Source organism: Lithobates pipiens, unplaced genomic scaffold (genome assembly GCF_037356315.1).
Source record: "Lithobates pipiens isolate NorthernLeopardFrog02 unplaced genomic scaffold, aLitPip1_a1.2 Scaffold_11, whole genome shotgun sequence".
NCBI lineage: Eukaryota > Metazoa > Chordata > Amphibia > Anura > Ranidae > Lithobates > Lithobates pipiens.
Genome location: NW_027507696.1, coordinates 21246965 through 21391143, shown reverse-complemented (window position 1 = coordinate 21391143; position 144179 = coordinate 21246965). Strand labels below are relative to the sequence as shown.

Sequence of the window (144179 nt, the reverse complement as noted above, 5' to 3'; positions counted from 1 at the left end):
ATTGGTGGAAATGCACACAGACTTTCCTGGCCTGCTTCAGTACATCCTGTAAGCCAGGGGAACCTGCCCAAGAACCGCTGCACCACCAGGTTAAGGACGTGAGCTACACAGGGCACATGGGTCAGTTGTCCCTGTCGGAGGGCGGAGAGGAGGTTGGTGCCATTGTCACAAACCACCATTCCTGGCTTAAGCTGGCATGGCGTCAACCACCTCTCGGCCTGCCCCTGCAGAGCTGACAAAACATCTGCCCCAGTGTGGCTCCTGTCCCCCAAACAAACCAGCGCAAGCACGGCATGGCATCGTTTTGCCTGCGTACTTGCGTAGCCCCTGGAACGCCTACGGAGCACCGCTGGTTCTGAGGACAGAGCACTGGAAGAGGCCATGGAGGAAGAAGAAGAGGAGGGGGTGGAGGAGAGAGGTGTGTCACAACCAATAGTAGCATTTTGGAGGCGTGGTGGCAGAACAACCTCCAACACTACTGCACCTTGTCCTGCATCCTTCCCAGCTGCCAGAAGAGTGACCCAATGGGCCGTGAAAGACAGGTAACGTCCCTGTCCATGCCTGCTGGACCATGAGTCAGCGGTAATATGCACCTTACCGCTGACCGCCCTGTCCAGCGAGGCAAGGACATTGCCTTCCACATGCCGGTAGAGAGCCGGAATCGCCTTCCGTGAGAAAAAGTGGCGTTTGGGGACCTGCCACATTGTACAAACTCACGGAAGGGGGCCGAGTCTACCAACTGAAAAGGCAGCAGTTGAAGTGCTAGCAATTTAGCCAAGCTAGCATTCAACCACTGGGAATGTGGATGGCTGGGAGTGAACTTCTTTCGCCGGTCCAGCAGCTGGGGCAGGGACATTTGCCTGCTATAATCGGACGTGGGTGTACCGCTAGCAGAGTTCCCGGAAGGACTTGGCTGTGACACACCTAATTCTACACCTTCATTCCTCTCAGAGCAGGTTTCAGAGAGGACTGAAGGTCTAGTGGGGTTGGAGATGCCAGCTGATGAGGAGCAAGGAGAGGTCCGCTTTGTTCTTTGGTGTGGGTCTTTGAGGTACGCTTGCCAACGAGCTGCATGGCAGGTCAACATATGTCTGGTCAAGCATGTGGTGCCCAAGCGGCTGATGTTTTGGCCACGCGAGATACGCTTGAGACATATGTTGCAAATAGCAGCGGTGCGATCTGATGCGCTCGTCTCAAAAAAGGCCCACACCAAAGAACTTTTAGAATAACGCGCAGAGGCAGCGCCCTGCACAGGCGGAGCTCTGCGGTGTGATTCAGTCGGTGTGCTGCCCCTAAGCTGGCCCCCGGAGGGCATCCTGCCTCGTTGGACATGTGCCTCCTCCTCCTCCTCCTCTCTCCTACCAGGCACCCACGTGGAGTCAGTGCCCTCATCATCCCCTCCCTCTTCATCGCTGTAGCAAACCTGGCAGTATGCTGCAGCTTGTGGAACATGACTGCCAGATTGCTGTCCTTCTTGAGCATCCCCTCTCTCTGCGCTCACGCTACTGCCTTCCTCTAGCTGAGTGTCATCATCAGAGCCCACAAAACACTGGGCATCCTCCTGGAGCATGTACCCAACACTGTGCTCAAAGAGTTCAGGAGACTCCTCAGGAGTACGTGGTGGGTCTAGGGAAGGAGTCACTGATGATGACATTGAGAGGAGGGAAGACGATGCGTTGGCAGCTGCTTTGCTAGTACCCTGAGACTGGGTGAGAGAGGATGAGGAGGATGAAGAGGGCTTGGTCATCCACTCTACCAAGTCATTGGCATGTTGCGGTTCAACATGTCCAGCTGCCGAAAAGAAGGACAAGCGTGTCCCATGGCCACGTGCTGATTACAATGCACCGCGTCCACGACCAGCACTGTTGTCTCTAGACACAGAGCCTGCTTGCCCTCTTTTATCGGCTCGCGCCTGTCTGCCTCTCCTTGCTGGCCTTCCAGACATGGTAATGGCCTGAAGGGAGTTGGGTAAAACAGCAGTGTAATGGAGTCACACAACACCCACTAAGCCCTGCAGATGGCTCTATTAGAGAACAGCAATAAACGGTAGATACAGGTGTATATTGTGTTGGAGTCACACAACACCCACTAACTCCTGCAGATGCCTTTATTATAGAACACCAGAGATAAAGGGGTATACTGTAATTGAGTCACACAACACCCACTAAGCCCTGCAGATGGCTCTATTAGAGAACAGCAATAAAGGGTAGATACAGGTGTATATTGTGCTGGAGGCACAAAAAACCCACTAACTCCTGCAGATGCCTTTTTTATAGAACACCAGAGATAAAGGGGTATATACAGATGTATACTGTGCTGTGCTGGAGGCACACACAACTTCCAATAACTCCTGCAGATGGCAAGTGGGCTCAAATAGAGAAGAGCTATGTTGGTGGATATAGCGGTGTGTGCTGGGTACAGAGCACGCAGACAGCACGCACAAACTCCTAACACTACTGACTGCAAGCTCTATTATAAAAGATAGATCACTAGCTATATAGGTGAGGTGAATATAGCGGTGTATACTGCGGTCAGGGCACACAGACAACAACCACTACACAACAGCAAGATCGAAAATCAGCCGAAAACGATCGGTGTGTACTGTGTTGAAGGTACACAGAACACCCACTAACTGCTTCAGACGCCAACACACTACACTAGGCCGCCGTGCTGGCGGCCTTATATAGTGTGGGACGTGTACTACACAGCCTGAGCTATGATTGGCCACAGGCATCCTGCCTGTGGCCAATCATGGCTCTCCTCGCTGCTGGCGCTGTGATTGGCCAAGCATGCGGGGTCACAGTGCATGCTTGGCCAATCATGAGCCAGCAATGCACTGCGATGACGCAGTGCACTGTGGGCCGTGAGCGCCACACGAATTTGGCGCGAACGGCCCATAACGTTTTTGGAATTCGCCGAACGGGCGAACAGCCGATGTTCGAGTCTAACGTATGTTCGACTCGAACACGAAGCTCATCCCTACTTGTTATATATTTGCCCTAATATTTGATTCATTTCAGGTAAATTCTGCATTGTTTGGATTGTTGGACACTCATTCATCTATTGGGCACATTTCAGAAATCAGCACAGAATTTACACTGTTAGTTTTGGTTTGGATTAAAATAAATTTAAGTTTTTTTGGAGTGGGAGAAGAGGTATGTTATGGTCTGATTTAAATTTAGAAATTACACAACTTCTTCTGCGTTTTCCCCCACTAGATGTTTTACTCATACATCTTAGGGGAAATTATATTGGCAAGCGGAAGACATTTTTAAATTTAAAATTAGGGATGATTTGCAAAAAATTGAACTAACTTTTCCTAACACTATGGTGATTTTTTCTGAGATTGTGCAAAGACTGGGTTGACTTTCCTCTCCCTCTATGCGCCCTTTCGAAAAAATCTGAAAACGGGTTAATAGGGTGGTGTCAAAACTCCTGTGAAACCTAGGTATGTTTTCTTTGAGGCATACGGAATTAGAGGGAGGTATCAAGAGTCTTTATAGGAAGGATGGAGTACATTTATCCAAAATAGGATTAGACATTTTTAACGTAGACCTAAACTCTTGTGTTGAATTGGGGTGGGGCTCTGTGGTCAGGTGGTCTTTTAGGAATTGTGTTTTGCAGCCTGAGCCGTAGTGGCTAGGTTAGCTTAAAGCTTACATATATACCGTATTTATCGGCATATAACATGCGCCGGCGTATAACACGCACCCCAAGTTTAGGAGGACATTTTAAGGAAAAAAACTTTTTAAGGAAAAAAACTTACATTTAAATGCCCATCAATGCAGCCTTATCAGTGTCCATCTGCTGCCTTGCACAGCGTCCATCTGCATGCTTGTCAGTGTCATGTGCAGCCTTCTCAGTGTCATTTGCAGCCTTGCATACTTGTCAGTGTCATTTGCAGCCTTGCAGCTTTCTCACTGTCATTTGCAGCCTTGCAGTGTCCATCTGGAGCCTCCTCAGTGTCATTTGCAGCCTTGCCCAGGCTGCAGTTAAACTGCAGTGACATGTCAGTGTCAGTGCAGTTTGAAAATGGCGCAGCCGAGATACACAGAGCTGGTCCTGTGTATCTCGGTTCTTCTCGGCTCTTCTTGTCTCCTCTCATTGCAGAGAGGAGGAGCGAGCACCGCTGATAGCTATACATAGCCGAGTGTTCTCGGCTATCCTTGGCTAGTTCTGCTCAGTCCCGCCCAGTCCCACCCTATGATGGACATAACACAGGGACTGGGTGTGACTGTGAGTGGAGGCGAGCGCCGCCCATATACATACATAGCCGTGTGTACTCGGATAGGCTCAGATAGCTCCGCTCACAGTCACGCCCAGTCCCTGTGGTATGTCCATCATAGGGCGGGACTGGGCGTGGCTGAGCGGAAATAGCAGAGAATAGCCGAGTACACTCGGCTATGTATAGATATCAGCGGGGCTTGCTCCTCCGCTCTCAATCAGCGGAGGATCGGCGTATAACATGCCCCCTCGATTTTCCCCTGATTTTAAGGGGAGAAAAGAGTGTGATATATGCCGATAAATACGGTATGTGAATTTGATTGAATTAATTTATTTATAAACGTTTGAAATTAGCGGACTCATTTGCCTCAGAAGAGGAGCTGTGGTGTTCTCCCCACCCCTTTTGTTAATTATTTTTGACGTGGCTGTTGTTATGTGGTAAGGTCACATTTGTAAAATAAATAAATAAAATAAAATAAAAATATAAAAAAACAAAAACAAAGGGGGGCTAGTTATTTGATATGTGTTTGATGAATAAAAGTTATTAAAAGTTGTGAATTGTGTTTTGCAGCCTAAGCCGTAGTGGCTAGATTAGCTTAAAGTATATATATATATGTGAATTTGATTGAATTAATTTATTTATAAATGTTTGAAACCAATAATAAACAACCGCTGCCTTTATTATCCAACACTTGTCTGCTGGTATTTATTTTATTTAAGTTTTAGGTAACATTTCCCGCCTGCTGTCCCATGACACAGCAGGGATCTTCCGTGGTGTCAGTTATTGTTGTATGAGAACACCGATCGCTGACCTCCTGCCCCCTGCTGTTATAGGAACAGTGCGCTGTCAATCATAATAAAGGCGGGGGGCGGAGCATCAGCGATCAGTGTTCTCATATAACAATACATGAAGCCACAGGAGATTCCTGCTGTGTCATACAAGTGATTTCTGATAATAATCCCTGCTCTGCACTGGTGGTCCCTGGCATGACAGCCCAATGGTGGTCCCTGGCATGGTGGTCCCTGACATGGTGGTCCCTGGCATGGTGGTCCCTGACTGGTGGACCCTGACATGGTGGTCCCTGACATGGCGGTCCCATGGTGGTCCCATATTGGTCCCTGACATGGTCACTGGCATGGTAGTCCCATGGTGGTCTCTGGTGGTCCCTGACATGGCGGTCCCATGGTGATCCCATATTGGTCCCTGACATGGTGGTCCCTGGCATGGTAGCCCCATGGTGGTCCCTGGCATGGTGGTCTCTGACTGGTGGTCTCTGACTGGGGGTCCCTGGCATGGTAGTCCCTGACATGGTGGTCCCAGACAAGTGGCACCGGTGATCTCTGAGCCCACGTACACACAGTCGGAGATTTCGGCAACCAAATCCGTCGGATTTTGCCCGTCGGATTGAGTCCGACGGATTGTGCCTGAAACTGTTGCATATACACGGTCGGGCCAAGTTGTCTGATTTCGCAGTTGCCAAGAACGCGGTGACGTAAGCCGTGTACGGCGGGACTAGAAAAAGGAAGTTCAGCACCAGGTCCGGCACCCTTTGTGCTCCTTCTGCTGATCTCGTGTTTTTTTCTGCTTGTCTTTGCGTATCTGATAATCAGTGCGTGCAGTCATTAAGTATTTGCTTCTCATTGTGGACTCTATCTTGGTATAGTATGCTTTGAAAGGCATTTTTTAGTGTCTTCTTGCTTCTGCTATTCAGGTCGTCCTTTCAGGCCTTGCTGTTTAGCGTTGCTTTCTGGTGTCCATTCTGACCACCCGACCGTTTTCCAAACATGTTTCGTCTACGTCCTCATTGTACAGCTTGTGCTTTGCAGGGGTTCTTACTTTGACTTTGACACAAGCCAAAGGGCTTGTGTCAAAGTAAGAACCCCTGCACAGCACAAACTGTACGATGAGGACGTAGACGAATCTTCAGGACCTCAAGTTCTCTACAGGCATCTCCCCCCAGGCTCTGGGGATCATTATTCCAGAGACCTGTTCTGCCATTATTCAGCTCCTGCTGAAGGACTATATTATGCTAATTTTTAACCTTAACCATAAACGTTTTAATTCTTAACCGTAAACATCACATTCTATGTATTTAATGATTGCTAATGTCTTGCATTTCTTTCCTCATTCCCTAATTACCATCATTGCAATATGCTCTAATTCATATACTCTGCCCCTTTGTCCTCATGCGGATTTGCCTCACTAACTTCCCCACCATGCTCTTCTTGGCTAAAACTAGAGTCTAGTCACTTGATAATGTCTTTTGGCAGCTCCATAGTATTGCTTTTCCCTAAACACCCCCTAAAATCTCTACAAATGTGATGTGTGTGCTTCAATTCATGCAAAGTGACCTTTTTATTGTTTTTTGGAGTTGTGCCAAACTCATTAGGAACCCCCCTCTCCCCAACTGTTACCTCAGCTGATAGCAATCTTCTATCTGATGACTTGACCCAACCCAATACACACTCTAAATACCTTTTTCATGATCACATTTATGAAACAATTCACCAAGGCATATAGTGTAAGGGCCTCAATACTTTCAAATGCTATTTTTTATTTTTTTTTTATTAAATTTCTTGCTATGTAATAGCAGAATGTCAAAATGTCCTTCCATTTTGTTATTATGACACTTCTTACCTGTCCGGTGGGCTGCCAATAGTGTAACTAAGGAGGGGCTTCACAAAGTATCACACATTATTTAGGCATTCAGCTCTCAATCAAGTGGAGAGGGTTACCTCTCCTAAACATCCCCCCTCATTTTTTAACAAGGGCCCATCAGATGGGGGGGATGGGGGGGTTAGGACTCTCATAAGGGGACCTTATACTTTAGGCTTTAAATACTCATTTTAAAAAATGTTATAATAATTGTCTTCAAAAATGTGGGTGTCTAATCTGCATGCAATGTTGATTTGTCAAATTACTAGTTTGTTTTCTTGTGTCACTACACAGTGTCCTTCAACGCAACAGGAATGGCAAACTGTGGCCTCCCACTTTGCCATTTTTTGTCAAGTTGTGCCTTTTTCAGCAACAGTGCAAACCCAAGTTCAGAGCGAGATGAGGGGAAAGTCTCTTCTTCGGATAATCTTATTATGTTGTTGGTCTGCTACACACACACCTTCTTTTTGTTAACTAATGTGTAGTGCATGACTGATCTAAATCATGCTCATTTTCAGCACCCTGGCAGGAAAATGGCATGATTGTCCAAATGTACACATCACTGTGGGTGCTTTTTACTAAAGGCACATCCACTATGCACTACAAGTGCCCTGCAAAAGTACACCTGAAACTGCACTTGGAGTGCAAAGTGGAGTTGCCTTTAGTAAATCGCACTCCTTCTCAGCACAAACTCAAATTTGACTACAAATACATTTTAAGCCCAATGAAAAAGGAAGCCACACATTGTTGAGAATGAAACTTTTTAATACAAGCACATTAATATGTGCGTTTAGTAAAGGTTTTTACAACACAACCAAGATATTTTGGGTATCCAAAACCCAGTTTAATAATATTTATTTTTGAGTTGTTTTTTTGTGTAAACAGGCATGTATCAAACCGTAAAATACAGAACACAGGAACTTACAAAGTTCAACTTGGAAAAGTGAAGACAATATCAGACCTGAGTATGTACAAACTGGGCTGATATTGCCTTCATCACATGGGGCGTGACCCCTGAAAAATCCAAATTTGGAAGATGCACACAGTGTGTCAACATGTGCTATCTCCCATCATGGGGGATCAATGTACATGCTTTGGGGCTGCAACCCCTTCATCTCAGACACTTTCCACAAAACATGTACATTGATCCCCCATGATGGGAGATAGCGCATGTTTACACACTCTGTGCATCTTCCAAATTTGGAATTATGCTAAATCCACCTTTTTTATTTTCTAAAACAAAAATAAAACCCTATCTAGTTTTTTCGTTTTCACACTCTCCCCAAAACATCAATGATGTTCTTCATTTTATTTTTAACATCAATGATGTTTTGTTGTACACTGGGCACTTTCACTGGTAAAACGGGAATCTTCCTCCACATGACCTAGAAAAAACAAAAACAAACACACCATGTAATCCAAATATGGTGATATACATTGATGAGCTTACCAGAAGCTGTGTTCTCCGACACTCACCTGTTGTGGTGATAATTTGGCCAACCTCCACAATCTCTCCTTCTTCCTCCTCCTCCTGCTCCTGCTCCTGCTTCTCTGTTTCTGCTTTTGGAAGTTGCCCTTCTTTGGGAGGGGTGTGGTCCCTGGTGTCCTCAGACTTGCCGAGTCTTCTCTCCCCTATGAGAATGTAAACAAAGATTAATTAGCACACAGAGGGCATAAATAGGAATATGAAACATTGCTTGGAAGTGTTGTCCAATTGTTTTTTTGGGCCGAGTTACAAGGTGAGAACATTATTGGTGCCACTTTGTTAAGCTGGAATACTTCCCTGCAGAGCGATGATTCATACGAACGAACGAAACCATGACCTTGAAAGTGGCCATTTTAAAATGCACAAAATGAAATCCAAGCACATGGAGCATGTATGCAAGCAAGAATAATCATATGAACACACGACAACTACTTACTTTTTTTAAGAAAACACTTGATCCTTACGTACTGCTCGTGCTCCCTCAGTTCCAGGTCTGACCAGCGTTTTCTCAGTTGATCCTTGGATCGGCGTACCCCAAAATTCTTCAGAAGACTCTTCACAACTTTATTCATGATCTTGGCCTTTCTGATATTTGGGTTTGGGTAAGGTCCATACTTCCCATCATAGTTGGTCCTGTTCAATATGTCGACCATCTCCAACATCTCTCCAAAAGACATATTTGAGGCCTTAAATCTTGTCTTCCTGGATCTGGACGTTTCAGGCTCCGGGCCTTCCTCACCCTCCTCCTTGTTAGTGGAACTATTATTGCGCACCTGCGTTCTCTCCGCCATGTGCTCTCCCCACTGCGCGGGAAGCGAAGGGGCGGGGAATAGTCTGAAAAGAACTTCAGGGGCGGGCGGAGTTTCACACATGCGCACTGTATATAAAACGTCACACATGTGTATCGTCCGTACGATCTGGGAGGAGAGTGTGAGGCACGGACGCGGCGAACGTCGAAACGAAGGTAACATTTTTAAATTTGTGCTTTACTAGACTAGACTGCTTGTATCTAGGCCGCTGTTGGGACAAGATTAGGAGGGATTTTAATTGCATTATTAGTATTTGAGGGTTTGTCTTGTGTTGTGTCTTGCAGAGAAAATGGACCCATTCACCAATCCCAACTTTATGGGGCTCTTCCTCGAGCTATACATGGAGATGCCCTGCCTGTGGCAGTTCCACAACAAATTTTATTATGACAGATCCAAGAGGAACGCTGCACTGGAGAAACTGCTTGCTTTGGTGCAGATCAGGGTCCCCACGGCAGACATGACATATCTGAATCGCAAAATTGTGGCCATGAAGCTTACATATTTCAGGGAGAGGAAGAAGCACCTGGAGTCCTTGAGAGCAGGAGATCCAGATGCTGTTTACTACCCCAGGATGGTGCACTTTGACAGACTGCATTTTCTGTTAGACCAGGGGGTACCCAGGCCACCACTCAGGCCACCACTCTCCATGCTTCCTCCAAGGCATCCTTCACCCCCAGCTGAGGCTTCTGATGACCAACCTGGGCCATCCAGGCAGCACCATGTGGTGGGGCCCAGCTTGAGACAGGTATTGCATTGTTGAACATATTTCTTGTGTTACATTTAATGATGTTAACTAGATTAGATGTTCTTATTGATCAGTAAGTTGAGATTTCTCCAAGTGGTTTACATCTCAATAGACAGTAGTGACCAAAAATGATTGGGACGGGAAAGAAAAATGCTGGTGTCAGAATGATAGTCTGTTCTATTTGGTAACAGTCAAATAGCAAAAGCCAGGAGCACAAAATGTTGTGATTGATGATCAAAAAACTAAAACTATGTCCCCTTTTAATACACAGGAAGACCTCAGTCGGGGGGAGGCTGTGGCAACTGGCAGCCAGGAGGTCCAACAACGCCCTCCTCCTCCTGCCCCAGCTAGAGAAGCCCAGCCACAGCCTGGAAGGATGCCTGGTGGGAAGTCCCAAAGGAAGACCAGAGAGTGATGGCCTGGGATGAGTCTGGTGTGCCAGAAGATGCAGCCTCTTCAAGATCACCATCCTGGGCATCTGAATTTCCTGCTCTCGAGGACTTCAGGAGCGGACTTCTCTCCCTGAGATATCTACTCCTCAGGCCACCAATTTTTTTATATCTCATTTAGTCATGTCTGCCCTGGGGGCCAAAGGCTGCACCAAAGTTAATAAGTTTCTCCAGTAAGTGCTGCGTTCCTAGTTTTCTTTTCAAGCAAAAAAAATAAATTTTATTTTTGTTTGATGAAATACTTGTGTAATGTGTTTTCCTTCAAAAAGTAGAGTTTATTTGTGAGCAGGCAGGTACATTTCCAAACTACAAAGTAAAATAAATAACAAGGGGTAACAACACTAAACAACCTCCTGTAGATTAAAAAATAAAATCTAAAAAATACAATAATGTTGTTGTTATAAGTTTACACCCAAAAATAAAAAGTTCAAAAAAGGAGAAATGACCAGTGTCTTTAAAGGAGTTTTTTAGGGAATCCCCCCCCCCCCCCCAAAAAAAAACATCCAAAAAAAAAAAAAAAACATTGTGTAGATGTGACTTAAACTAAAATTGTATTGCTGAAATGGTTAAAAAAGAGTAATGAAATCCGTTCGGGAGAAGTGTGTGTGACTATGAGCATCAAAAGAAGTTCGTTCTTGCAGCATTGTAAAGAACAAGAGAATGCGCTTGATGACTGATTTTTTAACATTGCAGCGTGACGAATGTGTTATATCGCTTACGAGCAGTAGTTTTACCTGAACGAGCACTTCCGTGTCGGAATTTGAATGTGGCACTTGGTCCGATGAAAATGCTGTACACATGATCAGATTAGGTCCGTCCGGCCCAGTTGGTCAGGAAATCTTTCCAACATGTTGGAAATTTGGATCGGACAGAGATTCGGACGGAATCAGTCCGATGCATACCACACACAGTCGGATTATCTGACGACGCGGTCCGATAAGACTCATTCCGACAGATTCTCTGACCGTGGGTACAAGGGCTGACATGGTGGTCTCTGACAAGCAGGACTGGTGGTCCCTGACAAGCGGCACTGATAGTCCCTGACATTTGGCACTGGTGGTCCCTGACATTCGGCACTGGTGGTCTCTGACAAGTGGCACTTGTGGTCCATGACATGGTGGTCCATAACAAGCGGCACTGATAGTCCCTGACAAGCGTCACTGGTGGTCCCTGACATGGTAGTCCCTGACAAGGTGGTCCCTGACAAGCGGACTGGTAGCCCCTGACATGTTTGTCTCCGACAAGTGTCACTGGTGATCCCTGACATGGTTGTCCCTGACAAGCGGCACTGGTGGTCCCTGACATGGTGGTCCCCGACAAGCGGCACGGGTGGTCCCTGACATGGTGGTCCCTGACAAGCGGCACTGGTGGTCCCTGACATGGTGGTCCCTGACAAGCGCCACTGGTGGTTCCTGACATTTGCATTTCATATGGGTACAGTGTTGCATGACTGAGTAATTGTCATTCAAAATGTGAGAGCACTGAAAGCTGAAAATTGGTCTGGTTAGGAAGGGGGTTTAAGTGCCCAGTGGTCAAGTGGTTAATATGCATTAATATTAAAATGCTTTGCATTTATAAGGCTGTAACCTATCATACCGTGTGTTATGTATGGCTTGCTGGCTGCAGAATAAGGGGTGTGATTTATGTTGAAGTGAGTTCACATTTACATGTACAAGCCTAGTGTACCCCCCACCCCCACATTCACTCCCATCCCAAGGATTCATGGGAAATGTAGGCTGATTACAGTTAGAGAGAGAAGTGGATATGCTGCAGTCACTGTTCTAAGAGATCCTCCCTGCCAGAAAAGATGCTGCATGTTTTGAATCACAACGCTGACTTCCTGAAAATTTAGTCAGTCATATCTCTTAAACGTTAACAAATTTCACAAATGTAATAACTGTTTAGTGTTTTCTGTGGTCGAGGTGTACTAATGGGGGATTTTTTGAGAATCACTGAGCTCTGCTTTAATTTACAGGGATTTCCTCACACTTCCTGTTTGGCTATGGGACAGGAAGTGAAGAGGAATTACTGCAATTGGATATAGATAGCAAAAAAAAAAAAAAAATCTGACAGGGGTTATAAACCTTCCTTAACCACCTCAATACAGTGCACTTACACCCCCTTCCTGACCAGACCAATTTTCAGCTTTCAGCTCTCTCACAGTTTGAATGACAATTACTCAGTCATCCAACACTGTACCCATATGAAACTTGCGTCCTTTTTTCCACACAAATAGAGCTTTCTTTTAGTGGTATTTAATCACTAGTGGGTTTTTTATTTTTTGTGCTATAAATAAAATAAAACGTAAATTTTGTTAAAAAAATGCCTTTTTCTTTGTTTCTGTCATAAATTTTTGCTAATTAGTAATTTTTCTTCATAAATTTTGGCCAAAATTTATACTGCTACATATCTTTGGTAAAAATAACCCACATTAGTGTATATTATTTGGTCTTTGTGAAAGTTATAGAGTCTACAAACTATGGTGCCAGTCGCTGAAAATTGATCACATCTGATCAGGCCTCCAGTACATCAGGTGTATCTCATTTCTTGAGACACTAACAAGTCAGGAAAGTACAAATACCCCCCAAATGACCCCTTTTTAGAAAGTAGACATTCCAAGGTATTATGTAAGTAGCATGGTGAGTTTTTTTAAGTTGTAATTTTTTCCCACAATTCTTTGCAAAATGAAGATTTTTTTTTTATTATTATTTTTTTTTTACAAAATTGTCATATTATCAGGTTATTTCTCACACACAGCATACGCATACAACAAATTACACCCCAAAATACATTCTGCTACTCTTTCCGAGTACGGCGATACCACATGTGTGAGACTTTTACACAGCCTGGCCACATACAGAGCACCAACATTGATGTAGTACCTTCAGACGTTCTACGAGCAAAAATGATGCATCTCATTTCTCAACCACCTGGACCTGGAGTACCAGGACAATGGAATTTCCCATAAAATGACCCCATTTTGGAAAGCAAACACCCCATGTATAATCTGTGAGGCATAATGAGTCTTTTGAACGGTTAATTTTTTTCCAGAAGGTTTTGGAATATGTGGAAAAAAAATTAAACGCATTTTTTTTTACACAAAATTGTCAATTTATAAGATATTTCTAACACATAGCATGTATATAGCAAAAATTACACCCCAAAACACATTCTGCTACTCTTCCTGAGTATGGCGATACCACATGTGTAGGACTTTTACACAGCCTGGCCACATAGAGAGGCCGAACATTGAAGTAGTACGTTCAGGCATTCTAGGAGCATAAATGACACATCTCATTTCATTCCTACCCATCACACTTTTGAAGGTCTTGGACCACCAGGACAGTGAAATTACCCACAAAATGACCCCATTTTGGAAAGCAAACACCCCAACGTATATATTCTATGAGACATGGGCTGAAAATAGGTACTCGGGTACTCTGATGGGCTGGAGATAGGTACTCGGTTACTCTGATGGCCTGGTGGCAGGTACTTGGGTACACTGATGGCCTGGTGACAGGTACTCGGGTATTCTGATGGCCTGGTGACAGGAACTCGGGTACTCTGATGGCCTGGTGACAGGTACTCGGGTACTCTGATGGCCTGGTGACAGGTACTCGGGTACTCTGATGGCCTGGTGACAGGTACTCTGATGGCTAGGTGACTGGTATTTGGGTACTCTGAAGGGCAGTGACAGGTACTCATATGGACTGTGACAGGTACTCGGGTACTCAGATGAACTGTGACAGGTACTCAGATGAACTGTGATAGGTACTCGGGTACTCAGATGAACTGTGACAGGTACTCGGGTACTCAGATGGACTGTGACAGGTACTCGGGTACTCAGATGGACTGGGACAGGTACTCAGGTACTCAGATGGGCTGTGACAGGTACTCGGGTACTCGGATGAACTGTGACAGGTACTCGGGTACTTTGATGGGCTGTGACAGGTATTCGGGTACTTTGATGGGCTGTGACAGGTACTCGGGTACTTTGATGGGCCGTAACAGGTACTCGGGTACTTTGATGGGCTGTGACAGGTACTTGGGTACTCTGATGGACCGTGACAGATACTCGGGTACCATGATGAACTGTGACAGGTACTCGAGTACCCTGATGGACCGTGACAGGTACTCGGGTACTCTGATGGACTGTGACCGGTACTCGGGTACCCTGATGGACTGTGACAGGTACTCGGGTAACCTGATGGACCATGACAGGTACTCGGGTACCCTGATGGACCGTGACAGGTACTCGGGTACCCTGATGGCCCGTGACAGGTACTCTGATGTGCCGTGACAGGTACTCGGGTACTCTGATGTGCCGTGACAGGTACTCGGGTACTCTGATGGGCCGTGACAAGTACTGGGGTACTCTGATGGGCCGTGACAGGTACTGGGGTACTCTGATGGGCCGTGACAGGTACTCGGGTACTCTGATGGGCCGTGACAGGTACTCGGGTACTCTGATGGGCTGTGACAGGTACTCGGGTACTCTGATGGGCCGTGACGGGTACTCGGGTACTCAGATGAACTGTGACAGGTACTCAGGTACTCAGATGGACTGGGACAGGTACTCGGATACTCTGATGGGCTGTGACAGGTACTCGGGTACTCTGATGGGCTGACAGGTACTCTGATGGGCTGTGATTGACAGGTACTATGAGGGGTGGTGACAGGTCCTCTTTACTGTACCTCACACAATCAGTGTGCTTGATGTGTACTGTAGGCGGTAACGAGATGTTACCGCAATCTCCACCTCACACACGATCGGTGTGTGAGGAGGAGAACCCAGTAACATCTCGTTACCGCGGTTTGTTTACATTTTAGTGATCGGCTGTGAAAGGATCCCAGCCGATCACGTGGCTGTTAACCAGCATCGGTGACGAGCAGTGTTCCCGGGGAACACGCCGCCACCGACGTGCACGCGAAGCGCGCCCACGATCGCGCGCATGCACCGTGCACAGTCGGGGTGTGACCATCTGTGATCGCCCGTGACTTCATCACGGCCGATCACATGGTAAACAGCCATAACCAATGGCTGTTCACCCCCTTCGGTGGCGAGCGGTGTCTCCGTGACACGCCGCCACCGAAGAAACAGGGGCGCGCGCGCGCGATCGCGCGCATTCCCTGTTTAAAGGGGAGACCGTCATATGACGGCCTCCTGCCACAATAGGTGCACCACCTGGCTGTCATTTGACGGCCAGCGGTCAGCAACTAGTTAAGCCCCATATACACTATCAGATTTTCTGCAGATTTTTTTCCTTCAGATTTACCAAAACCATGTCATATGAGGTCAAACTTTAGGAGTTTCAATTTGTATGCAATCAGGCAGGCCCTTGCACTACATGGTTTTGGCAAATCTGAAGACAAAAATCAGCAAAAAATGTGATAGTATGTATGGGGCTTTACTCTATTCAAAATGAAAAAAAAGTTGGGCCTATATTTCTACTTTAACCACCTTCAGACCGGACCATTTTGCTGGTAAATGACCAGAGGTCTTTTTACACTTTGGCACTGCGCTGCTTTAACTGGTAATTGCGCGGTCATGCAATGTTGTACCCAAACAAAATTTGCGTCCTTTTCTTCCCACAAATAGAGCTTTCTTTTGATGGTATTTGATTGCCTCTGCGATTTTTATTTTTTGCGATATAAACGTAAAAAGACCGCAAATTTTGAAAAAAAATGATATTTTCTACTTTTTGTTATTAGAAAAATCCAATAAACTCAATTTTAGTCATACATTTAGGCCAAAATGTATTCAGCCACATGTCTTTGGTAAAAAAAAAGTCAATAATTGTATATTTATTGGTTTGCGCAAAAGTTGTCACATCTACAAACTAAGGTACGTTTTCTGGAATTTACGCAGCTTTTAGTTTACGACTGCCTATCTCATTTCTTGAGGTGCTAAAATGGCAGGGCAGTACAAAACCCCCCCAAATGACCCCATTTTGGAAAGTAGACACCCTGAGGAAATTGATAAGTGGCATGTTGAGCCCATTGAATATTTAATTTTTTTGCCTCAAGCGATTGAATAATGACAAAAAAATTTTTTTTTTTTTTTTTTACACAAAGTTGTCACTAAATGATATATTGTTCACACATGCTATGGGCATATGTGAAATGACACCCCAAAATAAATTCTGCTGCTTCTCCTGAGTACGGGGATACCACATATGTGGGACTTTTTGGGAGCCTACCCGCGTACGGGGCCCCGAAAACCAAGCACCGCCTTCAGGCTTTCTAAGGGCGTAAATTTTTGATTTCACGCCTCACTACCTATTACAGTTTTGAAGGCCATAAAATGCCAAGATGGCACAAAACCCCCACAAATGACCCCATTTTAGAAAGTAGACACCCCAAGCTATTTGCTGAGAGGCATTTTGAGTCCATGGAATATTTTATATTTTGCCACAAGTTGCGGGAAAATTACAAACTTTAATTTTTTTTTATTTTTTTTTCACAAAGTTGTCACTAAATGATATATTGCTCACACATGCTATGGGCATATGTGAAATGACACCCCAAAATAAATTCTGCTGCTTCTCCTGAGTACGGGGATACCACATATGTGGGACTTTTTGGGAGCCTAGCCGCGTACGGGGCCCCGAAAGCCAAGAACCGCCTTCAGGCTTTCTAAGGGCGTAAATATTTGACTTCACTCCTCACTACCTATTACAGTTTTGAAGGCCATAAAATGCCAAGATGGCACAAAACCCCCATAAATGACCCAATTTTAGAAAGTAGACACCCCAAGCTATTTGCTGAGAGGCATGTTGAGTCCATGGAATATTTTATATTTTGCCACAAGTTGTGGGAAAATTACAAACTTTTTTTTTTTTTTTTTTTTTTTTCACAAAGTTGTCACTAAATGATATATTGCTCACGCATGCCATGGGCATATGTGAAATGACACCCCAAAATAAATTCTGCTGCTTCTCCTGAGTACGAGGATACCACATATGTGGGACTTTTTGGGAGCCTAGCCGCGTACGGGGCCCCGAAAACCAAGCACCGCCTTCAGGCTTTCTAAGGGCGTTACAGTTTTGAAGGCCATAAAATGCCAAGATGGCACAAACCCCCCCCCCCCAAATGACCCCATTTTGGAAAGTAGACACCCCTAAATTTAGGGGTACACTAATGAGACTAGGTAATAAATGGCGGGTGCCCTGAAACTATAAAAAAAATAACTAACCAATCAGCGTCACCTGTAACAGTTATATGGTGATCACTGGTGAAAGGGTTAACTAGGGGGCAATCAGGGGGCTTTATGCGGTAGTATATGGGGGTCCCTGGCACTATAAAAAGCTGCGGCGAACCTAAATACCTACCTGCCTAACTAGCGTCACCTGTGACACTAATACAGCGATCAGAAAAACGATCGCTTATTAGGCTGGGTTCACACTGGAGCGATGCGGGAACGCCACGAATGCGCGGCGGGTTCCCGCATCACATGCCTCCCGGTGGCAGTTCACACTGCCCTATGCGAACTGCTGGGAGTGTCAGTGAAATGTTAATGACACCCCCAGATCAGTTCGCATATCGCAGTGCGATCTGCAAACTCGGATCGCATGGTGTGAACACCCATGCGATCCGATTCTGCTGCGGACCAAAAAAAGGGTCCCGTGCGAGTTTGCGGCGGGTGCGGCGGGTGCGACACGAATTCAGCCATACTATCTGTATGGCTGAACTCGAATCGCACAGAGATCGGATGTGATTTGCACTGCAGTGCGGTGCGAATCACATCCGTTCTCATAAACCGCTGCAATGTGAACCCAGCCTTAGTGACACTGGCGACGGGGGGTGATCACGGGGTTAAACCTTTATTGGGGGGGTTAGGGGGGTACCTTAGAACTAAAGGGGGCTAACCCTAACTGCCCTAACAGTTATTACAGTCACAAATGACACCCGCCGGGGGATCAGGGGGTTAAACCTTTATTAGGTAATAAATGGCGGGTGCCCTGAAACTATAAAAAAATAACTAACCAACCAGCGTCACCTGTAACAGTTATATGGTGATCACTGGTGAAAGGGTTAACTAGGGGGCAATCAGGGGGCTTTATGCGGTAGTATATGGGGGTCCCTGGCGCTATAAAAAACTGCGGCGAACCTAAATACCTACCTGCCTAACTAGCGTCACCTGTGACACTAATACGGCGATCAGAAAAATGATCGCTTATTAGGCTGGGTTCACACTGGAGCGATGCGGAAACGCCACGAATCCGCGGCGGGTTCCCGCATCGCATGCCTCCCGGCGGCAGTTCACACTGCCCTATGCGAACTGCTGGGAGTGTCAGTGAAATGTTACTGACACCCCCAGATCAGTTCGCATATCGCAGTGCGATCTGCAAACTCGGATCGCATGGTGTGAACACCCATGCGATCCGATTCTGCTGCGGGCCAAAAAAAGGGTCCCGTGCGAATTTGCGGCGGGTGCGGCGGGTGTGGCGGGTGCGGCGAATGGCTGAACTCGAATCACACAGAGATCGGATGTGATTTGCACTGCAGTGCGGTGCGAATCACATTCGTTCTCATAAACCGCTGCAATGTGAACCCTGCCTTATGTGACACTGGCGACGGGGGGTGATCACGGGGTTAAACCTTTATTGGGGGGGTTAGGGGGGCACATTAGAACTAAAGGGGGCTAACCCTAACTGCCCTAACAGTTATTACAGTCACAAATGACACCAATGCAAAAAAAAAAAAAAAAAAAAAAAAAAAAGCAATTGGTGTCACTGTGACTGGGGGGGCAGGGGTAATTGGGGGGTGATCGGGGGGTAAAGGGGGGGTGTGAGTGTGCCTGGCATGTTCTACTGTGTAGTGTAGTGCTTGTGCAACTCACCGATGTTCTCTCCTCGGTGCCGGAACGAAAACTACCGACACGGAGGAGAGAATACATCACTTCCTCTCCTGTGTTTACATTACAGGAGAGGAAGTGATGTCACCGGACAATTTCATTCGCCGGGAGCGATCGCGAGGGGGTGGCCATGAATGAATGGCCGTCCCCTCGTCCGGGATCGCTCCCGAACGAATACCGACCGCCGCAGGCACCGGGCGGGGGCCCGATCGGGCCCCCGACCCGCGGGAGGCAAGGGACGTACATGTAAGCCCTTATGCCTGCCCGTGCCATTCTGCCGACGTACATCGGCGTGCGGCGGTCGGCAAGTGGTTAAAACTTAAAAAGATTAAATGTTGCTACCAAATTAAAGCCCTATTTGTCACACATTATAATAACTCTGTAATTGCTACAAAGGTTAAACTTATTTGCACAAAACCGACAAATCTCTGCAATTCAAAAAAATTAAAAATAAACTAAATTCTGGCCCTATATGGCTGAAAAGGGCTATGATCTTGAAGTGGTTAAATCTGAATGTAAAAACATCAATTTCTGGAATTCACCTTTGACATGACACATTGGTAGTTTTTGGCTCTTTCCTATGTACAGTGGTGTGAAAAAGTGTTTTCCCCCTTCCTCATTTCCTGTTCCTTTGCATGTTTGTCACACTTAAGTGTTTCGGAACATCAAACCAATTTAAACAATAGTCAAGGACAAAACAAGTAAACACAAAATGCAATTTGTAAATGAAGGTGTTTATTATTAAAGGTGAATAAAATCCAAACCATCATGGCCCTGTGTGAAAAAGTGATTGCCCCCTAAACCTAATAACTGGTTGGGCCACCCTTAGCAGCAACAATTGCAACCAAGCGTTTGCGATAACGTGCAATGAGGCTTTTACAGCGTCCTGGAGGAATTTTGGCCCACTCATCTTTGCAGAATTGTCCTAATTCAGTTACATTAGAGGGTTTTCGAGCATGAACGGCCTTTTTAAGGTCATACCACAACATCTCAATAGGATTCAGGTCAGGACTTTGGCTAGGCCACTCCAAAGTCTTCATTTTGTTTTTCTTCAGCCATTCGGTGGTGGACTTGCTGGTGTGTTTAGGATCATTGTCCTGCTGCAGAACCCAAGTTCGTTTCAGCTTGAGTACACGAACAGATGGTCGGACATTCTCCTTCAGGATCTCTTGGTAGACAGCAGAATTCATAGTTCCTTTTATCACGGCAAGTCTTCCAGGTCCTGAAGCAGCAAAACAGCCCCAGACCATCACACTGCCACCACCACCATATTTTACTGTTGGTATAATGTTCTTTTTATGAAATGCAGTGTTCCTTCTACGCCAGATATACTTGGACACACACCTTCCAAAGAGTTCCACTTTTGTCTCATCGGTCCACAGAATGTTGTCCCAAAAGTCTTGGGGATCATCAAGATGTGTTGTGGAGAAATTGAGACGAGCTTTGATGTTCTTTTTGCTCAGCAGTGGTTTTCTCCTTGGAACTCTGCCATGCAGGCCGTTTTTGCCCAGTCTTTTCCTGATGGTGGAGGCATGAACGCTGACCTTAACTGAGGCAAGTGAGGCCTGCAGTTCCTTGGATGTTGTTGTGGGGTCTTTTGTGACCTCTTGAATGAGTCGTCGCTGTGCTCTTGGGGTAATTTTGGGCGGCCGGCGACTCCTGGGAAGGTTCACCACTGTTCCATGTCTTCCCCATTTGTGGATAATGGCTCTCACTGTGGTTCGCTGGATTCCCAAAGCTTTGGAAATGGCTTTATAACCCTTTCCAGACTGATATATCTCAATTACTTTCTTTCTCAATTGTTCCTGAATTTCTTTGGGTCTCGGCATGATGTGTAGCTTTTAAGGATCTTCTGGTGGACCTTACTGTGTCAAGCAGCTCCTATTTAAGTGATGCCTTGATTGTGAACAGGTGTGGCAATAATCAGGCCTGGGTGTGGCTAGAGAAATTGAACTCAGGTGTGGACAACCACAGTTATAGTATGTTTTAACAAGGGGGGCAATCACTTTTTCACACAGGGCCATGATGGTTTGGATTTTTTTTCACCTTTAATAATAAACACCTTCATTTACAAATTGCATTTTGTGTTTACTTGTGTTGTCCTCGACTATTGTTTAAATTGGTTTGATGTTCCGAAACACTTAAGTGTGACAAACATGCAAAGGAACAGGAAATGAGGAAGGGGGCAAACACTTTTTCACACCACTGTATTGAAACATAGCATCCAACACAGTAGTAACTGATACATAGGGTGTGACAGTTAATTTCTTTTTTTTTTCTCAGAAAAAAGTTTTATTGAAAAACTCAGTTTACAAACATGTCAGTAAGGCCCCTTTCACACTGGGGCAGTGCGGGCGTCGGCGGTAAAGCGCCGCCATTTTTCCGTTCCATTCATGTGTCCGCGGTATTACAAGTTTAGCTGTCAGACACAGCCTGAGTACTGTAATTTGAAGAACAACATCGCCATCATCTGGTACAAAAAAAGAATGTATCTTTTAGCTTAGAGGTGTTCAACTCTGGTCCTCAAGGCCCACTAAAGTTGCCCAAAGGCATGAGATGATTGTCACTTAACTCAGCAAATACAGTAATTATACTCAGCCTTTGCAGCTTTGTCTGCTCAGCTGACCGTGGGGGGAAAAAATGATCATTGGAAACGGATTGTCCCAAGCAATCACTCTAATTTTCCCAAGATGAGACTAAACCCAGTGGTCTGTTATGTGCAAAAATATTTTGGCTGAAATCATTGCACATGTTTATGGAAATAGTTGTTGTGAGAAATATAACTTGTAAATAAATTTATAGTGAGGGTAATGTTGGACACACACTTGGCAGTTTTCTTTCAAATTTAATTGCATTCAACCTTCTTTTGATTGTATAAAAATCAAATGGATCAAGATAGAAGGTGGAAATTGCTGGAAAACTGTTGTATGCGTGGACAGCATAATGCCGCATACAGACGATCGGACATTCCGACAACAAAACCGTGGATTTTTTTCCGAAGGATGTTGCATACACAAGGTCACACAAATGTTGTCAGAAATTCTGAACATCAAGAATGCGGTGACGTACAACAGGTACGACGGGACTACAAAAAGGAAGTTCAATAGCCAATGTGGCTATTCTGCTTGATTCCAAGCATGCGTGGACTTTTGTGCGTCGGAATTGTGTACACTTGATCGGAATTTCTGACAACGGATTTTGTTGTTGGAAAATTTGAGAACCAGCTCTCAAATTTTTGTTGTTGGAAATTTCGATAAAAAATGACAGATGGAGCCTACACACGGTCGGAATTTCCGACAACAAGCTCACATCGAACATTTGTTGTAGGAATTTCCAAACGTCTGTATGCGGCACAAGAGTGCACATTTTCCCCAACTACCTAAATACATACTCTTTTGCTAGCGGAGTAGCACGGTCTTCTTCTTCCACTAAGCTCTCTCCCACTGTAATGCCGTGGACATGGTACGCAGTGACTTATATAGGCATAAGGGGCGGGGTCACCGGTTGATGTCACCTGGTGACCCCATCCCTTATGACGTCATAGTCCCAGCATCCCCCGGGACTGTGACGTCATAAGGGGTGGGGTCACCTTATGCCTATGTAAGTCGCTGCATACCGTGTCCACAGAATTACAGCGGCAAAGAATGTCGTGTCAACATCGCAAGAACAGAAGACTTGGACACAGCCAATCACATGGTTAAAGAGACGCGGCCAGGGACACCGCGGCCATTCTGGGTGGCCATCATATGATATCCACCCAGAACGAGAGCCGCACCACCCAGCCGTCATTTGACGGTAGGCAGGTGGCAAGTGATTAAAGTGTCCCTAAACCCATATCATAAAAAAACTATCAATAAATGGTGTACTAAATGCTCATACTCACTCAGTCATTTTGAAACTCGTTTTCTGTATTCTGCAAAAAACCTTTTTGATCCTGCAGTTCTCTGTCTCCACCTTATGTTCTGTGCTGGCAGTGGCAGATGATTTTGTGTCAGCTCAGTGTGAACTGGCTGAAGTGAAGTGGGGGAGGAGGGAGAGGAGGTTAATTAATTAACAATACTACTTGTATTATGCAGAATGAAAGGGGTTAAGGTACTGCCACTGACTGGCAGTCAATTATCCCCTTTGTGTGCTGCATTACTGGCAGTGGCACCAGTGACAGTGAGTGTTAAATAACCCCTTTATGCTGCAGCCATGAAGGGGTTTATAAACACTGACACTGGTGCCACTAATGCAGCACAAAGGGTTTTAATTAACTGCCACTGGTCACTGATGCATCATGCTGCATAATGCAAATAGTATTTTTAATTAATTAAAGGATAAGTTCACCTTATGGAACATGTTACACGTTCCTCCCGTTTTTAAGGTGGAACATGTAACATGTTCCCACTCCTGCAGGTCTCCCCGATCCGCTCCCTCTAGTGACAGCAGACCAGGGATCTTCTCCCTGAACTAGCTGTTACAATTAAAAAAAAATACACACGGTTGTGCAAGGTTCCATCAGCCTGACTGTGTCATTCACTTACAGAGCTCTGTAAATTGGAAACTACAAGTATCCACAGTCTCTGCGTTTGTCGGCTTGTAGTTCTCAATGTATGAGCAGACAGATACACTGACAAGTCTGCAGGAGTCCTGCATGGCACCTGTGATCTGCTGATCGTGGGTGAAAAGCTTTTCAGGCTACTACTAACAAAATAATAAATGCACATTTTTTTACTTCTGAAAAGATGTGCATGTATTGCTTTTTTTTTTTTTAAAGGTGAACTTATGTTTTAACTCCCCTCACCCCCAAAGATTTAACCACCTCCAGCCAGTTCACATGCCATCAATTCTGGGGTTTTTATTACGTAAGTTTGCACCATTGCTGGGGTAGATTGTTGCAGAAATTGGCACTGATACTGGGGGTTATTATTGCTGTTACTGACACCAATCCTCTGGGTTGGTATTGTGTAAATTGTCACTGATGCTGGGAGTTATTATTGCTGCTGCTGACACCAATGATGTGGGTTGTTATTGCGTAAACTGGCACTGATGTTTTTGGTTATTATGGAAACTGGTATTAATGCTGGGGGTTATTATTTCCTAAACTGACACCTATTTAGGGTGGATATAATCACGTAAACTGGCACTGATGCTGGGGGTTATTATTGCTGCAGCTGACACAAATTATGTGGTGTAGTTATTGCGTAAACTGGCACTGATGTTTTTGGTTATTATGGAAACTGGTATTTTTGCTGGGGGTAACTGTTTCCTAAACTGACACCTATTCAGGGTGGATATAATTGCGTAAACTGGCACTGATGCTGGGGGTTATTATTGCTGCAGCTGACACAAATTATGTGGTGTAGTTATTGCGTAAACTGGCACTGATGTTTTTGGTTATTATGGAAACTGGTATTTATGCTGGGGGTAACTGTTTCCTAAACTGACACCTATTCAGGGTGGATATAATTGCGTAAACTGGCACTGATGCTGGGGGTTATTAGTGCTGCTGCTGACACCAATGATGTGGGTTGTTATTGCGTAAACTGGCACTAATGTTTTTGGTTATTATGGAAACTGGTATTTATGCTGGGGGTTATTATTTCCTAAACTGACACCTATTCAGAGTGGATATAATTGCGTAAACTAGCACTGATGCTAGGGGTTATTATTGCTGCTACTGACACCAATGCTGTCAGTTGTTATTGCATAAACTTGCACTGATGTTTTCCATTATTATTACGGAAACTACCATTTATGGAGCAATTATTATTTCCTAAACTAGCACCTATGCTGGGTGGATATAGCTGCAGAAACAGGCACTGATACTGGGATTTATTGTGTAAATTGGCACTTATGCAGATGGTCATTAAGAAATATTTTCTATATGTTTCTGTCCTGACCCCCTGACATGCCATATTTGGCATGTCATTTTTTTGGGGAGGAAGCAGGTACCTAGTTTTGACAGGTACCCGACTCCCACTTTTGCTCAGGCCCCCTAGGTGGCCCCTCCCTCCCTGCAATCTTCTGGGACATGTCACAGGTCCCAGAAGATTGCCCGGCCATTCAGGACACACAGCACGACTTGAACATGTGCAGTACACAGGTGCTCACAGTAGTGATTTCGCTGCCATGGAGAGGCGGGGGAGAGAACCAAGGTTTCGGCTGGCCGCGTCGCTGGACCATGGGAAAGGTGAGGGTTTGTTTATTAAAAGTCAGCAGCTACACTTTTTGTAGCTGCTGACTTTTAATAAACACGAAAATGTCTGGAACTCAGTTTTAATGGTAATTAAAATATTGAATTGTTTTTTTTTACAAAGCATTGTTGGCACTTTCATTTTATTTATATCCATAAAAAGGCCCACCAAAATGCTCAGCCCCAGGCCCAGGATGTTCTTAATCTGGCCCTGCACACATGTGGGTGTATACACAGCCCACTCCCTCCCATTTTATTACACCTTTTCATGTGACAACACCGAAGAAATTACACTTGACACTTTGCTACAATGTAAAGTAGTGCGTGTACAGCTTGTATAACAATGTAAATTTCCTGTCCCTTCAAAACAACTCAAAACACAGTCATTAATGTCTAAACCATTTGCAACAAAAGTAAGTACACCCCTAAGTGAAAATGTCCAAATTGGACAAATATTTTGTGGCCATCATTTTTTCCCAGCACTGCCTTAAGCCTCTTCGGCATGGAGTTCACCAGAGCTTCACAAGTTGCCACTGGAGTCCTCTTCCGTTCCTCCATGACAACATAATGGAGCTGGTGGATGTTAGAGACCTTGCGCTCCTCCACCTTCTGTTTGAAGATGCCCCACAGATGATAGATCTTGCGCTCCTCCACCTTCCGTTTGAGGATGCCCCACAGATGATCAACAAGGTTTAGATCTGGAGACATGCTTTGCCAGCCCATCACTTTTACACTCAGCTTCTTTAGCAAGGCAGTCGTCGTCTTGGAGGTGTGTTCAGTGTTGGTTATCTTCCTTTAAAAAAGTAATTAGTTAAAGTAGCACTAACCCCCGAAGGAGCTGCTGGTTATTTTTGGGCTTACCGTTACCTTTCGTTCTCCTTGTGACACGTCTAGGGGATGTCCCGTGGTAGATGGCACAGTAACTTGAGACTGACAATAGACCCAGTTGAATGGATTTTTATTTGCAAACATCAACCATTGAACAGGCTTTTAATTTAGGATCAGAGGGTTGGAAAGGAAAGTTCAGGTACTCTCAATGTCAAAGTCTATAAACGTTAAGGAATTTGCTTACTTTGACTGCATCCAGAGAATAGCCGTTCGCAGCTGGATGAGCACTCAGGTTTGACAGTCCCTCTCTCACAAGGCTTAGCAGCCAACAAGGTGCTTACTCAGGAAGAAAGTCTTTTATCACTGACATTGTTGCAGAACACGTAGGGACACTAAGCTGTAGAACACTTCCAGGCTCTTGTTTAGAAAAATCAACCTCACGTGTGGCATTCTTCTACAGAGTCCTCCCCTGGAATGCTCGAAGTACACTGGTTTTCTCCCGGACAGGAGAGAGCACCCATTCACCTCAGAATCCTTCCTTAGTTCCTCTGCCTTGGGCTAGCCAGTCCAGAGGCATCAAAATCGGATGGAACTGCACCCCAGGCCATAGCCTTCCTGGGGGCTGGTCAGGAGGACACTCAGCACAGCATACTAGACCGGAACCCAGAACCACGTGACGTCCGTGTCTTAAATACCCTCTCATAGAGGGCACAGTGGGAGGGCCACTCCCACTGACCTGACTCCGAGAGGGGATAATTCAAGCGCCTAACCAGATGATAGTTCCACGCCTGCCACCAGAGACAGAGCCCCCTGTGGCCAGGCTGAACATCTCACAGTCTAGTCAGACTGACACCAAAGCCAAATTTAGTCAAATAGGCCCAAACCAAACTGTGGTTTGGGTAAAGCTTTAATTTTTCAGGAACCCACCGCTACATTAAGTTACAAATTACTTCTCCCAAAAAGTAACTGCGTTAGTAACTCGGTTACTACATTGGAAAAGTAATTAGACACTCAGCAAAGTAACTGTGATAGGGGTGGCAGAGGTGGTACTTGAGGGGGTGGCAGCGGTGGTACTTCAGGGGGTGGCAGTGGTGGTACTTGGGGGGGGTGGCAGCGGTGGTGTACTTGGGGGGGAGGGTGGCAGGCAGCAGTGGTACTTGGGGTGGGTGGCAGCGGTGGAGGTGCCATCCTCTCCTACCACCACCTCTGCCTCTTACTGATCCCATCCCCCACCACCACTGATCTCATCTCTATCGTATCCCCCCCATCACCTCTGTTGTAAAAGTGATGGTGGGTGGGTAGGGATGGGATCAGTAAGAAGCAGAGGTGGTGGAGGACTTGGGATGGATCAATTGCACTGCAATTCGAATCGTCAGACAGTCACTTACTTGAATGCCTCCAGGGATGCCTTTCCTCAGAGAGAGAGACCCTCCCCTTCACTCAATTGCTGTCAGCTGTTCAGCTGATTTCCTTTTTCAGTGTCCGCCCCGCATGCCTACATTCTCTCTCTCTGGATAGGCGGGGCGGGATGGGGAGGTCCAGACAGTCTCTCTGAGTCTCAGCCTCTTCTCAGCTCAGCAGGCGAAAGCCCCCCTCCCCGCGGCGGAATGGCCAGGCAGCGCGGCCATGGCGGGCCTCCCGGGCAGTAGATGTAATTGCGGTAACGCTGCCCAAGTAATGGGAACTGAGTTACCATGAGGGGAAGAGTAATCAGTTAGATTACTCGTTACCATCTAAAGTAACTGCGTTGTGTAACTCCGTTTATTTTAACTTACATTACTGGGTGTGTTTGGGGTCATTATCATGTTGTAATACTGCCCTGTGGCCCATTCGGCCCAGTCTCTGAAGGGAGGGGATCATGTCTGCTTCAGTATGTCACAGTACATGTTGGCATTCACGGTTCCCTCAATGAACTGTAGCTCCCCATTGTCGGCAGCACTCATACAGCCCCAAACCATGACAGTCCCACCACCATGCTTAAAGCGGAGGTCCACCCTAAAGTGGACCTTCCGCTCATTGGATTCCTCCCCCCCTCCGGCGCCACAATTGGCACCTTTCAGGGGGGAGGGGGGTGCAGGTACCTGTACAGTACAGGTATCTGCACCCACTTCCGGGATAGCTCTCTGCGGAAAGGGGCATAGATTACGCCCCTTTCTGAAAGTCCCCCGCTGCCTGCTGGGAAACACACAGATCCCAGAGGCAGCGGGTCCATCCTTATTGCGCAGCGCGACTCGCGCATGCGCAGTAGGGAACCGGGAAATGAAGCCGAAAGGCTCCACTTCCTGATTCCCATACCCAAGATCGAGAGATCGGCTTCGGGTGCCGACATCGCGGGCGCGCTGGACAGGTAAGTGTCACTATTTTAAAAGTCAGCAGCTGCAGTATTTGTAGCTGCTGGCTTTTAAAAAAAAAAAAAAAAACGCGGACTCCCGGCGGACTCCCGCTTTAACTGTAGGCAAGACACACTTTCTACTCCTCACCTGGTTGCTGCCACACACGCTTGACACTATCTGAACAAAATAAGTTTATCTTATCTCATCAGACCACAGGACATGGTTCCAGTAATCCATGTCCTTAGTCTGCCTGTCTTCAGAAAACTGTTTAAGGGATTTCTTGTGCATCATCTTTAGAAGAGGCATCCTTCTGGGACAACAGCTATGCAGACCATTTGATGCAGTTTGTGATGTATGGTCTGAGCACTGACAGGCTGACCCCCCACCCCTTCAACCTCTGCATCAATGCTGGCAGCACTCATACATCTATTTCCCAAAGACAACCTCTATGACACTGAGACTGTGCACTCAACTTCTTTTGCTAGTTGGCTCGGTCTATTAAAGTAAGTTAAAAAATAGCAGACTTACTAGCTGGATGGCCAGGTGGAAATAAAAGGAAAATAAACCTTAAAAAAAAAAGGAAAATGAAACCAGCTACTACATTTACACCCCTTTCACACTGGGGCGGTGTGGGCACAGGCGGTAAAACGGCACTATTTTTAGCGCCGCTTTACCGCCGTTTTACCGCCGTTTTAGCAGCAGTATTCAGCCGCTAACAGGGCGGTTTTACCCCCTGCTAGCGGCAAAGAAAGAGTTAAAACCACCATAAAGCACTGCTGCAGCGACACTTTGCTGGCGGTATAACCGCACTGCCCCATTTATTTCAATAGGCAGAAGTGGTGAAGGAGCGGTATACACACCGCTTCTTCACCTCTCCAAAGATACTGCTAGCAGGACTTTTTTTACCGTCCTGCCAGCACACCGCTCCAGTGTGAAAGCCCTAATGCCGCGTACACACGAGCGGACTTTTCAACATCCAAAGTCCGAAGGACTGAGTCCGTCAGACTATCCGATCGTGTGTGGGCTGCAACGGACTTTTGACTCGCCAAAGTCCGAAGGACTTTAGAATATGGAACATGCTTCAAATTTTTCCGAAGGAACTCCGCCGGACCCGGTCCCCTTCGAAAAATCCGCTCGTGTGTATGCTACTCCGACGGACTAAAACCGACGCTAGGGCAGCTATTGGCTACTGGCTATGAACTTCCTTATTCGAGCCGAGTCGTACGTCATCACGTTCGAATCCGTCGGAGTTTAGTGTGATCGTGTGTGGCCAAGTCCGCTCAGCCGAAAAGTCTGTCAGAACTCCGTCGGAATTCCAGCAGAACTCCGACGGAACTCCTTCGGAAGTCTGTCGGACATAAGTCCTCTCGTGTGTACGGGGCTTAAGGCTTTCACACTGGAGTGTGAGGAGCGGCTCTTTCAGGGCGCATTGCAGGCACTATTTTTAGCACTGTAGCGTCTGCAAAGCGCCCCCGTGTGAAAGGGGTATTAAGGATTGTAAGCTTTAACATATTCAAAATTTTTCTTTTGGGTTTAGATACCGTTTAAGTCCAAGGTCCTGTCTGCTATCAGAAAGAATCCAGGAAACCCTCATGTGCAATCCCACATTAACACAACTTTAAGGCCTCTTTCACGGGTGCTGGAGTTTCTACCAGCCTCTGAAAAGAGATCCACAGTGGAATACTTTCAAGAGGGTGATTGACAGGCAGCTGTAAAAGCATATGTTGCCTCCACACCATCTGTTTTAACCTCCAAAAAATCTGTACCACCACACAACAACCAAATTAATTACATGAAGTTGCAAGGTGGCTGCAGCATGGCCCCATTTACTCAAATGGGTCACTGAACTTGACATGGGATATTGTTTTTTTCCACTGCCACGCCATATGTACAACGCTGAGGGGTTGCATGTTCTGTTTTAGGTAGAAATGGTTGGGAGGGAGAGGGTGGCACTAAAACTACCTGTTTTTACCACCCCCAGCCTGAGTAAATGAGCAGGGCCTTAAATGGTTCTCCAGACAAGAATGAAAAACTTTTATCTGGCATGTTTTCCTAATCCATGTCCCTATGCACTGGCATGTCACTTCTAGCACAATGTCTGCACCCATCACTCGTTTTATTCATTCATAATTGAAGGTCACGTGACAACTGGAAACAGCTTCTAACAAGGTATTCAAAAATATTATTTTGCATTTTAAGGGAAAGCACTGGCTCATATGGTAGTACCTAAAAGTATTATTATTAGTAGTATTATTATTTTATAAAGAATATAAAAGGCAAACATATATATACCTGCTAAAGCAAACATAGCATGGCAGTGAGTGACTGTGATACACCGAAATACAAAATCTGATGAAGGTAAAGTTGACTATAAAATTCAATAAAAAGAGGACACCTAGGATCTACTATTCACAGAGAAATTATGCATTTCAATTTCTGATATATACATATATAAGCATCATGGGCGTCCGCAGAACTTTTTTCAAGGGGGGGCATAATTTTAGGGTCACCCATGCGCCGTCACTTTTCGACAATGTCATTATCAGATTATCATGGTCAGAGACTGCAGACTTAGTACAATCCCTAGGATAGGTAATGGATAATGGCCAACAGGCCCTCTTACCAGACCCAGCGAAACAACACCAGTGATCTCTCCGGCTGGACGATCGCTCACGCGCCCCGGGGGCGACTCTGGTCAGTAGTGTAGCATGTATGTACCCTGGCAGTGACTCAGTCTTTCTCTCTCTGTTTGTGCTGGACAGCATGGCTCTCTCTGGTGGTGCTGGACAGCATGGCTTTCTCTGGTGGCGTGGGGCAGTCTAGTTCTCTCTCTGGTGGTGCTGGGCAGCATGGCTCTCTCTCTCTGGCTTCTGCCCAGCACAACCCTTGTTCTTTTTCCTGTAGCACCCTCTCCCTCAGCTTTTTTCCCAGGCTACAGTCTCTCAATCTCTCGATCAAGCTGTATCCTCCTCCCTGTGGAAAATGGGGCCACCAATCTTTGGGACTACATGTCCTATGATTCTCTCCTCTCCTAGTCTCTTTTGATTGACCCTCAGTTATGGCCAATAGGGAAGGAACAGAGCGGGCAGGAAGCTGGTCGAGGAACCTGGTGAGAGCCGTCGTCTCTTCTCCCTGACAGGAGAAAGGGGGGGGGGGGGTGACCGGGGGAAACCTGATAGCACCGCCACCGAGTTCTCTGCTGGACTGAGCACGGAAAAGAGCCCGCAGTCACGCTACACTGATAGGGGGGCTTGGCAGAACCTTGATGGTGTCACCCCACTGGCGGGTTGCACAGGGGTGTGGGCTGCCCACACCCCGATAGGGATGGAACTGTGTTGAATTTAAGATCTCATCCCTGATTCCAGGGGGGGGCACTTGACCCCCCTTGCCCCTACCTGCGGACGCCCATGATAAGCATAGATATATCTGTCTAATAGGAATGTATGAGGATAAGTGCATAGAGATGAGAAAGCATTATAAAACCAATACTGTATAAATATATATTATTTATATATAATTAGTGCCTAATGTATAAATACATACGCTTTAAAAAAAGATATCTGTAAGAATAGTAGAGTTTGAAATATATAAATTATATAGAAAATATTCAGTACGAGATGCAGAAATCACGTCCATTGGTGGCCAATGTTAACACATGACCACTAGAGGGAGACAGTGTACTGTATGAAATGTGACAATGGGGAAAAAATAAAGGACAAATGTTTTACAGTAGATTGCAACATAGTAATTCTACTTGAGGGTACAATCCAAATATCATAATAAATAATATGTAGCAATTTCTTAGGTACTTTTCTGGTGTGCCTGTTTGTTTTTCAGGTGGACCCCATCGGACCCTCCATTCTACTCTAAGGAGCTGCAGATATAAACTGTCTTGTGCCCATTTACCCCACCTACCTCCAATATGGTCCAATGCGCCAAAAACAGAAGGGGACAGTGACGGCTGGTGTTCAAAATTTTTTAGGGGGCGCAAACAATCTAAAAAAATTCTGAAAAAAAAAAAACATCAGTTGCAGCCTCACTGTGCCCATCAATTGCAGCCACTGGGCCCATCAAATGCAGCCACTGGGCCCATCAAACGCAGCCACTGTGCCCCATCAAATGCAGACACTGTGCCCCATCAAATGCAGCCACTGTGCCCCATCAAACGAAACCACTGTGCTCCATCAAATGCAGCCACTGTGCCCCATCAAACGCTGCCACCGTGCCCCATCAAATGCAGCCACTTTACCCATCAATTGCAGCCAATGTGGCCATCAATAGAAGCCACTGTGCCCATCAAAGGCAGCCACTGTGCCCATCAATAGAAGCCACTGTGCCCATCAAACGTAGCCACTGTGCCCATCAAACACAGCCACTTTGCCCATCAAACACAGCCACTTTGCCCATCAAATGCAGCCACTTTACCGATTAAATGCAGCCACTGTGCCCATCAAATGCAGCCACTGTGCCCATCAAATGCAGCCACTGTGCCCGTCAAATCCAGCCACTGTGCCCATCAAACGCAGCCACTGTGCTATCAAATGCAGCCACTGTGCCAAACGCTGCCACTGTGCCCCATCAAACGCTGCCAATGTGCCCCATCAAATGTTGTGACTGTGCCCATCAAATAGTGCCACTGTGCCCATCAAACGCAGCCACTGTGCTATGAAATGCAGCCACTGTGCCAAACGCTGCCACTGTGCCCCATCAAACGCTACCAATGTGCCCCATCAAATGTTGTGACTGTGCCCATCAAATAGTGCCACTGTGCCCATCAAACGCAGCCACTGTGCTATCAAATGCAGCCACTGTGCCAAACGCTGCCACTGTGTCCCATCAAACACTGCCACTGTGCCCCATCAAATGTTGTCACTGTGCGCATCAAATAGTGCCACTGTGACCCCCCCCCCCCGCTGGCTTGCCGTCTGCCTGACACTTACCCTGTCTTGGTGGCAGCAGGTGGCGGTGGGTGACAGCGGCGAGCAGTGGGACCATCTAGCGGGTCAGAGGCAGCTCCTGTGTCCTCCGTGCATTTCCTTCCCTCCTCCCGATAGGCGTCCAATTGTAGCACCTGTAGTTTCAGCCAATCAGGTGACGGGTAACAGACCCATGCACCTGATTGGCTGAGAGGCGGTTCAGTGTTAGGAAAGCGAATATTCATTTGCTTTTCTAACACACCTGGGTGAACTGCAAGCGCAATGCTTTGTGTTTGCAGTGTACCTTTTTTGAAGCCTATTAGAGCCTATGCCTCTAATCAGGTGCTTCAAAAACACCCCCTGGCCACTGAAATTCAGGCGCCTGGCATCTGAAAGGGGGCTGGATGCCTGAATAGGGGTTGGCTACAGCGGATATGGATAGATTCATGCAATGCAATGCATGAATCTATCTAGTATACACAGAGGGGGGTCGCTAGAGAGGGGGTGGTGCCTGTGCGCCCTTAATGGACACACTGCCACTGGATCTTTTGCCCTCTGACTGGGCCAATCGGATCACAGGGCAGTCAGGAGTAAACAGACAGCAGGTCCGTTTACATCTGACCGCCCATACAGCAGAGCAGGCTCTGTCCATGTCCACTCTGCATAAGTGTAGCGGACATGAACCTGTCATCTATCTGCTCAGCGGGGGACCAGCAGACAGATGCCCCGCTGAGCAAGCGGATCCGAACTGTGTGAAAGGGGCATTAGATCTGATGGCTGCATTCGTTTTAGTTTTTACTTTATTTTCACCTGGTGACCTGGCCAGTAATTCTGTTGTTTCTCAAAATAACAAGTTGTCCAGCAAATGTGGCAGTTATTGTTGGGAAACATTTATTACTGACAGGGGTGCTTACCATGGTCAGCTTTTATTTATCAAAACATTTAAAAATTTTCCCAAAATGATAAACACTGTTTGCTGTAAGAGCCGGTTCACACAGCGGGCGATGCAAGGCGACACGACTCGCCTCGCCTCGCTCTCGCAAGTCGCCCCCATTCTGTACAATGGAACCGTTCTGAGAGGAGCGACTCGAGTCGCTCCGACTCAGAAAAAAGGTTCCTGTACTACTTTTGGGCGACCTCAGGGCGACTTGCATTGACTTCTATACAGAAGTCATCTGCAAGTTGCCGCTGAGGTTGCGGCAGGTCGCGGTCGGAGTCGACTCGCCTCGCCTGAAGTGTGAACCGGCCCTTACTGTGTTAGCAGCGTTAGCTGGAGTTTGGCTTCAAGTTGTATGTACATTTGCTAGTGCATCAACACTTCATCAACACCTCCCCCCAGACTGACAATGCTGATGTTTACTGTGCCCCCTGTGCTCCTTCATCTAGAGGGGAAGCACTCTAATACAGGAGGTGTGTTACTGGCCAGATCACCAGGTGAAAACAGAGGTGGGAAAAATTATTAATTAATTAATTAATATATAATTAAAATAATGCAGCTATCACATCTAAGAATTGGTAAGCTGCAATATATTACATTTTTGGTTTTGGGTTTAATATTGCTTTAAGTTACCAGAAATGGAGACTGACAGTATACTGCTTGACTGAATGTGCTAGACAATACACGTGAATATGAGACGTATATAATGAAAGCCATATTGTATAAGAGAAAGATGTATTTCTATAAAATTGTACTAACATCCAGTTCCTCATTTAGTCCCATTGGGCTTAATGTATTCAAGATGTCAATCCAACAGGTTTCTTGGTCACATAACTTCTTGAAACTTTATGAAAGTAAAGAACTGCTGCAGCGCTTTGAAACGGCAAAATAAATTGAGTTTAAAGTGTTAACAAGCCTAAAACCAAACATATAATATACATACAATATATTGCGGCATGCCAAACATTAAATGTGGTGGCTGCATTTGTTTTTCTCTTTTTTAGACTTTTTTTTCCTTCTGTTTTCACCTGGTGATCTGGCCACACTAATCAAGCAGCAGCCCTGCTGCCATCCCGTGTTATTATTGATTGTTTATGATTTATTTGTGTAAATGCAAGTCTTTTATTTAATAAAAAAAGGTAATCTACTTACACTATAAGGGACCCCTGTATTTTATGAGTTTACCCGCAGGGGGACCCACAATCTTTTAAAGGGCCATACACCATTGTACAGACCTGACAACGGGGGGTTTTACACACATTCTCAGTGGCAGCAGCCACCAGGATTGTGTGTAAATCTGACAAGCAGACTCCTGCCTGTCCAGTGGAAGCATTTGGGTGCTGCCCAATTGCTTCCACACACCCCTTGACTTTTTGTCCCCTATGTGATGAAAAAAAATAATTAAGTAAAAAAAGAAAAAAAAATGTAATTGTAAAAAATTCAAGCTACACCCAGGCATATAAAATCCCCCCAAAAAACATGTTTGAGCCTCCGACCCTCACACATACCCACGAATGAACATAAACACACTTATTGGGGTGCCTACGCATGAAAACATTAATTGCAATACACACGTTACATATCGCCACGCATTAATAACACCAAACCTATAGGGGGCTTTTACAGTGTCGCCTATAGAAAATATAGACTACTGAAGTTTGTTGCCATTTTAGGGGCGCACACACATTTAAAGCGGTAGTAAACCCGCTATTTTTTTATTTTTTTTTAACACCTGCAAAGCAAAAGGCATAATGAGCTAGTATGCACCGCATACTAGCTCATTATGAAATACTTACCTTAGAACGAGGCCCCGACATCTGGCACGATCCACGCCGAGGGAGCTGACATGCTCCCTCTGCGTTTCTTCCGGGTATCGCGGCTCCGGCGCTGTGAGTGGCCGGAGCCGCGATATCGTCACTCCCGCGCATGTGCGCGGGAGATTTCTTTCCGGACGCCGGCCACTGCCGGATTTTCAGGCCGAGAATCCCCTCGTGCGCATGCGCCGCTGCAGTCAGCGGCACATACCGAGGGGAATATCTCCTAAACCGTACAGGTTTAGGAGATATTTTTTTTACCTACAGGTAAGCCTTATTATAGGCTTTCCTGTAGGTAAAAGTTACAAAAAAAGACTATACAACCACTTTAAGGTTTGACATGTTTGGTATCAGTTTACTTGTTGCAACCTGGGTAACTTATTATGTTTGTGTGTCCTAAAATTAACTTTTTATTCTATTTTATTCTATTTTATTCTATTGTATGTTTTTTTATTATTTTATTTAATAATTTTATGTAATGTTCAAGTCTAATCATTTTTTTTAGCATGTGCACAAAAAAAAACAAAAAAACGCATAAACTGCTCTGGCAGCAAAAAGGAGTAAACTAGCGCTTCATTTTTTTTTCTTCTTAAAATGGTACTTTACCCATAACAGCTTGATAAAAAATAATGTTCTTTAGCAAGGAACATACATTCCGCATTAACCACTTCAGCCCTGGAAGGAATTTACCCTCTTCCTGACCAGAGAACTTTTTGCTGCACTGCGTAGCTTTAACTGACAATGGCGTGGTCGTTCGATGTGGCTCTCAAACAAAATTGACGTCCTTTTTTTTCCCACAAATGTTATTTGATCACCTCTGCGGTATTTATTTTTTGCGATATAAACAAAAAAATAGCGACAATTTTGGAAAAAATGCATTAATTATTTCTTTTTGCTACTGTATAATAAATATCCCCCGAAAAATATATAAAAAAAAACATTTTTTTTCCTCAGTTTAGGTCGATACGTATTCTTCTACATATTTTTGGTAAAAAAAAAAAAAAAATCACAATAAGCGTTTATTGATTGGTTTGCGCAAAAGTTATAGCGTCTACAAAATAGGGGATAGTTTTATGGCATTTTTATTGATAATTTTGAATTGAAAGTTTTTTTTACAAGTAATGGCAGCGATCAGCTATTTTTATCGATTTTTATTGTGGCTGTGACATTATGGCAAATTATGATTATGTGACATTATGGTGGACACATTGGACGATTTTGACACATTTTTGGGACCATTGGCATTAATACAGCGATCAATTCTAAAAAATTGCATTGATTACTGTAAAAATGTGACTGGCAGCGAAGGGTTTAACCACTAGGTGGCGCTGTAAGGGTTAAGTGTGTTCTAGGGAGGGATTCTAACTGTGGGGGGTAGGGGCTGTGTGTGACATGTCACTAATCACGTCCAATATTCAATGCCGCCCTGCCATCGGGAGCGCGCCGCGCTGGTCGGGACCCCCGTGAGTCCGGTCGCGGGACCCGCGGACTCGATCGCCGCGGGCATCCCCATGATCGTCTCACGGAGCGGCCGAATGGAGGAAATGCTGTGTAAACAGCATTTTTCCATTCTGCCTAGCAACTAGTGACGCTGATCTCTGCTCCATGTGATTGGAGCAGAGATCAGTGTTCACTAAATGAAAGCCCAACCCCCCCACAGTTAGGAACAGTTAGGAACCCCTAGGAACACTTAACCCCTACACTGCCACCCACTGGTTAACCCCTTCACTGCCAGTGTCATTTACACAGGAATCACTGCATTTATATAGCAGTGATTACTGTATAAATGACAATGGTCCCAAAAATGTTTCAAAAATGTCCGATGGGTCCACCATAATGTCGCAGTCACAATAAAAATCGCTGATCGCCGCCATTACTAGTAAAAAAAAAAAATAATAAAAAATTATTAATAAAAATGCTATAAAACTATCCCTATTTTGTAAACGCTGTAACTTTTGCGCAGACCAATCAATAATCGCTTATAACGATTTTTTTTTTACCAAAAATATGTAGAAGAATACACTAAACTGAGGGAAAAAACGTTTTTTTTATATATTTTTGGGGGATATTTATTATAACAAAAAGTAAAAAATAATGCGTTTTTTTTCAAAATTGTCGCTCTATTTTTGTTTATAGCGCAAAAAATAAAAACCGCAGGGGTGATCAAATACCACCAAAAGAAAGCTCTATTTGTGGGAAAAAAAGGATGTCAATTTTGTTTGGGAGCCACGTCGCATGACTGCGCAATTGTCAGTTAAAGCGACGCAGTGCCGAATCGCAAAAAGTGGTCTGGTCTTTGACCAGCAAAATGGTCCGGTCTGCAATTGGTTAAAGGGCAATGCACAGGTACGTTAATCTGCCTGTATGTTCCCTTCTGCCAAAGTATATCTGCGTGAGGCGGTCGGAAAGCAGTTAATAATTATGCGCTATTATTTAATTAGTGTGTGCTGTAAATTGCCTCCAGCATTGCTCCTGTTACTTCATGCTGGAGGCTGCCATTTTGTTAAAGCTCAAAGCCCCAGCAGTAAATCATAAAGAGAGACTAAACCCATTGATTAACCGGTTTAAAAAAAACTGTTTGATTTCATAGTGTCCTCAACCAAACTGTCAAATTATCAAATGGCTGGTGTCAACTGATCACATATGCAATAACATGGCAGTTGCAGATCAAACAGAAGCAGCTTCCTTGGCTGTAAAAGATAGGAGGACTTAATTCTGCTTTCAGCAGATTGGTCTCTACCAACTCAGCAGTGCTTAAAAATACCTAAAAATGAAGAGCAACTGAGCACGTGCAGAGCAGGGTGAGACAGCCTATTACTGGATTGTACACAGTATAGGCACTTATTTTTAATGTTTTACATAGCTATAGCTGCAAAAGGGGCCAACCTGAAGTGATCTAGCAGGACTTCATTTTCTGACTAAACTTCCACTTTAGACCCCTTTCACACTGAGGTGATTTTTAAGCGTTTTAGCCTCTAAATAACGCCTGAAAACCGCCTCCCATTCATTTCAATGTGTCTTTTCACACTGGAGCGGTGCTTGCAGGACAAGAAAAAAAAAGTCCTGCAAACAGCATCTTTGGGGTGGTGTAGGAGCGCTCCTCCACCATATACAGCACTCCTCCACCACCCCTGCCAATTGTAATGAATGGACATCGCTGTTCGAAGCACCTGCAAGCGATTCGGCAGCGCCACAAAACTGGCGTATTAACCCTTTCCTCGGCCGCTAGCGGGGGTTAAAAGCCCCCGGCTAGCAGCTGAAAAGCCCCACAATAACAGCTAAATCTAGCGACGCTTTACTTCTGAAGCCCGCAACACCCCAGTGTGAAAGAGGTCTTTGACAATAAAAGCTGGAAGCTGATTGGCTAACATGCACAGCTGCACCAGATTCTAAGTGCTCCAGTTTTAGTAAATCTCCTCCATTGTGTTTGCGTATACAAAAATGAATTGTAGTGCATTTACTGAAAATATGGGTTTGATAAACATTGGAAGCTATCATCTTTTTATTCTACAAGCCCTCTGCTTTTAGAAAATATAATATTTAGGGGGATTTCAGTCATTTTTAGGGCAAAACTGCACATTTAAACATGTCTGAGTGAAATTGAGAAATGAATCCACCACACAAAGGGTTACGTTGTTTCCTGAACAGTACAGTCCCCGCCTATTCATCCCTGGCAGCCAATCAGGGACCTGATGTCATGTCTGTAGCCTACACGCTTTCCTACTGGTGGCTGAGCGGAGAGTCACGAGGGTAGTTCTCCAGCGATGATTGGTGGGAGTGTCTAGCTGTATTTCCAGTATAGGACATTACAAGGAGCTGGCTGTCACAGGCAGGTAATTGGAGTGTTCATTCATTATATGGAAACATGGTTGTGTTGTAAGGATTGCAGTCATCAGCAGCACCCGACATTCTCTGTATAGTCTTCATTGTATAACCCTGGGCTTCAGACATGTGTGTTCACTGTACAGTCACAGCACCTCCATATCTAAAGCGTTCTACTGCTTCTCACACTGTGCCAACACCCATATTTAGCACCATCTCACCAATCAAACCCTTTATCCAAACTTAGAAGAAGAAAACTGCTAAATCATAAAGTGGAAATGTTCTATTTTTTTCTTTAACTACTTCAACTCCAGAAGATTTTACACCCTTCATGACCAGGCTATTTTTTTGTTATTAAGTACTGTGCTGCTTTAACCACTTGCCTACCGGGCAATTTTACCCCATTCCTGCCCAGGCCAGCTTTCACACATTGAATGACAATTGTGCGCTCATGCTACACTGTACCCAAAATACATTTTTATAAAAAAAATAGACAAATGGAGCTTTCTTTTGTTGGTATTTAATCACTACTGGGGTTTTTATTTTTTACTAAACAAAGGAAAAAGTCAGATTTTTTTTTTTTTTTTTAAATAACGTTTTTCTTAGTTTCTGTTATAAAATTTTGTAAAAAAATAATTTTTCTCCTTCACTGAGAGGCAGCACTGATGGGCACTGATGAGGAGTCACTGTCAGGCATCACTGATGAGCACTGACAGGGTTCACTAATAAGCATTGACAGGTATCACTGATGGGCACTGAAATGCATCACTGATAGGGCAATTGATGGGCACTGATAGGGCAACTGATGGGCACTGACAGACATCACTGATGGGCAACTGATGGGCACTGACAGGCATCACTAATAGGCACTGACAGGCATCACTGATGGGCACTGAAAGGCAGACAGTCATCACTGATGAGGACCGACAGGCATCAATGATTAGGACCGTCAGGCATCACAGTGATGAGGACCGACAGGCATCACTGATGATGACCGACAGGCATCACTGATGATGACCGACAGGCATCACTGATGATGACCGACAGGCATCACTGATGAGGACCGACAGGCATCACTGATGAGGACCGACAGGCATCACTGATGAGCACCGACAGGCATCACTGATGAGCACCGACAGGCATCACTGATGAGCACCGACAGGCATCACTTATGAGCACCGACAGGCATCACTTATGAGCACCGACAGGCATCACTTATGAGCACCGACAGGCATCACTTATGAGCACTGACAGGCATCACTTATGGGCACCGACAGGCATCACTTATGGGCAACTGACAGGCATCACTGATGAGCAACTGATTGGCAGCACTGGCGGACACTGTTGGGGCTGCACTGATAATCAGGACATTAATGATCAGTGTCTTGATTGTCAGTACAGATGTCCCCAATGCACTGTCAGCGTGAGCAGTGAAATGTCGATAATTGTAATTTTCCTGTTTACTCTGGGATCAGCTATGATTGGACACAGCTGATCACATTGGAAAGAACCTACGTCATGGGCTTTTTACTGTGATCGGTGATGCGCTGTCTCTGATCACTGCGCTGCGCACCAAGAAAGGAAGGACATCACATGAAGTCCTCCCAGAACAAGAATGCTTCCACCATCCATCATTTCACCATACGTCGGGTGGTAAGCAGTTAACTGGCAATTGTGCGGTCATGCAATGCTGTATCCAAACAAAATTTATTTAATTTTTTCCACACAAATAGAGCTTTCTTTTGGTGGTATTTGATCACCACTGGATTTTTTTGCGATATAAACAAAAAAAAAGGCAACAATTTTGAGAAACATATCCAATAAAAAAAAAAATGTCTTCATACATTTTGGCCAAAATTTATTCTGCTACATGTTTTTGATATAAAAAAAAAAATTCCAAAACGTTTATATTGATTGGTTTGTGTGAAATTTATAGCGTCTACAAACTATGGTTTATGTACTGGAGGACTCATATTTTTTTAATACTTTTAATGGCAACTTATAATGGGACTGCGATAGTGTGGTGGTCAATCTGACACTAACTGATGCGGAGGGGAACTGACTAACTGCCACTGTCATCACCAGTGACGTTACAACAATCAGTGATAATACTATACACTCTCACTGTACTAATGAAACTGGCTGGGAAGGGGTTAACATCTAGGAGCGATGAAGGGGTAGAAAGTGTGCCTCACTATGGGTAATGTGTGTACAGTGTGCTGCTTTTTACTATAGATGTCTCAGTTTCTCATCACTGCTTTGCAGTAATAAAAAACTGACAGATCACTTACTCTGTACAGAGCTTTGTATTGTTCACCAACAGACCTCTGGGCTGTGATTGCACACAGCCAATCAGTAGGTCCTGGGTGCAAACCCATAAGTAGGCAACGAAGTACGGGTACGGCGCCTTGCCTACAGCCACCACTCACCTGCAGTATGTTGACCCAGTGGGGCTGTTTGCACAGGGATGTACGAAACTCCTGTGTATCTTTGTGTGGATGAACATGGCCCTCCATGGGGGTATGCTCTAGTTCGCCCCATGTGAACAAGATCACCACAGACGTTACAATCAGTATACTTTCTTTTAGCTCTAATAACAAGTATGTAGTGCATGGGCTTCCCTAATTTGATTGTTTATTACATCATTTGTGTAGTTCTAAATGTCACCATACACATTCCAATCTGACCATAAAATCTCCATACAGTCAACTTCAGATCTACAAAAACTGTAATGTGAGGACCTATCTAATTTATCAAATCAACATTTAGTCAGTCAAACAGGTCCTTACACTACATAAGTGTTGGTAGATCAGAAGGAGATTGTATAATCAAAATGTAACTTGTTTGGTGAGCTTTAGGTTGATGGTAAAGAGATTGTGTGGCCAGATTGTATCCTATATGGGGAGCCTTGAGATGGCTTTGATAAATTATTGATTTCTCTTCTGATAGGAATATTCGATCTATAGTCAGCAACAGGGATGATCTCAGGTGTGCTTGAATACTAGTCACCTGAGCTATCCTGTCAGAAAACTGTCACTGTACTGTACTAGGCTAATCATAAGCGGCTGAGGCCCTACAATTACACGTATACAAGGGGTGTGCATACCTATCACACATTCGCATCATCACAGGGCCACTGTACAACCCAGAAGAGACAGCTGCCCTCCTGGTGATGTCAGAAGAAGATGGTGGTGCAGGACTGGGGGTGCTGTGCTGAAAAGGGGGATCCCTAAAGAACATCACTGCATCGCCAGGATTGCGAGTAAGAAAGAAACTTAGCTATACAGATAAGAGGGAATAAGGAAAAGCAAGCAGTGACAGCAGGAGTTAATGTCCTTTTTACATTTTCTGTTGCCTTTATGTATGTAAAACATGGGTGCAATATACCTTTCTAGCAGTTCGTGTCTTGAAATGCTGGTGCTTTATTGGTCACTGCAAACATTCGACAAGCTGGATGGGTCAAATACCTGTTACCCTTCTGTACACTAAGGTTCCTTCCAAAGAGCTTGTATGTCCTGTAGTGGGGGAGTGTGTACTCTACTCGCCAGAAAGTACAGAATAGTTGCAGCCAGAAAGATTTAGTGATGCTCTGGTGGCTCCATTTTAAAATTGTCAAATGTAATGTAAACATGTATTAACTCTCAAGAGTAGGGATGAGCTTCGTGTTCGAGTCGAACGTACGTTCGACTCGAACATTGGCTGTTCGGCCGTTCGGCGAATTCCGAACGTTTGGGCCGTTCGCGTCAAAATTCGAGTGACGCGCGCGCGGACCACAATGCACTGCGGTGGCGCAGTGCATTGCTGCCCCATGATTGGCCAAGCATGCACTGTGACCCCGCATGCTTGGCCAATCGCAGCGCCGGCTGCGAGGAGAGCCATGATTGGCCACAGGCATCCTGCCTGTGGCCAATCATAGCTCAGGCTGTGTAGTGCACGCCCCACACTATATAAGGCCGCCTTTGAGGCGGCTTAGTGTAGTGTGTTACTTAGCATCTGAAGCAGTGGGTGTTCTGTGTACCTTCAACACAGAACACACCAATCGTTTTTGGCTGATTTCCTATCTTGCTGCTGTGTAGTGGTTGTTGTCTGTACCCTGACTGCAGTATACACCACTATATTCACCTCACCTATATAGCTAGTGATCTAGCTTTAACCACTTAACAACTGCCCATTGCCGATTAACGGCTTCAGGGGGGTTGTTTAACTCTGAGAGGCCGTTAATTAACAGCCTCCCAGAATTCTGCTCTCGCGTGCCCCGAGGTGTGCGCACTCGAGAGCATCCGTGACCGCCGGGTCGCATCACGGATCACGGTAAACGGCCGCTCATAGCGGCCGTTTACCACGTGATTGCTCCGTCAAATGACGGAGTGATCACTTGGAAACAAACCGGCGTCATGTTATGACGCCTGTTCCTCCCTCCCCTCTCTGTACCGATCGGTACAGCGGAGGGGAAAGAGATCGGTGTCAGCAGCGATGTGGGCTGCATCTGCAGTGCCCACATCGCTGCTCACCGAATTTAACCCCTCAATTCCCTGCCAATACTCTGCAATACCAGTGCATACTCTGCAGTACCCTGCCATTACTCTGCAGTACCCCCCATTACTCTGCAGTAACCCCCATTACTCTGCAGTACCCGCCATTACTCTGCAGTACCCGCCATTACTCTGCAGTACCCCCAATACTCTGCAGTACCCCCAATACTCTGCAGTACCCTGCCATTACTCTGCAGTACCCCCCATTACTCTGCAGTACTCCCCATTACTCTGCAGTACCCCCCAATACTCTGCAGTACCCGCCATTACTCTGCAGTACCCGCCATTACTCTGCAGTAACCCCAATACTCTGCAGTACCCTGCCATTACTCTGCAGTGCAGTACCCTGCCATTACTCTGCAGTACCCCCCATTACTCTGCAGTACCCCCCATTACTCTGCAGTACCCCCCATTACTCTGCAGTAACCCCCATTACTCTGCAGTACCCCCAATACTCTGCAGTACCCTGCCATTACTCTGTAGTACCCCCCAATACTCTGCAGTACCCTGCTATTACTCTGTAGTACCCCGCCAATACCCCACCAAAACTCTGTAATACCCTGCCATAAATTGCCATACCCAGCCATACTCAGAGATACCCAGCCATACTCGGTGATACCCTGAAATACCCAGCCATAGACACCCCCCACCCCTCACCGCCCTCCGGTGCTTCTACCAACTCGCCAGTACGATCAAAGCCAGAATCTTTTTTTTATTTTTTATTTCAGGCTTCCCAGCCTAGAGGTGAGATGTGGGGTCATATTGACCCCCCAGATTTCACTGTAAAGAGGACCTGTCACCCCATATTCCTATTACAAGGGATGTTTACATTTCTTGTAATAGGAATAAAAGTGATCAAAAATATATTTTTGGGGGAAAAAATGTCAAACTAACATAAATAAAGTAAAATGAACAATAAAAAAATAAAATAAAAATTAAAGCGCCCATGTCCCCATGTGCTCGCATGTGCAACACATGTGAGGTATCGCCGAGAATGTTAGAGCGAGAGCAATAATTCTAGTCCTAGACCTCCTCTGCAACTCAAAACATGTAACCAGTAAAAAAAAAATTAAAGCGTCGCCTATGGGGATTTTTTAAGTAGCGACGTTTGGCGCCATTCCACGGGCATGTGCAATTTTGAAGAGTGACATGTTTGATATCTATTTACTCAGCATAACTTCATCTTTCACTTTATGCAAACATTGGGCTAACAAGTGGTTAATAATAGAGCTTGCAGTCAGTAGTGTTAGGAGATAGTGCGTGCTGTCTGCGTGCTCTGTACCCAGTACATACCGCTATAATATAGGGCAGGCCCCTACTTTCAAACATCCAACTTACAAACATCTCCTACTTGCAAACGCAAGGAGACAGCAGCAAGTGAGATGAAAAAAGATGGACGACAAAACAAATTATACAGGGGTGATAACCCTTCCCTATGTTTTCCAAAAAGCTTAAAGATAGTTTTTTTGACTGGAGCTACATCTTTATTCAACTATGTAATACGCACCTTTTATCACAGTTACACTACGTGAGGACTTGATATGTTTAACAGATAAACTGATTATTTTTTATATATACCTTTATACATACTTTTTCTATATATACTTTTTATATTTTTATACTATTGAGCTCTACTTTCTATTTATATAGTTCTGTCACAAATACCAGTATTTGTTCACCAGCACCTTGCACTTTATATAATTTTTTTATTGCATGCTGTTACAATTGTTTAATGATTTATGAATTTATGATTTTTTATGACACTTACGGTCTTTAAAGGATATAATAATTGTTTGTTGACACTTACTGACACACACACAGTTATTCATATTTATTCTATTTTATTATCCAGCAAGCTGGAAATTTCTTGCTAATTGTATACCTAAGTCTCCAATTTTCTAAAGGGTATAGCGCCAATCCTATTCCCCCCCCTCCCTATTTCATCTCATAAAACACCTTTCCCACTGGGGCGTTTTTTTTAGGCGCTTTTGGGCTAAAAATAGCGCCTGTAAAGTGCCTGCAAAACGGCTCCCCTGCAGTCTGTGTGAAAGACAGAGTGCTTTCACACTGAGGCGATGCAAGCAGCACGTTTGGAGTGGTGTATACCGCTTCTCCACCACTCCTGCCCATTGATATTAATGGGCTACACTGCCCAAGCGCATGCAATGCGATTTGGCAGCGGTGCTTCACGGGCGCATTTAACCTCTTCTTCGGCCACTAGCTAGGATTATATGCGCCCCACTAGCAGCCGAATAGCACCGCTAAAATGATGGTAAAGCACTGCTAAAACTAGCAACATTTTACCATCAACGTCTGCCAGCTCCAGTGTGCAAGCAGCCTATAAAATAAAAACAAGTACTCAAAACTTTTGGACGAAAAAAAAAAAATGGACTAACTTTACTGTTTTCGTTTTTTTTTTTTTTTAAAACATTTAGTGTATTTCCCCCCCCCCCCCCCCCAAAAAAATGCATTTGAAAGACCTCTGCGCAAATGCCGTGTGACATAAAATGTTGCAACAACCGCTATTTTATTCCCTAGGATCTCTGCTAAAAAAATATATATACTTTTTGGGGGGTCTAAGTGATTTTCTGGCAGAAAATACAGGACTTTTACTTGTAAGCAACAAGTGTCAGAAAAGATTTAGTCTTTAAATGGTTAAACTGAGAACTCTACACACTGAGATGACTTCATTCATTCAAGTGTAAACATTGTTTCCTGAAAGGCTCCATGGCAGCATACGTGTGGGTAGCCCCGCCTCCACGATTACCCAATAGGACCCAACTCCCATAAATCTTTGCTCCTGGCCACTATCAGTGTTCCTTTTTTGTCCTCCCCAGTAGGACCAGATGGTTTCCTTCCTGGAAATAAAACTTCACGACGATCGATTGGCTGATTGACTGAGAAATTTTCCTCCGATAGGCCCTGACTGTTAAGCAGGGTATGGAGAGTATTTGCAGAGTAGCGCTGAAGAAAGGATTTCCTACCTGAGTGCGCACGGTCTGTGTCCCGTTGTTATGGGTGACCATTATCTGCTGGAGGTATGGCGTGTGTGTTCCAGTCCGTTCGGCCAGGTGATCGTTGGTGGAGTGGTGAGCCTTTTATCTATCCATGGCAGCATTGTATTTGTGTGTATTTCTTTTGTTTGTCTTGCGGTCTCCTCCATGCCGTTTGCGTTCGCTTCCGCGTTCCAGCAAACCTCTCTCCTACTTCCGGGTTATGCAGGCGTTCTGCGCATGTGCGAACCCGGTATGAGACCGAGGCTTGGTTCCCGCGCATGCGCGCGAGCGCCTCGCGTCTGACGTCGGCGATGACGTCACGGGCGCCAAATTTAAAAGGCTTTGGAAGCTGTCAGAACCCTGGGAATGTTTGCAGTGGTCGCAGCGACTTCCCGGGGCTGTCAGCGCGGCGGTTTAAGGTAAGAGCGTGTCCCTTAGGCTGGGGAAATGCTTTTAAAAAAAAAAAAAAAAAAAAAAATGTGTGTTTTATTTTTCTCTTTAGTTGCAGTGTTTCTTAAACTGTGGGTTTATTGTGAATATGGACGCCTTACTGCCTCCTAGTGGCCAGCCCGCTCATGTTAGGTAGGTCTTTAGTATTTATGCTTTTTATATATTGGAGAGAGTGTTTGGCATAGGTAGGATTGACTGTATATCCTTTTCTCTCTCTGTCTGTTTTACCCTTACAGCCCTTCTGGGTCTGATCCACAACCTAACACTTCTAGACGCAGTGGATCATCAAGATCACACCGCCATAAATCCTCCTCAAGATCTAGCCAGCATAGGTCAAGATCTGAACAGCATAATAAGAATTATTCTCACCCCCCTGCTGCTCACTCCAGCAAGCGTACGGAAAAATCATGCTGGGGGTGCAGGATGCCTGTTCCTTCGGACGTATCCTTATGCGATCATTGCTTCTCCAAAGCTGCAGATGAAAGGGATGATGCAGACCAGCGTTTGGAGTCAATAGTAAGACGGGTTGTGAAGGAGTCTCTGCAGGAGAGGGACGCTCTACAGCTGTGTGAATCCCCGTCAGAATTATTGGCTCCTCCACCTGGAGAGAACCCATTGCAGGAGACATGGGAATCCTCTCAGCCAAGCCGCCTATCTGCTCCCATCTCAGATAGTGAATCTGACTGTGAGGATCCTGGTTTAGGTTTTGACTATGGACTGGTGCCTTCATTGGTCAAAGCAGTGAGAGAGGCTCTGAAGTGGGAAGACCCTGTTACTTCCCCACCAAAGCAGAGAAAGTTCTTTAAACAGCTCAATAAGGAGCGACAATTTTTTCCCTTCCTTTCAGAGTTGGGTGACATTATTACCGAGGAATGGAGCAAGGTGGATAAAAAGGGTTCCATGCAGTCAAAAATCCTGAAATTATATCCCTTTAAAGAAGAGGATGTGAAGCACCTGGAGTCAGCACCACTGGTGGATGCAGCGCTCATGCGTTTGGTGAGATATGTAACCCTACCCTTAGAGGATACGGTATTCTTTAAAGATCCTTTGGAAAGGCGGATCGATTCAGACCTTAAGAGGATATATCTGACTTCTGGAATGGCTTGCAAACCAGTGCTTGCAATGGCAGCGGTATCCAAGGCCATAGAATCCTGGGCTGATTCTGTAGAGGAATTCCTGAGGGGTATTTCTATTGAATCAGCAAAAGACTCCCCTATTCAAGAAATCAGGATGGCGTCTGCCTTTTTGGGGGAGGCATCTATTGATGTTATCCGCCTGATATCTCGGGATATGTTAGCAGCAGTCTCAGCTCGCCGTGCGTTATGGCTCCGTCCATGGCTGGCGGATCCAGCATCCAAACAGGCCTGGTGCCGTATTCCCTTTGAGGGGTCATCTTTGTTTGGTAACAAGCTGGATACTGCCATATCCCGGGCTACAGGTGGGAAATCTGGGTTTCTTCCCCAGGACAGACGTCTTCAAAATCAAAGGCGTCCATTTCCTAGAAGACAAGGCCCTGATCGTGCCAGGGAGGCGCGGAGCTATAGACCTGGTCGAGAATTCTCAAGGTCATGGAGATCCAGGCAATCTTCTTTCAAAAATACCTCAAAAGGGGGTTCGTCCGGCAAGCAGGATTCCGCGAAATCCTTTTGAAATTGGGCCCGCTCAAACTTGTCAGGTGGGGGCTCGTCTTCTCCACTTCAGGCATGTTTGGGCGGCCTCAATTCGGGATTTTTGGACTGTAAAAACAATTTCCTCAGGTCACAAGTGGGGTTTTATCAGCACCCCAAAGCTAAGATTTATTCCCACAAATCTTCCAGAATCAAAAGAGAAGAAACAAGTCCTATTGACCTACGTGAACTCTTTACTGGATCAAGGCGCAGCCGTTCCCGTTCCAGAAGAAGAACGTGGAGAGGGCATGTATTCCCCTTTGTTTCTGGTTCAAAAGAAAAATGGCACATGGAGGCCGGTAATAGATTTGACCCATCTCAATTCCTTCATTCGCAAAGAGAAGTTCAAGATGGAATCTCTGCTTACCATCCAGCAGTCCGTGTATCTGGGGGACTGGATGATATCAGTCGATTTGAAGGACGCTTACTTCCATGTTCCCGTGGCAAAGGAGTTTCAACAATACCTCCGCTTTGCAGTAGGCATTCAACATCTTCAATTTACATGTCTTCCCTTTGGGTTAACAACGTCCCCACGGGTCTTCTCCAAAGTTCTTTTGGCAGTTGTGGCCTTTCTCAGAGTCAAAGGTGTTCGTCTCCATCACTATCTCGACGACCTTCTTCTGCTATCCCAGAACAAAGATCAGCTCTTGGAGCACAAAGACCTAGTCATCTCCACTCTACAGGAGTTCGGGTGGCTTCTGAACTTAGAAAAGAGTCACCTAGATCCAACTCAGTCTCTTGTTTTCCTAGGGGCGCAGTTCAACACAGCAGAAGGTACTATCGCCCTTCCAGAAGAGAAGGTTGGAGTCATACGAGACAGGATTCATGCAGCCCTTGCAGCATCCCATCTCTCGGCTCTCCAATGTCTGAGGGTGATTGGCACAATGTCAGCCACCATTCCCATGGTAAAGTGGGCCCAGTGGCACACTCGTCCCTTTCAGAAGGGGTTTCTACAACAGTGGGACTTATCCAGCCAGACACAGCGCATATTCCTCACTCCAGCCATGAGGACGTCTCTTCTTTGGTGGCTACAGGGGAAGAACCTGCGCAACCACCATTCAATCATTCCCATCTCATGGGTCACGGTAACTTCAGATGCCAGCAACCGAGGATGGGGCGCTCACTGCCTTTCGGAGGTCGCTCAGGGCAGGTGGACGTTTCCATCACAGAGAGTCGTCTCCAATGTTCTGGAGCTAAGAGCGGCCTTCCAGGCGCTTCGGTCATTCCATCATCTGACAGCGAATGCCTCGGTCATGCTAAGGTTGGACAACACAACCGCGGTGGCTTACGTAAAGAAGCAAGGGGGAACTCGCAGCTGGTCCCTGTTACAGGAGACGGAGCCAATAATGAATTGGGCTCAGAAGAATTTGTCCAACCTTTCTGCAGTCTACATCCCAGGGGTGCAGAATGTTCAGGCGGACTTCCTATCGCGTGTCGAGTTGGACAACGAGTGGTCTCTACACCGGGAAGTATTCGATTGGCTCCTGACCTTAGGATTGTCCCTGGAAGTCGACTTGTTCGCTTCCCCGTGCAATCGGAAGCTTCCGAAATATTACTCAAGGTTCAGGGATCCCCAGGCATATGGGATAGATGCCCTCACAGAACATTGGAAGTTTCAGACAGCTTACGCCTTCCCTCCAGTTCCGGTGATCCTGCAATTCCTTCGGAGACTCAGGTCAGAGAAGGCGGAGATTCTCGCAGTAATTCCTTTCTGGCCCAACAGACCTTGGTTCCCTCTACTGCTGCTCCTCAGTTATCAAGAGCCAGTTCCCCTGCCTCTCAGGTCGGATTTGCTATCTCAAGGCACAAGGTTACATCCATGCCCATCATGTCTGAACCTCAAGGTATGGTTTTTGAGAGGGAAAGGCTAGAAGCTCTTGGTTGTCCGGAAGAGGTCATCCCAACCCTTCTCAATTCCAGACACGGGAGTACTAATAGGGTATATGAGCGTATATGGTCCAAGTTTTCGGCCCATATGTCCTCCAGAGAAAATTCTTGCAGTTCTCCAACAATACAAGACATACTAAGCTTTCTTCAAACAGGCCTTGATTTACCTCTAGCTATCAGTTCATTGAGAGTCCAAGTATCGGCTATTTCAGCCTTTACGGGTATTTCCTGGGCAAACCATGCACTGGTACAACAATTCTTCAAGGGAGCTACTAGGCTCAGACCCCAAAGAAAACCAAGGTTTCCTAAATGGGACCTCCCTTTAGTGCTGGATTTTCTCTCAAACCTTGGAAAGGATTCTACGGAGCCTCTGTCCATAAGGGATCTCACTCTCAAGACCATCTTCTTGGTAGCTATAACCTCAGCCAAGAGAGTTTCTGAGATTAGGAATCTAGGTTCGGAAGAACCCTTTCTGACTTTCTTTCCAGATAGGGCAGTATTGATTCCCATGTTGGGATCGCATCCCAAAGTAACCTCGGTCTTCCATGAGGATCAGGAAATTGTGCTTCCCACTTTCAAAAACTCAGAGAGTCAGGATGTTCATCCTCTGGACGTAGGACACGCGCTGAAACAATATTTGGAAGTCACAGCTCCCTTTAGACAAACGAAATTTCTTTTTGTTCTCCCTCATGGCAAGAATAAAGGATTGCAAGCTTCGGCTAGATCTATCTCTACCTGGATCATTCAGATCATTCAGAGGGCGTACAGAGCAAAGGGCTTGGCTCCTCCTGAGGCATTAACAGCTCATTCAACACGGAGTATTTCAACATCGTGGGCAGCTTCTCGCCATGTGGCGCCTGAAGTTATTTGCAGAGCGGCCTCTTGGTCTTCTATTAATACCTTTGTTTCTCATTACTGTGTAGAGCCAGCGGCTCTGTCTTCTGTTAATTTTGGTTTGCAAGTTTTGTCGGTTGACAATGCTAAATAAACTTTTGTTCTTTGCTCGACATTTTGCCCACCCGGGTGTGTTTGGCGAGTTATTTCCCACACGTATGCTGCCATGGAGCCTTTCAGGAAAACGGAAAATTTATATCAAATACTTACCGTAATTTTCCTTTCCTGATAGGCTCCATGGCAGCAGGAGTTCCCTCCCAAATGTCTGGAGTCGGCTAGTTACGGAACACTGATAGTGGCCAGGAGCAAAGATTTATGGGAGTTGGGTCCTATTGGGTAATCGTGGAGGCGGGGCTACCCACACGTATGCTGCCATGGAGCCTATCAGGAAAGGAAAATTACGGTAAGTATTTGATATAAATTTTCCGTTATCTTTCTGTTCTTTTCTTGGCAGCCTGCCCAGAGAGGAGGAAAGACGAACTTACACTGACTTCTATTACAGAAGTCATTTCCAAGTCCCACTGTTTTAAATCGGCCTTTTTATCAGCTCAATCGGCCGATGCCGATTAATTAAAAAACGGCAAATATCGGCCGATATATCGGCCGACCTCTACATACAACGCTTTAGATTTTTATCATTTTTTTCCCACAAATAGAGCTTTCTTTTTAGGGTATTTAATCACAGCTGGGGGGGGGGGGGGGGTTATATTTTGCTAAACAAACAAAAAAGATGGAAAATTTTGAAAAAAAAAATCATGTTTAATAGTTTGTTATAAAGTTTTGCAAACAGGTAATTTTTCTGCTTCATTGATATGCGCTGATGAGGCAGCACTGGTGGGCACTGATAGGCTGGACAGTTAAGGCGGCACTGATAAAGTGGCACTGATGGGGGAAGATAAGTCGGTACTGATGGGCACAGATAAGGTGGCACTGATGGCCACTGATAAGATGGCACTGATGAGCTCTGATGGGTGGCACTGATAGATGGCACTGGTAGGTGACACTGATGGGCACAGATAGGTGGCACTGATGTGCAGCACTGTTCTTCAGCCACTGAATGTGGGCACGGACAGGTGGCACTGTGGGCACTGATGGGTGGTGCTGGTACGTGGCACTGTTGCTTACTGCTAGGTGGCACTTGTAGGGGGCACAGGTGGGCACTGAGGAGCTGGCGGCAGCTCCTGGGATCGGGACTGATGTCCCTCTCACTGCTGCCAGTGATCGGCTTTTTTTTTTCTCCTCGCCCTGAAATAGCCAAATTGGCTGAAAGCTGATCACGTGGTAAGGGGTCGGGATCTCACAGACTCGCTGATCGCAGAGCGCGCGCGCCCTTCAGGGGGTACACAGGCCACTTGACGTCATCCCGGCAATTCAGGTCTGCACTGTAGCTGTCATTCGGGTATAGGGCGGATCCCATGTGGTTAAAAGAAAGTACAACAAACAAAGATAGGTTTCCCTTGCAGGGGTTTCAGCATTCCTTTTCATTAACAAAACTACATTCAGCCTAGTTGGCTCTCACTTTCAGCACTGCTGCTCTGGCCTTACACGCCAGGTCCTTGTCTGTCTCCTACAGACTGTTTCTGCAACCACCTTGGTGCACACAGCTAGCAGCCTCTTGCTGCACTGGCTCCCCCCATAGAGCCCTCCTGACTCCTGATACTCAGACTTCCTGTCTGCTGGGGGTGAAGCCCAGAACCATGGTCAGGTTACTATTAAAGCCCAGCACACACCTGACCAATCAGTATGCTGGCTGTTCTCAAAATCAGGACCCAGGACTAGGGATTTCTTCCCACCCGAATCTCTCAGAAATCCCTGAGCTCCAAGTCCCAAAGTGGACTTTACAAAACACTGAGGAAGCTGAAAGGCCAGTTTCCTCTTCATGCTACATGCTCCCTGGAGCCCCTCAACCCATCTGGTTGAGAATTCTGGGTCACATCCTCCTTCTAGACCCTGGCAGGCCAACGCACGTGTGTGTGTGTGTGTGTGTATGTATATATGTATATATATATATATATATATATATATATATAGTGTGTGTGTGTGTGTTATTGTATAGAAGTGACCCTACTACAGTGACAGGGTCACTTTAACCGCTTCCCGCCCGCCCTATAGCCGAATGACGGCCTTAGGGCGGGCGGCTTCCCTCGCCTGGCCGTCCCTGGACGGCCTGGTGTTTACTTCCGCAATGCGCGCCGCCGCGGGCGCGCATCGCGGAAGTTCTGTGTTTGCCGTGTCCCCCGGGGACAGGCAAACACAGATCGCTGTAAACGGCCAATCACAGCGGCCGTTTACAGCGTGATCGGCGTGTCCAATGGGAGATGATCTCATATGTAAACATATGAGATCATCTCTCAGCGCCGCTCTCCCTCCTCACACAGACAGCGTGTGAGAGGGGAGAGAAGAACGGCTGCAGCAGCCGTCAGTGTAAAAAAAAAAAAAAAAAAAAAAAAAAAAAGTAAAAAAAAAGTTAAAAAAAAAGTGCCATCCTCCCCCAGAGCCATCCTCCCCCAGTGCCACCCCCCCCAGTGCCATGCCCCCCCCCAGTGCCATGCCCCCCCCCAGTGCCATCCTGCCCCAGTGCCATCTGCCCCAGTGCCATCCGCCCCAGTGCCATCCGCCCCAGTGCCATCCACCCCAGTGCAATCCACCCCACCCCAGTGCCACCTGCCCGCAGTGCTATCTGTCCCCAGTGCCACCTGTTGTCAGTGCCATTTGTCCCCAGTGCCATCTGCCATCAGTGCCACGTATAAGTGGCATCTGTCATCAGTGCCACGTGTTATTAGTGCCACATAGTGCCATCTGTCATCAGTGCCACGTATTAGTGCCATCTGTCATCAGTGCCACGTATCAGTGCCATTTGTCATCAGTGCCACCTGTCAGTGTCACGTGCCATCTGTTGTCAGTGTCACGTGTCATCAATGCCACTTATCAGTGCCATCTGTCATCAGTGTCACGCGTCATTGGTGCCACGTATTAGTGCCATCTGTCACCGGTGGCACGTATTAGTGCCACGTATTAGTGCCACGTGTCATCAGTGCCACGTATTAGTGCCACGTGTCATCAGTGCCACATATTAGTGCCACGTGTCATCAGTGCCGCGTATTAGTGCCACGTGTCATCAGTGCCACGTATTAGTGCCACGTGTCATCAGTGCCACATATTAGTGTCATCTGTCATCAGTGCCACGTGTCATCAGTGCCACGTATAAGTGTCATCATTACCACGTATCAGTGCCATCTGTCATCAGTGTCACGTGTCATTGTCCTGGTATTTCAAAAGTGTAATAAGTAGTCAACAAGTTAGATGTGTAATTTATGCTTCTAGAACACGTGATGGCGCTCCCTGCATGTTGAGCCTCTCTATGTGGCCAGGCTGTGAAAAAGTCCCACACATGTGGTATTGTAATACTCAGGAGGAGTAGCAGAATTTTTTGGGGGCTGTCATTTGTGGTATACACATGCCACGTGAGAGAAATAACCTATTACAATGACAATTTTGTGGAGAAAAATAAAGAAAATGAAAAATCTTCATTTTGCAAAGAATTGTGGGAAAAAAATGACAACATCAAAAAGCTCACTATGCCTCTTACTAAATACCTTGGAATGTCTACTTTCCAAAAAGGGGTCATTTGGGGGGTATTTGTACTTTCCTGGCTTGTTCGGGTCACAAGAAGCGAGATAGGTCACCAGTACATCAGATGTGATCAATTTTGTGCGATTCGCACCACAGCTTGTAGACTCTCTAACTTTCACAAAGACCAAATAATGTCCACTAATTTTGGTTATTTTTACCAAAGATATGTAGCAGTATAAATTGTGGCCAAAATTTATGAAGAAAAATTAATAATTTGCATAATTCTGTCACAGAAACAAAGAAATATGCGTTTTTTTTCAAAATTTTCGGTCTTTTTTCATTTATAGCGCAAAAAATAAAAACCCCAGAGGTGATCAAATACCACCAAAAGAAAGCTCTATTTGTGGGAAAAAAAGGACACAAAATTCATTTGGGTACAGTGTTGCATGACTGAGTAATTGTCATTCAAAGTGTGAGAGCACCGAAAGCTGAAAATTGGTCTGGTCAGGAAGGGTGTTTAAGTGCCCAGTAAGCAAGTGGTTAAAGTCACCCAAACAGAATTTAGAGGATGACACATGACAAGCAGAGGAGCTCAGAATGAGGCTTGGTTCTGGAAGGAAGCCACAAAGTAACTCAGAGTGAGGCTTGGTTTAGAAAGAGCCAAGTAGAGGAACTGATATCAAGGTTTGGCTCTGAAAGAGAAAGAGGAATTGATTCCAGGGAAAAGATACATCATGCTGGAGGTGTAATGTTGTTGAAGTGTGCTGTCTGAAGGACACTGCTCTGATCTGCTGTAAGGTACTGTGGATCTGTATTATCATTTACCAGTTTTTTTTTTTTGATCAATGCCTAGTATAGGTTTGAAAAAGGAGCACCTCATGCTTGTCACATCAAATGCATCAAATATTCTGTCATCAAAATGAAGTGCATGGTTTTAGATGTTCTTTTCATGGAGAAAAACTATATTTGTTTATATTGTTGGTATTAATATTATTATTATTTTTTCAGAGAAGCTAGTATTATATTTATATATACACATATGCTAACCACAATAAAAAAAACAGGCCACTTTTTCCTTTAAGTTAAATACTTCCTTTGAAATTGACCTAACACCGGTGAAAGTATAATGTAACAAAAATGGAAATTGGAGCGCCATACCACTGATAAGTGGTTTAAATACAACTTTATATCAATAACAATCAGGGGGACAATCCAAAAAGTAACCAATGTGTTTCAGGGGTCAAAGAGTGCCCCCTTCATCAGGGCTAGGAAAAAAACATATTGACATCTCCACATCAGTCTGATATTAATACAATATCCCCTCCTCAGGGTCATATTTAAAACCAAATAGCCAATACTATTGGAAGTCTAAAATTCATGTCAGGTGACATTGAATAGACAATAGGGTAAAGGTGATGGACTGGTTAAACATATCTCCAGACCTAAACCCTATTGAGTATCTGAGGGGCATCCTCAAATGGAAGGTGGAGAAGCACAAGGTCTCTAACATTCACCAGCTCCATGATGTCATCACGGAGGAGTGGAAGAGGACTCCAGTGGCAACCTGTGACACTCTGGTGAACTCCATGCCCAAGAGGGTTAAGGCAGTGCTGGAAAATAATGGTGGCCACACAAAATATTGACACTTTGGGCCCAATTTGGACATTTTCACTAAGGGGTGTACTCACTTTTGTTGCCAGTGGTTTAGACATTAATGGCTATCTGTTGAGTTATTTTCAGGGGACAGAAAATGTACACTGTTATACAAGCTGTACACTCACTACTTTACATTGTAGCAAAGTGTCATTTCTTCAGTGTTTTCAGATGAAAAGATATAATAAAATATTTACAAAAATATGAGGGTGTACTCACTTTTGTGAGATGGTGTATATGAAAAATGGTTAAATGCCCTGTTACATCTAGGGCATCGGAAAAAGCAGTTTTGCTTACCCTCCATTCCCACAGATACCCCTGCATTGCAAAACTGATTCCTATGGCCTCTTTTCCCCTGATCTCCAGCAGTCCATGGTCCTTGACATCATTAAGGCCGATGTAGGGCCCATAGCCCTACATTAGGCATGAGGTCATTGAGCAACAGTCCACCGCTGGAGCATAGGAAAGCACCATCTCCCAAAAACCAGAGGATTAGGTTAATAAAACTGATTTTCCTGTCCCATAGACCTAAGCGAGCATTTATCCCATGCAGTGAAGAGACATCCCCACTTCGAGGGAGATTTTTTTTCTTTAGCCCAGAAATTTACTTTAAAGGTAACCTGCTGTTTTCTTATGTCACAGAGCCGATCTGGGCTCTGGAAAGATGCTGACTATATGGTCCGGATCCATCCAGAAGCCTGGACCAGCACCTTGTTTAGCCTCTTAGCGATCTGCCAAGAGCCTGAGCCAACCACCCCCCCCCCCCCTCCACAGTCCAGCACTCCAGTGAGCACTGGAGGGGAGAGCAGAAAGCCGGAGACTGAGAGTCACGCCTCTCTGTTCAGAGTGGGGGGACGGGGACTAATGTGATATGAAATCATCATTATTAGTATAACTGTGCCAGGGTGTTCTCACTTTGCTTTCCCAGTAGCTAAACTTCCTCTAGCAACAGCGAGAATTGACAGTTCACAATAGGTGGGGCATGTGCAAGATTTGGTTTGTTGTTGGCTGTGGGCATATGAGGCTGCCCAGAAAATGAACTGGTGGGTTTATAAAAGATGGTGCTAGCTTTAGGAACAGAGGGCTTTGGCAAGGATGGAAGCATTCTTACTGCACATCTAGAATCAATTGGGGAAATTATGATTATATAGGTAACATTTTATAATCAAATATGCTGAGTAAGTTATAGTGCAAAGATGTGGTGGGTCTTTAACACAGTTTTAACAATCATTAATACATTCTTAACCATTTGACTACCAAGAACATGTAGTAAACAATTTGTAAGGGAGCTTGCAGTTTTAAGAATGAATATTTCAACTCTTGTCTAAGCCCTGCAATAGTGTGTTCACTTTAAAGCGGAGTTCCACCCAAAAGTGGAACCTCCACTTATCTGCTTCCTCGGGTACCTGTTTTTTGACTGCGGTGTGGCGCCATCCCTCGGAAGTCTGGCCCCCTTCTTCCTTCCCTCACCGCTGGGGCAGTTAGAAAGCGCTTCACGCATGCGCAGTAGGGAACCGGCTGTGAAGCCGAAAGGCTTCACTGCCAGCTTCCCTTACTAGGAACGGCGGCGGCAGCACCCGGGAGGCAATCTGAAAATCGACTGTGGTGCCGACATTGCGTGCTCCTTGACCAGGTAAGTGTCCATATATTAAAAGTATTTGTAGCTGCTGACTTTAAATTTTGTATTTTTTCCCTGGATGGAACTCCTCTTTAAATTCTAAATTAAAAAAATAAAGGTCTACAGCATAGGTGTCAAACTCAATTTCATTTGGGGCTGCATCGGCATTATGGTTGTCCTCAAAGGGCCGTTTGTATCTGTGAGATTATATAAGTTCATGCAGGGCTTTTTTTTTTCTCAGAGAATAGGTGCAGGAACTCAACCACATCCCCCACCAAACCACATTGAATGATGGGTGTGACCTAATTGCAGTGGGAGGATCTTAAAGGGCAATAAATGCTGGAAATGCTTTATGTGTAGAGTTCAGGGGGTTCTCTACATACAGAATGCAGAGTTAAGGGGGTTCTCTACATACTGAGTACGGAGTTCAGGGGTGATCTACATACAGAGTACAGAGTTCAGCGGTGCTCTACGTACTGAGTGCAGAGTTCAGGGTGCAGGAATCGGCTCTCTTTCAAATATCACTTCCACCCCTCCCCCTGGGTGCCAGGGCCACGTGAAATGGCCTGGAGGGCCAGATTCCGCCTGCAGGCCTTGTGTTTGAAACATGGTCTAGGGTGTGCATTTTTTAAAGAAACTGAATATTGTCATTTGCTTCCCGTTATATTTTGTAAGGTTACTTCATACAGTACCTTGAGCTACATTGAAGGCCCATTCATAAAATACATGCCACTATATGGACCCTGTAGTGTCCTATAGAGTTCTCTGTGCTTAAACTATACTGTATGTAAACACAATAGATTAGATTAGAAGTTTTTATTGAGCTTACAAAAGCTAAAACATATGGTTCAGGTGCCAGATAACAAATAGCAAGTATTAACAACTATAACTATAGCATCAAGTATAAAAATATTGCTTGCTTACATAGTTGGCTTTCTTCCCTTATCTATTGTCTGGCTGTTTGTTGCTCTGCTAAAACTAAAATGGTTGGCAATCATTTTTGTGGGAATTTTCCATCATCTTTTAAAATTTAGAAACATTATAAGCTGTGGGGATAGCTTGCCAAAGACCTCTCAGCTCCAAATACAAGAAAAAAAAATCTTTTGTGTTTAGAGTTCTACTTTAACCAACCATCAGATTTGGAAAACCATGCCATCCTCTCTGTCATGGATGTAACACAAAGTGAGTGGAGTTAATTTACTAAAACTGGAGCGTGTAAAATCTGGTGCAGCTCTGCATAGAAATCAATCAGCTTCCAGATTTTTTTCTCAAAGCTTAAATGAACAAGCTGAAGATAGAAGATGATTGGCTACCATGCCCCGATGCACCAGATTTTGCACTCTCCAGTTTTAGTAAATCAACCTCTATGTGTCAGTCATTTTTTGCCAAGCAACATAGTCCTTCTATCCTTAACTGTTATATATATATATATATATATATATATATATATATAATATAAATAAATTTTGTGCATTACATTAATCCAAAGCTTCATCCACTGTAGCAGATCCTAAACTGCTTTAATACAGCCAATGAGTGGGATTTGTGCCTAATAAAATCTGCCTTTCAGCTTCAAGCTACCCAAGGGTGTCGGGGTATTGGCACTCTTTATGAGAGTATAAATACCCTTAGGGTAACCAGACGCATCTGCTGGAAACTGAAACATAAATTAGGGGTAGACTTGGGTTTGTGGGATGTGTACTATTGGTAAAGGTTATAAAGTCCAGCCGCACCCAAACTAAAAAAATGTAATGCCTCAACGCGTCAAATAAAATCTTTGTGTATTTCTCAATTTTCCCCCAACTTGGCAGGGCCATTTTGCACTGGTATAAAGTTCTCTTTATTGTGACATTGGAAGTTTCCAGCTATTTTCCTACCCTGCAATTCAGTGCTTCAGTAGACTTAGATAAACTGTCTATATATAATAAGCAGGTTACACTGCTAGGTTTAAATGACTTTTTTACTTAAAATGTATTTGCGTATTTATTTTTATTGCATGGTTCTGTGTTCTATTTATTTCAATCCAATTTATTTTTTAATTAATAGTTACCTTTGCTACAGTTTGGTTTACCCATACTACACAAAACTAAGGATGGCCAAATTTGAAATACTTAATGGCAGGGTTACATTTCTGTAAATGATTACACACATATTTTATTGACTCTACTAAACTATGTTGAATTTCTTGATCTTTTGCAGGTCTACTTTTCTTGAGTCCTGAAACAAAATGGTATGTAAAAGCTCCATTTACATGTCTGTGTGTTTATTTTTGGAAAGAATATTCCTCACTTTGCTTGGCTGGATCAAATAATGGGTTATCTTAGATTCTTAGTAAAATTGTTTTGTCTTTTGTACTTAGTGATGCAGTATTTAGTTGATGCAGTCCCAGTTCTGTCTAACATGCCACCTAATGGTTTTAAATGGTACATATGAAAATATGTAAGAATTTATAAACATACTGTACATTTTCTTTTGTACTCTACATTTCTCTTTCAAACATTCACTTTGTAAAACATTCCATTCAGTTTAAAATAGAAATGAAAGGCAAAATGTGTATAGCTATAAAAAAAACATTATACGGTCCCTTCCTTTTTTCCCTTTATTATAAGTGATCACATTCCCTCTGTTCTCAGCTGCATAAGAGCTGGGGGAGGAGAAGCAACAGTACACTGATCTTCCCTATGAAAGGCTGAGAGAATGGAACCCAACTTGGCAATGGCGAGGAGTGTTCTGAGTGGAACTTGTCCTGTTAAACCACTGTTTACAGTGGTTTAACAGGACAAGTTCCACTCACAACACTCCTCGCCATTGTCAAGTTGGGTTCCATTCTCTCAGCCTTTCATAGGGAAGATCAGTGTACTGTTGCTTCTCCTCCCCCAGCTTGGCCACTGTGCTGCATCTCAGTTTCAGGGTCTTGGCAATCTTCTTATAGCCTAGGCCATGCTTTCTCAACCTTTTTAAACCTAGAGGAACCCCAAAAATGACTTTCATGTCTCAAGGAACCCTTACTATAAGCCAAATAATCAGGGCTCAATAGGAACAATTCTCCTTATATTAGTGGTCAATAGGAAGAATGTCCCCCTTAAAGTGGTGTTTAGAAAGCCACCCTTAAAGACAGCTAAAAAGATATTTCTTGTCATGCTGCTGGCTTTGCTAAGTGGTGCTGAACCTTGAACTCTGTAGGCATCATCAAATAGGTGGTTCATCAGCCACAGCTCAAGGAACCCCTAGCAACCTCTGAAGGAACCCCAGGGTTCCACGGAACCCTGATTGAGAATGGCTGGCCTAGGCCATCTTTATGTAGAGCAACAATTATTTTTTCAGATCGGAGAGTTATTTGCCATGAGGTGCCATGTTGAACTTCCAGTGACCAAAGGGGATGAGAGAACTGACTGCAATGTGTTTTCCTGCCTAGTATAGTCAGTTTTTAATAGGAAAGCAAAGAGACTGACAAGAAACACTGGGATTTTACTCAAAGGGGGCAATACAAAGAGACCAGGATACTTTCTCATACAAGTACATGGTACAGCAGGCACACATCAAGAATATAAAATGTTGGGGTAACAAATGCTTTAAGCTTTGTTTATTGAACAAATCACAGCTCAACCTTTATTTCCAGCATGGTCGAGTTAAAGTAAAGACTACGCTGGAACAGCAGGAGGCGAAACGGAAAGAGAGAGAAAAGAAGCTAGAGCTGTATGTGAGTGCCACTCAGGCTGCATTGAACAAGGTGGGAACCTTTATTGTTTTGTAATTATTAGAGTTCATATACACTGATGCAAAAATGATATTAAACAGAGAACACTTACTGTTGTGGCCGAAAACAAAGTACTGTGGACTGTTGATAAGTTTTGCAGCAAAAGCAGGTTTTATTTTATCCCTTAATGGTCTATTCCCCTTTATCTTTTTATTACTGACTGGCGTTCTGCTTTTCATTTTTAAATTTCACAACTTGATTAAAAGGTATTTTTTTATTTATCTAGAGTTGTGCTTTAACTATGTTACAACAGTGATAGCATAAAGCTTGCAGAGTAGGGCAGCTTAAAGTGATAAAGTCTCCAGTTTTCTCTACCTAAAATACAAAAAGATGTTATACTCACCTGCTCTGTGCAAGGATATTGCACAGAGTGGCCCTGAACCTCCTCTTATGGAGTCCCCTGCCAGTGCTCTCCACTCCTCTTCTTCTCTGTGTACCCCCATAGCAAGGCGCTTGCTATGGGGGGGGGTACACATGTAGACATGTTCCCTGGCCAGACTGTGCGTGTCTACAGAAACACACAGCATAGCTCGGCCCTGGCCCCCACTCCCTTGTTACAGGATTTGATTGGCAGCAGCAGCCAGTGGCTTCTACTGCTGCCTCTGTGTTTGTTGGGGAGAGGGAGAGAAGACAATCACTGCTGCAGATGGGCACAGTGCTGGATCGATACTGGACTTAAGTAAGTATTTTTGGGAGGAAGGGGGGAGCAGCTAGTAGAAGTTTTTTTATTTTACATTTATGCAGGTAAGGCCTTTTGGCTTCCAGGTTTTTTTTGTCAAAGTTGAATTTAAGAAGCTGATTGGCTACCATGCCCAGCTACACCAGATTTTGCATTCTCCAGTTTTAGTAAATCAGCTCCATTGTGTTTTTTTCCAGCATGTGTGTTATACTTACCATCAGTACTGTATCTATTGTAACATAGCAATGTGCATACCTTAAAGTGATCGTAAAGGCAGACATTTTTTTACCTTAATGCTCTCTGTGAATTAAAGGAGAAGTATGGCCAAAGCTTTTTTGGCCATACTTCTCCTATGGATCACAGGAGTGCAATTCAGTTTGAGAGCTGACAGTTTGTTTTGTCGGCTGACATCACAGAGCCAGTCCAGGCTCTGAAAAGATGCCAACCATATGGTCAGGATCCATCCAAAAGCCTGGATTGGCAGCTGGCTCAACTTCTCAGCGATCCACTGTAAGGCTGAGCCAGCCCCTCCCGCCCCCTCCACAGCCCAGCATTCCAGTAAGAGCTGGAGGGGAGAGCAGAGAGCTGCTGACAGACAGTCGCAAAATGGAGAGGGAGAATTTAGCAATTGGCAGTGTTTGAGCGCAGACAGTGGGGCTCAGATTGATGCTGCATCCACCTAGGTGAGTTTTTTTTTTTTAAACCCCCGAACTTAAAGCTTACTTAGAAATATGATTGCATGATTATTATCGAAAATGCGATTATATTTTCAAGTATGGCAGACCCTTACCCTCACGTGGTTTGGGAGGTGTAATGCATTTAAGATGACTCTGCTTCCTCAAATCCTATATTTAATGCAAGCGATTCCTATTCTCTAAAATCCGTCAGATTTTTCGATAGCAAAGGTCTGATGAAGCCCACACATGGTCGAATTGTCCGATGGATTTGTTACGCCGGACCTTTGCTGTCAAAGTCTGGCCGCGTGTACACAGCATTTCTATGGAGCCTTAGCCCTTGTACACACGGTCGGAGATTCCGACGGAATGTTTCCTATCGGACCGTCTTGTCTGATATTCCGACTGTGTGTGGTCTGCATCGGACTGTTTCCGTCGGAATATCAGACGGACCAACTTTTCCAACTTGCCGGTAAAATTTTCCGACAAAATGCTCCGATCGGACATACTCCGATCATGTGTAGCCTACTCCAACGGACAAAGTGCCACGCATGCTCAGATCAAATTCGTAGACCAAAGCTATTGGCTACTAGCCTGAACGTAGTCCCGTCCTAACGAAATAACGTCATCACGTTATGTACAATCGTATTTTCCAACAACTTAGTCCGACCGTGTGTATGCAACATCACTTCCGGACCTCTTCCGGAATTAATCCGTCGGAATTACTTGGATGGATTTGGTTGTCGGAATCTCCGACCGTGTGTACAAGGGCTTACATTTGTCCAGAGTAGTGTCACGGTGCACCTCTTCACAGACTAAACTGTGGGTACAAGTGGAACAGCATGCTTCACCGATTGCTCTGTCTATACTTCCATGGGTCGCTCATAAATAGTACAATCAGGGATTGAAGAGGCATCCTACAGTTGGGGCCACTATTGCAGTTCTTACTCAATTATTTTCAACAAAAGGCCTCTCTCCTTTCCCATCCCGATTAACACCAGTGATCCAGAATCCAGACTTCATGCCTGGGCTTGATAATAAACAGCTTTGGGGGTTGATGGGAATAGGTAGAACCAGATGCATTTTGTTACCCAACAGGGTTGGATGTCAACGCAAAACATTTCCACTCTTTCCCAGCCTCGCTTGAGCCCGTGGTTTGCCTTTCAATTGTCAGACTTTTTAAGGTCTATAGCAGATGCGGAATTATATGTAAGGCCACTGACACCCTTTGAGTGTTTATGTGCGGAGAGGGAACACGCACCACACATGTTGTCACTTTTGTATAAACAGATTATTCAGCTTCCAGAAGGCCAGATTATATATGACGCTGGGAAGAGGACTTCCAGATCTTTTTTACAAGATCGAAAATTAACAGGATTATTCTATTGGCTCATAAATCCTCCATAGCAAGCCGCTTTCAAGAGCAAAATTTAATTACAGCATTCTGGAAAGATGTGGGGGAGATTGAAAAATTTACACTTGTTGACCTTGGTTTGGACCCTTTGGGCTACCTCTTTCATTTAAATGAACAACCCCTTCACCACTTTAGAAAGACGTTGTTAGTGCAAATGCTGAATGCTGCCCGGACTTGTATTCCAGACGTGGAGGTCCACGACTACACCTTCTCTGAAACACTGATTTTCTAGGATAGACAAAATTAGGACAATGGAATTTTTGACAGCGTCTCTCTATGGTAGAGAGGAGGAGTGTAGGGATACCTGGCAGCCATGGATAACCTTTTTGGGCACCCCTTAACATGTTGATTGCATTTCTGTGTAATTTGGGAGGGTGGATTCATAAGGATGAGCTGGGCCCTGATGGCGGAACTCTGGGAGGGGGGTGGGGCGAGGCGGGGAGGCAGCAAAGGTTCTGAGTTTGAGTTAGTTATATTTAATCTTTTTTTCCCTTCCTTTTTTTTCTTCTTTTTTTGTTTTCTTCTCCTTTTCTCAGTTTTTTTGTAGATTTTGTCTCCAGACCCCCAATGATGGGGTCAGGAGAAAGGTTTCTCATTTTAAAGTAGTTAAGTTAAGGTATAAGCATATAGGTTAACAATTGCAGTAATCGATGCATATCGATATATTTTGGAGGTTATTATTTGATTCAAAGTGAATTTGCATTAAGGTGGCATATTAATTTATATTCGCCATTAATCTCCTATCTTTAGTTTATATCTTTAGTTTATAAATTTAATAAGTGTCAATGTTGACCTATTAGCCCTTGTACACACAGTCAGAGATTCCAACGGAATGTGTCCGATCGGACCGTATTGTCGTATAATCCGACTGTGTGTGGTCTTCATCAGACTGTTTCCGTCGGAATATCCGACGGACCAAGTTTTCCAACTTTTCTATAAAATTTTCCGACAACATGCTCCGATCGGACGTACTCCGATCATGTGTAGCCTACTCCGACGGACAAAGTGCCACGCATGCTCAGATCAAATTCCTAGACTAAAGCTATTGGCTACTAGCCTGAACGTAGTCCCGTTGTAACGAAATAACGTCATCACGTTATGTACAATCGGATTTTCCGACAACTTTGTCCGACCGTGTGTATGCAACAGTTTCGGACAAAATCCGTCGGACAACATCCAACAGATTGGGTTGTCAGAATGTCCGACCGTGTGTACAAGCCTTAGATGTATATGCTTAGCGAAGTTGGTTTTGTAATAGGTTTATTTCTTGGTTTGCCTTCTTTTTCTACATGATTGTTTATATTTGGAAAAATCTTTGAATAAAGAGTTATACGTAAAAATAAATAAATAAATAAAATAAAAGATAAGATATATGGGGTTTGTTTTTTTTGGCCCATTTATACTTACCTAGGTCGATGCTGCATCTGTCCCCCGCCACCTGTGCACCGATGGCTCAGTTCTCACAGTACCCCGAACGGAGAGCTGCTGGCTGTCAATCAGTAGCTTTCCTCTCTGCTCCTCCACACTCACTGGAGCGCTGAGCTGTGGAGGAGCGGGGATCGGGTATCTCAAACTCTCAGCGGCTGGCTGAGATGGGCATCAGTCCACACACCTGGCAGATCCAGACTTCATTGTCTTGATAACATGGTGCCTGGACTGATTCCAGTAATGTCAGCAGACGTTGGACTTCAGAACGCTCTCTGTTGAAAAGGGGTCACAGGTGTGCAAAACAAATGTCACTCCTGCAAACCCGTAGGAGAAGCCCAGCCAAACAAGCTCAGGGTGGACTTCTTCTTTTAAGGTAAAAAAGCCTTCTGTGTTAAGTCCCCCCCCCCCCCAAAAAAAAATACTTACAATCCAACATGGTGCCGACGAGCAATGGCTCTCTCCTCACTGGACATGGAGGCAGCAGTTTAAGCCATTGGCTCCTGCTGCTGTCAATCACAGGCTGTGAGGAGAGAATGGGGGGCGAGGCAGAGGCGTTCAATTAGCTTGCTGTGGGGGTCACTTGGAAGGGGAGAGGAGCCAGGAGCACTAGCGGGGAACCTCAGAGGATCTGGGCTGATCTGTGTAAAAACCATTGCACAGAACATGTATGTATAACATGTTTGTTATTAAAAAAAGTTTTACCTGTACAATCACTTTAAAATTCACATGAGCACATTTTAAAACTAGGGCAGTTTTTAAAACAGCTGCATATTATTTTTTCTCTTGTTTTGGTCATAACCTGGGTCCACTCTTATGCACTGTTTCCTGCAGCGTGAAGCTGGGCAATTGGATAAAGAAGCACTGGAACTAACAGCTCAAATATTGGCATTAAACCCAGACTTTGCTTCCCTATGGAACTTGAGACGAGAAGTGTTTCTTGCACTTGGTGCTGAAAGGTAAATGCCAAAGGTTGTCTTTCTCATTGTATACTTTTATGCTCTTTAGAAAATTAAAATCTTTTCTGCTGCCCTTAGCTAGTAATCAGAATGCATCTGGAAAAAAGAAGCTGAAAACAAACATTTATTAAAATCAATGTGCTGCGATATGCTCTGCAATCAAATACTTCCTGTGAATTTGTGTAATAATAAATATCCAGTGCTCAATATTAATTGACCAAGTGTATAGTACAATATGATTCTATTCCAAACACGCATAAAGTGCTAATGTGCTAACGAAATATACAACAGATATAGTTACACAATTTGCAAACTTATTTTATGTTCTATCCCATATGTGCACTAAAGTGCTCAATAATAAAAGTCAATCAGTAAATATCCTCAAGGATTTTCAGTTGAAATGGATCCTTGTGATGGTGCTCCAAACTTATCCAAAGTGCCAACGCTCTCAAGCTCCCCCCCCCCCCTTTGTTATTCTCCTCACCTCAGTGCATGTGACCGCACATTTAAGTTTGGTCAAACAGCACTGTTGAACCACCCCTGGGTTCTGTGATGTATAGACTGCAGGTTACTGAGCCGTTCTATGATTGTATCCTTAGTGTATATATAAAGAAAAGCTACATGGTGCTTTATTGTTTAAACCACATTTATTTAAAATATTGATCAAGGTACTCACACAACAAAGGTGCTTGTAGAGCACCACTCTAACACGCAGATCTGTATATAAACCAAATGAGGCTGTACGTCCATTGGTTTATCCACAGCCGCTCGTGCTAGCAATGCTGCTGCTGCTTACACTGTCCTGTCCCCTCCCCAACGCATGCTGACACAGGGATCACGTGTCTTCATCAGGGGGATTGCTGACAATCGCCCTGCTTTGATTCCCTCCACCACCCATAATTGCCACAATCTTCCTGCCCCTCCATTTACCTGCCACAGCAAAGGGAAACATCCCTGTGAAAGCTCTAAGTTGATTGGATTGTAGTTTATACAAGCCTATGGACTTTTACCTTCTTACCCTAATTTGATTATGCTGAAGTCTGTCAATTCACCTTCCAGGGATCCAGCACTGCTTAATACTCCCTTATGGCCTGAAGTGCTGAGCAATTAGTTTCCTCCGATGGATGAATGGAGCAACATGTGAGCAAACTGGTACTATAAGCCCTGAAAATGACAAAGCGCAGGATCGTCATAATGTGTATTTTAAAGCAATAGAAGCAATGGACATAAACAGGGTCATAGCAGAAGAGAGGTGTGTTTCTAGATGTTTTTCCATTTCTACCTATCAGGTCAGAAGAGGAGATACGCACTCTTTATGTGGGAGAGCTGTCCTTCCTAGAGAGCTGTTTACGTGTAAACCCCAAGTCTTATGGGACGTGGTACCATCGTTGTTGGGTAATGCAACATATGCCGGAGCCAGACTGGTCAAGGGAACTGCAACTCTGTAATCGTTTTCTGGAGATCGATGAAAGGAACTGTAAGTAACACTTTGTATATAAAGAATTTCTCAAGAAATGTCCATAAAAAGGTTTAATAACTTAACTCCCATTACCTATTCTTTTATAACCTTTCCACAGTTCATTGCTGGGATTACAGAAGAATTGTAACTCAGTCATCACAGGTCCCTGATGCTGATGAACTTGATTTAACCAGTAGTCTTATCACCAAAAATTTCTCCAACTACTCCTCCTGGCATTACCGCAGCAAATTGCTCCCACGGATCCACCCTGACCCAGAACGGCATGGCAGACTGTCAGAAGAGACCTTGCTTTCTGGTGAGACAAAATTATTAGAGGAAGACTAGAAATGTTGTAGAGACCCACATTGATCAATTTAAAGTGATATTAAAGCCTTCTTTTAAATAACAAACGTGTTATACGCTGCCAGAATGCTCCTCTTCTCGTGTCCTGGCCTGTCGCTCTCCTGCCGGGTGCCCCACATTAAGCAGCTTGCTATGGGGACACCCAAGCAGGCATTCTCCTGATCCGCGGCTCTATGTGTCCATTCACACATGGAGCCACAGCTCGGCCACGTCCCCTCTGTCTCCCTATTGGCTGTGATCAACAGCAGTGAGATCCAATGGCTCCCGCTGCTGCCAAAAGCCAATCAGGAATGCGAGTCCCCAGAGCGACAAGGCTCTAATGGACTTCGCTGTATCAAGAGGGGCCTCAGGTAAGTATTTCAGGGAGCTGCTGGACACAAAATGTTTTTTTTTTTATTACCTTAGTGCATTGAATGCATGAAGGTAAAATGGAAGGTAAAAAACCTTGTGCCTTTACAACCTCTTTAACCACTCGCCATCTGCCCACCGACGGAGGGACGGTGCTGCTCTCTGGGAGTACGTCATATAATGGCGCCCCAGAACAGCCGCTGCCGAGCGCCGATCTTAGCTGCGCCGTGTTGCTAGGGCATAGTGCGACCCTGATATCTGTAAAGAGTCATGGCCGTGGCTCTTTAACAATGTGGTTGGCTGTGTCCAATCACAGCCGGTCACATGTAAACAAGGAAGTGCCATGAATCGGCTTACCTCACACTGACAGAATGTGTGGCGAGGAGTGCCGATCAGTGGCATCTCTTCGCAGGGTAGACCTGGGCAGCTAATCAGTGCACTGATCATGAGTGCCCTGATTACAGGAAAGCCCAATCAGTGCCCATAAGTGATACCAGTCAGTGCAGCTTTCAGTGTCCATCAGTGCTGTCCATCAATGACCATCAGTTCCTCCCATCAGTGCCCATTGGTAACGTTCATCAGTGCCTATCCTTGCCGCCTATCAGTGCCCACCTATGCCACTTATCAGTGACCAACAGTGCCATCTTTCAGTGCCTATCAGTGCGGAATATTATTGCCTCCTCATCAGTGCCACCTAATCAGTCCTCATAAGTGCCACCTCTTCAGTGCACATAAGTGCCCATCAGTGCAAAAATTGGTGTATATCGCACTGACATGCAAATAGCAGCCAGCACAACACTAAGACAAGTGTAAACAAGCAATATGTGAAAAATACACTTTGTGCAGCGCTCAAACATTCATGAAAATTCATATATATACAATTTAATGTATAATGTGAAATGACCACAAAAATAAAACAGTGAAAAAATTATGTGAAACTCACACCCAAACTAAAGTCCATGTTCCATCATATAAAGGATTTTAAACTGAATAAAACAGTCCATAGATAACCAGTGAGAAAAACAATATAACCAGAAAGGGGATTCCATGTGCCATCAGTGTTGGAGTAAAGACACAGATAATGAAACCACCACCGGTCAGAGAGGAGGCTTACCGGAGTAAGAAGACTCAATGTAACGTTCAGTATCATATGCTCAATGAGTCAACAAGGCATGTGGTGTAAACACCAATATATGGGACCTCCACATCTGGGCTCCAGATCAGGATGGAAGATGGTCCAATTGGTCAGCAGTCCTCAAAAGCAGACAACTTGTCAGACCAAATCCCCTCAAGTGTTCGTAATAGCATGACCATAAGGAAAATACTCCACATAGTGTGAATCCGCATAAACATAAAAAAATTGGAAACACTCACATTTAGAAAGTGGATTAAGGGCTTTAAAGATATATGGTTATGGGTAACGCAATGACATCAACAGGGCTTGTCCCAATGCATTTTGTCTAAAGAGACATCGTCTGGGGTATCATGCCCCATGTGGGGGTCCAATATATCGGTGTTTACACCACATTTTACAACACATGTTTACAACACAGGAACAGAACTGAGGCTGTCAATCACCTGGAGATCCCTCCCTGTCACCCTCTTTTCTCTTGGTGTCAGGAAAACTTGTCAGAAGTGATTCATATTGATATTAGAGGAACAAATCAGCAGACAAAAATTACACTTAAGCCCCATACAAACTATCCGTTTTTCTGCTGAGTTTTTCCTTCAGATTTACCAAAACCATATAATATGAGGTCAAACCTTAGGAGTTTCAATTTGTATGCTATCAGGCAGGCCATTCTACTACATGGTTTAGGTAAACGTGAAGGAAAAAAATCAGCAGAAAAACTGATAGTGTGTATGGGGCTTCAGTGCTGTTAATTGAGACAAATGCATACTGTAGAGGGATGCTTTGTTCATATTTCATGTCTTAGCTTTACAAACACTTTAATGCACAATTAATAGTGAATTGCACAGGCTTCAAGGATTTACTGGTATCGGTACCAGTATTGTGAACGTTGCAAGTGTGTAGCCTAAGCAAAAAATCCAATTAAGGTTATCTGACTTTCAGATTAAGTGACATCTGTAGGTCTATGTTTTTTTTCCCCCAACCATTTTTATATAGCGTTGTGATCGTACACTATGTAGTGCATATTAACTATTCAGATTTTATTCCTATGGTGCTCACAATCTAATATGCCTACAAAATTCACACACCATATTAATAAGTTGCCTTTTGTTGACAGAACTGGAGCTTGTACAAAATGCCTTCTTCACTGATCCAAATGACCAGAGTGCCTGGTTTTATCATCGCTGGCTTCTTGGAAGAGGTGAGCAATCTGAAACCAGGTTATGTTTGTGTTAAAACGTTTCTTGAATCTAATATTCTAATATACATCAATTAACAATTGAATGGATTAGATCTCTACAGAATAATTGAGTTGAATATATATATATATATATATATATATAAATTTGAAATCTTCTAGTTATGGAAAAAGCTAAATTATATAGAATCTTATACTTGTAAAAGTATATATATTATACATACTGATTTATGTAGTATTTGATTTAGATGTGGCGTTAGACTGAAAGTTAGAAAACCATTTGCTGCCTAAGTTTGTATAAATTAGTATTTAGTGAATTTAGTAGTAAAAGGAGTTGAACAGAGAGATTTGCTGACAGACACAACACACCACGAGACATTGAAGGAAGGTGGTACAGCTACACACACAGATATACATCTGATTCAATCTTCATCTGAAGAATATAATCCATTATTGATTTTCTTTTTACATTCTACATTTTGATATTGTTCTTGTAATATTTTGCTATTTTTATTATTAAATACATTTTTTAGTTTTTAACAAGAACTGAACGCACTTTCTTGGAACTTTTCTCATCAATATGAATTATTGAATATATATATCGATATTAATACCATAATAACCATCTTTAACAGTTTGTTTTACAGTAAACTGTTTCCTTTGGTTTTATTATTTCTTTGGTAAACACTGAATAATAGCTGTTTGTTTTTTGTCAGGTGATCCTCCACTTTCCATTCGATGTATCTTAGCTGATCTGGAAGTACCTTTTGTAACTGTGACTTTTTCTCATCCAGTCCTTGTAAGTTAATGCTTCTTTGATCATTTAATTTCTCAAGAACAGACCTACAGTGCATCTGGAAAGTATTCACAGCGCTTTACTTTTTCCTCATTTTTATATGTTAGAGCCTTATTCCAAAATGGATTAAACTCATTATTTTCTTCAAAATTTTACAAACAATACCCCATAATGACGATGGGAAAGAAGTTTGTTTGAAATCTTTGCAAATGTATTAAAAATAAAAAATTTAAAAATCCCATGTACAGAAGTATTCCCAGCCTTTGCCATGACACTCAAAATTGAGCTCAGGTGCATCTTGTTTCCACTGATCATCCTTGAGATGTTTCTATAACTTGATTGGAGTCCACCTGTGGTAAATTCAGTTGATTAGACATGATTTGGAAAGGCACACACCTGTCTATATAAGGTCCCACAGTTAACAGTGTATGTCAGAGCACAAACCAAGCCATGAAGTCCAAAGAATTGTCTGTAGACCTCCAAGACAGAATTGTATCGAGGCACAGATCTGGGGAAGGGTACAGAAAAATTTCTGCAGCATTGAAGGATCTAATAGGATCCTCCATCATCTGTAAAAGGAAGAAGTTTGGAACCACCAGGACTCTTCCTAGAGCGGGCCGCCCAACCAAACTGAGTGATCAAGAGAGAGGGGCCTTAGTCAGGGAGGTGACCAAGAAACTGATGGTCACTCTGACAGAGATCCAGTGTTTCTCTGTGGAGAGAGGAGAACCTTCCAGAAGATTCAACTATCTCTGTAGTACTACAAAAAAGATGCCACGTCCCAGACCTGTGGGAAGGGTGTCCCCACTTCCACAGTGTGCTCCCAAGGGGGTGGTGTGGTGGATGCCCTTTTGGCGGGTGGGGCCTGTCGAACGGTCCTGGCAGTCCCCTCAGTGACTTAGACTCCTGAAAGGGTTGGGTCCAGGGAAATCACAGATTCTACTCTGGAGAAGTTCACGAGAAAGTGTTTGCAATGATCCCTCCTTTAACTGTGATATATTGGGTCGACTTTCATACCGCTTTTTGCTAGTCTAGATATCTGCTTGTTAGTAATTGTACACTTCGATTTTGGGCTCTGCAGGCCAAAAATGTATATGTACATTATTTGCATTTCTTTGTCATTTGTTAAAACTCAATAAAAATATTGAAAATTAAAAAAAAGACGCCACTGCCCCATCTATAGATGCCCATCGTAGTAAGCAGCATTGGAAGGCTACATAAGATATAAACAGGGCCAAGGATAAAAAACCAAGCTTACTTACCAACCAGCTCGCAGACAACCAATTAAACCTGTCTAACAGTATGCGTTAAAAGCAGGAGTTTAGTCTGCACGAATTTGCAAATGCATGCATAAGCCACAGAGCTTCGCCACCGCACCCTGATATCTGTGGTACCTAACACTAACTTATAAGTGTCTTCACAGTGGAAGCACATGCATTTTGTCGGATAGGTGGGGGCAGGTGGACTGAAGGGGAGCCCACCCCTTCTTAAAGGTACAGGAGCACACTGAGCACCCAGCATGTAGCTCAATTGCTCTGAAGGTTTCAGTACCTTGCCTGACCAATATACACGGCAGTGATACAAGGGCCAAGGATAAATCCAAGGGAAAAAAACAAGTTTACTTACTGACCAGCTCGCAGACAACCAATTAAACCTGTGTAACAGTATGCGTTAAAAGCAGGGGTTTAGTCTACACGCATTTGCAAATCTCTGCAGCACTCCACCAATCAGACCTCTATGGTAGAGTGGCCAGATGGAAGCCACTCCTCAGAAAAAAGGCACATTACGGCCTGCCTGGAGTTTGTCAAAAGGCACCTGAAAGACTTTCAGATCTTGAGAAACAAAATTCTCTGGTCGGATGAAACAAAGATTAAACTCTTTGGCCTGAATGGCAAGCATCATGTCTGAAGGAAACCAGGCACCGCTCATCACCTGGCCAATACCATCCCACAGTGAAGCATGGTGGTGGCAGCATCATGCTGTGGGGATGTTTTTCAGTGGCAGAAACTGGGAGACTAGTAAGGATCGGGGGAAAGATGAATGCAGCAATGTACAGAGACATCCTTGATGAAAACCTGCTCCAGAGTGTTCTGGACCTCAGACTGGGGTGAAGGTTCAACTTCCAACAGACTAAGGACCCTAAGCACACAGCCAAGATAACAAAGGAGTGGCTACGGGACAACTCTGTGAATGTCCTTGAGCAGCCCAGCCAGAGCCCAGACTTGAACCCGATTAAACATCTCTGGAGAGATCTGAAAATGGCTGTGCACCTACAATCCTCATCCAACCAGATGGAGCTTGAGAGCTCCTGCAAAAAAGAATGGAAGAAACTGCCCAAAAATAGGTTTACGAAGCTTATTGCATCATACTCAAAAAGACTTGAGGCTTTAATTGGTGCCAAAGGTGTTTCAACAAAGTATTGAGCAAAGGCTGTGAATACTTATGTACATGTGATTTATTATTTATTTATTTTTTTAATACATTTGGAAATATTTCAAACAAACTTCTTTCACATTGTCATTTTGGGGTATTTTTGTAGAATTTTGAGTTAAATAATTAATTCAATCCATTTTGGAATAAGTCTGTAACATAACAAAATATGGAAAAAGTGAAGCGCTGTGAATACTTCCCGTATGCCCTGGATTGACCATGCCTTATTTTCTATGAACTATAACCAGGTTTGACTTTAGTTATGGCTCCTTGATGGTTTGTAGGTAGTGATTTATTTGCTAAGGTTTAAAATACTATATGTATATGGTGTGTGCTATACATTTTTATAATGCATGAGCTGACTGATCTAGATTGTGTGCGTAATATAATTGAATGATTTACTTTTACCTTTTAGGTTTTATAGTTATATGGCTGGCATGCAGATCACTTCCTGTCTCTCCCCTGCTTACTGTGTTATAGTGTATCATTGTCAACAGCAAGATGTGGGAATAAGGGAATGTGAGTTCATAGTTGATGCATGCAATAATGCAATGAGCTGTGTAGATGGTGAAAACATGGCTCACAAGTTAAAAACACTGACAATATGTTTAACCATTAGCTCTTTACCTATACACTTGCTTACTCAACCCCTTTGTTTAATTAGTCTCTTCCTCCTTACCTTTTGCGTATGTGTATATTTGGGCCAAAAAAACACTACACGTACTGCACATTTTCATGTTGTCTCCTATTATGTTTTTGCTTTCACAAATTATTGCTTATTTGGGTAGGGAATACATTTATAGCTAAATTCCAGGAATATCCTAAATTCACCCTTGCAGTGCCACCCTACACACACTGCAAGGGTTAAATGCTTGTAATGTGTAGGGAGGAGTACAGTGCTGATTTAATCACTTACTGTTCTCCCCCACTCCAGCACTTTCCTCCTCTGCCTGGGGCTCCGGTCTGTGGATGGTGTCTCAATGCCATCACATATAACACATGGGCATTAACTGTCTTGTTGTACATTGAGGATGCTGGAGTGTGACTGCAGCCGTTCTCTGCTGCAGGAGCTCTATTTTAAATGGACCCCCCTCCCCTCCCTTTCAGAAAATCAGATTTCTTTATCGTACATCACGGGACACAGAGCCATAGTAATAACTATGTGGGTTATATAGGCCACCTTTAGGTGATGGACACGGGCACACCCTAAGACAGGAAGTTCACGCCCTATATAACCACTCCCATTACCGGGATTACATCTTTTTTTTTGCCAGTGTCTTACTTGTTGGTCACGAGTAAAGATGTACTGTGCAAAGGCTCCACTGGAGTAATCCTTGCTGAAGCACGCTTTGCAACCGGATCGATTCAAAGTGCCATTGAGGCCCAGGTGGATGGTACCTGGGCGTCGTGGCAGAAACAAGATTTTGCCTGTAACGCTTCTCTTGAGAGCTGGACCCTGGGATCCAGTGCTTTGGTCATACTACAATACCATAAAGCTTCCTGACAGGGTGCTATACAGGTCCAAGGCAGTGGAACCCCGATAAAAAGGGACCCCAGTCCTTGAAGGTTTTTTAACCACTTTGCGCCGAGTGGACGTCCTGGGAAGTCCTTGACTTTCCAGGGGTAAATCTGAATGATGCCTTTAGCTACAGACATCATTCAGATATTGGCTTTTTCAGCCGGCGATTCCCTGCACCATAAGAACGATCATAGCGGCTGTTCCGCCTCTTGATAGTTCTTACGGGCAGCGGGGGGGGGACGATCCCTCCGCCCTCTGGTGCTTCTACCAACTCACCGCTTCCATCAGTGAGTCGGACACAGGATCCACCGGCCCCCGGATGTTCATCATAGAGATTTCGGGCGGGCCAGATGGTCGCTGGAGTCTCTATGATCGTTCGGAGGCCAGGCGTAATGTTATGACGTCACGCCCGGCCTCTGCATTCAAAAACCGGCGCCGCCTTGGCCGGGTGAAGCCGTGATCGCTTTTTGTTTTTTTTTATTTTAGGCTTCCCAGCCTAAAAATAGGTAAAAGTAAATAGGTCCGATCATGCCATTCCTTGTAATAGGAATAAAAGTAATCACATTTTTTTTAAGTGTCAAAAAAATAAAAGTAAAATTAACAATAAAAAAACAATAAAAAAAATTGAAAGCGTCCTTGTCTCCGTGAGCTCATACGCAGAAGCAAATGCATACGTAAGTCCCGCCCACATATAAAAACAGTGTTCAAACCACACATGTAAGGTATCGCCGCGAACGTTAGAGCGAGAGCAATAATTCTAACCCTAGACCTCCTCTGTAACTCAAAACGTGACCAGTAAAAAATTTTAACTGTCGCCTATGGGGATTTTTAAATACCAAGGTTTGGCGCCATTCCACGAGCGTGTGCAATTTTGAAGCGTGACATGTTGGGTATCTATTTACTTGGCGTATCTTCATCTTTCACAGTATGCAAAAAAATTGTGCTAATTTTACTGTTTTTTTTGGGGGAGGGTTTTGTTTTTTAAAGCATGAAACAGTTTTTTTTTTTTTTCAGAAAAAAAGTGTGTTTGAAAAAATTGCTGCGCAAATACCTTGCAACGACTGCCATTGTATTCTCTAGGGTCTTTGCTAAAAAAACATATATAATGTTTGAGGGTTCTATGTAATTTTCTAGCAAAACAATTATGAATTTTACATGTAGGAGAGAAATGTCAGAATTTGCCTGGGTGCAAAGTGGTTAACGGAGCCCACTGTGATGGGTGAAGATTGGGTCTGTTTGGTTTTACCACAGAATCCTGCGGCGGGATAAGGTAAGTGGAGATTCCTAAGGCATTTTAAAAGTTTCTTTGGATTTCTCCTTGCAGTAAATGTTGTCATGCATAAAGTCGCCACTAGAGGGTGTAAAGAGCACGTACCTGTTCCATGCTTTCAGATCTCGCTCTATGTCAGCAGAAGCTGCAGGTTCTTCCAGCTATCCGTTCCTGGCCATCAGTAAGATGTTTGGAGGGGGGGATTTGATTGGAATTACCCCCACCTGGGCTGGGTTTCCTCTCCCCTCTCCAGGAGCAGGCAGGGGAGCGCTAAAGGGTCCGGCAGTTTGCCGCTCCGCCCCCTTTCCACCACCCTCAGTAGCGACAGCTCTCCTCTCTTCCCCAGTGCCCTCCTCCTCCAACCTCCCCACACACACATTGATCGGATGCCCACGTGCGAGCGTGAATCACTTTAAAAGAGAAGGTGGGGGCGTAGTAAGGAAGTAGGGGGTGTGGCTTAGCGCGGTATTGGCATGGGCATCACAGCGCAGGACGGCATAGTTTACAGAAACGTCCATTGCCAGACTAATTTGGCTGACAGAGAGACACAGAAGTAGACCTGGACATGTGAGTGTGGGACACAGACATTCCCTAAGGCACAATTACTCTGCAGGCTGAGCGTTTAATAGCAGTAACAATTACTGACTATTACTCAGCAGTAGGTGCAGGTTTTTTTGGCAGTACCTCTGCATTTGTGCTTAGGACTATGCCTTCCAGAAGGGGAGGTATAAATTCCTCAAAAAGGGGACCAAAGGTATCCCCCTCAGGCTCTGAGGATCCTAGTCTCACCTCAGCAGTGTCGCCCCCCCCCCCCCCCCCCTCCCAGAGGAACCCAGGGATCGCTGATCAGGGTGAGTCCTCAGGTTTGTCAAGTGTTCCAACACTTTAGCCCCTGTCTACATTACTGGGGATGTTTTTTTCTCAGCCTTGGTGGGGTTGGAGGAAAGATTGACTGCTCTAATCACATCTTCCCAGCATGAGAGAAAACGCGATGGGTCTCCTTCTACTGCCCAGGTCCCTCAAACAGAGGATCAGTGAATGGGTTAGGATGAGGCCCCCTTAGGGGACCGCGGGGAGGCTGACTCCCCTTCCAAGGAATCGGTTATGGAAGAACCTTTTTCAACTTAACAACCTGAAAAATTGCTGGTACAATTGCTTACAGAAATGGTTCGTTCCACATTTAAGCTACCCTCAAATGAGTCAGCTGAAAGGCCCATTTCTGCTTTGGGTTCCCTAAAGCCTCCCCCAAGCTATGCATGCTTTTTCTGTCCAACCACTGCTGGAACAGTTTATGTATTCTGAGAGGGATCACCCAGATAAACATTTTCTCCTTCCAAAAAAGTTCTCAACACTTTTTCCTATGGAGGAAAAATTCACAAAATGGTGGAATATACCGGCAATTGATGCAGCTATTTCCTCTGTGAATAATAATTTAACTTGTCCAGTAGACAATGCTCAGATGCTTGGGGATATAACCAATAAAAGATTGGAATTCCTGTTTAAAAAGCTTGTTTTCTTTGGCAGGAACAGTAACTCAACCTACAGTGGCGGCAATAGGTGTATGTCAATCCCTGAAGGACCAGTTGAGACCAGTACTGAAGGTCATCGGGATTTAGCCGAGCTGCCAGGGGCGTTATGTTTTGCTATTGACGCTATTAGAGATTCTATTCTTCGGGCTTCACGCCTTGCGCTTGTACTTGCGTAGGATCTTATGGTTGAAAAATTGGTCAGCCGAAGCGCCATGCAAAAAACTCCTGGCTGGGTTTCCTTTTCATGGTGAACGGCTGTTTCGAGATGATTTGGATAAATACGTGCAGAAAATTTCAAGTGGAAAAAGTACCCTTTTGCCAATTAAGAAAAGGAATAAACGTCCTTCATTTAAACGGGCTCCTTCTCCAAGGTCAGGGGCATCAACCACTAGGCAGTGGCGAAAGGCCTCTGCCGTCAGGTTCAAGAGGTAAACCTCAGAGTCAACCCCAGGGACAGAAGAAGTCCTGGGGAAGTACCTACAAAGAGGTATCCTAAGGCCTCTTTATGAACGGGCACCCCCTGTCGTGTGAGTGGGGGGGAAGACTTCTGCAGTTCTCAAGGGTCTGGCAGGAAGAGTTTCGGGACAGATAAGTGGTCTCCACAGTAGCTCTAGGTTACAAACTAGAGTTACTGGGAGTTCCCGTCTTCTCGTTTTCTGAGATCAAATGTCCCCAAAGATCCAGAGAAAAAGAAGTCTCTCTTTCAAGCATTAGAGCGGCTCTTGTCTCAAAGAGTGATCATGGAGGTCCCCATGGAAGAGCAGAGGTTGGGGTTTTATTCAAACCTCTTCATGCTGCCAAAACCAAATGGAGATGTCAAACCCATTCTACATCTCAAGGATCTGAACTGATTACTAAATATCCGCTCGTTTCGTATGGAATCGATCTGATCAGTAGTCTCCATCCTGCAAGGAGGAGAACTTCTGGTGTCAGTCGACATCAAGGATGCATACCTGCATGTGCCTATTTTACCCGCTCACCAGAAGTATCTACATTTCGAGGTAGAGAAACTCCATTTCCAGTTTGTAGCTTTGCCTTTCGGTCTATCCACTGCACCCTGGGTGTTTACAAAAGTTCTGGCCCCTTCTCTGGCCAAACTAAGGACTCAAGGTAGAACAGTTATTGCATACCTAGACGACCTGCTCTTGGTAGACAGGTCAGTAGCCCACTTAAACAAAAGCGTTGTCACCACAGTCAACTACCTGAAAGACCTAGGGTGGATCCTCAACCTAGAGAAGTCTTTCTTAAAACCTTTAAGAAGGCTAGAATACTTGGGTCTGATCATAGATACGGACCATAAAACAGCATTAAAGGAGCTGGTCCAGATCGTTAGGGTGAAGAAGGACTCTCCTATTTACCTTTGTATGAGGTTATTAGGGAAGATGGTGGCTTCATTCAAAGCCTTTCCCTATGCTCAGTTTCATTCGAGACTGCTACAAAACAGTATCCTATCCGCTTGGAGCAAAAGGATCCAAGCCTTAGACCTCCCAATGCACCTGTCTCCAAAGGTGTGCCAGAGCCTCAGTTAGTGGTGGTTAACCAAGAATCTGCAGAAAGGGAAATCCTTCATACTAGTTACATGGAAAGTGCTAACAACAGATCCCAGCCTTTCAGGTTGGGAGTAGTGCTGGAAGAGGCCACTGCCCAGGGGAAATGGTCCAGAACCGAAAGGACCTTGCCCATCAGTATTCTAGAGATTCTGGTAGCACTCTTGGGCCTAGACATTCAGATTGCAGAATTGTCCTGTCAGGATCCAATCCAACAGTGCCGGGGCAGTGGCCTATATCATTTACCGGGGGGGGGCACAAGAAGTCTTGCGGCCCAGAGAGAGGTGAACCATATCCTAACTTGGGCTGAAAATCATGAACCTTGCCTGAGCATTGCCTCCTATTCTGCTGCTTCCACGACTTCTTTGCAGGATCAAGCAGGAAAGGAAGTCGTGGTTCTTGTGGCCCAGAATATCTTGGTATGCAGAGATCTTAAAGATGGTGGTAGGAGACCCATGGACCTTAGTACCACATCCGGACCTGCTGTCGCAGGGTTCTGTATTCCATCCTACCTTACAAACGATAAATTTAACGCTTTGGCTATTGAAACCCACATTCTGAGGAAGTGTGGGCTGTCAGGATCAGTTGTATCTACCTTGATTAATGCAAGGAAGCCAGCCTACTGAGTCATATATTATAGAGTCTGGAAGGCATATCTTTCCAGGGGTTGCCATCCTAGAAAATATGTCATAAGTAGAATGCTTGATTTTCTGAAAATAGTTAGAGATGAAGTTGGCCTTAAGTACTACCAAAGGCCAGGTCTCGGCCTTATCGGTATTGTTTCAATGACCACTTGCTTCGCATTCCCTGGTCCGTAATTTTATACAGGGGGTAACACGACTTAATCCACCGGTTAGGTCACCCCTGAATTCTTGGGACATGAATTTAGTTCTTTAGGTGTTATATAATCAGTTTTTTTGAGCCAATATGATATATTCGCTTGGTCCTTTTGACAGGGAAATTTGTTTTTCTGGTAGCTATATCTTCTGCAAGAAGAATATCAGAGTTGGCGGTTCTTTCTTGTAAAGAGCCATATTTGATTATTCACAAGGATAAGGTAGTATTGCGTCCTCATCCTAACTTTCTACCGAAGGTAGTGTCAGGTTTTCATTTAAAATTGTTCTACCTTCATTTTTTCCTTGTTCTACGGAGCAAAAGTCGCTACATTTGCTGGATGTAGTGAGAGCAGTCGCGGTCTACCTGAAAGCGACTGTTCAGATTCGAAAAACAAATGTTTTGTTTGTGCTGCCTGAAGGTCCTAGGAAAGGACAGGCAGCCGCAAAATCTACTATTTCTAAGTGGATTCAGCAAGTAATTGTTTAAGCTTATGGTTTGAAGAGGAAGATTCCACCTTTTCAAATCAAAGCGCAGTCCACCAGGGCTGTTAGTGCTTCGTGGGCAATGCATCACCATATGGTCTTCAGTCCATACATCCACTAGATTCTAGGTGGATGTAAAAAGGCATGAGAATATCACCTTTGGGCACAATGTCCTGCAGGCTGCAGTATAGGTCCTCAAGTCCGATGGCGCCAAGTTTTGTTTCCCCTAAGATATCCCTGAGGGTAGCATTGTTCTGGGACATCCCACATAGTTATTACTATGGCTCTATGTCCCGTGATGTACAATAAAGTAAATAGGATTTTTATAACGGCTTACCTGTAAAATCCTTTTCTTGGAGTACATCACGGGACACAGAGGTGCCTCCCCTATTTGGATACACGTATATTGCTTTGCTACAAAAACTGAGGTACTCCCGGTAATGGGAGGGGTTATATAGGGAGTGAACTTCCTGTCTTAGGGTGTGCCAGTGTCCATGACCTAAAGGTGGCCTATATAACCCACATAGTTATTACTATGGCTCTGTGTCCCGTGATGTACTCCAAGAAAAGGATTTTACAGGTAAGCTGTTATAAAAATCCTATTTTTCTGTGATTAATAGAATAAGTACACCTCTATACTGGAAGAATAGTCTGTGCACCCGCTGTTGATTGATTGCTGTTGAAGTGCTTGGCAGGAGCTTTTTTGCATTTGACCCTGCAAAGCAAAGTAGCAGCAATCAGTTGATTGCCCATTTTTTGCAATATGGATGCACTTAACCACTTCCCACCCACGGCCGTCATATGACGTCCTGGACTTTCAGTGGGAATATCTGAATAATGCTAGCAGCCACAGGCATCATTCAAATATCCTTGTTTTCAGCTGGCGATTCTGTGCACCATAAGAACGATCATAATGGCAGTTCCACCACTTGATCGTTCTTACAGGCAACGGGAGGGGACATCCCCCCTCCCGCCGCTATCCGGTGCTTCTCCGGGCTCTCCCATGCCATCGGGAACCCCGAGAAAGAATCGTCCGGCGCCGGATGATGACGATAGAGATTTCCGGTGACCAGATGGTCACCAGTCATCTCTATGTCCGTCGAAGGCCCAGGCGCGTTAGGACGTCACGCCCGGGTTCCCGGAAGTAAACAAAGCCGCGATCGTGGCTGTCAGCATGGGATCGGTGACATTTTTTTCACAATCTCATGCTTTCCAGCCTGGAGGAGAGATGTGCGGTCTTACTGACCCCATATCTCTCCATAAAGAGGACCTATCACATAGATTCCTATTACAAGGGATGTTTGCATTCCTTGTAATAGGAATAAAACTGATCAAAAAAAAAATTTGTAAAAAAAAAAAAGTAAAATAAAAAAATTTGTTTTTTGAAACGCCCCTGTCCCCAGTAGCTAGCGCTCAGAAGCGAACGCACACGTTAGTCCCACCAACATATGTAAACGCCATTCAAACTACACATGTGAGGTATCACCACGTGCGTTAGAAAGCAAGCAACAATTCTAGCTCTAGACCTCCTCTGTAACTCTCGATATGTAAACTGTAAAAAAATTTAAAGCATCGCCTATTGAGATTTTTTAGTACTGAAGTTTGGCGTCATTCCATGAGTGTTCGCAATTTTAAAGCGTGACATGTTAGGTATCTATTTACTCGGCGTAACATCATCTTTCATATTATGCAAAAAAATTGGGCTAACTTTACTGTTTTGTTATTTTTTAAATCATGAAATGTTCCCCCCCCCCCTTTCATGACCAGGCTATTTTTTTGTGATACAGCCTTTTGTTACTTTAAAGTGCTATAATATTAATATAATAAGGCTTACCTGTAGGTACTGTAAATATCTCCTGAACCTGCACGGTTTAGGAGATATTTACCATATATGCTTACGCTGACGTAAAACAGTACAGGTTTGTGCCCAGCTCAAATTTCATGAATCAGGTTTACAACCACTTTTACAGTATATATTAGGGGTTGGCCAATTATCGGTGTGGCCGATATTCAGTTTTTTTGAATCATCGGTCACAAACTTAATGATGTTACCGATATTGCTTCAAGGGATTGTACCAGGATGATGTGTGCAGCTGCAGGCATCACCCTGGTACTGTTGCATTAACAACAGATGCAGAGAGAGATTGATTTGGGGTGGTATTTGATCACCACTGCAACACTTTATTTTTTGTGCAATAAATGGAAAAAAAAATGTGATGAAATTTTTTTGAAAAAAAAACCCAATATTTTTTACTTTCTGCTATAAAACATATCCAATAAAAAAAATCAAATGTCCTCATAAATTCATGCCAATATGTATTCTACTATATGTTTTTGGTTATAAAATCCCAATAAGCGTATATTGATTGCTTTGCGCAAAAAGTATAGTGTCCACAAACTATGGTAAATATACTGGGAAACTTACAGTGGGCTGGGATATTGTGGGGGGACAATCTAACACTAACTGACACTTTGTGGGAGCCAGTGACATTAATACAGTGATCAGTGCTAAAGAATATCCACTGTCACTATACTAGTGATACTTGCTAGGAGGGGGTTAAACATCTAGGGTGATCGAAGGGTTAAATGTATGCCTAGCCAGTGTTTCCATGTGCTGCTTTCACTAAGGGATGTGATGAATTTTTTCTTTCCCTGCTCTCCAGGGAAAGAAAACCCATCACACCGCTGCTGTCAAGACAGAGCTCTGCCCTGTTTACATCCATCCAGCTTCTCTTCTCGACAATCAACAGGTGATGGAGACATCCATTGGCAGGCGCCCGCTGATCAGCTTCTGCTGTGACCAATTACAGCAGAAGCGGTGCACACGCGCTTGCCCCCTACCCAGAACTGCAAAATCACATGTGTAAATATATGTGATTCTGCACAGTACAGCTGCCCTGTAGCAGTAAATATGCTATAGGGCGGTCAGCAAGTGGATAAATTGGGGACAAATACAGTAATAAATATTATAATTAATATTAAGGATTATGTCTACTCTTCCATGTGCTGTCCCAACTAAAAATTTGGTTGGGGGGGGTTAAACTGGTGGATTATATTGCTTGAGGAGCTTGGGTGTTCTCTAAACCTTAGTGGAGGGACTACCAAAATGTAATGAAATACCAAGGGGACATTTATGTTATGTAAACTTTCTGGGGATCTATCTACAGTAAGTTCTGCTTTAGGGCCAGTTCACACCACATGCAGTCCAGTGCGTTTTTTTTTTTTCGCCATCACAAACGCATGGAAAGTAGGTTATATTCTATGGCATAGTACACACCAGTGCTTGCAGTTCCAGTGTGTTCCAGAAAAAATAGTAGAACATGCTGTATTTTTCCTGCACTGTACTGGAACGCTGTAAAATGCATCAAAAATGTACTGGAACACACGTGTCTTTTTTTAAGGTTAAGAAAATAGGGGGGGGGGGGGGGGATGCACTGGACTGCATCAAAAATGCATCGAAAACGCACTGGAATGCATAAAAACTGCGTCACATGCAGAAAAACATCTGGAACGCCTCCGGACTGCGTTTCTATGGTGAACTGCACCTCAATTTAATCATTTTCCATGAGTTCTAAAGAATCAGTTGACAAGTGCTCTCAAGGGATGTACTGCAAATGGGCTCTGAATCCTTTTCCCGGACATGTTTTCCTGTAAATCTTACTGAACACAATATCTCTACTACATTCAATTATAATGACACTTAGAAACCCAACAAAAGACTTGAAATGCCAACTTTGGAAGAAGTATAAGCAGTATAAACCATTAGGAAGAGTAGATTTTTAAGCACAATGCAATATTTTCTTTTACAAAGGTTTATTGATGGAAAATTGAATACAACAAATAAGTACAACAATGTGATGGTTACATCGGACACAAGATGGAGAGGAGGATTCCAACAAAGGGATGTTATTTGTGTAGTACAATAGTCATCAGTACAGCAATAAAAAAATATATAAGGAAATAAAAGTAAAAGAGTAGATATAGAGATAAGCTCAATAAACAATCCGAATTATATTGCTCGGTAGGCACATATATAAAAAAAAAAGGGCAACATAAGTAAGTAGATATATTCTTTTATCTACCTCGAGTTGGTTGTGGGTAAAAGAGAAAAAATAATAAGGTAGTCCAGTTTATTTAGTTTGATTGTACCATATCGGTGTAACCAACAGTAATAAACCGAGTCCGTGATATTAGGAGTCACAGGAGAGAGTACCCATAAAATAAAGAGAATGGGTAGACGAGAGAGATTAAGGGGGGAACATAAGAGAAAAAGAAAAAGAGGGAGGAAGAAGGGGGGAAGGGGAGGAAGAGTCCATCATGGGGGGGGGGGGGGTGCATCCGGAGGCCTTTCGATTGATAAAAGTAGGTTGTTGAACCTGGAGGGTTGGTTATAAGCTATCCATGGTTGCCAGACCCTAAGAAATGTAGTATGTGTGTGAAAAGCCAGGTACGTCAGTTTCTTATTAATCATAATCTCATTCATACGATTTTTCACTGCTTCGAAGCTAAGTATAGGAGTTTTCCAAGCCCTCGCAATGGTCAGCTTTGTTGCATTAAAAAGGTGTTGGGCCAATTGTCTTTCCAGGTGGAGAAGTTCAGGGATAAGTTTACATAGAATAGCTTCATAGGGGTCTCTCTTCAAGTTGGAGTGGAGCATATTGCGTAAGAGGGTACAGACCCGAAGTCTGACCCAAAGTCTATATACCTTTTGGGCATGTCCACCAGATGTGGGCCATGGTACCACAGTGAACAACCCCGGTAACCATGAGGAGAATAAGAAGGAATAAAACGAGCTAGCCTAGCAGGCATGTAGTACCATCTGTAGAATACCGTGTATGCATTTTCTAGAGTAAGAACATTCCTAGAGCTCTTTGTAAGGGATATTGTCATGATCTGCCAGTCCTCCGGATCTAATGTTTTGCCAAAGTCTTTTTCCCATTGAGTATGATATATTCTCACTGGGGGTTTCCTCATAGAGATAATGGAGGAGTAGAGTAGAGATATTACCCCTGGGCAGTGGGGTGTGGCCCTGCAAATATTTTCAAAGGGGGTCAGGGTACATGGGGTAGGTTGAGCCCTTATGAGTTGTTGAAGGAAATGTTTAATTTGAAGATAGCTATAATGTTCTCGTAGGGGTATATCATGGGAAGATCTAAGCATTTCAAATGTGAGTATTCTCATGGGGGTGAACAGAGAATGGACATCTGTGAATCCACTATCCGTCCACCATGAGAATTGTTTAGGGTTTTCACAACTGGGGGGAAATAACGGGCAGTGAGCAAGGCGTAGTGGTGGTAGGTGGGAGGATATTAGGCCAACCGAATATTTAACAGAGTCCCATAGGCGGAGAGAGTGGACCATACACGGCCCAAACCCACGTGGGCGCTTCGGGGAGGGAGCCAGGGTAGAGGAGATAGGTATAGGATGTGATTCGACCAGGTCAATAGTGGCCCATATCAGCATTTGATAGGTGTCATGTTGGGTTAGTGGCCAATGTTCGCTGCCGTGTAATACATCTGAAGATTGAGGACTGAGAGACCACCATTGATCCTCCGAGCGTACAGTGTTTGCTTGTTAATGCGGGGGCGGGTGGAAGAGTTTGCGTTTGGTGGATTTGCAATATGTAAGAAGCAATTGGGACTGGTAATACTCTGAAAAAATAGAGCAGTTTTGGGAGATAGGTCATGCGGATCGCAAGCACAATGCAATATTTTGAGGTGCTTCCTTTTGTGATCATTGTTGCGGCCCATTTATTCACTGTGAGGAAGAGGACATTTATTTATTTTTTACTCCTAGCACATCATGTGGCTTATTTGGGCGGGTTCATGTGCATTCTGGCTACATAATGATTTAGCCTTGCAGCAATAGTATTTTGCACAAACTTTACTGCTAAAATAAATGTTTCTGTACTCCACATTGCTATTAAAGTAATGAATTTGAATGCTATAGCGGAATGCCACTGCTGTTTATCCCTGTTTTTTATAATGTTTAAATGTCTTAACCAATTATATTTAAAGTGCAGTGCCTTTAGGGCTAGTTCACACCACAGAAACATAGTCTGGATGCCATTCTGCAAGAGCGCGTTTTTGATGTGTCTCTGTGTTTTTTATTTGTTTTTGTTTTTTTACTGTAACTCATTCCAGTCCATTGCGTTTTAGATGCATTCCAGTGCATTTATGATGCATTTTGCCACTTTCCAGTACAGTATCTTGCACAAAACAGTGCAGCATGTTCTACTGTTGATGACTGTAATGGAACCCACTGCAGTGGTCTGAAATTTGCCATTGAAATCTATGTAACCTACTGTCCATGCGTTTTTGATGCAGAAAAAAATGTGTTGGATTGCATGTGGTGTGAACCAGCCCTTAAAGAAGACTAACATTTGAGTCCACATTTGTTGTCACGTATGTCCTCAAATCACCTATATTCTTGTTCCACATGTCCTAGGTGGGGAGTGATTTAATACTGTTTATTGATGAGAGACCGGTCATGGTCACCTGGAAAACTCCTGAAGGCAAAGAAAAGCCAAGTTTAGTCTGGGTAATAAAATATTAATTTATATTGTGTGCCAATTATTACCTGTGTATCTCTTGGGTTTATTGATCTTTCTCATAATCCTGATCTCAGGTTTCTAGCATTTGTTTTTTTACATGTTCTGGCCTCACTTCACTCATAAAGGGACATCTCTCAAGAAGCTGATTCTAAAAAATAGTTACACAAGTAGCTTTAACCACTTGGGGACCGCCCACCGGGGATGTACGTGATTTTTTTGAAGAGGGATATCTCGGTAAAGGCAGCGGTCCTCTGTACGATAACGGTGGTCTCTGCGGCGGATTCGCCGCGAGATCACCGCTATCGGCGGCGGGAGAGGTGCTCCCCCCCCTCCCGCCGCCCTCCCGCACCTTCCGCCGCTTACCGGAGCCGTCGGTAGCGGCGGAGGCGATCGGGTCCTTCCATCTGCTGGGCATAGAGACAAGTGAGGCTAAGATGGCCCCCACTCGTCTCTATACCATAGCAGGGCGGAAGCGACGTTAAAACGTCACTTCCGCCCATACCTCTTAAAGGTATATTTTTTTTTAAATGTCAGATCTTCTTTTTTTTTTTTTTTTTTTTTTTTTTTGCATTTTAGCCCAAATATGAGATCTGAGGACTTTTTGACCCCAGATCTCATATTTAAGAGGACCTGTCATGCTTTTTTCTATTACAAGGGATGTTTACATTCCTTGTAATAGGAATAAAAGTGATCCATTTTATTTATTTTTTAAAAACAGTGTAAAAATGAATAAAATAAATTAAAATAAATAAGAAGAAAAAAAAATTTTTTTTTAAAAACACCCCGTCACGACGAGCTTGCGCACAGAAGCGGGCGCATACGTGAGTAGCGCCCGCATATGAAAACGGTGGTCAAACCACACATGTGAGGTATCGCCGCGATCGGTAGAGCGAGAGCAATAATTCTAGCCCTAGACCTCCTCTGTAACGCAAAAAATGCAACCTGTAGAATTTTTTAAATGTCGCTTATGGAGATTTTTGAGGCTAAAAGTTTGACGCCATTCCACGAGCGGGCGCAATTTTGAAGCGTGACATGTTGGGTATCAATTTACTTGGCATACCATTATCTTTCACAATATAAAAAAAAATTGGGCTAATTTTACTGTTGTCTTATTTTTTTATTCAAAAAAGTGCATTTTTTCAAAAAAAAGTGCGCTTGTAAGACCGCTGCGCAAATACGGTGTAAAAAAAAGTATTGCAATGACCGCCATTTTATTCTCTAGGGTGTTAGAAAAAAAACAATATAAAATGTTTGGGAGTAATTTTCTAGCAAAAAAAACAGTTTTAAACATGAAAACACCAAATCTGAAAAAGAGGCCTGGTCCTTAAGTGGTTAATCGGTATTCCAAGATGGTTGCCTGCCATCAGCTCTGCAGTCCAACATGACGTGCAAAGGCCATGGATAATGATTTGTTTTAAGCAGTTGTAGCATTCTGAATACTAGGAGAAACTGCATAAAACTCTTTGCTTTCTCATCCAAATCAAGCTTGGTGAGTTAAAAAGGGTCTAGTATGTCACAATAACATGGACAGTAAATACAAGATTTATTCTGACTGCCTCTGCACACATTAAACAGTAAAATTAAATAACATGATAACCTTTAGAAATTAAAGTATGATTTACATACTTTGGAAATTCTACGTAAAACTGTAGGAAAGGCTTTTCAAAAAGCTAAATAGACACCAATACTTCTAATGCAAAGATTACCCCCCACAGCACTGGCTGACCCGCATAGCACATTGCAGTATTTTGATTAGTAATTAAGCCACCTGCATCCTTTTGTGTGAGTTTCTCCATTAATTTCTATGAACTGAGCACCTTGCTTCAATACTGCAGCAGATGCTAACAGAGCTTCCTTAGACCTGATCAAGTCACAAATCTATTATTTTGTCTTAAATGGCCAACTAAGGCAAAATTGGATACTGTAGACTTGGTTGACTGGACCAGTGTGAATATGTTTTGCAGTCTGACATGATAGTATGTGCATTTTCTTTATAGGTCTGTGATGTCCCCAAAGGCCGTTTAAGTGGCCATTGTCAGCATAAGATTAAGGTCATCTGGAAGGATGGTGAAGCTAAGAAGGAGTGTTCCTCATATCCAGGTGACCAGCAGACCTTGTAATCAGTGCAGTATCTGTAAATGTATTCATCCTCCATACTGGAAACTGATGTTTTTGCTTTAATATAGGAAAACGGGTCACATGGTTTAGAGATTCTGTAACAGAAGATAAAATTTTCAGGTAATGTATTTTTTTTTGTTTCTGGTGTTTCCTTTTCCTTTTTTGTGCATTTCTTATATTCTAATACTACTCCAAAAGTGTAATTTACCCCACACACTCTCTCTAGTGGAACATATATACGATAGGATCCCATTCAGATTTTTTAGTTACATGGAAGGTCTGAGAAAAGAAGTGAGAACTGTAGTCAGAGACGTAACTGGAACCTTCAGGGCCCCAGGGGAAGAAACCATGAAGGGCCCTTACAACTGGGCCCAGAGTCCTTCCCACTGATCCCAGAAACCTTTACTTCCATTAAGGGGCCCTTTATTACTGTCCCGCAATGGGACCCTTTCACGTGTTCTGCAGCTGCCCCCTTCCTGCTGTCTTGGCCCCCCCATGGTGGTGGAACACCAGGACTTCGTCGCAAGTGTGACCTTTGCTACCCTGGTAGTTCTGCCATTGGTGTCAATAGCTTTTATTTTATTTTATCTTTTTAACCATTTTATTTTTTTTAGGAGCCTCATTGGGGGCTTTGGTGAGATATCAGATGTCTAAACAGACCTCTGATGTTCCAGCTTTGTGACAGAGAAAGTAGGTTGAAAACACAGCCCACATCTCCATCTCTGTAGCCTCAGCTGCACAGAATGAATGGACAGGAATTGTTCTGTACAAAACTCCCCCTTCATTCACAAACAGAAGCATAGTAAACAACAAAAGTACCGATCACTGACTCTGTCCACCCAGAAAAGGAAGGGGCTGGTAAATTACCCACACTTTCACCACTCTCCTTCCTAAAAGCAGCCGGCTGGAGAGGGGAGGGGAGATCTGGCAGAGCTGTGGGAGAAGAGGGGGGCCAGGAGAGTACACACAGGCCCTGGGACAGCAGGACCTGGATAGGAGGGGTGGCAGCAGCGACATCTAGAGGAACCGAAGCACTCCATTTTCCTCCTGCAGCCACTGAATGCCCGCTTCTCCTTCTCTCCCTCCCGCAGGTATTCAGTGGTTGCAGGAGGAAAATGGAGGGGATTGGTTCCTCTATATGCCACCCCTCCTATCCAGGTGTACAGGTGAGCCGCACAGACCCCCTGGAGCATGGGGGTGGGTTACAATTGCGACCCCTGTAGTTATACCCCTGATTGTAGGCTTAACTTGGTGACAAAAAAGCAACAGTCCCCAGAAACTCATACTAAGCTGTATCTATCCTCTGCCATTGATTTATAAACTATAACACTCACTGTGATGGTGATGCTCTGCACAAATCGAAATGCTCTGCAAAAGTTCCACATTCAGTTTCCTGGTGAAGTCGAACTTTTGCTTTTTATTTTATTTTCACCAGTAGCACTATTGTTGTTCTAGTGTGACAATCATAGAATTGTCATTCTAGGACAGGGTGTGTGTTAAGACTACATAAGACCTTCCACTCTTCTCCATAATGTGAAGGTTCACAGAGAAAGTAGGCAACAATACATAGGAAGATAGTTCAAAAGTTTCAGCTCACAAGATTCCCAGCTGGGTGAACAGCTACATTGATTTTTGCATTTGTTAAACAACAGAATATATTCAATGGAATATTTAACCAAACTAAAGTGAGCAAATAAGAAAAATGTGTTGTTAGAGTTTACCATATGCTTTATTGATGTAATAATTAGCCATTTCTTTTTCTATCGAGAAAGCCTTTGATGGTTCCATCTTAGTAGTGTTGCCATTTTTCTCTAGCTTGGAGCTCTCTGAGGGGAAGAGCAATGTCCTACAGCGTGAGTTACAATCCTGCAAGGAACTCCAGGAACTGGAACCTGACAATAAGTGTAAGGTTTTTTTTGTTGCTTTTGTTTATTTTTTACTGTAGATTGCTGATGTATAGGAAGTACCGTAACTGCCTTTTTTGTTATTCACTCAGTATACAAATGCATTTTTAAGATTATGTAGTAAAAGATACTTTTCTATGTATTTTACATGTCCAGTTGTACCAAGTACATTAAAAAATTGCCTGTGTTATATTTATGGTGTGAAGAGCCAATCTGAGACCTTGGATAATGAAACACAGAGCACTGTTTGTCTGAAGTCTTATGACTTTTATGGTTGAGTAAAGCAGTTTTACAAAATCGTCTCTATCTGTGCAGTCTGAGGACGTGCAACTATGGCAGCTCCATGATACACAGTGAAAACCTTATTCCTAACCAGACAATGGCACTGGAAACTTTAACATTTATTTATATGAAGTTGAAATGGGATTTTATGTATATATTTTCATTTAATCCAAGGCCCACTTAAGTGCAGGTGAGGCTTGGTTGACTGTTCAGGATTTATATTAAAGAGTAACTCCACTTTTTTGTTGAGGAAAAAAACATTCCCTGCTGGGTGATCTATGTACATTGCAGGGATTTAACAAACTTTGTTGCAGATTCCTACATTTTGTTATTCTAAAGAATTCCCTGTTTGTTCCTCTGTGCCCCTGTGCCAAGTGAGTCTAATGGGAGTAGTTTCATAATTATCAACCACCTGCTGCAGTGTCAAGGTCTGCATCCCTTTAGACGTAATTTCCTATAGGGAGTATCTTACCAAAAATTACCATTTTGTTGCAAGAGATGCCAAAAATCTGACTTGTATCTTAGTGTAGGCTTCTGGGAAAATCAGTGAGCCAATTACACAAACAGGAAATTATGTTTCTGGGAGGTGTTCTGTACACATTCTGTATACGGAACACCTCCAGGTAGCCATATTGCATTGCATTGCATTTCTACAGAAATTTACAGCACTGCAGATTGAAAAGAAAAGGTAATTTTTAATAACATTCAATGACTTGAGTCGCAATTTTATATGCTATTTTTTTTCCCCCATGAAAGTGGAGTTACCCTTTAATGGAAAATGAACCCTATTTGTAAAATAGATCTTTATTGCACATGCATAAATTACAGTATTTACTTTGCAGCTACGCTTATGATGAAACGCCATTCAGTAAAGGACAGCTTTAGGATTCCTAATCACTATGAGGCATCTGCTACCTGGTATCAATTAACATCTCAACTCTTTTAAAAAACATGATAGTGGAAAAACTAGCCCATCTTAGCTAGCCTGCTGTGTGAAGCAGTATTGCTAATGTTTTTTTTTAAATAAAACTTTTGATTATTAAAGCAATGACATGAAAGAATCAAAATAGTTTCATTGGAAAGGTATAGTTTAGAGGAAACCTGTATGACAGACTTATGTAGACTGCCATTGCCTTTGGCTGTCCTGCTGACCTAATGGCTTGAGTATTTTCTGTGTCAGATCAGATTTCTGACCTTTTGATTAACATTCCTGAGCTGCCTACTTTTTCCAGACAGGGTTGAAAACTGAGGACACTTTTGGGACATTTTCAGAAATGGATTAGTAATGGCAGCCTTTATATTTCTCTCAGGATGAACTTCCTTAAATAACCAGCAGATGTCACTGTCCATGAAGAAGCGCTTTACATTGTATTTCCAGTTATATAGGTTATAGAACATAATGTGCCTTGAAAACGTATTCATACCCCTAGAAATTTTACACATTTTGTCATGTTACAACCCAAAATGTAAATGTATTTTTTGGGGATTTTATGTAATGGACCAACACAAAGTTGCACATAATTGTGAAGTTGAAGGAAAATGATAAATGGTTTTCCAAATGTTTTACAAATAAATATCTGAAAAGTGTGGCATGCATTTGTATTCAGCCCCCCTGAGTCAATATTTTGTAGAACCACATTTCGCTGCAAGTCTTTTCGGGTATATCTCTACCAGCTTTTCACATTTTCGGATGATGGGTTGAACAGTGCTCCATCAGATGTTCAGAGCTTGGGATATTTTTCTTTATAACCTAATCCTGCTTTAAACTTCTCCACAACTTTATCCCTGAAGAAGAGGAATTGATTGCATACTGAAGTCCAAAGGATGCTGTTAGCCCTTGTACACACGGTCAGACATTCCGATGGAAAATGTCCGATCGGACCGCGTTGTTGGATAATCCGACCGTGTGTGGGCTCCATCGGACTGTTTCTTTTGGAATATCCGACCGACAAAGTTTTAGAGCTGGGCTATAAAATTTTCTGACAACATGAGAGAATTCTGATCGGATTAAGTGCCACGCATGCTCAGATCAAAATCCCAAGACCAAAGCTATTGGCTACTAGCCTGAACGTAGTCCCGTTGTAACGAAATAACGTCATCACGTTACGAACAATCGGATTTTCCGACAACTTTGTCCGACCGTGTGTATGCAACACCAGTTTCGGGCAAAATTCGACGGATTTTGTTGTCGGAATGTCCGACCGTGTTTACAAGGGTTTAAGGTTTTCTTTATTGTCATAAGCCAGACAAACTTTCAAGGATGAATAGTTAATAGTTAATATAGTCTTAACTATTCATACTTGCAAGTTTGTCTGGCTTATGACAATAAAGAAAACTTTAACAGCAGAGTCCTTTGGACTTGAGTGTGCAATCAAGTCCTCTTCTTCATAGTACTAATGGTGGTGATTTGGGATTAGCACCTTGAACCGGGTGTGTCCACTTTTGTTGCCTAAAGCGGTGTGTGCGCCCTTGTTTGTTTCCTGATCACAACTTTATCCCTGACCTGTCTGGTGTGTTCCTTGGCCTTCATGATGCTGTTTGTTCACTAAGGTTCACTAAGGTTCTTTAACAACCTCTGAGGGCTTCACAGAACATATACCGAGATTAAATTACACACAGGTGGGCTCTTTTTACTAGTTAGGTGACTTCAGAAGGCAATTGGATACAATAAATGTTAGTTAGGGGTATCAGAGTAAAGGGAGCTGAATGCAAATGCATGCCACACTTTTCAGATATTTATTTGTAAAAGAAAATTAAACATTTATAATTTTCCTTCCACTTCACAATTATGGTCTATCACATAAAATCCCAATAAAACACATTTACGTTTTTGGTTGTAACATGACAAAATGTGGAAGAAGTATCTAGGAGTATGAATACTTTTTAAAGGAACTGCACTTTTTTTTTACAAAAATAAAAACTGCTGCATCAATTTTACTTACTGTTTTCTAAAAACATCAAAACTGATGTTTCCTGTGCAGAGCTGTGACGTTAATATTTACCATAAATAATCCTGTCTGTACTGTGCTTGCAGATTTCATTATCATTTGTAAACTGGATTTGAACACAGTCTGTTCTAGGTTAATGAAGAGAAACTCTGTGTATTCCTCTTTGTCAGTGGTGACAGATTGTGTTGATTCCAAAGGAGCTTTATGCATTGACATGCCTCCTTAGATTCAGTCTGCCTGTACAGTCTGGTAATCTTCTGACTTGGCACCATCCATAGGCAGATTAACTATGTATGAAGTTGAATAAAAACTGCTTTATTTCAGATAACTGCAGTACAGAGGATCTTTTCCAGTCTTTTGAAGTATAAGAAGACAGTGAGTTTTCTAAGCCAAACAAACACTGAGAAAGTTAAATATGTTTCTATTACTTTTAGATATGTTGTGTGAATGGGAACACATAACAAACATATAGTGGGGTTTTCTCAAAACACTTTACAGATTCCTGATATGTGCCTGCTGTGCCATGTACTTGTGTTAAAAAGTTTTCTGTTCTTTTTTTTTTTTTTTTTTTTGTGTTGCTCCCCTTGTGTGAAATACCTGGTGATCCAGACCCCTTGCTTTCCTATTTCAAACAGACCACACTAGGTATAGAAGCACATTGTTCCTAGCGTGGTCAGTTTTCTGGCTGTGCTGGGTGCACAGCCTGCCTGTCCTCCAACAACTAAGACTTGTATTGTCAAACCCATTGCACAACTCTTCATTGGGAAGATCAGTGTATTGCTCTTTCTACCTGTTACTATTCTAAGGTACTTATGCTGCAAATAAAATTAAAGTGTGTGTCAAGCAAAATAAAATAAAAAAAACATATTTATTACACCTCTGGAATACATGCACTTTTCTCCATGTTTTATTCCTTTAAACATGCTGCAAGTATAGAACAAATAATTTATGTGCTGGATGAATGGTGTATTTCATTACTGAATATAAAAAAGCTGTCATGGTCAGGCTTGGAGACCAGTAGCTATAGCAGTAGAGAGGCTCCCACCAACCAGATGGTACACAAGCAAATAGAAGAGCAGGTCACCCTGGCAGATGGTGCAGGCTCACCCGAGGTGCAGGGGCTAAGCACTAACTGGCCTTGACCAGAGCTGTTGATGGTGGAGATGGGTTTTGCTGCATTTTAATGTCAGGTGCATTCCTCAGGATCACTCCACCAGGAAGTCTGCAAGCCGGGCTCCAGTAGAAGGTAGGGATCAAGTAGATACAGCAGGTAGGGATTAACCACTTCAGCCCCGGACCAATTTTCAGCCTAAGGACCAGAGGTCTTTTTACAATTTCGCACTGCACTGCTTTAACTGGTAATTGCGCGGTCATGCAATGTTGTACCCAAACGAAATTGGCGTCCTTTTTCTTCCCACAAATAGAGCTTTCTTTTGATGGTATTTGATTGCCTCTGCGATTTTTATTTTTTGCGATATAAATAAAAAAAGACAGAAAATTTTGAGAAAAAAATATATTTTCTACTTTTTGTTATAAGAAAAATCGAATAAACTCAATTTTAGTCATACATTTAAGGCAAAATCTATTCAGCCACATGTCTTTAGTAAAAAAAATGTCAAGCGTATATTTATTGGTTTGCGCAAAAGTTATAGCGTCTACAAACTAGAGTACATTTTCTGGAATTTACACAGCTTTTAATTTATGACTGCCTATCTAATTTCTTGAGGCGCTAAAATGGTAGGGCAGTACAAACCCCCCCCAAATGACCCCATTTTGGAAAGTAGACACCCCAAGGAAATTGCTAAGGGGCATGTTGAGCCCATTGAATATTTTTTTTTGTCCCAAGTGATTGAATAATGACACAAAAAAAAAAAGTTTACAAAAAGTTGTCATTAAATGATATATTGCTCACACATGCCATAGTTATATGTGGAATTGCACCCCAAAATATATTCTACTGCTTCTCCTGAGTACGGGGATACCACATATGTGGGACTTTTTGGAAGTCTAGCCGCGTACGGCACCCCGAAAACCAATCACTGCCTTCAGGATTTCTAAGGGTGCAAATTTTTGATTTCACTCCTCACTACCTATCACAGTTTCGAAGGCCATAAAATGCCAAAATAGCACAAACCCCCCCAAATGACCCCATTTTGGAAAGTAGACCCCCCAAGCTATTTACTGAGAGGCATGTTGAGTCCATGAAATATTTTATATTTTTCCACAAGTATATTGCTCACACATGCTATGGGCATAAGTCAAATTACACCCCAAAATAAATTCTGCTGCTTCTCCCGAGTACGGGGATACCACATGTGGGGGACTTTTTGGGAGCCTAGCCATGTACGGGACCTCGAAAACCAAGCACCGCCTTCAGGATTTAAATATAAAACGCTACCAAAAAAACTGTTAGCGATCGCAGGGATCAGGCCTGACTCTGCGAACGCTGCAGTTATGTGTTTAGTGTTTTGTAAGTGACAGTGATCGATCGATACTGCACTTCGGTGGGCTGGGCGGAGGGGCAAAACACAGGTGCTAGCAGGTATCTGGGCTGATCCTGCTAACAATGTGTTTTTGATCAGATCAGATATTGATCTGTTCAGATTCTATACCACTACGGGAGGTTTATGCTTTGCGCGTGGGTGTTAGCAGTACTGGCACTAACCTAGCGCTGCCTGGGGCGACGCAGACCCTGACCCTAAAACCTAATTGATATCACCCACCGGGTGATCAGGGGGTTAAACCTTTATTGGGTAATAAATGATGGGTGCCCTGATGCTATAAAAAGCAAACTAACTAACCAGAGTCACCCGTAACACTTATACGGTGATCACTGGTGAAAGGTTTCACTAGGGGCAATCAGGGGGTTCAAATTTTTATTAGGTAGTATATGGGGGTCCCTGGCGCTATATAAAAACCTGACGGGGAACCTAAATAACTAACTGGCTAACCAGCGTCACCAGTGACACTTATACTGTGATCGCTGGTGAAAGGGTTAACTAGGGGCAATCAGGGGGTTAAAACCATTATTGGGTAGTATATGGGGGTACCTAGCGCTATAAAAACCTGGCGGTGAACCTAAAAAAATAACTAGCTACCTATCGGCATCAGTGACACTAATGCAGCAATCAGAAAAATGATCGCTTAGTGATACTAGCAAAAGGGGGTGAAAGGGTTAACTAGGGGCAATCGGGGTTAAAACCGTTATTGGGTAGTATATCGGGGTACCTAGCGCTTTAAAAACCTGGCGGTGAACCTAAAAAAATAACTAGCTACCTAGCGACACTAATGCAGCGATCAGAAAAATGATCGCTTAGTGATACTGGCAAAAGGGGGTGAAAGGGTTAACTAGGGGCAATCAGGGGGTTAAAACCATTATTGGGTAGTATATCGGGGTACCTAGCGCTATAAAAACCTGGCGGTGAACCTAAAAAAATAACTAGCTACTTAGCGGCACCAGTGACACTAATGCAGCGATCAGAAAAACGATCGCTTAGTGACACTGGCAAAAGGGGGTGAAAGGGTTAACTCTAGGGGCAATCAGGGGGTTAAACCTTTATTGGGGGGTGGTAGGGGGCTACCCTGGACCTAACACTAACTGCCCTGACACTTTTTACTGTCACAACTGACACTGAATGCAGTGATCAGTAAATAAATGATCACTGCAATCAGTGACACTGTGACTGGGAGGGGGAGGGGGGGGGCGATGGGGGGGGGGGGTTTTGTGTGCCTATGTGTGCCTACATGTTAGTGTAATGTTTGGTACACTTACTTTCAGTGTTCTCCTTGTAGTCCGGTCAAAAAGACCGCCCCAAGGAGAATGACATCACTTCCTCCCTGCCTGTGTTTACTATACACAGTGGGAGGAAGCTTCTCATTCGCCAGGAGCGATCGAGAGGGGGTGGCCAGAAACCAACAGCCATCCCCTCATCCCGGATCGCTCCTGAAGCGAAACGGACCGATGCATCCAGCGGGAGGGGGTCCGATCGGACCCCCCACCCGCTGGAAGCCAAGCACGTGCATGTACGTGCTTGTGCCTGTACATGCCATTCTGATGACGTACATTGGCATGCGGCGGTCCTTAAGTGGTTAAGCAGAAGTGTAATTAATAAACAAGCCAAAGGTCAATAACTAGTGGTTGTAGGTTGGGAGCAAGTGAAAACGTAGTCGAGGAATACGCCAAAGTTGGATAACCAGTGGTAGAGAAGATACGGACGGCAGCAGTAGTGAAAGGAGCAAGATATTAGCTGGAAAAGAGTACAATAATCTAGCAAACATGAAGTGCAAAGACATGGTTTAAACTAGGAAATTCATGGGAAGAGCAAAGAGTTCAGGGTTTACCAGAGACAAGGTACAAGGAAGGATTGTCTTAAGAAATCAGGCTGGAAGCTGTCCAGTATCTCAGGTGGCGCAACCAGAATATCTACAGCCAAACACTGCAGAAGTTGCAGGTTCACACCCAGACCCTGAAAAAAACCTTGATATCAAGGAGTTTTCCATTCTTACTAATAAGTAATGAACTGTAATTGATCTCACTTATAGAACATTGCTATGGTACATAGAGATCACTTTCACCAACAGAGAACAAAGCTGACTGGCCAGTATTATGCTTTGTCAACACTGGTTTATCAGGAAAATATTCAAAAAAGATTATTTACCAGGCAAAGGGGCTTCCACTTGATTCCTGAATATGAAAAAAACGTTGAACCCTTCAAATTTAAACTTTTTAATTGACGCTAAGATGTTTATTATTAGTTAAAGTGGTTCTAAACGAATGACCTTAATGCATTCTCTACATTAAAAACCTTCCAACACCAGACTAGAAATAATTAAAATACAATGTGGAAATGAATATATGATTTTAGATTTTGACCATAAATATGCTTTAAACAACACACCCCTGGGATCTGTCTAGTCCTGATTATAAGAGGCCTTTAAGTGAGTGAAAGTCACTCACCACTTAGTAGTTGGTCTTTTTGCTGTGCTTCAGCAGTTTTCTATGCAAATGACCATTCCATTCATGACTCTGAGGATGGAAAATGCTGCCATCATATTGGTGCCTATTCCCTGTGACAACTGTGGTGAGAATAGTGTGCCATTTTAGATGTCAAAACAGAAATTGATAAGATTTCAATAGAACTTTACCCAGGTTATTTTGCATTTATTTCTCTATAAAGAACCTGTGGACGTGTCTAAACTCCAGAACGATGTAGGATAGCCTTATATTGTTGAGGAGATACATTTCCTTTGAAAATGTTGAGTCACTTTACTCTACTATAAAATTGCAAGTTCATGACAAGTGACACTTTTTAACCATTTCGATGGTTTCCATTGATTTTCTTCCCACTTTTGATCTTTTATTAACCGGAAACTATGAAACCATGCTTCTTGAAATTGCTAATATTTCATCTCGTGTTTTCTAAGTTTCTCAGAATAGGAAGGAACTAATGAAACACTTTCTTCTGATCATGCAAAATATTGTGAAAATAGCAAAGGCGCCTATTGCATAGTATATTAGGTTAGTTATCTTGACACAAATGGGTTTATTTACTAAAGCTGTAGAGCACAAAATCAGGCTCACTTCTGCATAGAAACCAATCATCTTCTAGGTTTTATTGCAAAAGCTTAATTGAACAAGTTGAGGTTAGACGCTCATTGGTTTCTATGCAGAATTGAGCCTGATTTTGCACTCTCTAGCTTTAGGAAATAAACCCCAAACTTTGTTGTGGTGCTCATTAGAGCTGCACGATTAATCGTTAAGAATCGTTATTGCAATTTTTTTTCCCTGTTGCGACCTTGAAAAAATGTATTTCCCAATTCTTTCTATGCAAAGAGTTTTCTCTGCTCTGCTAAAGCCAACAGCTGTCAAAAGAAAGGAAAAAAAGATACGGGCAGTCTGCCAAAAATCACAACATTCTTTAGCAGTGGAACTTAAGTTAAGAACTTAAGAAAGGCCCCTTTCACACATGTGGACAGTATGTCCGTAGTTCATCCATCCGTTTTCGGATGAAATACGGACATACATGCATCCCTATGGGATAGCGGGTGTCAGCGGATGAACATCCGCTAACACTCGATATCATCCGTCTCTGCTATGGTCCGATTCTGCAGACGGAGGAAAATCCTATTTTTCTATCCATTTGCAGAGCGAATCGGATGAACACGGACAGGCGGTCCATGTTCATCCGATCCCCCCATAGAGGAGAATGGAGATCTGACAGGACGGTCCCTGCACAGTGTGCAGGGACCGCCCTGTCATCTGCCGGCTCAGCGGGGATCAACAGAGCGATCCGCCCTGAGCAAGTGGATGTTCACGGGGCGGATCATCACGGATCTGTCCCGTGTGAAAGGACCATAAACATTTTAACAATTTGTCCTTTAGATCAAAGGAATACACTTTGGTGTGAAAATAAGGGAAGTTTAACCAGTTAAACACTAAACCTTTCTCTGACATTTGTTGGTTTCAAGTTAAAATCATTTTTTTCTGTTAGAAAATTACTTAGAACTCCAAACATTTATATATATTTTTTTAGTAGAGACCCTAGAGAAAAAAAATGGTGGTTGGTGCAATATTTTATGTCACACTGTATTTGCGCAGCAGTCATTCAAATGCAATTTTTTGGGGAAAAAATTCCACTTTAATTAATTAAAAAAAAAATAACCAGCAAAGTTAGCCCAATTGTTTTTGTATAATGTGAAAGATTTTACACTGCTAGAATTGTGAGAGAAGCATGATATTTTTATTCTAAGCAAATAAATCGTGATTCTCATTTTGACCAGAATCGTGCAGCTCTAATGCTTATATAAGAAAAGTAGGCAGTCAGAACTACAACTCTGGACCTAACTGAATAAATGGAAATAACAACTTTGCTAGATAACAAAGTGAAAACTGAATTTGGCTCCATTTGCATGGGTGATTACATACCCTGAGCTTTCCAGTGATAGGAATCTGCAGATTCCTGCAGCTGGAGTTGACAAATGTGCGCAAATAGCCACTAAGCCCATATAATGCACTGAAAGGCTATTGGCGGCCACAGCTATTTGTGACCATTCGGACAGCCTTGATTTCCTGTAGTGATCGTTGCTGGATGCACTTTGTGTGTGTCTGGCCATAATCTCTGCAGGTAATCTCTGGCTGTATAAACAGTCACAAAATTGCCACACAACTTTGTTTACATCTGTCAATTCCAACTGCAGGAATCTGAAGATTGCTGCCACTTGAAATCACAGCGTGTGAGAGTGGAATATTCTGAATCATAAAGGTCCTATTTCCTCAGATGTTTTCTTATGTTTTGCATTTGTCACATGCAGTTCATCATTTATCTTTGCAGAGCTAATGTCAGATCCCTAGAATTAGGGGCATACCTACAGGGGTTGCAGGGGGGAAAATTAAGGAGATTGGTTCTTCAGGTCCTGCCGCCCTTAATTACTAAAAATATGTAGAAGAATACATATCATCCTAAACTGAGGAAAAAAAGTTTTTTTATATATTTTTGGGGGATATTTATTATAGCAAAAAGTAAAAAATATTTTGTTTTTTTCCAAAATGGTAGCTCTTTTTTTGCTTATAGCGCAAAAAATAAAAACCGCAGAGGTGATCAAATACCACCAAAAGATATCTCGATTTGTGGGGAAAAAAAGGTGTCAATTTTGTTTGGGTGCAACATCGCAGAACTGCGCAATTGTCAGTTAAAGCGACGCAGTGCCGAAGCGCAAAAAGTGTTCTGGTCAGGGTCAGGAAAGGGGTAGAATCTTCAGAGGCTGAAGCAGTTAAAAAACTGCAGACAGCAGTGGGGAAACTAACAAGAGTTTCAAAGGACACACTTGGTGTTCTGCCACCGTGGGGGGGGGCTACAGAACATGTGACCGGGTCCTGCTGCAGGACCGTAATAAAGGGTCCCGCAATGGGAGTAAAGGGCCCCAAGATTAGTGGGAAGGGCCTGAAGGGAAAGGTCCTGGCTGGTGGTCAGGGGGGCCTTGAAAGTTCTAGTTACATCTCTGCCTAGAATCACTGTTGGAGCTTATTCATACCAGATGCAATGTCATGCAGTCTGCTGTGTTTGTGATTTTTGCACGCAACGGGTTAAACAAAAAATTCAGATTCCAGGACACATACAAGAAAATGTGGATGCAGAAATATCCAACACCGAGTTTTTGTATTCTTAGAGCAGAATTACTCCTGTCCCATCAGAATACACTGATCAACACTGCAGCCATTGGCTTTAACGACCGATTGAATGCTGTTTTGGCAGCAGGACCATTACACAGAAGCCAGTCGTTAGAATAGACGCAGTTACACACGGATCAAAATTAGTCCTGTTCTTGTCGAACCAGCTGAATTTCAATATGCGTGTACCCAGTTTAACATTTTTGTGATTAGGGCTCTTTTCATTCGAACAGTGCTTTGTGTGATATTTTGGAAATATCTTGCATGCTGCATTTTACCTGCGATGATCTGTATATTCCAAATCAAGTCCGAAAAAAATGCATCCGAGTGCATCTGACAATGCATGTGAGTGTGTTTAAAAGTTGCTTGGGTTTTCAATCACATCCGCTGGGAAGGCACCTTCTGTCTCAAGGTTATGTATGTTTTCTGTATATCTTACATATACAGTGAATTGTAACCTTCTTTTTCTTTTCTTTTTTATTTTTTTTACTGTATTTTTCGTTCACTTTAGCAAAGGAAGTAGTCAGGTTATTGTTCCAGAGCTGAATGTAAAAGGACATGTGGAATATTTTAGGTAGGCTTTTGATACCCATACATTCTCTCTTTTTGATTAACAGAAAAAAAGGGTTTTATTAAAGAAATAAAACACAGAACAAAAACAATACAGAGAAAGTAATGCCAAGACATCTTCACAAATACAAAATATCCAATTGTAAACACAGTGTGTATATAGAAGCACATATAAAACAGCAAAAAACAAAATACAGCCCAACGTAGCCATCCAAGAGTCAATACAGCATCCACCCCAGTAAAGACTTTTCATGAAGCCACCCTTCCCCTGGTATCTATTAGAAAATTGCATAGTTACATTCTGAGAAATTAAAACAAGAGAAGGATCTAACCAATAAATAATCTGTCTAACACCAGCTCCAGCGGGCTCAAACTTGGGATATCCAGCCACTGACCCCATATACCCATACATTCTTAAAGTGGTTGTAAACCCCATTCATGAAATCTAACCTAGGCACATATATCTGTTTACCTATCTCTCTCCAATGCTCTGAGTTCCGTTTTTTCTCTGGTGTTCCGTTCCTCTGTTATCAGCAGAGTCACTTCTGACAAGTTCGCTGACACATGAGATAGCAGCTGAAAATTTGTGTCGGGGAGGGTGCTTAGAGGGAAGCAAGCAGGGAGCCGGTCTACTCAGACTACAGCTCTGCATGTTCCTTCGGTCCTCTGCCTATGGGGGGGGGGGGGGGTGCCTTTCCTCCAATCAGCTCTCACAGTATAAACCCACTGCTGAATTAGAAATAAAGATTTGTAACATGATCTGCACATTTCAAAGAGTGCAGAAAGTGAAAGACTGCAGACATACATGTAAAACTTATGTAGGAGGATTTGTTTCATCTGAGGCTATTCACGTCACTAGGTATAGGAGAGAGTTTACAACCAATTTAACAGACAAAAGCCTATTAGACCCAATCTACAAATAATTGGTCATCATGTGGGCTGGTCCTGACAGTCACAGCTAACATACATCAGTCTGCATAATAGCGAAGGTGGAAGATGTGTTCTACAATGGCTGCATAGATTCATCCTTGGTATAATGCCTTCTGTCTTGTATATATTCCTAGACTAGTTACAAATTTAATTCCTGGCTTACCTGAAGCTATGGATCCTACAACTGTACTTCTGGCTCTGATGGAAGACATTCACTCTAATGAGTCTGAACAATCATACTTTATTTTTTGAGTGCAACCATCAATCATAATGAAATGAATTAATGTGCAAGAAAGAAGTTGGTAGAACTGTTGAAGGCAGATAATTATAGTGTGGCTGTTCTTGCTTCAATCCATGTATTTCTAGATTGTAAGCTCTAACGAGCAGGGCCCTCTGATTCCTCTTGTACCAAATTGTAATGTAACTGTAATGTATGCCTTCATTTTGTTAAGCGCTGCGCAAACTGTTGACGCTGTATAAAATTTGTATAATAATCTAGTGTGTGTGTGATTACAGTCTGTCAGTTTATTTCCCAGTCATAGATCTGAATGCTGGAATATATGAAAACACATATGGCTATTGATATGTACATATGTTTTACTCAATATTCACAAATTAGGTATTATAAAAAATAATTATGCCTAATAATAAATGCCAATATGGAGATTCAAGTAAACAGTATACTTTATGACAATATAAAAGAAGTCTAAGCCTATTGTATAAGTTAATACGATGTTGTATTTTTTATGACTTCTGATTATCTATTAAAAGTGAAACTGACAAAAATGAAAGGAAAACTGTCATGAGGAAAAACATAAAGGTCACCAATTGTTGTTCTCTCCTTCTGAATCTGTTAGAGCTCTTTCACACAGGCATTAAAAATAGGCAGTTGGGTCGTGTTTTTAATGCTTCCCGAATGCCTATCAATGGCACTCAAAATTGTTACAATGGGGAGGGGATGGAGGCATTCACACTGCAGCATTAGCCTTATAATTAGCTTTGCGGTGAGGCAAAAATAACGATGCCTTCCCTTAGGCACATGACTGTGTTGTTGGCAGCCTTGCTTCAATGTTTCAAGGCACTGACTTTGAGCAAGTATACAGATAAGGATATCTGATTTTAGTCTGATATTCCTCATCTCTATAGTTTTAAGATCTGTTTCTTAGAAAGCAGTGAAGCTACAAAATCAGCATGGCAGACAAATAAGTAGCATTTTATAAGGGGTCCAGATATTTATCTCATGATGGGTAAATTCATAATGTACATATCTGAGCATATTGCCAGATTTCTTTTCAGAAGATAACTTCTTTTCAGAAAATTAAGCGGTATGTCTGCCCCTTTTATCTCATGTACCTTATTTTTCCTTCCCCTTTTTGTCTTCCTTTCAGGGTGCCTTCTAACTATAATTCTGCTGATGAGAGCTCTCGATCCATTGCTTTATGAAGAAGAGACTCTCCATTATTTTGAAACACTGAAGGTATGCACAATTAGTAAAAATGAAGCCCACATTTAAGAAGCCAAAGAAGGCTTATCTCTATTGTCATAAAGCTGAATTTTCACTTTTAGAGGGGGTTTTCTAGGGGAGTTAGTATCTGAGCTTCTGAGTCTCATTCATAACACGCCTGATAAAGGGGTCCCACGTTTCTCTGAAACGCTGCACTGTACTTGTGATGTGATCATGCAATAAACAATCTGTTTGGATGCTACTACGTTGATCCATGGTGTGCTGACAAATATCTCCTTTTTTCTTCTTTGACCTTCTGATTCTGACACCTTTCTGTTGTACCGTTTTACAAAACCCTTGTAAGCATCAGTGGGAATCCCACCTTGTTTAACTGTTGCCTATCTTTAGACATGGCAGGTCGTGTATTGATACCAGACACTAGTGTCGGCAAAGAGTGATAATTTAATGTAAATCTGTCACTTCTGCCAATGTTGAAATTAACCACAGTGGTAAAGTACAGATACCAATGTAATGTCCGTGAGTTCCAAATCTTGGGGTGCTTTCATATTAACACTTCCTGTGATGTCAAAGGCTACCTCATTATTAGGGTTCTCAGCAAACGGTAGAAAACAAATGAATAATATTGTCTATATATATATATATATATATATATATATATATATATATATATATATATGTGTGTGTATATATATAATTTGTATATACAATATATATCAGCTGGATATAAATAATTTTAATTAAATACGTTTGTGTATATTTCTGTAAATATATATATATATATATATATATATATATATATAAAACAGATGTATTTTCCTATGACCCATCTAATGAAAAGCCTCTGCGTCCAAGTTGTTGCATATATTCAAGCAGGTGGATGGTTTGAATACTTGTTTCTCCTGTTGGCTTGTATGCCCTGTAGCGACATACAGGACACCTGTAAGGGATGCATATTACCTTTTTGGTAAAAGTGATGCTGTGGTGACAGATTCACTTTAAAGTGGTTGTATACCCTTTTATTTTTATTTTTATTTTTTTTATCTACAGGTAAGCCTATAATAAGGCTTACCTGTAGGTAAAATGATTATTTCCTAAACTTGTATGGTTTAGGAGAAATTCACTGTGCATGCAGACGCTGCCGGACCTTGCCGGGAAGAAGAATGTAAGTGGCCGGAGCCACAATTACATCACTCCTGTGCACGCGTGCGGGAGTGACGTAATCGTGGCTCCGGCCACTCACAGCAGCGGAGCTGCAAACCCAGAATAAATGCAGAGGGAACATGTCAGCTCCCTCGGCGTGGACCACGATCAGATGCTGAGGCCTCGTTCTAAGGGGAGCATTTCTTTCTTTTTAAAATAATTTATTGAGAATGATACAATACAAGTTAATAATACAAGTTTTAACATGGTATAGGGCTATCAAACGTGAATAAAGGAACTTCTCAGTTATTAATTTGGAATAACAATAGTGTAAGGTGAGTATTTCATAATGAGCTAGTATGCGCTGCATACTAGCTCATTATGCCTTTTGCCTTTAAAAGAAAAAAAAATTCTATGCGGGTATACAACTACTTTAAGATACACTTTAATACAAAAAATTGCATCAGTAGGAAATTTAAATGTGAAAGTCCCATCAAAATTACTTTTAAGGCAAAGACTGCAATAATACCTCAAACCATACTCTCATGTAATTATACTTTTCCCTTAAATATTAAGAGTATAATTTTTGTTTCCTAGGTTTTCATGAGAAACCTCTACTAAAATGCATTCCATTTGATCACACATGTCTCATAGCTAGATTCAAAATTCGACATCCTCGAGCAAAAGTACAGGCATTTCTAAAATTCCTATATTCTTTTTGTAACAATCTGTCAGTTTGTCTAATTTTAAACTAGCTATTGGTTACACAGTTAGCTGAGGAAAAAAAACAGTGTTATTCTATTGCAGGCTGTGGACCCAATGCGATCTGGCTACTATGATGATCTTCGCAGCAAGTTCCAGATGGAAAATGCCATATTAAAAATGGAGTATGCAGAGTCCAATTTGGTTATGGTTGTAGATAAGGTAATCTGTGGAAAAGCTTTACAACAAGCTATATGTTAGATATTATCAGTAGAAATTTCTAACACATGCTATTTTATTCTCAGAAGCTAACAAGATTATGCCACGTAGACCATTTGGTATTAGTCAGTCACATGTGTCTGTCAAAGAACCAGCTTCGCTCCCTTCCCAGAGACATTTCTATGCTGCTAAGTATTGAGGTATGTGGATTGCATCAAGGAGGGTAGGGTCTTGTGTATGTGGATATATATCATTCTTAATGTAGCTTTCACACATGTATGGTATAAAGTTGCATGACATTTTTATAAATCAGATGGAAACCCCATTAGTAAAATACTGCGTAAAATATGTAAAGGGTTCTCTAATGCATTGCACCTGCAAAAAGGATGTTTTTACACTTAAGGCTTTGCCATGACACCAATGTTTGTCTGCTCTGTATTTTACATGTCTTGGAAATTTGGTAATACATTAAGGTGGAACCTTACCCTAAATGGGGAAGTTCTTCTTTATGTCCTCTCCCCCTCCCCGCCCTTTTTTTTCCGGGACATGTCACAGGTCCAATCAGGCTGCGGGGGCCATTCACACTGCACAGCTTGGCATGCACATGTACAGTGGGAAGCCAAATGTGAAGCTGCAAAAAGGTCACAGCTGGCTTCCCACAATATAAATGCCTGCACAGGGGACCCAAAGACCTACAAAGGCCATTGTGAGGGCTGTGCTGAATCCTGCACAGGTAAATGGCCCTTTAAAAAAAAAAAAAAAAGTCAGCAGCTACAGTGTTTGCAGCTGCTGACTTCTTTTTTTTCCAAACAGAATGAAGAACTGCTTTAAAGATCCAGATATGTGGATGATAGGAGTGGTTGTTCAACCTTTCATTTGCATATGCTCATGCAGACATATACATAAATGAAGTGTCAAACAACTTTTTATTCATGTCAACACCACTGCAGATCTGCTTTATTGCAGAGCATGTGCTGCTCACCCTACTGGTTTATATATAGGGTATACATATTAATTCTGTCACCTGTTCCCCAATTGCAGTTTCTGAGTTTAGAAAGGGGACTTGTGTGTTCTTCAGAGGACAAAGTCATCTATATGCACAAACTGTAAACAAATCACAATTTTTTGCAAAAAGGAGAAACCATTGGAACTTTAAAGGTGTTGAACCTCCTCTCAGCATGATCACTAGTGCACAATCATTGGTTAAAATACATTTGTATTACAAAATTCTTTAAAAATGTGAAGTTGGGTATCTACACATCCCCTTTAAAACCATTAGAAAAATAGCAACCACACAATCAAATCCAAAGCACCGAAGGTAGAGATCCCTCCTTGTGTATTTATGCAGTGAAGTTGAGTTGTTGTTTGCAAAACCTCATAACATTACTGCCTTGTGTGACATGTTACACATTATCTATATGAGGTTTCTCAAACAACAACTCGAGTTCATTGTATACATACACAAGGAGGAATCTCTATCTTCAGGGGTGCTTTGGGTTTGATTACATGATGTTACTATTTTTCAAAAGGATGTGTAGATTCCCCAACTTCAAATTTTTTTAAGAATTTTTTAATATAAATTTATTTTAACTAATGATTGTGCACTGGTAGTTATTCTGAGAGGAGGTTTGGCACTTTTAAAGTCCCATGGTTTTCTCCTTTTTGCAATTGCTTTCATTGGGGATGTGGTGTTGACTCTGTCAGCCTGGACTGTGTGTTTTTTGTACAAATCACTAATATTCATACTTCTTACCACTTTTCTAAATTATCTATACTGCAACAAGGTACAACATTAAAGTGGAACTATGGGTAGTTAAAAAAATAAAAATAAAATACAGCAACTACAAATACCAGCAGCTACTGTAGGGAAAATTAGACGAGAATAGCGGAAGTGGAAGCAAGTACTTTTCAGAAAATATACTAATGCATGATAAGAGCAGTGTGTTCTCATTGTGGCACCATCCCAAATATTGAACATGCCAAACCGTAAATTGTTTTTCCCTGTGGAGGAATCCAGCTTGATAAGGGGCTTTTCATGCGCAAAAAAAGGGATTTTAAATTTGCCAAACCAATGAGAAAATAAACTACATTAAATGATATGTGCAAAAGAATCTCACATCATAAAATCATGCGTTTATTGTATCATGTTAAAAGGTGCCATCTGAGTTAAAATCAACAATGCAAAAAGAATAAAGTCAAACAGACAGTAAGGCCGCGTACACACGGGCGGACTGTTCGCCCAACTTTGTCCGCTGAACAGTGTTTGGGCGGACAGTCCGCTCGTGTGTGGGCTTTCAGCGGACAGTTTCAGCGGACAGTTTGACGGACAAGGTTTTTCGGAATTTCCGAAAAACTGTCCGCTGAAACCTTGTTTCAGCGAACAGTCCGCTCGTGTGTAGGCTTGTTCGTCAAACAAAGTTGCGCGCATGCTCAGAAAGGATTTTCACGCCGAAAGCTATAATGCAGTGTATAGGACGTCGTATTTTTCGTCCCGTCGTACGTGCCGTTCACGTCATCGCGCACGGTTTCAGCAAACTGTTCGTCCGTCGTGTGTGGCCATGTCCGTCCATGCTAAGTTTGAGCGGACTGTTTGCCGAAACTGTTTGACGGACAAAGTTGGGCGAACAGTCCGCGCGTGTGTACGCGGCCTTATAGGTGCTACAAGAGTATGAAATGGATGTGTTTCGCTACATTAGCTTCTTCAAGATTTACACTTGGAGATGGCAACAGAAAAAATAAACAAAAAAGCTTGTAACTGAGATTGAAACAAACAAAAAAAAAATCGGAAAAAATCAACCAAATGTCAAATATATATATTTACATACAGTGTCTCATAAAAGTGAGTACACCCCTCACATTTTTGTAACTATTTTATTATATCTTTTCATGTGAGAACACTGAAGAAATTACACTTTGCTACAATGTAAAGTAGTGAGTGTGCAGCTTGTATAACAGTGTACATTTGCTGTCCCCTAAAAATAACTCAACACACAGCCATGAGTGCTGCCGGCACTGGGAGCTACAGTTCATTGAGGGAACCATGAATGCCAACATGTACTGTGACATACTAAAGCAGAGCATGTCCCCCCCCCCCCCCACCCCTTTGGAGACTGCAGGGCAGTATTCCAACATGACAACGACCCCAAACACACCTTCAAGACAACTGCTGCCTTGCTAAAAAAGCTGAGGGTAAAGGTGATGGACTGGCCAAGCATGTCTCTGGACCTAAACCCTATTGACCATCTGAGGGGCATCCTCAAACAGAAGGTGGAGGAGCACAAGGTCTCTAACATCCACCAGCTCCATGATGTCGTCATGGAGGAGTGGAAGAGGACTCCAGTGGCAACCTGTGAAGCTCTGGTGAGCCCAATGCCCAAGAAGGTTAAGGCAGTGCTGGAAAATAATGGTGGTCACACAAAATATTGACACTTTGGGCCCAATTTGGACATTTTCACTTAGTGGTGTACTCACTTTTGTTGCCAGCAGTTTAGACATTAATGGCTGTGTGTTGAGTTATTTTGAAGGGACAGCAAATTTACACTGTTATACAAGCTGTACACTCACTACTTTACATTGTAGCAAAGTGTAATTTCTTCAGTGTTGTCTCAGGAAAAGGTATAATTAAATATTAATATAATTAAATATTTGCAAAAATGTGAGAGGTGTACTCACTTTTGTGAGATACTGTAAATCATATTAGCCAGAGAGGCAAGGAAAAAAAGGGGGAGGGGGAGGGGTTTCATGGCGGGACATCATGAAACACAAACACCACCCCAAGGGGTATGTAGCTAAAAAATATCAGAGTTACCCAAATTTGATATATATTATCAATGAGCATTATATATCCTGAGCAAACCCTTTGAATGGCCCAGGAGAGGAGTTGAAAGTCTGCAGAGCTCCCCAGGGGCCCAAAAACCACAAAATGGCCCTAGTAATGAAGTAGAGAGCAGCAAGAATATGTGTCTGAAAGGTAGATGATAATATTGAGCTTTAAGATAAAAAAAACATATATTCACCAAAAAACCTACAAACCATAAAAATCTCATATTCTCAAACAACAACCTCTACTGCAACACACCTTTTTATGGGTTCTGTATGAAAGAATAAATTTCTTTCAAAATGTAAATTCCTTGTATGTCCTGGGGGAAGAGAAGATGGATAGCTAGGAAAATTGTGTAGCCCACATCAGCGTGCCCTGAATGAACAAGAACAACCTACCCATATTAGTTAGAAATGGGCAGGATATAGCAAGTGATCAAAAGCTCAAAATGGTTGATATCACCCACATACCTTGATATCATTTGTTTGCACTAGAGAAAAGATACCCGCTCTCAGAAAAAAAAAGCCACCGATAAATAAGGGGTAGAGGAGGAGGAGGATATGCAGAACTTTCCCTTTTACAATACTTCTTTGGTTAGCAAATAGTGTTCCGGACTTCTCAATCTAGAGCAGGAAATGAAGTCTAGCTCAAAAAATATTGTGTGAGCTTTGGGCAACAAATTGGCTATTATACACAGTTTATTTTATTATTACAGTGAAATGTATTTTATCAGTGTTTTCCTTGATTGAGAAATTTCCTCTTTCTTGTGGTTTTCTCAGCTTTGCAACATTCAGGAAAAGCTACAACTTCCATGAAGAAAAAAAAACATAGCAGAATTATTAAACTTGACATTATGTACAATATGTTACTGGTAGTTTTTTATTCCGACCTAATGTGTGCATACTACACAGCAGGGATGGTGACGTCAGTGGCTGGTGAGGCACTGGCTAGTATCAGAGCCAGATACAAACAGGTTACATACGCCGTGAACGTTAGAGCGAGGGCATTAATTCTAGCACTAGATCTCCTCTGTAACGCTAAACATATAACCTGCAAAAAATGTGAAAGCGTCGCCTGTGGAAATTTTTAAGTACCGAAGTTTGCAGCGATTCCACGAGTGTGTGCAATTTAAAAGCGTGACATGTTAGGTATCTATTTACTTGATGTAACATCATCTTTCATGGTATACAAAAAATTAATAATATAATGTTTGGGGGTATGTAGCGTCTGACAGGCTGCATAAGAAGCCCCGTATCTCCGGAACCATAGGTGGCAGGACCCCCAAATTTTGACCGGTGGTGGTGTAGGACTTCAGCTACCTACCTCCCAAATCTGTGACCCCAGGTCGCTGAGCTACGATCTTCAACATTCGATCCTTTATTTTTGGTATTTATTCATGGTTATGGCAGGTGCCTCCACTGACTGCACGTCCCTGCTACACAGTAACTTTCAGTCAGAGGTATCCTTGCCCAGGACAACCCATGAAAACAGTAGAAGGGTCTTTGCAAATACCAAGAAATTTACATTAAAAAGATTCTTCAACATGATGGATGAAGAAATAAAAAGTAAAAAGTAAGATTTAGATCTGTGTAGGTTCTCCATGCTTGAAGCTGGTATCCTGCAGTTGGTTTTATTCTATTCTAATATTTTGTTTTGCAGGTGCTCGAAGTTGATGATAATGAGGTTTCACATCTGGAAGGAGAGTGGAACTTACCACGTCTAGAGGAATTGTCCCTACAATGCAATAGTATCCTTTATATTGGTATAACATGTTCTTTGATATTGGTAAGCTCTGGGAGAGAGATGTACTGTTTAACAGAATTTTAGTAAAAATGTTGTAATAAAAGAAATGTATAAGGGTAGAAACATGGAAGCTGCCATTACAGACTTGTTTTGCAAGGGGCTATCACTATTATAACATCACTACCGAGTCATGGACTCTGAACAAACATCAGCATATCAGATGTATCGGTGACTATATGCCAGTTTCTGCTCCAGGACTTGGTAGTAGCGAAACAAGAAGCTTATACTTTTAAAAACAGAGTAGTAATGGCTGCTCCAATATGTCTAGCGTGATGGGTTGCCTTTAATTGGGAAAAACTATTATCCTATCCCAATCTTAGTTTATCTTATCTTATTCCTATCCTATCCTAATCCAATTAATATTTTTTTCATATTTTAAACGTTGTACCTTATATGTGACCTAAAATTGTTCCATCACTTTTGGATGTGACTTTACTATATTATGTGTGTTTTGCTTTTTTAATGACAGTTGAAAACATGGCAAACAGAAGTGTACACATCCTGTGTGTACTTTAGATACGTACATGTAATGCTATTTACATTGATGGTTGTGCTGTGTTACTGTGCGAGATATGCAGGATATTGACTGTATTTGTAATTTTAGCTATGAACTAAAAACAAAATAGGAGTTACATGATCAGCAAGTTGAAGATTCTGCCTGCCACTTACTCCAAATTTTCTGAAATTTTTCTGGCATCCTCTGTGGCCATAGAATAGTTTGTTCTGCGGAAGCATGTTACTAATCTCTGCTTTGCCTTGTTGTAAGATAGTCAACCAACCTTGGATCCACACCTTAGCTATCAGCCTCAGGGCAGTAAACAATATGTTATGCAAAAATATGTATTCCCAAATAAGCTGCGCTATACTGATCCAATAAGTGCTATGTGAAGCAAATAAGTGAATAAATAAAGCATGAAATCAAAAATATTAACAAAGTGCAGACAGGAAAATGCATATACTAATGTTCAAATGTTAGTCCATCATCCCATCAACAAAAAATGTTTTGCTTGTAATCTCCAACGTGTTTTAAACACACCACACCGATATAGGAAAAGTGTCATCAGAGTTTGCAGGAAAAGAGAGGACTTCCACCACCAACACTACTGCCGCTTACCAGCTACACTGATCCCATCTCAGTGACCAGATATCGCCAAATCAAAAACGCTTCCTCCGAGTCAGGACTGCATGGAGGGTGTATCCTCTTTAAGCGCTTGGTTCCAGTGGTTAGAAGAATCCTACGGCCACACCGCTTATTCCAATGGTTAGAAAAATCCTACGGCCACACCGCTCATTGCCCAGCACATATAATAACGAAAGGAATCGCCATAGTGTGATATAGTCACGAAATTTAATATAATAAAAAAGATTGCACTTACATCAAGTAGAAAAAACGTTGCTTTGTAAAACAAACAAATTCGCCGGCCGGCTTAGTAACGCTGCCCGTCGCTTCCGGGTCCAGCGTAGATCGCAGTCACGTCAGTACGTCGCTCCTCCCTACGCCGTTTCGTTATAGGTAACGTCTTCCAGGGGCACTAATTACATTACTAAGCCGGCCGGCGAATTTGTTTGTTTTACAAAGCAAAGTTTTTTCTACTTGATGTAAGTGCAATCTTTTTTATTATATTAAATTTCGTGACTATATCACACTATGGCGATTCCTTTCGTTATTATATGTGCTGGGCAATGAGCGGTGTGGCCGTAGGATTTTTCTAACCATTGGAATAAGCGGTGTGGCCGTAGGATTCTTCTAACCACTAGAACCAAGCGCTTAAAGAGGATACACCCTCCATGCAGTCCTGACTCAGAGGAAGCGTTTTTGATTTGGCGATATCTGGTCTCTGAGATGGGATCAGTGTAGCTGGTAAGCGGCAGTAGTGTTGGTAGTGGAAGTCCTCTCTTTTCCTGCAAACTCTGATGACACTTTTCCTATATCGGTGTGGTGTGTTTAAAACACGTTGGAGATTACAAGCAAAACATTTTTTGTTGATGGGATGATGGACTAACATTTGAACATTAGTATATGCATTTTCCTATCTGCACTTTGTTAATATTTTTGATTTCATGCTTTATTTATTCACTTATTTGCTTCACATAGCACTTATTGGATCAGTATAGCGCAGCTTATTTGGGAATAATTATTTGAATTGTGGGTATCTCACGGTTAAAGCTGCTGCTGCGTTTATAATTCATAATTTTTTGTAATTATTGTTTTATTACTTCACATTAAGTTTACACAGGAACAGCGCTGTATTTTTTAGGTTTTACTATGCAAAAATATGTGCAGATGAAAGTTTAATTCTAAAGCCTAGTACACACTATTTTTTTTCTTTTAACTCAGCTGGCTGAACGCAAAAAAAAAACTGAAGCGTTTGGGAGGGGTTACTGTACTAACCATGCGCTATGTTAATACAGCAATCTCCCCGCTTAGCTATTTTGATCTGTCAGGAGACGGCCCCCCCGCCAGAACACAGCGCTCTCAGCCATTGGCTGAGAGCGCTGATCAGATGCCAATCAGCAGACCTTTTTCGGTCATGCCCCTTTTGACTTTCAGACCAGCTGCCATACACATGGGCCAAACGTCAGATGGTTTCTATTAAACAGGCTGATATTGCCCATTATTCGGCCCGTGCGTATGGCCCTTAAAACTCAGGGGGACCCAGGAGGCATAGCCGAGGGTCTGGTTGTACCTGGGAACCCATGATATCATGCACAGAGGTTATTATTTGTCTTCAATAAGCCTTTATATGTTAGCAGGTGGAAAAGCTTAGGGTGTAATGGGTTCGAAGACTGTTTGTTTATATCTTGCTAAATGACTTGGCATCAATTGTGTGCAATAAATATATGGGGGAGCTTATCAGTAAGTTTCAGGGAGACTGACCAGTGGCTGGTTAGATCCTTTTCCCAGGTCTCATTGTCAATAGGTCCCAAGCAGCTTTCCACAAAATGTTTCTATTATAAGTTTGGGCTCGTGCCATTCGGTCTTGGATGGATGCGTAGAAGTGCAAAGCTCTAACGATTATCTGCAAGCACAGGTGATAAGGACCCAAAGCTATAAGTCTTTTACAAATATTGAAGTGTAACTATGTACAAAATCAAAAATGACATATATGATACAGTCTATCACTAGGATTAAAGGATAGTTCAACCAAAGGACAAAATGTAATAGAGTGAAGCTTACCAGCCCTTCGATGTAATAGATACATGATCAATTTTCATCTTGCAGGGTAAGAACATTTTCAGCAAGTACAGAAATTACCTGTTCATCTTGCCAGAAATTCAGTGTGTATATATCACTCCCTGTGTGTTGAACCAAAGCCACAAAAATGTGGCTTTGGTTACTCGCACATCTACTTTTACGCTGTCTTCTATGAACTAACAATGCCTTCCTGATATGTATTAGAGATGAATAAAGGAAGAACTGTTTGAATCAGGAGAGCACCTCAGTGACAACTGTGGCTCCCTCTGTAGATGCAGTGGAATAGTAAGCATACCCACACAAAGACAGGAAGTGTATTATTTGGAGGATTACCAAGTGAAAATAAAAGTAAAAAATCTAAAGAAGAAACTTATTGTAGCCAGCAAATTCAAGGGTTAGTAAGCTGCAATAATTGTATTATTTATTCATGGCAGTAGATTTTTTTTTTTTCCTGTGTGGTTCCGCAATGGGCACCCAGAGGGAAATAATTAGGCAGTGCACGAGCCTTCCCGGCTGGTAGGACACAGTGATTGCTGCTAACGGCTATAGCTTCCGGTAGTAATCACATGGCAAAAATCCGACAGACTGGTTAAAGAGGAAGTAAACCCTGATGGGTTTACTTCCTTTGTTTCCCTGCAAAGGTAAAGCATAATGGGCTACTATGCATCGCATAGTAGCCCATTATGTGTCACTTACCTGACACAGGAGCCTGCAATGTCACTGCTGTCCCCTCTTCCACAGAGCATCCATCTTCTTTCCAGGTATTGTGGCTCCCGCGCTGTGATTGGCTGGAACCGCCACTAACGGCATATCGCTGTTAGCGGCATGCTCAGTGCGCCTGCTCACCGCTGTCTACGGCGCATGCCCCGTAGACAGCGGTGCCTGTCTTTTTGCAAATATCTCCTAAACCATGTAGCTTTAGGAGATATTTCTTGGATCTACAGGTAAGCCTTAATCTAGGCTTACCTGTAGGTCAAAGTGGTCTGTAAGGGTTTACAAACACTTTAAAGTCAATTGATGGATCGACTTGGGTACAATCAACCTGTCCATACATGGTTAGAAATTTGGACGGGTCCTGCTGAACCAGCCAACATTCAATCTATGTATAGCTGGCTTTAGACACAAGAACATGCAAAAACACTCAGGTGTGAACGGTGGCTCGGGGTGGCTGAAGGCCTCACATCACATTCATGCTGGTGCAAAGGGATGTGTTTGCTCACACGGGATGCACAGACATTCCCTGCATCTATGCAGGCAGTCCAATTAATGTCAGTTGGGATGCAGCGGCTGCACAGACAGTCACTGCTTCCAATTTGACATCCTTGTGGGTGGGGGTCCCTGAATGCAGACAGTGTTTTAGGGATATGTACCTACACCTACATGGATGTCAAATTGGAGGCAACAGCTGTGTCCATGCAGCTTCTACATCCTATTTGACTTGAATGGGACTACCTGCAAACAGGTTCACGGAACATAACACCCCTGCATCCCGTGCAGGAAAAACACAACCCTTACAAGGGTGTAGGCTTAAGTATGCTCATGTGAACAAGGCCTTAGGCTCCTATTTAAATACAAATATTTAATCACAAAGTACATTTAATACCTATTGTAGTTTAAACTACCCACAATACACTGCACCTATGAGTGTAAACAGTTATCAATATATTTATGTTTATTCTGTATAATTTAAAAGTGCAGAGCACTTTCTATTTCCTGTCATTGATAGTGGAGGGTCCTTACATTCCGACTTTACACCATCAGGGGGAATCCAATACTTCCCTCTCCACAGTGCTGCACTAACCTGTTCTCCATTTTCCTTTTATCTTTTGCACTACCTTGCTCTGTTCTTCATGTTTACCTTGTATAAAAAAAAACACCCATTTCTCCAAAACAGACTTTCAGAACATGAAGCTGATGAAGTTACAGACACATAAATTAATTTTAGGATGTTGCATTTACATTGAGGCCATTGTATATCTCATCTGTGTCAAAGTGGAGACAGACTTCAAAAAATGAATGTTGCCTGCTACTGATAAACCCTGCTCTTACGAAAAGGGTATAAACTTTACCTGTTTACAGGAAGTAAGGAGAGAGGTTTTTATACCTTCTCTGCTCCTTCTTCAAAATATTCTCTTGTCTGCTTTCCACATCCAAGATCTTCAACTGTCTACTCTTTGCTCACCTCCTGACCACAATCTGCTCCTGCTGACTCCTTTCACCCCTTGTTGTCTGTGATCTGCTGTCCAAAGACTCTTTTTCTCCTTTGTTTCTATATCTCATTCTTCTCAGCTGATCCCTCACCACTTTGTTATTAATTCACATTAACACAACATTAACACAAGGCTAGCTGTCCTGCACCAGCATCTCCTATCCCTCCTCCCATCATCTTCCATACCCCTTTACCACCACAATCAGTGCCCGCCCCATCAGCTCCTATTACATTTCCCCAGGTTCTGTCCTCTGGCTCCACCATCAACTTTTGCTACTTCCCCGTGAATTTTTTGAACATATTCTTGTCTATACACATTTCAGTTCAGTCGTGTTAGTGAAAAATGGAACTGGGTGCCGACAGTTAGTCAATTGCTGCCCATATTCATGACGGTACATTGAAAAAGAAACAATTGTTTCACTCTTTTTTCGAAAGTATATACTACAGTGCCTTGCGAAAGTATTCGGCCCCCTTGAACTTTTCAACCTTTTGCCACATTTCAGGCTTCAAACATAAAGATATAAAATTTTAATTTTTTGTGAAGAATCACCAACAAGTGGGACACAATTGTGAAGTGGAACGAAATCTATTGGATATTTTAAATTTTTTTAGCAAATTAAAAACTGAAAAGTGGTGCGTGCAAAATTATTCGGCCCCTTTACTTTCAGTGCAGCAAACTCACTCCAGAAGTTCAGCGAGGATCTCTGAATGATACAATGTTGTCCTAAATGACTGATGGTGATAAATAGAATCCACCTGTGTGTAATCAAGTCTCTGTATAAATGCACCTGCTCTGTGATAGTCTCAGAGTTCTGTTGAAAGTGCAGAGAGCATCATGAAGACCAAGGAACACACCAGGCAGGTCCGTAATGCTGTTGTGGAGAAGTTTAAAGCCGGATTTGGATACAAAAAGATTTCCCAAGCTTTAAACATCCCAAGGAGCACTGTGCAAGCGATCATTTTGAAATGGAAGGAGTATCAGACCACTGCAAATCTACCAAGACCTGGCCGTCCCTCTAAAGTTTCAGTTCAGACAAGGAGAAGACTGATCAGAGATGCAGCCAAGAGGCCCATGATCACTCTGGATGAACTGCAGAGAACTACAGCTGAGGTGGGAGAATCTGTCCATAGGACAACAATCAGTCGTACACTGCACAAATCTGGCCTTTATGGAAGAGTGGCAAGAAGAAAGCCATTTCTCAAAGATATCCATAAAAAGTCTTGTCTAAAGTTTGCCACAAGCCACCTGGGAGACACACCAAACATGTGGAAGAAGGTGCTCTGGTCAGATGAAACCAAAATCGAACTTTTTGCCCACAATGCAAAACCATATGTTTGGCGTAAAAGCAACACTGCTCATCACCCTTAACACACCATCCCCACTGTCAAACATGGTGGTGGCAGCAGCATCATGGTTTGGGCCTGCTTTTCTTCAGCAGGGACAGGGAAGATGGTTAAAATTGAGGGGGAAGATGGATGCAGCCAAATACAGGACCATTCTGGATGAAAACCTGTTGGAGTCTGCAAAAGACCTGAAACTGGGACGGAGATTTATCTTCCAACAAGACAATGATCCCAAACATACAGCAAAATCTACAAAGGAATGGTTCACAAATAAACGTATCCAGGTGTTAGAATGGCCAAGTCAAAGTCCAGACCTGAATCCAATCGAGAATCTGTGGAAAGAGCTGAAAACTGCTGTTCACAAACGCTCTCCATCCAACCTCACTGAGCTCGAGCTGTTTTGCAAGGAAGAATGGGCAAGAATTTCAGTCTCTCGATGTGCAAAACTGATAGAGACATACCCCAAGCGACTTGCAGCTGTAATCGCAGCAAAAGGTGGCTCTACAAAGTATTAACGCAAGGGGGCCGAATAATTTTGCACGCCCCACTTTTCATTTTTTTTATTAGTTAAAAAAAGTTTCAAAAATCCTATAGATTTCATTCCACTTCACAATTGTGTCCCACTTGTTGGTGATTCTTCACAAAAAATAAAAATTTTATATCTTTATGTTTGAAGCCTGAAATGTGGCAAAAGGTTGAAAAGTTCAAGGGGGCCGAATACTTTCGCAAGGCACTTTATGTGCTGCATATTGAACATTTTCTTTTTTTGTTTTGTTCCTGTCTTTTATGGTATCATTTGATCATATAGAAAACACTAATAGTTTAACCACTTTCAGACCGGACCATTTTGCTGGTAAATGACCAGAGGTCTTTTTACACTTTGGCACTGCGCTGCTTTAACTGGTAATTGCGCGGTCATGCAATGTTGTACCCAAACAAAATTTGCGTCCTTTTCTTCCCACAAATAGAGCTTTCTTTTGATGGTATTTGATTGCCTCTGCGATTTTTATTTTTTGCGATATAAACGTAAAAAGACCGCAAATTTTGAAAAAAAATGATATTTTCTACTTTTTGTTATTAGAAAAATCCAATAAACTAAATTTTAGTCATACATTTAGGCCAAAATGTATTCAGCCACATGTCTTTGGTAAAAAAAAAGTCAATAATTGTATATTTATTGGTTTGCGCAAAAGTTGTCACATCTACAAACTAAGGTACGTTTTCTGGAATTTACGCAGCTTTTAGTTTACGACTGCCTATCTCATTTCTTGAGGTGCTAAAATGGCAGGGCAGTACAAAACCCCCCCAAATGACCCCATTTTGGAAAGTAGACCCCCTAAGGAAATTGATAAGAGGCATGTTGAGCCCATTGAATATTTTATTTTTTTGCCTCAAGCGATTGAATAATGACAAAAAAAAAAAATTTTTTTTTTTTTTACACAAAGTTGTCACTAAATGATATATTGCTCACACATGCTATGGGCGTATGTGAAATGACACCCCAAAATAAATTCTGCTGCTTCTCCTGAGTATGGGGATACCACATATGTGGGACTTTTTGGGAGCCTAGCCGCGTACGGGGCCCCGAAAACCAAGCACCGCCTTCAGGCTTTCTAAGGGCGTAAATTTTTGAGTTCACTTCTCACTACCTATTACAGTTTTGAAGGCCATAAAATGCCAAGATGGCACAAAACCCCCACAAATGACCCCATTTTAGAAAGTAGACACCCCAAGCTATTTGCTGAGAGGCATGTTGAGTTCATGGAATATTTTATATTTTGCCACAAGTTGCGGGAAAATTACAAACTTTTTTTTTTTTTTTTTTTTTTTTAACAAAGTTGTCACTAAATGATATATTGCTCATGCATGCCATGGGCATATGTGAAATGACACCCCAAAATAAATTCTGCTGCTTCTCCTGAGTACGGGGATACCACATATGTGGGACTTTTTGGGAGCCTAGCCGCGTACGGGGCCCCGAAAACCAAGCACCGCCTTCAGGCTTTCTAAGGGCGTAATTTTTTGATTTCACTCCTCACTACCTATTACAGTTTTGAAGGCCATAAAATGCCAAGATGGCACAAAACCCCCACAAATGACCCCATTTTAGAAAGTAGACACCCCAAGCTATTTGCTGAGAGGCATGTTGAGTCCATGGAATATTTTATATTTTGCCACAAGTTGCGGGAAAATTACAAACTTTTTTTTTTTTTTTTTTTTTTTCACAAAGTTGTCACTAAATGATATATTGCTCACGCATGCTATGGGCATATGTGAAATGACACCCCAAAATAAATTCTGCTGCTTCTCCTGAGTATGGGGATACCACATATGTGGGACTTTTTGGGAGCCTAGCCGCGTACGGGGCCCCGAAAACCAAGCACCGCCTTCAGGCTTTCTAAGGGCGTTACAGTTTTGAAGGCCATAAAATGCCAAGATGGCACAAACCCCCCCCCAAATGACCCCATTTTGGAAAGTAGACACCCCTAGATTTAGGGGTACACTAGTGAGACTAGGTAATAAATGGCGGGTGCCCTGAAACTATAAAAAAATAACTAACCAACCAGCGTCACCTGTAACAGTTATATGGTGATCACTGGTGAAAGGGTTAACTAGGGGGCAATTAGGGGGCTTTATGCGGTAGTATATGGGGGTCCCTGGCGCTATAAAAAGCTGCAGCGAACCTAAATACCTACCTGCCTAACTAGCGTCACCTGTGACACTAATACAGCGATCAGAAAAACGATCGCTTATTAGGCTGGGTTCACACTGGAGCGATGCGGGAACGCCACGAATGCGCGGCGGGTTCCCGCATCGCATGCCTCCCGGCGGCAGTTCACACTGCCCTATGCGAACTGCTGGGAGTGTCAGTGAAATGTTACTGACACCCCCAGATCAGTTCGCATATCGCAGTGCGATCTGCAAACTCGGATCGCATGGTGTGAACACCCATGCGATCCGATTCTGCTGCGGGCCAAAAAAAGGGTCCCGTGCGAATTTGCGGCGGGTGTGGCGGGTGCGGCGAATGGCTGAACTCGAATCGCACAGAGATCGGATGTGATTTGCACTGCAGTGCGGTGCGAATCACATCCGTTCTCATAAACCGCTGCAATGTGAACCCAGCCTTAGTGACACTGGCGATGTGGGGTGATCACGGGGTTAAACCTTTATTGGGGGGGTTAGGGGGGTACCTTAGAACTAAAGGGGGCTAACCCTAACTGCCCTAACAGTTATTAGTCACAAATGACACCCGCCGGGTGATCAGGGGGTTAAACCTTTATTAGGTAATAAATGGCGGGTGCCCTGAAACTATAAAAAAATAACTAACCAACCAGCGTCACCTGTAACAGTTATATGGTGATCACTGGTGAAAGGGTTAACTAGGGGGCAATCAGGGGGCTTTATGCGGTAGTATATGGGGGTCCCTGGCGCTATAAAAAGCTGCGGCGAACCTAAATACCTACCTGCCTAACTAGCGTCACCTGTGACACTAATACGGCGATCAGAAAAATGATCGCTTATTAGGCTGGGTTCACACTGGAGCGATGCGGAAACGCCGCGAATCCGCGGCGGGTTCCCGCATCGCATGCCTCCCGGCGGCAGTTCACACTGCCCTATGCGAACTGCTGGGAGTGTCAGTGAAATGTTACTGACACCCCCAGATCAGTTCGCATATCGCAGTGCGATCTGCAAACTCGGATCGCATGGTGTGAACACCCATGCGATCCGATTCTGCTGCGGGCCAAAAAAAGGGTCCCGTGCGAATTTGCGGCGGGTGCGGCGGGTGTGGCGGGTGCGGCGGGTGCGGCGAATGGCTGAACTCGAATCGCACAGAGATCGGATGTGATTTGCACTGCAGTGCGGTGCGAATCACATTCGTTCTCATAAACCGCTGCAATGTGAACCCAGCCTTAGTGACACTGGCGACGGGGGGTGATCACGGGGTTAAACCTTTATTGGGGGGGTTAGGGGGGTACATTAGAACTAAAGGGGGCTAACTCTAACTGCCCTAACAGTTATTACAGTCACAAATGACACCAATGCAAAAAAAAAAAAAAAAAAAAAATGACATTGGTGTCACTGTGACTGGGGGGCAGGGGTAATTGGGGGGGTGATCGGGGGGTAAAGGGGGGGTGTGAGTGTGCCTGGCATGTTCTACTGTGTGTGTGAGTGTTGGTGCAACTTACTGATCCGCTCTCCTCCGTGTCGGAACGAAAAATACCGACACGGAGGAGAGAATACATCACTTCCTCTCCTGTGTTTACATTACAGGAGAGGAAGTGATGTCACCGGGGATTTCTATTCGTCGGGAGCGATCGCGAGGGGGTGGCCATGAATGAATGGCCGTCCCCTCGTCCGGGATCGCTCCCGTACGAATACCGACCGCCGCAGGCACCGGGCGGGGGCCCGATCGGGCCCCCGACCCGCGGGAGGCAAGGGACGTACATGTATGTCCTTATGCCTGCCCGTGCCATTGTACCGACGTACATCGGCGTGCGGCGGTCGGCAACTGGTTAATGATTGCAATAAACCAGGAAATACACATATAATGAGCTAGCGAAAAAAAACTCCACAATTATGGAAACATTGAATTAGAAAAAAAAATTAAAAATGTCAGGCTTCAGATAGTTTTGCCTCGTACAAAGAACAAAATCTGAATCTGACATGAAGAATTGCAATGGCTTTATAGAGAAAACTGCACCAACTCGTGAAATCATGAATAGGGACATTTGTTTGTGTGGTTGTGAACACGTGATGTGCTTTATATTCTGTACACATGGTGAATAGTACCTAGTAAAAAGGTAGCAGCTGCACAAAACAACTGTATTCAGTTCAGCTAGCACGGAATTCTAATTATAAGCTTTTCTTACATTGTATATTGCCATGCCTTTTACATTATTCACTATCAAAAAAGGGGAGCACATAGTCAGGAATAATTCTCAGTTACACTGTGGCATTCATAGAACATGTGAAACTAATCACAAAAAATATTATATAAGCTTTAGGCTTGGTTCACTCTGGAACCGGCTGCAGATCGCACAGGAACACTGTGCGTCTCTGTTCTACGGTTCAGGGATGACTCGGGGCGAATCTTTGCCTGAATTCGGCCCTGAAATGGAGCTAAAGATGCACAGCGCTTCTGTGCCGTGTGCTCCGCTGCCGCCCCAGAAATATGTCAACCGGCTCAGCTCCGTAGGGAGCTGGTCACATTCTCCTGCTATGCTAATTGTAATGCGGGGAACATTTTGCATAGGTGTGAACCCAGCCTTAACATGTTAATTTAATTCAAAACTTTTTCTACAATATTTATAAATCTGCAGCTTTCATTAAAATAATATCTGGTGATCCTTCCGTGAAGGTCCTTGTTCAGGCACTTTTTGTTAATATTGTGATTGCGGTACAGTGATGATCACGGTAACAGCAATGTTTTATTTAAACTGTCCTGAATGGGTTTCATTCATAACAACTGTGATTACTAGTTATGAGCTATAGCTAATGACATGGTACTGGGTGCTAGGATTGGCCCCGTTACCATGTAATAGGTGTGGGCCAATCACAGCATTACTGTATAGGATGCACAGCTGTTCTGAATGGCATTCTTTCATAAGATCTTTGACATTGTGATCATGTAATTGCATAGCGATTGAGATTTGTGGTCTCTGGAACGGTGTGATGCATGCCCCAGGCTGGATGACATACATGTATGTCATCCAACCTGCCCATGCCGCCTGCCCGCAGTAAATGTACTGTGGGCTGACGGCAGCTGATCAAACCATAGGCAATTGGATGCATTTCTAAACACTGAATGCATCTTCAAGAAAATTATCCTATTTCAATTAGTCAAATTTACACCATTGCAGCACTGTAAAATATAGCATGCTGCATTCTTCATACTGGAACACATCACAAATGCATGTAAGTGCATAAAATAAATAACGCCAAAAATGTGCTGCAAACAATACAAACACATGGACTTTCCTGGCATTCTCTGACTTCTCAAATTAAAGCAAATCTATACTTAAAGTAATATATGAGCTGCAGTTGCTGAACTTTGTTTCTGAAAATGCTAGCTGCATAGTATAATTTATTACTTTTTTGTCCTCTTAGTGGCTTATTATCCCTGCTTTTTCTATATACACAAAGTGGTTAATTTCCTAAAGCCCCATACACACTATCAGATTTTCTGCTGATTTTTTTCCTTCAGATTTATGTATGCAATCAGGCAGGCCCTTGCACTACGTGGTTTTGGTAAATCTCAAGACAAAAATCAGCAGAAAATTTGATAGTATGTATGGGGCTTTATGCCGCGTACACACGAACGGAATGTCTGACAGAAAAAGTCAGACGGAAGCTTTTCATGGTATATTCCGATTGTGTGTGTGTGTGTATGCCTCATCTGAGTTTTTATTACAAAAATTCTGACGGACCTAGAAATAGAACATGTTTTAAATATTTCCGACTGAACCAATTCCTATCGGGAAAACCACTCGTCTCTCTTAAGCTCTTAAGCAAGTACGAGACGGAGGCTATTGAACTTCCTTTTTCTAGTCCCGTCGTACGTGTTGTACGTCACCGCGTTCTTGACGATTGGACTTTGGTGTGATCGTGTGTACGCAAGACAGTTTCAGCGGAACTCCGTCGGAAAAACCTTTGGAGTTTATTCTGATGGGAAAACCGGTCATGTGTACACGGCATTGGGCTCCGTTCACACTTAGGCAAATTAAATTGCGGGCGGAATCGCCGCAAGTCTGCCAGGTGATTTCACATTTAGGATGCCATTATTTCTTAATGGTGCCCCAAACGCAGAGCGATTTTGCCACGATTGTCATGCGATAAATTGTGGCAAAATCATGCGAACAAAATTGCAGGTCGTGCGTAACCCAAAATAAGTTCTGGAACCTCTTTTTCCACGATTAGTTGCATCCCACGTTTTACCGTGAATGCAAAATCGCGGGCAGAATTTCAGTGATGCCACCTGTGATTGAAATCACCTAGGCATGGATGGAGCCTAAAATGGGAGAGTGAAAAATCTGGTGCAGCTGTGCATAGAAACCAATCAGCTTCTAACTTCAGCTTGTTCAATTAAGCTTTGAAAAAAAATAAAACTGGAAGATGATTGATTTCTATGCAGAAGCTGCACCAGATTTAGCTCTCTCCAATTTTAGTAAATCAACCCCAGTGTGTATGATATCAAAGGAAAAAAATAACAATTAATTTTCTATGCCGTTGTGCAAATGCATGCCACACTGCTACCTTACCTGAATTGTAACAGTAGGAAATTATTAAATGTATCACTTCCAGTTCCATAGTCCAGTCATTTTAAATGTATTAGCTCTGGAATGCTAAATGGCTTAATAGTGGAGGTGGAGTAAGTCACTGTTTAAGTTCTCACAAGAAATATAAGCTAATTGAATAACAATAAATCCCAATTTTTCCTAGTGTCTTGTTTCAGCTTCAGTAGAAGATTCTCTGTTAGGTGTTGGGTACATGACATCTTTTGTAAGGCTCAGAAAAATGTATGCCCCTTAATTTTTACACTGTCTATTGATCTGGTGTGTTTCTTGTCCTGCATTTATGGTTACTGGACTTTTCTTCAAATATAAGCTATGGTTGAGGACTGAGTCTACAATTCAGAAATCTGTTTTGCCTTAACCAGTTATCTTAGAAATATCGAAAGTTTCAGACCTCCAACCACTGGTCAGCTGCCGTCGCCTCTCAGTGCTACGTTTACAAGGAAACCCCCTGTGTGAAATTGCAGATGTACGAGATCAGTTGAAGGCTTTTCTTCCACAGGTGGATACTATCGAAATTTGACTTATTTATTATGGCAATTCGTGTCCTACATCAATAAACAGTATGCACTGTTTTTTGTGGTCTTTATTGTGTAGTGGTGGTTTACCATGGAAGACTAGAGTGGAAGGTTTAGGGAAAATCCTAATCTTAATCACAGATGAAATACATATAAGAGAGCTGTTTTACCTGCCTAAATAATATATATATTTCTGCCCATTCAATCATGAGATTTACACAGCTCTGCCATACAAAACAGTCCTGCTTGGTGGAGGGGGAAGGGGATACCTCATTTGTCTGGGTGGCAGGTATAAGCCCCATACACACACGGGTGAATATCGGGCTGTAACGGCTGGTTCGATAGAAACCGGCAAACATTTTGCCCTTGTGTACGGCAGCCGGTTCAACAGAAATCAGCCGAAGGGGCATAACGGAAAAAGGTCTTGCATGCAGTCAGCGCGCTCAGCCAATGGCTGTGAGCGCTGACCGGTGTGTTTTGGGAGTGTTCCCCTGTCAGAACACAATAACTCAGTGGGAATAATCGCTGTACTAACATCAGATAGTTAGTACGGTAGCTCTTCCTGAGCTCATTATGTTTCTTTTTGTTCCGCGCACTGGGTTGAACAAAAAAAAAAACGCTAGTGTGTACGGTACCAGGGATTACTCTCACTTATAGGACTTCTTCCCTCCTGCACCCTGTGACTTGACAGTAAAAGAAGGAGAAGCACATTAAGGCCGGGTTCACACTAGTATGACGTTTTGTTGCATGACATGACATGTCGCATGACATGTGAAAATCAATGTTTCTCTATGGGAGCCATCTTAACTGGTCCGACACAACTCGGTCCGACTTTGAAAATGCTCCCTGCACTATTTTGGTCCATTTTTGCCCGTTGAATATCACTGAAGTAGGATCGCGGTCTTGGTTGATCCGACTTTGGCATGCGATATATGCTATGAGGATCTTGAAGGGGATCTCCACACCAAATAAAAAAAAAATCAACATGGGTTTCCCCTCCAAGAGCATACCAGGCCCTTCGGCCCCAAAAATCCATACCAGACCCTTATCCGAGCACCCAGCCTGGCAGTTCAGGAAAAAAGGGGGTTGTGTCGAGAAAGAGCCCCCCTTCCTGAACCGTACCAGGCCACATGCCTTCAACATGGGGGGTGCACCCCCCACCTCAAAGCACCTTGTCCCCATGTTGATGAGGACAAGGGCCTCTTCCTGACAACCCTGGCCGTTGGTTGTCGTGGGTCTGCAGGCGGTGGGCTTATCAGAATCTGGAAGCTCCCCCAACCCTATGTGAATGAGTATGGGGTGCACGTCATCTCTTCAGATTTCTTCTCCCCTCTCCGGTTCTTCTGCATCCTCTGCTGACATCTTCGGCCTCTGGCGGTTCTTCTCCCCTCTCCGGGTCTTCTCTCTTTGATGTCTTCTAGCCCTCTCCGGTTCTTCTCCCTCTGTCTTCTGCCTCTGCTTGGTGTTCTCCACTATCTTCTCACTTCTTTGCTGGGTCTTCTCCTCCTGTTCTTCTTCTGATGTTGACTCGACTCTCTCTGCCACTCTAATGCCGGATGCGCAGTGTGCCACTACTTATATTGGCATGGGGCGGGGTCACCACCCTGGGCATGATGGGTGGTGACATAAGGGGCAGGCCTCCAGTGACCCCATCCCATGCCAATATAAGTAGTGGCGCACTCAGCATTAGAGCGGCAGAGAGCGTTGTGTCAACATCGGAAGAAGAACAGAGGGAAAACTCAGTGGAAAAGACTCGGCAAAAGAGCGAAAAGATATCGGAGAAGACCCAGCAGAGGCAGAAGACAGAGGGAGAAGAACCGGAGAGGGCTAGAAGACATCAGCAGAGAGCGGAGAAGAGATTGGAAGAGACGATGGAGCTGCCTTAAAAAATTACTTTAAAAACGTGTAATGTGTTTTATTTTATTTTTTTAGGTGAATGGGTAGGGGTACAATGTACCTCATACTCATTCACATAGGGTGTGAATGAGGGGGAACCCATGCCATTTTTTTTTTTTACATTGTGTGTGGAGTTCCCCCTAAACATTCATATCAGGCACAGTGCCTGTTATTGGCGGATCCCTGTTCATTGAAGTCGGATGCATGTCAGACTTAAAGTCACAGGGCAAAGTCGGATCCAAAGTGGTAAGACTGTCGTGTCATACCAGTGGGAACCCGGCCTAATGAACTCATCTATATGTCACTCTGCTCTTTCTTCTTATTAGTGGGACAGCTTTAGCAGTCCCACTATTGTTATTCGTTTTTTTTATTTATTAATCATCTTTTTATTCCAAGCTCTGCGTAACTTCTGCATATTTTCAGCTATTAAAGCCATTCCACTTTTAAAATGTTCAGCTCTTTCAGCTGATGATGGGACGACTTTTCTGCTATTTATACTTATAAAATTAAACTTTTTAACACTTTTATTTTTAACATTGAAGTCAATGAGAGCATGCTTAAAATCCTTAAAATCTCCTGCTACCAAAAGTTTCAGCTCCTTCATACTTTCACCTACAGATGTCAAACAAACTTTAAAAGGTTCACAAAATATTCAGCTATTTGTCTATATCTTTTCAGTTTGATACCTTTTACAGTTTTTGTGAAAAGGCTGTTTAAATTTAGTGATCATTTCAGAAAATGTCATTAAATTTAGGGCATCCAAGCTTTTGTTTTTGGTTACCAAAGCTTCTTATACAGTGATGGGCAGTGGGGGAGAGCACAGACTCACCATGTACTGATTTATAATAGAGGGATATGATGGGGCAGTTTTGATGGGGAATTTCTGATGGGGCAGTTTTGATGGTGGCAATATGATGGGGCAATTCTGATGGGGGTAGTTTTGATGGTGGCAATATGATGGGGCAGTTTTGATGGGGGCAAAATGATGGGGCAGTTTTGATGCTATTCAGCATTCCACACATTCTCTCCAGGAAATGCATTTTCTATGTTGCTTGTGCTGCTTCTTTCTCCCTCTCTGGGCTCTGTTGTACAGTAGACTGCAAAAGGCAGACACCAAATGGATTTAATGATGTATTGATGAGTATGGAGCTACATTCATTTGTGCATTTTATTATATATCTGCCTGGAGCTCAATTTTTAAACATTCCTAATAAAATGGTGCTGACACAGAGCTGATCCCTCTGCTCCTGGCAACCAACAGAGACCACAGGCACTACCTGCTGGATAGCGCAGAACCTTTCAGGATGGTGAGTCCCGCAGGAAAGAGCCCCTCAGCCGGCAGCAGTAAGGAGGGTGGGACTGTCACTGTCCTAAGTCCCCTTCAGGTGGCAGACAGGATAGGGTTAGCATGGCTTCAGAAACTGGTGTTTCTTCCCCCGAAATCCAGGCAATTGCAACTGGTTCGCCTGCGTAATGCGCAGTGCCTTTGGACACCTTGTCGGCGGTCCTCAATCCATTCGTTGCCAAGATGGAGGTGGTGGGTGAGCGCAAAGGTGCTAAAAAGTGGCCCCTGCCCCCCCCCCCATCCTCTGGGGCGAGCTCTGACGCAGATTCGGGCCCTGCTGAGGCTGGTTTCAGATGACACTGACCAAGACCGTTCGGACAGTGAGGATGAGTCCCCGTCTGGGTCCGTGCGTGACAAAGCACCTGTTGGAGCACTTATCACAGCTGTGCATGATACCCTGAAGATTCAGGAGCCAGCAGATCCCTCTGCTGAAGTAGCGGTCCCCTTTTGGGTCCTGTAAGCCAGCCCGTTCACCTAAGGTGTTCCCGTATTTGACTTATTTTGACAAGTTCATTTACAAGGAATGGGGTCGCCCGCAACAGACCTTTTCAGTCCCCAAATACATGGCGGTGCGTTACTCTTTTGAGGAGAGCCTTCTCAAAAAGTGGTCGGCTCCTCCGGTCGTGGACCCCCCAGTATCCAGGTTAAACAAAGTAACCACGATCCCGGTAGAGGGGACTCCTGCATTTAAGGATCCCACGGACAGGAAGGCCAAGGCAGTGGCTCGTTCCTTGTTTACGGTTGTGGGGTCAGCAGTGCGACCAGTACTGGCATCTGCACTTGTGTCGCAGACACTGAGTGGGCAAAACTGTTGCGCCGCGAATTGGGGAGAACAAAAGGCTTCTCCTGTCTGCGTGAAACTAGCAGACCAACTAGTGCAAGGCCTTAAGTACGTTTGTGACGCGGCCCTGGATACTCTCCCTCTGTTATCCAGGTTTTCAGTGTCAGAAGTGGTGCTGAGGCGCCTGATTTGGTTGAAATGCTGGTCTGCTGACCAGGCATCCAAAAAAGCCCTGTCGGATCTTCCCTTCCTTGGCGACCATCTCTTTGGAGCCTCTTTGGATGACATTATTAAGAATGCCACAGGTGGTAAGAGTACACTACTCCCACAGGCCAGGAAAGCTAAGGAGCCACGCCATAGGCAAGGGCCCTCTTTTCCCCTCACAAACGGATAGTTCGTCTGCCCGGAGCTTCGGCTAAACGTCCCCAACCAGACAGGACGACCATGGAAGGACACAAACATCCCTGGGACCGCAAGCCTGCGAGAAAATGTACTACTGCATGAAGGTTTTCCCCCACCCATGTCTTGGGTGGGGGGTTGCCTTCAGGAGTTTGCAGCCCAGTGGTAAACTCGACTGTCCTACCAATGGATCTGCGATCTGATTTCCTATGGCTACAAGATAGAGTTCCGCTCTTGGCCACCAAACAGATTCTTCCCCTCCAGCATACCTGTTCTCCCGGCTCGCCTGGAGGCCCTCTCGGGGGACAGTAAGGGGCCTGCTGAATGGCGGGGTGATTGTGCCTGTTCTGGAATCGGAACGTTTCCAGGGGTTCTACTCAAACCTGTTAGTAGTTCCCAAGAAGGAAGGGGTACGTTCAATCTTGGATCTAAAAGCCCTCAATCACTTTGTGAAAGTTCAGAGGTTCAGAATGGAATCAGTTCGCTCAGTAGTCGCTGCACTCCATCAAGGGGACTCCCTGGCGTCTTTGGACATCCAGAATGCGTACCTGCACATACCCATATGCCTCCGGCATCAAACGTTTCTGTGGTTTGCAGTCGGGGAAGCCCACTACCAGTTTGTGGCTCTCCCTTTTGGTTAGGCATCAGCCCCCGAGTCTTTACCAAGGTATTGGCTCCAGTTTTGGCGTAGGATCGCGATCATGGTATACCTAGACGATCTCCTGAGAGCATCTTCCGCCTCAGAATTAGAAGAGGATGTGGCGATCACCATGCAGACCCTGAAAGAATTTGGGTGGCTGTTGAACTTAAAACAGTTGGTGGTGGTACCAACCCAGCTTTGGAGTACCTCCGTTGTCCCTGTATTGACAGATCCAGGTGAGACAGTTAGTCAGAGTTTCCCTGATCTGGTGGCTGAGGTCCCCGGTGCTTCAGTTGCCAGATGTTGGACCCAGGAGAATGGGTGTTGCATCCACAGGCAAAGTGGGCCTGCGGTAGGGCACACCAGATGTGGATCTGCCGGCCTCCCGTCTCAATCAGAAGGTGCCGAGATTCGTGTCCAGGACAAGAGATCTGTGGCCAGACGCGTCAGACGCACTGGTGGCTCCGTAGGATCAGTACCAGCTGATCTAAGCTTTTCCTCCACTAAAGCTGCTACCACGTCTGCTCCGCAGAGTGGAAGTCGAGGGGATCCCAGTAATTCTGGTCACCCCAGACTGGCCTCGGCTGCCTTGGTACGCAGACCTAGTGCGCCTGGTGGTAGATGCCGCTTGGCGACTGCCGTTGCGAGAGGACCTTCGGTCTCAAGGTCCGATTCTCCATCCTGCTTTAACATCGCTGGCTTTAACAGCATGGCTATTGAGAGCCAGGTGTTGAGGAACCAGGGTTGGTCGGGCTCGGTGAGCCCCACTATGTTGAGAGCATGGAAATCTTCTTCTCAGAAGATATCATCGTACCTGGAAGGCTTACACCTCCATGTGTGAGGAGAAAGGATGGCATCCGCGCTCCTTTTCGATATCCAGGATCCTGCTGTTTCTTGAGCAAGGAGTAGAGCAGAAATTGGCGTTAAGCACCTTTAAAGGACAAATATCAGCCTTGGCTGTCTTTTTTCAGTGACCCCTGGCATCTCACTCACTAGTGAGTACCATTGTTCAAGGGGTGCGACATGTAGTCCCTCCGGCGCGCCCACCATTACCTCCATGGGATCTGAACCTGGGGTTATCGGCGCTTCAAAAACCGCCATTTGAAAATATCAAGGAACCTTCCCCTGTTGACTCTTTCCCAGAAAGTGGTCTTTCTAGTGGCCATCACATCGGCCAGGAGGGTTTCGGAACTGGCGGCCTTGTCCTGCAAGTCGCCCTATCTGGTTATCCACAAGCATAAGGTGGTGTTGCGTCTGCAACTGTCTTTCCTGCCGAAGGTGGTCTCAGTGTTTCACATCAATGAGGACATTGTGTTACCATCTCTGTGTCCTAAGCCGGCAAATCCTAAGGAGGTGGCCCTTCACGCTCTGGACGTGGTTCGGGCTCTGAAGGTGTATTTGTCTGCTGCGGCTCCCTTCCAGAAGTCAGACTCACTGTTTGTTTCAGTGGCTGGTACAAAGAAAGGCATGGCGGTCTCGTCGGCCACTGTTTCTAGGTGGATCAGACAGATTGTAGTACAAGCCTATGCCATGAAGGGGCAGGTGCCCCCCTTTCCGGTCACGGCCCACTCCACAAGGGCAATCGGAACATCCTGGGCCTTCCAACACCAAGCGCCTGACGCTCAAGTGTGTAAAGCGGCAACCTGGTCGTCTGTCCACACGTTTACCAAGTTCTACAAGGTAGACGCCTGTTTTGGCCGCAAAGTTTTGCAGGCAGCTGTATAGTTGCAATTGTGTATGCAATATTTCCCCTTTTCCTGCTTTTTGGGTAAAAACGCAATGCCTTTAAATTAATGCACTGTTGCGTTAATTTCCGCAGTTCGGTGTGGTTGTGGGTAGTCCCTGTTGAGGGTACCCTGGTTTTGTGGTGTTTTTTTCCATGCACTGTTGTTTTTTGTGGGTAAAGTTACACTAGTTCCCATTTGCCGTGGTGGATGAAGTTTTTATGCTGTTTTTCCACCCCTCGTTTGCCACTACTTGGGGACATCGCAATGGCTAAGAGAGGAGCTGTGTCGGTTGGTGAATATAAGATAAAATAGGATTTTTTGTACTCGCCATAAAATCATTTTCTCTGTAATTCACCGCCCGACACAGCACCCGCCCCTCCTGTTTTTTCTTTACGTTATACTGCTTGTTGACGTACTGATGACTGCATGACAGGCTGAGGGGTTGTTACCTAAGGGACCGCTCCTTGGGCGGAACTGGAAAGTTCTGTGTTTTACATAACATGTAATGCCTAGTATTCTCCTAAAGGTGGCGTAACAACCCAATGGCTTAGAGAGGAGCTGTGTCGGTCGGTGAATTACAGAGAAAAGGATTTTACGGTGAGTAAAGAAAATCCTATTTTGTTACCTCTCCCCACTTCTAACTCATTTTTAAATCACTCTGTGTCATTCTGCTAGATACTACAGCTCCCACTGTACTTCTGATCCAATCTGGACTTGAAAGCTATAAGTTTCATAGTACTTGACTCCCTGTAGTCAGCCACAAAACACAAGACTGAAGGCTGCGAATTGAAATATACCACACCAGTACTGAGGTCTATGAGTCCTGCAACGCTCATTCCAGATTAGACCAGAAGTAAAGCGGGAGCTGTTTAAGTTAAATAAACATCCTTTTGATTGCAAAGCCTGTGTCCTGCAATCTAGCTGGTTCTCCGAACGTTACAACTTGTGCAGGATGTGGGGCAGGACAGATTAACAGGCATAAGAAGGAATAAAATGCTGTTTTTTGCCATTGGACTTAAACTGACATTTAAAGGGACAGTACATTTGATTTATGTTCTGGGTTAAAGCTGCCCAAACCCTGAAAGCTGAACCAATGGAGGAGCTAATTAAACAGTTGTCCCTGGCTAATATGCCAGCACAGACTCTCCACAAGGAAGCTAATCAGCACTTAGCAACCTAGCTGGAGGTACAACAAACTCACCACAAAGAGGCGCTGGCTCTGCAGCAAGAAAGTACTCGCCTGTTGGTGGCCCAGCTGGCGACCCAACAAGGGGTTATGCAGGCTCAGGTGAATCCCTTAAAAGAAGCAGTGCAGCAGCTTTCTCAGGGCCGTGAGCAAGCATCTGTGGCCCCTGGCAACCAGTGACTGTGAGGGCAAGCCATTTTCTGCAGAAGTTGTCCCTGAGTGATGATATAGAGGCATTTCTTTCTACATTTGAGAGGGTGGCAGAGAGAGAAGGGTGGCCCCAGGACTAGTGGGCTGGCCACATTCCTCACCAGAGATCCTCAAAAAGCCTACTTGGACCTGCCACCAGATGGTGCTAAAGATTATCAAAAGCTAAAGGCAGAAATTCTGGCTCGCCTGGGGGTGACTATGGCCGTTCAAGTGCACCAATGGAAGTATCGTCCAGATTGGCCACCCCAGTCTCAAATGCATGACCTGGTGCAACTGGTAAAAAAATGGTTGCAGCTTGAGGTGTTGACAGGCACCCAAATTGTGGAACGGATTGTGCTGGACCGATACCTGAGGTCCCTGCCAGACGACCTTCAATGGTGGATCAGCCATGGAGACCCCAAAACGGTGAACCTCCTTGTCGAGATGGTGGAAAGATATAGCATGGTGGAGGATCTGCTCGGCCCTACCATGCGCCAACGGCCCACTCAGCCCCGATCTATTCGATCAACTGCCGCCTTTCGGAAGGATGTCCCAGGGAGCCCTGGAGCAAACATCCCGGAAGGCCAAGAGTCACTCCCCATACCTCCTCAGTGGTCTGTTCCTGTTCGGAAAAGGGGGATGTACAATGTTGGCGGTGTCATTCCAAGCACATTGCCCACTGCAAGAGGAGACCATGGAATGCGGGGTTCTCCAGAGGGGGTCTGTTTATGCCCATAAAGCATGCACAACACCTCTTGGCCTTGGTGAGGGAAAATTTGAGCATGAAGTTCAAGTGAATCACCTCCCTGCCATGGCTTTGTTGGACTCCGGAAGCATGGTAACCCTGGTTCATCCTAGAGTAATTGGGAAGATCGGCCCAATAAGCAAAACTTTAGGGGTTGTGTGCATTCACAGAGACACTAGAGAGTACCCTCTCATTTCTGTGTCCATCTCCACAACATGTGGCACTGGTACTCAAGAGGTGGGGGTGGTAAAGAACTTGGTACATGATGTTATAATAGGACAAGACTGTCCATTATTTGCAAAACTGTGGGAACAAGGAGAACTGCCTGAATGGTCCAGGGACTGGGGAGAAACTAGTCTCTCTGTTTCTGCTGTTAAGGGGAATAACCCTAAAATGCCAAATGTTCTTAATGTGGATCCAAATGATAAACATGCCAATGATTTGGTTAATGGTGATGAAAGTAATGCTTATACTAATATGGATGTCAAACTATGTGGTTCACAGACCTACCTGGACACGGGGGAGGGGGAACCTTCCCCACTTCAGGTAATGCTGGGGAAAGAAGATGGGGAAGTGGCTTCTACCCCTGCCCTGCCGGATTTGGGTGTTCCCCAGGGGGCATTTGGTACTGCCCAGATGCGGGACGCCACTTTGCCTGTGCATGTGAACAGGTTGTAGTAGTAAATGGGGTTCCCCAAGAGCCAGGTGTGAATGAAAGGTGGCCACACTTTGCAGTATGTAATGAATTGCTTTATTGGGTAGTGAGAGAAAATGTGGTAGAACAATTGTGGGTACCCCAACAGTATAGATAGAAGGTTCTAGACCTGGTCCATGATGATGTGTTAGGGGGGCACCTGGGAGTTGAGACGACAGAGACACGGATCACCGACCGTTATTACTGGCCAGGTCTGAAAGCAGAGGTAAAGAAATGCTGTACCTCTTGTCTCACCTGTCAGTTGACCTCTCCGGTGACTCACTGCCGGAGCCCTTTGGTCCCTCTGCCCATAATTGAGGTCCCATTTGAGAGGATAGCCATGAATATAGTGTGTCACTTGGTAAAGTCAGCTCGAGGTCACTCATACATACTCGTGATCCTCGACTATGCCACCTGATATTCTAAGGCGCTACCTCTGAGGAGGAATACCTCCTCTAATGCCGCGTACACACGTAGCCGACTATCCGGCGGACTTAGTCCGGCCGACTTTCCGAATGGGCTACTTGCCCACACACGGCACTTTTTCAGCCGCCTAATACAGCGTACTATCCGCCGTACTTTTGAAATGAATGGACTCGTCCACACACGCGGAGGAAAGTTCACTAATTTCGAGCGCGTCTCCAGGTAGGCGGGGCCCGCGAAGGAGACGTCGCTGTCCCCGCCACCTGGTATGGACTTAAAGGGGAACCCCAGCGCTGAAAAAAATCGGCATTGGGGGTCCCCCCAGGTCCACATCAGACCCTTGTCCGAGCACACTACCCGGCTGGCCAAGAAAGGGGGGGACGAGCGAGCGCCCCCCCCCCTCCTGAGTCGTACCAGGCCGCGTTCCCTCAACATGGGGAGTGCCTTGGGGAAGGGGGGGCCGCGCGCCCCCCACCCCAAAGCACCCTGTCCCCATGTTGATGAGGACAAGGGCCTCTTCCCGACAACCCTGGCCGTTGGTTGTCGGGGTCTGCGGGCGGGGAGCTTATCAGAATCCGGGAGCCCCCTTTAATAAGGGGGATTCCGGCCCCCCACCCTATGTGAATGAGTATGGGGTACAATGTACCCCTACCCATTCACCTGTGAAAAAGGTACAAAAAAAAAACACAACACAAGGGTAAAAATAGTTTATTGCACAGCTCCGGGGGTCTTTCATCTTCGGTGGTCTTCTCGCCGGACTCCTCCGCTATCTTCTTCTAGCTCTTTTACTAGCGGAGGAGCCCGGCTTTCTTCCTCGCCGCCGCCCTCTTCTTCCGACTTCTTGTGTTCTTGTCCCCCTCTTCAGTTATTCTGCCGGGCAACCGTGCCTTCTTATAGCTCTTTTACAGGCGGTAGCCCGGGCTTCTGTCGTCACTGTCATCGTCGCCGCCTTCTGTTCTTCTCTTCAGATGTTGACTCGTCGCTCCCTCTGCTCACAATGACGGGGACCGGGCGCGCGGCGACTTATATAGGGACATCGCCGGATGATGTCCCCGCCTATTATGATGTCACAGTCCCAGCATCCTATGGGACTGTGACACCATAATGGGCGCGGACATCATCCGGGATGTCCGTATATAAGTCGCCGCGCGTCACGTCGGAGCCATTGTGAGCTGAGGGAGCGACGAGTCAACATCTGAAGAGGAGAACAGAAGAACCCCCCATGTTGAGGGCACGCAGCCTGGTACGGCTCAGGAGGGGGGGCTGCTCGCTTGTCCCCCCCTTTCCTGGCCAGCCGGGTAGCGTGCTCGGACAAGGGTCTGATTTGGACCTGGGGGGACCCCCACGCCGATTTTTTTCGATGTTGGGATTCCCCTTTAAGTCCATACCAGGTGGCGGGGTCAGCGACGTCTCCTTCGCGGGTCCCGCCTACCTGGTGACCCGCTCGAAATGAGCAGACTTTTCTCCGGGCGGGAAAAGTCCGTTCATTTCAAAAGTACGGTGGACTGGCATACGCACGGCCGGATTGTCCGCCGAAATGCAAATCCGGCGGGAAGATTGGAGTGCAAAACTACTTTCTAAGTCTGCCGTACTTTCGGGTCAAAAAAGTACGCCGGAGGCTACACACAGGGGGATTGTCCGGCGGACTTGAGTTTGCATTCATTCAAAATCGGATCACGTTCAAGACCCTTTGCCTCACCCACAAATGCGTGCATAGAGAAGCTCCGCAATACCTAATGGAGAAAATAAATCATTACTCACCAAACCGCAGTCTTCGATCAGCCAACAAAAACCTCCTCCTCGTGCCCAAAGCCCGGTATAAATCCAAGGGGGATCGGAGATTCGCTGTCCAAGGGCCTCGGCTATGGAATGCTCTACTAATCAACATCCGCCTGGAAGAAAATCACCTGGCTTTTAGGAAAAAACTCAAGACCTTCCTCTTTTAGCAGATGATCAAAGCTCGCCACAGCGCCTAGAGGCAATTCAGTTCGCATTGTGCGCTATACAAGTATTTCATTCGTTGTGTGATCGTGTGTACGGGGCATAAGGCTATTGTCCGTGAATTATTCCAGTTGTTTACACAGACTGGTTTTCCCAAGGAAATACTCACAAACCAGGGAAACCCGTTTATGTTCAGGGTTATGGCCGATGTGTGCAAGCTGTTCTGGATTGAACAGCTGTGCATATCGGTCTACCATCCCCAAACGGACGGGTTGGTAGAACGCTTTAATAAGATCCTTAAGTCTATGCTCAAGAGAGTGGTACGAAGCAATGGGAAAGACTGTGACTGCCTGTTACCAGCTCTCCTGTTTGCTCTCCGGGAATTCCCCCAGTCCTCCACAGGGTTTTCGCCCTTTACATTGGTGTATGGGTGGAGAACTCGCGGACTAGACTTTATTAAAGAAGAATGGGAAATTGAATCTATTTAGCATAAGAGTGTTCTTGAATATGTCCCCAAAATGCAGGAATGGATCCTAACTGTGATGCCACTAGTCAAGGAACATTTGCAAAAAGCCCAGGAGGTTCAAGGACAGGTCTATAATAGGGCTGCTTAAACAAGACACTTCCAAGTGGGGGATCGAGTATCGGTGTTGATTCCCACTGTAGAAAGTAAATTCTTGGCTAGATGGCAAGGTCTCTTTGATGTTGTGAAAAAAATAGGAGCAGTAAATTATAGAGTCCACCAGCCAGGCAAGGGGAAAATATAAGAGATATCATGTAAACTTGTTAAAGCCCTGGACGGACAGGGAACCGGTGACCTCCCTGACTAGTGCAAGACTTAAGCCTCATGTTGGGGTGGAGAGTCGCCAAGTAGCAAATACCCTGTCTAAAATCCAAAGTCAGCAGGCAAAGGAGTTCTTGCAGAGAACTAAAGAAAAATTTTCAGACTTGCCAGGGCTAACTGATATCATAGAGCATGATTATTATTATCACTGAACCAGGAATCTAAGTTTTTGTCCGGCCCTACTGCATCCCAGAGGCTCATATGAAGGTTGTTTCAAAGGAAGTGAAAAAGATGTTAGACCTGGAGATTATTGAAGAATCGCAGAGTGAGTGGTCGAGCCCGATTGTGTTGGTACCGAAGCCCAACAGGACTCTGCAATTCTGCAATGATTTCCAGAAACTCAATGAATTTTCACGGTTTGATGCCTACCCCATGCCCTAGGTAGATGAGCTTATTGAGAGGCTAGGTCCAGCCAGGTATATCACTACATTAGACCTTACCAAGGGGGTTTGGCGAATCCTGTTGACTAAGGCTGCTACAGAGAAAACTGCTTTTTCCACCCTAGAGAGGAGTTTTCTGTACAAAAGAATGCCTTTTGGACTACAAACTGCTCCAGCCGCGTTCCAGCGAGCAATTGATAACATTTTAAGACCTCACCAGGGGTATGCCTCAGTGTACTTGGATGACATAGTCATTTTTAGCAGAGACTGGGAATCGCACTTGCCCAAAGTCCAGGCAGTGCTGGACTCTCTTTGGAAGGAGGGGTTTACAATAAACCCTGAAAAATGTGCTTTGGGAGTTGAAGAGGTGAAATACCTGGGCTAAATTGTGGGCAGAGAGGTAGTGAAACCTCAGGTCAGCAAGGTAGAGGCTATATAGAATTGGCCCTGCCCCCTCACAAAGAAGCAGGTACATGCATTCCTGGGCATGGTGGGATACTACAGGAGGTATGTACCCAACTTTGCCACATTGGCGACTCCATTGACCGATCTAAGGGTTGGAAATCGGTCATGGTGGAGTGGAATGCAGACGCTGAAAAGTCTTTTTTGGAGCTCAGGTCAGCTCTGTGCCAACGCCCTGTCCTCATAGCCCCCAATTTTTCAAAGG

At 43.8% G+C, this 144179-nt stretch overlaps 1 protein-coding gene across 3 annotated transcripts; it reads left to right on the top strand.

Moving 5' to 3' along the window:
* The first annotated feature begins 39940 nt into the window (after positions 1 to 39940).
* Positions 39941 to 130379, top strand: RABGGTA (Rab geranylgeranyltransferase subunit alpha). Of its 3 annotated transcripts, none has more exons than XM_077469738.1 (17): positions 39941 to 40065; positions 61524 to 61554; positions 62944 to 63054; positions 68108 to 68232; positions 69522 to 69709; positions 69810 to 70007; positions 72652 to 72735; positions 73449 to 73531; positions 89590 to 89682; positions 91693 to 91795; positions 91882 to 91933; positions 93629 to 93717; positions 108003 to 108091; positions 110027 to 110143; positions 110227 to 110340; positions 115620 to 115707; positions 130179 to 130379. In XM_077469738.1, exons 2-17 carry the CDS (start codon positions 61552 to 61554, stop codon positions 130325 to 130327), a joined length of 1686 nt encoding a protein of 561 aa, XP_077325864.1. In that variant the 5' UTR covers positions 39941 to 40065; positions 61524 to 61551; the 3' UTR covers positions 130328 to 130379. The 3 variants fall into 3 exon arrangements, with proteins under 3 accessions (XP_077325864.1, XP_077325882.1, XP_077325872.1); XM_077469756.1 differs by having other exon boundaries at positions 40038 to 40061; XM_077469746.1 differs by lacking the exon at positions 39941 to 40065 and adding an exon at positions 56730 to 56851.
* The last annotated feature ends 13800 nt before the right edge of the window (positions 130380 to 144179 follow it).

Bases quoted from the DNA above. Each gene is read 5' to 3' on its own strand.
- RABGGTA (XM_077469738.1), top strand. The intron at 68,233-69,521 runs GTAAATGCCAAA...TCTACCTATCAG, and splicing joins CTTGCACTTGGTGCTGAAAG to GTCAGAAGAGGAGATACGCA. The intron at 108,092-110,026 runs GTATGCACAATT...ATTCTATTGCAG, and splicing joins ATTATTTTGAAACACTGAAG to GCTGTGGACCCAATGCGATC.